Genomic DNA, 144,179 nt, shown 5'->3' on the forward strand with positions numbered 1-144,179 from the left:
GTGGGTAGAGACAAGTTTTTCTCCCTCTTTCACAACACTAGAAATCATGGACATCCAATGGAGATTAATGTTGGAGGATTCAGGGCAGATAAAAGAAAGGGGTTTCTTCACGCAGCACAGAGTTAAACTGTGGAACTCGCTCCCATAGGGAGGGCAAACAGCCGGAAGTTTAATTCTTTAATGACAAAGAAAGCACAAACCTACAGTAGCTCCAGAGATGAATTAAACACACACACACACACACACACACACACACACCCTCCCCAGGCTAATGCTCTGAGCTGGATTGTTGGAGCAACAGGCACAAGTAACCTGTGACTCCTTCAACATGGAAGCTGTTGCTGTGCCTGCTGCTTCAATCCCCTCCTGGTCATGGGGGACAGTAAGGGAGGGGACAGAGGGGTTTCTGCCCCCACTTCAGGCACCTTCTCTGCTTCAGCTCCTGGTGTGTCCTGCCCTCCCTCACCCACCTCTGACTGCTCAGACCTCTTCCCATCCTCCAGCTCTGGCTCCTGCCTTGTAGGAGGCACAAACCCCCATTAATTGCTACCCAATTCTTCTGGCCACGCTAACGCTTTTGCCATTCCATAGAGCCCCACCAGTCCTTAACAGCAGCTCTCCAGGGTTTCAGAGGGTTCTTCCCTAGCCCTACCCAGAGACAAGAAGGATTGAACCTGGTGCCTTTTGCATGCAAAGCAGATGGTCTGCCAACAAGCTGAGACTGTTGTGGAATCAATCCCTTCTTGGCCCCCTCCTGCGAAAAACAAGATTTTGCAGAATAGGGAACAGGAAAATGAGAAATGTTTGTATTGTACGAGGCAACAGATGGATGAAATCAGGGGTGAGGGCACTGCTGGTCATCCCAAGAGTGTTGAAGATGCAGCACAGGACAGATAAGGAAGGACTTCCACAGCCGGTGGGTGGACAGTGGACTTCAGAAGAGAGCTGCTGTCCTCCGCCTCCGCCGCCCAAAGCGGAAGCTGAAGCCTCCCTTCTGCCGGTTGTAGCTGTTCAGCTCCTCAGCAAGGTTCCCCAAAGTGACAGTCCTCTTCTCACCTGCCTCCTTCAGCAGGTAGTTGGTGGCTTCATTCTCATCTTCTGGACCTCCTCCTCCCTCCCTCCCGAAGCGGAGGTGGATGCCAGCTCGCACCTTCTCAAAGCCCTGCAGTTCTCTGGCAACTCTGAGGAGGGACTTCAGGTCTCCAGGCGAACACTTCCACTTGGCGGCTAACTGGCCTAAAGCCTGCCCCTCATCCAGGGGGAAGCAGACACAGAAGCTCAGCAGGGAGAAGCAGGAGAAGAGGCAGGAGGCCTTCATCTGGGGAGAAAGAGTGAAAGACATGTCACTGGGTTTAGGCATCGCTAGACAAGTCCTCAACCCACCACACAAACACACACCACAAATGCCTTCATACTTTATAATGAACTAGCTGGCCCGGCCACGCATTGCTCTGGCTCAGTCTGTTAAATGGACCCACAGAGTCCCCCTTCAGACTCCCCTCACCTTCAGAGTCCCCCCTCATTTTGCTGAAATGTTTTACATGTGTTCTGTTTCCACAGGCTCATCCCTGTGACTCCCCCCCCTGTTCTGACCCATGAGCTATCCCGCCCCCTCCTCCCCCAATCCCCCACCCAGGCGAGTCCCCACCTCCATTCGGCCCAGTCTGCAAAGCCGAGCCGAGATGCTATGGAGAGGGAAGCTTTCCTAGGTACAGTACCAGTGTAGCCGCTGCTAGAGGGCGATGTTTTGCAACCTCTCCTGTGCTCCCAGCATGCACTTTTGTCTGATTTGTGAGTTCTGGAACACGTGGTTTTTGCTGGCCCAGGTGCAACATCTGTCTATGCAAACAGTATGGGGTCACTCTCATATTCGTTTGGGACGTTGTGTCAAAATTTGAATGCTATCGGTCAAGCGGTTTTGTTGAACATTGGAGACGAACCAACATACCCAGTTTACATTTATATATATATAGATGTAGGTAGTGCTTTGACTGACATGAAAGGGCTGCATTCAAAACTCTATGATACTTTAAGCTATCATGGCTTTTCCCAAGGAATTCTGGGAGGCTGGAGTTTGTTAAGGGTGCTGAGTGGTGGTAGTAGACCCACTAATCCCCTCACAGCTCCCAGAATTCCCTGGGAAGAGAGATTGACTGTCAAATCACTCTAGAAGTTGTGTGCTTTACTCGCATTTTTGAGCTTATCATTGATTTTAATTATTCTCTGAATATTTTAAATAAATATTTTAACAGTCCCCCCAATAAAACAATTTCATTGTTTCATTGTTTTATTCACATTTTAAACTGCCTTTAAGTATATAAGGGTACTGAGAGTTATTAATTCAACAATCACTCTTCTCAGGGAAATCTGAGAATTATAGCTCCAGGAACAGGAATAAAGATCTCCTAACAACACGGGCGGCACTGTGGGTTAAACCACAGAACCTAGGGCTTGCCGATCAGAAGTTTGGCAGTTAGAATCCCCTTGATGGGGAGAGCTCCCATTGCTTGTTCCCAGCTCCTGCCAACCTAGCAGTTCAAAAGCACATCAAAGTGCAAGTAGATAAATAGGTACCGCTACAGCGGAAAGGTAAACGGTGTTTCCGTGTGCTGCTCTGGTTCGCCAGAAGCGACTTTGTCATGCTGGCCACATGACCTGGAAGCTGTACGCTGGCTCCCTCGGCCAATAACGCGAGATGAGCGCCACAACCCGAGAGTCGGTCACGACTGGACCTTTACCTTTAACAACTCTCATCAATTCTCCTATCCTGTGGTTTCCAGCAGCTGGTATTCAGAGGTTTGGTGTCTCTGACAGTGGAGGTAGAATATTCATTCTGGATCAGGTCAAGGGCCCATCTAGTCCAGCATCCTGTTCTCATAGTGGCCAACTTATAGTCTCTGACTGCCCTAAAAATGCTGGGACTGTCACAAAAATCCTCACACCACCACAGCTTCTTGCTATGTTAAGCAGAGTCCTGAATTTCCCTAGCCAGTGGTGAAAGGCAGTGGGGAAGGGGAGCAAGGGGAGGAGGCACTCTGACCTCTCACGGTGATGCAGTGGGAGCTGTGGGGAGGGGCGAGCAGCACTGGCCTTCATCCCACCTTTCCTCCCTCCCTCCTCTGACGGTTAGGCCTCTCAGAAGCTGGAGTCAGGTGAAGGTCAGCAATAAACAAACACTGGTGTTGGTGAAGTTAACTCTTTAGTCAGAGAAACCAAAACAGTGCAGGTCTAGTGATCCCAGCAACACTTCCCTGTAAGTCTTGCTCCAAAGAGGCAGTTGAGAGGACTGAAGGTCCCCACCTTCCCACAGCTGCCCAAGTCTCTTCCTCTCCAGGGTCTTTCCCCCAAGCATTCTGAGACTGTGTCTGAACACAACCAATCTGTTCTTTTCATTTCTCTATGTGTTCTGGGAGACCAGGCAGGAGGGGAGCTGGTCACAGCAGGAGGGGGAGACTCCCTGGAGTCTTCAGCAAGCCACCCCATCTTGTCTCCTGCCTAGGATGCTACCTACAAAATCCAAGAGGAAGTCTGGGCTCTTTTTTTTTTTTTACTGCCTAGAGGTTTTTCTCTTTCGCTTCTGAGTGAAGCAGCAGGCATTTTTTCCTTTCTTTTTAAAATTAGTATATCTTGATTAAAATTTGGCCTGGCTAGTTAAAATTGCCCCATGGCTAGATCTGGCCTGTGACCTCTTCCACTCCCCGGATTGCCAACTCTGTCGCTCCTTTAGCACCATGTGGATTCCACAGGAGCCTTGTAAAACAAGAACGCAGGAAAACAAATTAATCAAGAGATCTGGACAGCTTCCTTTGGCAAACTGAGGCTGAATTCCAGTCACAATTATTCGTATGGTTTTGAGGGCTTGGCATGGAGCCCCCTTTGAGCAAAGGCTCGCCGCCGAAATGTGGGCTTTTGGAATACACAGTCACCCCCCTTTTGCTTTCCTGCTGTGAAATGAATTCTTCCTTTTTGCACTGCAAAATTGGGCGCCCTACTTCTCTCGCAGAGTTCATTCTTGTCTCGTAGGGTGAGATACAGAATAGTCTAAAACATTTATTGAATTTTCGTGTAAAGCTTTGCAAACCCTTGACACACCACAGGTATCTTCGTCTTTTTTCTTCTCCAAACATAGATTTTTATGTTTCAACAGCAACTATATTATAATAAAGCTACAGCAGTTGATAAAATAACAAGGGTGATGATAGATCTTTTTTAAAAAATCACAATATGGTGATTGAATGATGGCTTAGCTTGGTGGTGGTGGGGTCTTTTTCAGCACTGGGAGGTCACACACCCTTATTGGAAACCTGTGGGCTGCATGCCAGTACTGGGTGGGTTGACAGGGGAAAGTGGGTAAAACAACAGAAGTGAGATTATTTTCCCCTATGCTCAGTTTCAAGGGGAAGGGGTAGCTTGAATTGAGCAGTGTTTGTAAAGGAAGATTCCTGCGGCATTCAACATGGAATTTACCACTGAATGGAAGTCCTCCTTGCAGGAAAGTTTGGCTCCACTTGGAAGGCCTTAATGGGAACTACTGAGTGATGCTGTTTCCAGTAGTGCATCATTTGGTGCCAGATTTAAAAGATGCCAAATGTAAACCCCACCTTAAGAGGGCTCATCCATACTGCCAGTTAATCTGGATACTAAACTTCATGTAGCTCCATTAATTCTCCGTTGTCATGGAATCAAGAATTGCAGGTTTGGGAGGGGAACCCAAGGGTCACCTAGTTGAATCCCCTGCAAGGCAGGAATCACAGCTAACAAATCCCTGACAGGTGGCCAACCAGGTTCTGCTTTAAAATCTCCAAGGAAGGAGAGCCTGCCACCTTCCGAGGGAGTCCAATCCACTGTTGCACAGCTCTCGCCTAATGTTTAGTTGGAATCTCTTTTCTTGTCTTTTGAAACCATAGGTTCAGGTCCTACCCTCCAGTTCAGGAGAAAACAAGCTTGCTCCATCTTCCATGTGAACAGCCCTTGAGATATCTGAAGATGGCTACCATATATCCTCTCAGTCTCCTCTTTCCTATCCAGCTCCTTCAACTGTTCCTCATAAGGCTTGGTTTCCAGACCCTTGGTTCCAGACCCTCCTCTGCACACATTCTAGCTTGTTCATATCCGTCTTCAACTGTGGGACAAAGTACTCCAGATGCGGTCTGACCAAAGCAGAATAGAGTGGTGCTCAGGGGCGTACCCAGGATCAAAATTAGGGGGGGCAAGGGGCGGGAGGGGAGGGGCCACAGTGGGAATGTGGGCAGGGCTACGTTGCCTGCGCCACCCAGCTCTTCCGAGGAGGCAGCCCCAGGCTCCCGCTCCCGGCGCAAAGCTCCAGAGGCGCGCGGGGAACGCGAGCCTGTGGCTGCCTCCTCCGCTTATGCTCCCTGCTCCTGCTTAGCGCTCCTCCGGGAGCGGGAGCCTGGGGCTGCCACGCCTGCGCCCCTCAGCCTTTGCTTCTAGGGGGGGGGAATTGCCCCCTCCTGCCCCCCTGCCTACGCCCATGGTGGTGCTATCTCTTCCCTTGAACTGGTCTCTAACTTCCATTGTTGGCAGCCTAGATTAGCACTCACCATTTTGGCTGCAGCATCACACATGCTAAGTTTGTGGTCTACTATAACCCCTAGATCCTTCTCACATGTACTGCTCTCCACATGGTGCTCTCCTGCAAGTCACTGCCTTCCTATATGTTCCCCTCCCTTGATCCAGATTTTTTTTTCCCATACCAGGGATACTCTGAAAAAGAGAGTAGTATGAGAAAATCTATATTGAAGGACAGGAAGGTGTGAGAAGGCAGCAATTTCGAGGAGAATGTAATATAGACAACAGGTGGTTAATAGAGGTACAGAAAGCTTATTAGCTACAGTATATTAAATGAAAGTATGGAAGAGCCCTTAACACTCATGCCCCAAGCCTGACATTCTCGGTTCAAATACCAACAGGCATTAAAAATGGATATATTTTTTATGTGTATATTGAGATGAAATGTGAATTTCAAGGTAGATAAAATTATGTGATAAAATTATGTGGGTTGCTATCCAGTTAAGTTCTACCCAGAGCAGACCCATTGAACTTGATGGACCTAAGTTAGCCACTGCAATAAATTTCAATAAATTTATTCCGAGTAGGACTAACATTGCATACAACCCCAAATAATTAAGTACAGTACAGATTTTCATGTGGATTTTAAAACCCAGAATCTCATATTAATGCAGAAACAAAACAGGTATATGTAAAATTAGGTTAAACCACAGAGCCTAGGGCAGGGATCCCCAAACTAAGGCCCGGGGGCCGGATGCGGCCCAATCGCCTTCTAAATCCGGCCCGTGGATGGTCCAGGAATCAGCATGTTTTTACATGAGTAGAATGTCCTTCTATTTAAAATGCATCTCTGGGTTATTTGTGGGGCCTGCCTGGTGTTTTTAAATGAGTAGAATGTGTCCTTCTATATAAAATGCATCTCTGGGTTATTTGGGGGGCCTGCCTGGTGTTTTTAAATGAGTAGAATGTGTCCTTTTATTTAAAATGCATCTCTGGGTTATTTGTGGGGCATAGAAATTCGTTCATTCCCCCCCCCAAAAAAAATATAGTCCGGCCCCCCACAAGGTCTGAGGGACAGTGGACCACCCCCCTGCTGAAAATTTTTGCTGACCCCTGGCCTAGGGCTTGCTGATCAGAAGGTCGGCGGTTCGAATCCCTGTGACGGGGTGAGCTCCCGTTGCTCAGTCCCCGCTCCTGCCAACCTAGCAGTTCGAAAGCACGTCAAAGTGCAAGTAGATGAATAGGTACCACTACAGCAGGAAGGTAAACGGCGCTTCCGTGCGCTGCTCTGGTTTGCCAGAAGCGGCTTTGTCATGCTGGCCACATGACCTGGAAGCTATACGCCGGCTCCCTCGGCCAATAATGCGAGATGAGTGCGCAACCCCAGAGTCGGTCACGACTGGACGTAATGGCCAGGGGTCCCTTTACCTTAGAGATAGATTAGTTTTATTTGGAGAGCAAGTTTGGTGTAGTAAAGTGTTGGATTAGGGCCTAAGAGACCAGGGTTCAAATCCCCCACTCAGCCATGAAGCTCATTAGCTCAGTCACTGCCTCTCAGTCTAACCTACATTACAGGGTTTCTATAAGGATAAACTGGGGAGAGGGAGAGCCACGTATGCCAACTTGAGCTCCTTGGAGAAAAAGGTGGAGTATGAATGCAAAATAAATAAATTAATTTCCCCATTGCCTCAAATCTTCTCTCCTAGATAACTGTTAAAAATGCAGCAACTCTGCCTTCCTTTGCATCTGGCTGCTCAAGTCATGAAAGGGCAGCAGATTTTAAGTCCTTTAATTTATCATAATTGTCATGTTTACTCCCCAGGGAGAAGCGCTTGTGGGATTCTCTGCTTCAGGTGCCAAAATAATTCAGCCAGCCTTTAGTTAGCTCCATGTACCTTGACTTGGCACGAGGGAGGAGAGGCCTCATTTCCTGCTCTGCCGCAGCCAACAAAATGTGTTTAATTCTGTTCCTTGTAGAAATTTGAGGCACTTTTCTCCCAAGTGACACATTTGTTTGTTTCTAGCATGCCATTTCCTCTAATCTGCACATTTTTGCAAGTGAATTTTCACTAACATAATAGATTATGTGTCTGCCATTTTAAGAACATAAGGTGACCCTGGGTTCTGGATAAGGCCAGTGGCCCACCTTGTCCAGCATCCTGTTCTCACAGTGGTCAGACAGATGCTTCAGGACAGGTACACAAGAGCACTCTCTCTTCCTGTGGTTTCCAGCAACTGGTATTCAGAAGCAATACTCCTTTTAATTTTTTTTTTTTTTTGTTAATAAAATAAGTTCAAACATAGGAAAAAGAAAGAAAACAAATACCGTATATTCCGGCGTATAAGACGACTGGGCATATAAGACAACCCCCAACTTTTCCAGTTAAAATATAGAGTTTGGGATATACTCTCCGTATAAGAAATACGACCCGGCGTATAAGACTACCCCCGACTTATTAGAAGATTTTCCTGGGTTAAAAAGTAGTCTTATATGCAGGAATATATAGGTAACCTTTCTTGAAAATATATCTCATAAAACTAAAAGTACTGTATCTAAAGGGCAGAGCTTGAATGACTGTTTTTCAGTATGCTGAGGTGCATGGTCAACCAGTGCCATATGTACATGCAAATATTTGGCTCATTTAAGGCTCTATAGAACAGTAATGATGGAACTCACAAGTGGAGTTTATTTTCTTATAAATCTTTCTCATCTGTAAAAGAAATCTTTGGATGGGTTGATACTTTATTAACCTTTTGGAGCCACACTGTGTCTTGGTGCACAGTGGCTGCAATACTTTATAGCAGGCATGTCCAACAGGTAGATCATGATCTACCGGTAGATCACTGGACGTCTGTGGTAAATCACTGGTAGATCATTGGCTCCCTCCAAAGAAGTTGAATGACTGTGGCTCCCCTAAAAAAAGCTCAACATTTTACCTCCTCCCTCAAACTCATCAACTTTGACCCGAACCCCCTCAAAATAGGCCTTCCTCATTCCTAAAAAAGCTCAACAACTTTGACATGAACCCCCCAAAAGGGGGTGGATCACTGCCAGTTTGTAACTGTGAGTAGATCACAGTCTCTTCGGAGTTGGCCACCCCTGCTTTATAATATTGAAAAGCCTCTGAGCATAGAGGCAGAGCATAGCCATCGCGGCTAGTAGCAGTTGATAGCCTCATTGTCCATGAATTTGCAATATATTTCCAGTGCAAATCAACCTAAATTTCCCCACTGAAAACTTCCTAGAAAAATGTGTCCGTTGTGTTGGAACCTGCCTCATAAAGCCACGCTACTCCAAGGAGGGCTGCCATCCAAGTCGTCAGAATTCCAGAGGCAAATACACCTGAGTAAATGGCTTGGAGAGAGTGGACCTGCCAAATACACCCTCCACATCTTTCAAGGTCTGCTTCTGCATGAAAAGGAGATTCTGCTCTGCGTTGCGTGATACTGTTCAGGGATGCAGCAGTAGCTTGGTAAATGACATCACTGAAATTAAAAATTTAAAGCAAGGGCATTTGTAACTCGATGCACTTTCAGTTATGTAATGTGCTACTGTTCTGCTCCTTGTGATATCATAAAATTGGGAAGAGGAGAGAACTGCTGTGGTATTTTAGTTGATCTAAGACAGCAAAAACATCAGAAAAGCCTGTTGCATCAGGCCACTGCCCATGTAGTCCAGCACACTGTTCTTGCAGTAGCTCACCAGATGCCCCAGTGGGAAGCTCACAAGTAGCACCTGAGCACAAAAGCAACTCACTCGTCACTTGTGATTCCCAGGAACTGGTATTCAGTGGCTGGCTGCCTCTGACAGTGGAAGTAGACCATTAGAAAAGCCTTGGTAGATCAGGCCCCTCCAGTCCAGTGTCCTGTCATCACAATGTCCAGCCAGATGCCTGTGGAAAGCCCACAAACAGGACCCAAGCACAGGAGCCCTCTCCCCTCCTGCTGCTTCCAGCAACTGTTTCCAAAAGCATGCGGAGACAGAGCATAACCATCATGATTGTAGCAATCAACAGCTCTCTGCTTCATGAATTTGCCTAATCCTCTCTTAAAGTCAACTAAGCCATACCCGCCAACATTTATCCGATGAAAATAGGGATGTCGTAAGCAAAAGGAGGACATTTCAGGATCAAATCAGAAACTGGGACGGCTTCTGAAAATCCAGGACTGTCCCTGGAAAACAGGGGCACTTGGAGGGTCTTGCCTCCCCATTCTGAAGGAGGAGCCAGAGTGGTCCAGCTTTAGTGGGGAGGCTGTTGTCAAGGCAACCATGACTCGCCCCGCCCAGCCTATGTGACATCACTCACTGCTGGTTTCAAAGGCACCAACTGCAACTGATCAGCAGTTGGTAGTGAGGAGCAGGAGTGAAAGAGTTGGCAGTGGAAGTGTTTGAAGCCCTGGCCCTCAAGGGAATGATCAGGTCCATTGCCGCAGCCCTCCTCTGCCTCATCCGGATTTCCCTGAGGTGGGCTGGGCAGAGGGAGGGGCTGGTAAAAGGTCAACTTGTGAGCGTGGTGGTGGTGGAGGGATGTCTTGAACCTAGGGCTCCAGTTTCTCATTCTCTCCTAGCTTCAAGAGGCTGTGAGAGCTGCTGCAAGAGGAACAAGGTCCACCCCATGGTCTCCAAGGAAGATCCTTGTGAGTGGCCTGGGGATGGAAACAGGAGAGTCTGGGGGTCCTGGTGAGCAATTGTTCTGTTGCTGAAAGGGAGATGATTGAGAGGTCTATAAGACTCTGACGATAATGAAGTCAGGAGGAGGATGACATCTGCTTCAAGGAGACTTGGAGGAAGGCAGAGGTGGTTAGTTTGTATTTTACTTTCTTTCTGACCTTTTCCCTTGGCCCCCCGTTTTTTTTTTTTTTTAAATAATCTTTATTCAAATTTTTAAAAGACACATACATAACAAAGAAAGATACAAAACAAAAAAAACAAAACAAATATAATAAGAATATTCAAATTATATATATACACTAAATAATAAGAATATTCAAACTATATACACACACAAACAATACTATCACAAATAAAGAAAAAGAAGGAAGAAAAGGGAAAAAAGAAAAAAGAAAAGAAAAGAAAAATACAAATAAAACAAAACAAAAAAAATCGCTTCCCGTTATTTACAGCACGCGTTTCTTTGTTTCTTCTTTTCTTCCTGCTGATCCTCCTGATCTGGTCCAAAACCCATTTTCACTTTATATTTAATTTAATTTTCTCTCTCCTTTTAAATTCTAATCTAAGCACTTCACTAAATTTGTCTCCATATTTTCTCTCTCCAAATATTCTTGAACATATATCCATTCTTTCATTATCTTTTGTCTCGGAACTTGTCTAATTATTGCCGTTAATTTTGCCAATTTTAAATATTCGACTAACTTCTCCTGCCATTCTTGTATCGTAGGTAGGCTAGCCCCTTTCCATTTTGATGCGAGCAATACCCTTGCCGCTGCACATCCATACATCAGGATATTCGCTCTATCTTTTGGTACATCCAACGGGGTCATACTCAGAAGAAAGGTTTCAGGGGTCTTTTTGAATGTGCATTTTAAAAGTTTTTTTAGCTTTTCATATAATTGGTTCCAAAATTCGGCCACTTTGGGGCACGTCCACCAGCAATGGTAATAGCTCCCAATTTTGTCCTGGCATTTCCAACATTTCCCCTCCCCTGTCTTATAATATTTCGCGATCTTATCTGGGGTCATATGCCATCTATAGAACATTTTCAAGATATTCTCTTTGATTGATATACAAGCTGTAAATTTAGCGTCAAATTTCCATAATTTATCCCATTGATTCACCATAATTGGCCTGCCTATATCTGATGCCCATTTTATCATAGTACTTTTCGTAAGTTCATCTTTTAGTTCCCAATCCAATAAGAATCTATAGACTTTTCCCAATATTTTTTTCCCATTATCTAAAATAATTTCTTGTAATTTAGACTTTTCTTTGGAGAATCCAATTTCCCTATGTATCTTGAAAATGCTCTGTATCTGGCAATAATGTAGCCAACTAGCGCAATGTATTTTAATTTCTTCGTATGGTTTTAATTTAAGTTGGTCCTTGTCTTGTGTCAATAGATCTCGATATGTTGGCCATCTTTCCTTTATTGGGTATCTGCTCATCGCTGTCATTTCGGTGGGTGATGCCCACCCTTGGCCCCCCGTTGGAGCTCCACTCCTTGAGAAGGTTCGCGGTGGAGCCCTTGGGAAGATGATTTTCATGTGGCTGGGCGAACTTGGGAAGGGTACCTCAGCCTCCACCATCTTTTGCATTTAAAGACAAGCTCTGGGAGGCAGTGGAGGGGCAGTCCTTGGATAGGACATGCCAACATGCCCCCCCAAGGGCACCCTGGGGGCAGAGAGACCACCTCTGGCACCCACAGGTTCACCTCTCACCCCCACTGATACCAGACTTGAAAGAATTGTGTTTTGGTAGTCAAACAGAATAGGGGCAGTTTGGGCTTGGGAGGGTGGGATGTAGCACTTCCAGGGGTTTCTCATCCCTTAAGTGGCCACTTTCTTTTTCCCTTCCACCCAGACAGAGTCATCATCAAAGACCTTGAGACAGGGGAGAGGGAGATCTTGCCAAGTTAAGTCCGGCCACAAAGAAGGACAACTATGGGCGTAGCCAGGATTTTGGCTAGGGGGGAAGGCCTTTCGTTTTGCGGACAGAACCTCAGTTTGCTATGTCTTTTTATTGATTTTAATTGATGGGGGGGCAGCTTCCCCTCCCTGCCCCCCCAGTGGCTATGCCTATGGTGACAAGAGACTTCCCAGGCAAGTTCAGATAGAAGAATAGATGGGAGAAAGTTCTATGCCAAGGTCCCCACAGAGATCTCTTTTGGCTCAAATCAGGGACCTCTCCCTGCAAATGGCACACATGGTTGCTATTTGACATCACAATGAATTTCTTTGTACACCTAGGGGTGCCTCCCCGCTATGCCAGGATCCTGAGACCCACATGCATATCTGGCAGGACCACACCAAACAAAGGGTCCTGGACCAAAGTATTTTCTGTGATCTTGTCTGGCTCTTTTGAATTTGTATGTTTGGATCGAGACCTTAATAACAAGGAACTGATATTGTATCTGTTGACACTGGCTGGGACCAGAACCGCCAAATTTAGGAAGACCTCAGCAGGGCAGATTCCTCGCTCCTTCCCAAAGATGAGACTGTCAAGGCCCTTATTCTGTGGAGATCGGGATTGGCAACTGGAGTCCCTGGGACCAAACTGCCCTCCTGAGACAAATCAGCTTGTCTAAGCCACAAACATGTCTTGAGGAACTGGATTTATTGGAGTCTCCCTCCTCCCTCCCCCTCCAAAGCCCAACTGCCTTTAACTGTCACGCACACACCTGTCCTGTCACCTGCCTGTCACACCCCATTCTCAGCCAATCAGCACGCAGCACACCCCAAGGTTCCATCCTCCTCTCACGGCCCACCCACTGCTCTCACTTTACCTGATATCCCACAAATGTTTCTCTACACAACATTTTACCACATGTCCCTTAATATACAAACCTACATAAGTCAGTTAACTGATAAACACCACACACACACACACACACACACACACACACACACACACACACCCCTGAACGATTTGGGTCTGGCACCTCGTCTTTCCTTGGAGGTTTTTAAGCCAAGGATGGATGGCCATCTGTCGGGGATTCTTCCGGTGGGATTCCTGCATCGCAGGGAGTGAACTAGATGACCCTTGGGGTTCCCTTCCAGCTCTATAATTCTGTGATCACGGATGCATAGAGACATTTGCAGTAGGAGGTGAGCCAGAGGAAGTGGGGCAAGCTGAGAAGCTCCCTTGCAAAGGGTTTGGGTGGTGGCAGAAAGCAAGGAGGGTGGAGGGAAGAAGAACCAGGCAAGGGGAATCATCTCTGGATTACAGGAGAACCATGCAGGGAACACCTCAGCCCAAGAATTGCCTGGGTCTGTGCAGGTCTGGAGCCATTGTGAGCCTAACTGGTTGACTTCCCTGAATATCCTCTGTTTAGCGGTCACAAAGAATGGCATTGCCCAAACCTGGAGACTCTCTGGCTTATTGAGTCTGGGGTGGGGGACCTCAGGGACCCAAATGCACCCCTTGAGCTTCTCTGGTCCTAGGCTGCACCGCAATTCTCCTATTCACTGGGTGTTGCTGTCCTTGGCTTGGACAATGCCTCTTGCTGTCCTGGGTGGAGAATCGAGAGCAGGGGTATGCAGAACCTAGTTGGCTGCACAGAGGTGACATTTTACATCCATTGTCCCTCCCTCTTTGCCTCTGGCTCCACCCTTGCTAGCATGTGGCCCCCAGAAGGTTTCGCAGACAGGAAAGCGGCCCTCAGCTGCAAAATGTCCCCTACATCCCTGTCCCATGACATCCTTTCCGATCCCTTTCTCAGAGTCACCTCACCCCGCTCCTGATTTTTCAGTATCTCATTGTTGGTGAGGAATCATCAGAGGCCACTCTGCAAGCAAGCACAGCCTTATTATACCCTACCCATCTAACTGGGTTGCCCCTGCTACTTTGAGTGACTTCCAACATATTAAAAAACTCAACAAAACATAAAAAAACTTCCCTATACAGGGCTGCCTTGAGATGGCTTGGGGGGTAATATAACTCCATACCCTCCAACATTTCTCCGATGAAAATAGGGATACCCTAAGGAAAAAGGGGACGTTCCAGGATCAAATAGGAAACTGGGACAGCTGCTGTAAATCTGGGACTGTCCCTGGAAAATAGGGACACTTGCAGGGTCTACTGGCCATCCCTCCTGTGGGAGGGAGTTCCATAGTTTGTGCTTAAGGAAGAAGTCCCTCTTTTTATCTGCCCTGAATCTTCCAACATTCAGCTTAATTGGATGTTCACAAGTTCTAGTGTTACAAGAGAGTGATCAAAACTTTTCTCTATCTACTTTTGCAATGCAAAATTTTATAAACTACCATAATATCACCTCTTACTAGCCCCCAAAGAAGCATTGAGATCTCAAGGCCAACCCCCTAGCTCTAGTAGTTTAGAAACGGCTGAAGTTAGGGAAATAGGAGTCTAGATTTGTCTACCTTTAGAAAACTAGTTTCAAGAGCTGACCTCATCTATGCCACCCTTTGCGAGACGGAACACCCACTCGGGGGAAAATATTCCTTGACAAATGAATTAATAATAATAAAAAATGAACAAGCTTTCTTCTGAACACAATAGCAAACTCTCAAATTTCAGTGGCACCCTGTGTGACACTAAAATTCAACACACACACACACCGCCACCTCTCATACTTCCTTCTACAGCACTGTTGTGGCACCCTCTGCAGTGTGCCGCCCAGTGCAGCCGAACCAGTCTTTCTACCCTATAACCACCTCCGCTGAATGTGGCAACAGGTTTCCTTGAGTACTTACTTTTCTGCTTCTGCTAGATTGACTGCTCCGTCCAGGTAGGAAGGAAGATGTGCACGAGGTGGCCGTGTCTCCCTTTCTTTAAATAAGACCCCTCATTAAACGGACACCCTTCCCTCCCATCTGATAAGATTATTGCTCTGCATTCCAGAGCCTAGGATTCCATTGTGAAGCCTGAAGTCGGTGGGCGGGGGGACATGGATTCGACTGGGCTACTTTGAGGGCAAAAGAGTCTTTTTGATTACCGGTACGTGTTCACGCTCCCCCTTAAAAAAGTGCATTTAATTCATTTGTTATTTTTCTTTCGATCCCAAGGCAGGCCCAGGACCATATCGTTAATTAGCACTGAGTCAACCCGTGAATGATGGGGAAGATGAAGAAGGTGATGCTGATTAATAATCAGCATAGTATAGCATCATAGAGTTGGAAGAGATCCCTAAGGGTCCCCTAGCCCAACCCCCTGCAACCACAGCTAAGGGACCCCCTAAGGAGTTCAGCAATGTAATAAAAAGTAGTGAGTGCTGAAGACACATATAGTGGATGAGGACAGTGTGAAGCCAAAGGAGGGAAGGAAGAGGTGAATAATTGTTTTTAATGACCATGTGCTGGAACTACTAGATAAGGTGAGTCATCTTTTGATATTTTGGACAAGTAACAAAAACAACCACCATTTGACCTTGGCAGCAGCTAATTGGCTGCTTCAGAAGAATGGTGTGAGCAGAAAGCTGTTAATGAAAGGGGCAAGAGCCCTCAATACAATGGGTGGCTTCAAGAGAAAGGGCCTTCTCCATACGTTCCCTATCTCAATTTATGCCTCCAGGCATGCGGAATCCTAGGCTTCGGTGCTTTTTATGTGTGCATGATACCCGATACGAGTATTTTCAGCTCCCTTCTGAGCACTTATTTGTTTTATCCTTTATACTGATTTATATACAGTTCTATAGATATTTCTTTTCGTGATAGTGTTTGTATGGTTTTGTCATGGCCTTTGGCTGGTACAATAAAGCATATTTTGCTTTGCTTTGCTTTATAGTACTCTTGTCTTCAAAGCTGGCACTCAAACACAGACACTTTGTTCAAGAGAAGGGCTGGTCACTACAAGGAGTGTGATCCTATTAAATGTTGATTTCAAGTTTTACATCTGTCCAACCCCTGCAGGCAATAACCATTTTTAGAAAAACCAGACACAATGTTGTTCCTGGATAAGGGAGACATAACAGCACATGCAGGGAGGAGGGTATTGGTTTGTGGTTTTTGTTTTTTTTATGTTGTGAACTGCCTTGAGATCTGCATATGAAAGGCAGTATACAAATTTAATAATTATTAATAATAATAGCCTTGCTGGCAGAGGCCAGTGGCCCATCTAGTCCAGCATCCTGTTTTCACAGTGGCAGCCTAGATGCCCCAACGGGAAACCAGAAACCAGAACCTGAGCATAAGAGGACTCTCCTCTTCTGATGTTTCCATTACTGTCTCTAACTGTGGAGGAAGAGCATAGCCATCATGCCTACCAGTTACTGATGACCTAAGCCATCCTAGCAGGTGACCTTCACTGCCTCCCGCGGAAGCAAGTTCCACAGTTCATGCACTACGTGAATAAGTCCATTTGTTTATCTCTCCTGAATCTTCCAACATTCAGCTTCATTGGATGTCCACACTCTAGTGCTATGTGGGAGGGAGAAAAAACTTCCCTCTGCCCACTCTTTCCAGGCCATGCATAATTGTATAATCTTTTATCATGTTGCCTCTTACTTGCCTGTCTCTGAACTAAAAAGGTCCCAAATGCTACAACCTTTCCTCAGAGGAGAGTTGCTCCATTGTCTCTGATGGTGCATGACAACTCCCTTGAGGATCTTGGGCAAGCCACTCCTTCCTGAGCCTAATCTACCTCACGGGGTTGTATTGAATTGGGGCAGTAGCCCTCGTGTTCACCTTTGAGGAAAAGCAGTAAACCAAACAACGCATAATAATGAGTTCCTTTTTATTAAGGTTTTGCAAGTCCACACGTTATGTTATTGGACACCAATCACACGCTAGTGATCTACTTCACTGGAATGGCGGATGGGCGCATGATCTGCCCAGCAGTTCAGACATGAATGGGCAGTATCCTATACCCAGCTCCCTTGCTGACCTTCACACACCCTTAACTGACCCATGGAAAATACATGAAAGTCACATCTCTCTTCCCCCACCCTCCTTTTATCGCTGAACTTCCAGATCAATGAAATGCAGAGGTGGCAAACTCTCCCTGCTTTGTATAATTCCTTGTCATTGTCAAGATCAAACAGTGCATGAAAGTGAAATGATGGCTCACTGGAAAGCATCGTTGGAAAGGTCAGGCCAGCCGCTGTTCAAGTAGTTGTTCAGAGCAACATCTAAACATCAAGGATCAGCCTTTGAAGGAGCACATCTTAGATCCAGAAACACCCATGTCAAGTGGCTGCCCTGTTCATCTTCTGCAGCATCCTGCCCTGGTTTCTTGTGCACAGAAAACCCAGAAATACATCACACAATACATTTTGATAAGCCATACAGTGTTAAGAATTGCAAGACTGTAACACAGGCATCCCCAAACTGCGGCCCTCCAGATGTTTTGGCCTACAGCTCCCATGATCCCTAGCTAACAGGACCAGTGGTCGGGGAAGATGGGAATTGTAGTCCAAAACACCTGGAGGGCCGAAGTTTGGGGATGCCTGCTGTAACACCTTCAAGTTGGAGGAACAAAAGAGAAGCCTTGCTGGATCATGCCAAAGGGGACACATCTACTCCAGCATCCTGTTCTCACAGTGGCCAACCAGATGCCCCAAAGGAAGACCCCCAAGCAGGACCTGAGCATAAGAGCACTCTCCCCTCGTGAGGTTCTCAGCAACTGGTATTCAGAAGGATTGCTGCCTCCAGAAGTGGAGGCAGAACATAGCTATTGTGGCTAGCAGCCATCTATAGTTTCTCCATGAGAGCCATCTTCAAATATCTTAAGGGAAAGCTTGTTTTTTTTCCTGCTCTGAAGGGTAGGACCAAAACAAGGAGATTCCAACTAAACATCAGGAAGAACTTTCTGGAAGTAAGAGCTGTTTGACAGTGGAACAGACTCCTTCGGGAGGTGGTGGACTCTCCTTCCTTGGAGGTTTTTAAGCAGAGGTTGGATGGTCATCTGTCATGGATGCTTTAGTTGAGATTCCTGCATTGCAGGGGGTTGGACTAGATTGGTGTCTCTTCCAACTCTATGATTCTATGATTCCCATCGGCCTCAACTGCTGTGGTCAGTGATCATGGATGATGGGGACTGTGGTAGATACAGAGAAAGTGAGTCATGCTTATGTCCCATTGCTGTGAACAGAACTTCAACCAATTTCTAGTAACATATCCCAGTAATTTTACTGGGACTTAACATCACAATTTTCCTCTAGATTGGGAAATATTAAAACTTGCATTGACTCCTCTGATTCATCTTTAACCACCCATGTTTCTTGTACTTTAAATTCTTACCTCTCTTCACCCCCCCCAAAAAAAGTGGAGTTAAAATATGCTGTGTGAGCACTTTTCATTGCAGGACTTACACGGGGGTAGCCCTGCAACATAGTCCTCCTTGATGACCATCACCTGTGTAGCAGCAAACAATGTCCCTGAATTTCAACAGCTTGCCATTTATCATTTTTGTTCTGTAAACAAAAAAAGCTAAAGGTTCCAAAATAGCCAACATAACCTATTCAGTTTTGCCACTTTGCTGTTTTTTCGTCTCAGCAAAAGTATTGGGTTTAAAAAGAAGTTTCATATGGTTTTTCAAATGAAAACTGATCCAGGGAAACTGGTTAAAGTGCTCTTCTCCTGATGCAACACACTCAGCTTTACTTTGGAACATTTTACCACCCTGAGATGCACTGGAATTCTGCTCAGGGTAGAAAGATGTCCCATAAAATCCCCCACCCCCATTGCTTGGTTTCTGACTAGGAGGGCTAAGACTCTTCCTTGTTCTTGGTGCAAGAGGCTAACATGTTTTAGCCTAATCCTGAGAAACAGATGAACACAGAGACTCTTCAGGAGTTAATCCTTGTATCCAACCTGGAAACTCCAAATTTCAGCCAGCCCCTCCTTTTCATTGAAATAAACTCACCAGGGGAAAGCAGTGGAAGCTGGTGTTCTTTGGGACTGGTGAGATGGAAGGCAAAGGAGCCTAACAGTAGGTGGGCTAATGACAGGCAAAGCCAATTAAGTCTAGTTTTGTCCCCATCCTCCTCTCTGGTGAGTTCTGCTGCCAGGGCAGCACTGAGACTAAGGAGGAAGAAGTTGACATTCAGTAGCAACCCTTAGATTGGGTCTAAGGAGGAGGGCAGGTGGGTGAGGGGTTGGCTGAGGCCAGCCTGAGGTTGGTAGAGCTGTGCCCCATCTACTCCAGTGGAACAGGCACTCCTGGGGTGTCAGGATGACAAAGGAAATGTTTTCACAAGCCAACGACAACCCATTTTTGCTTTTTTCTTCACCCGGCAAGAAAGCAGTTTCTCAAAGATCCAAAATGGGGTGGGAGTGGAGAGATCAAGATGACCCCTTAATCCCTTATCTCCTCCCCAATCCAACAGAATTAGAGAATATTCCACCTAAAGCAAAAGAAACCAGGGCAAAAACGATGGACTTGTTGTCTAGCATCACAAAGGCAAAAACCATAAAATCTATTTTCACATCACTTGGTGAATTATATAAAAACAGAATGTCCTGTTCATTTGTGGGAGCCTTCGTCTTCACTGAATGTCCTCTGGGGTGGAGCACCTGCACCAATATCTATGGAATCTTCTTCGAATTGAAAAAGTTGAACTATTAAAAAAAATCAAATCAAACCAGTTCCAAATCTTGAAGGCTTAGATCCTGCAGATACAGGAGCAATATCAAACAAACAAACAAACAAACCCCTAACCATCCAGTATCAACAAGAAGCAGATTCCTCCTGCCTTCACTTGATTGCAGGTACTGTTTGGGCTTGAGTGTAAATCAAATTACTTAATTAGGCTGGAAGAAACAGCAGGAGTGGGATTTGTCAAATGGGCTTTAATTCCTCAACCGAATATTTTCTCCAGGTGTAAGGTAAAGATAACAGCTGCTCCCCCCCCGCCACCCTTTGTTTTCAAACACACCCTTCTGAAAGCAGGACAAGTTTCTATTCCTGGGATGGAAGCTGAGTGGGGCTTTTCTTATGTAGGGAAGGGCCTCCAGGACTGGTCCAGGTTCTTTGGGCGCCTGAATGAATATGAACATAAGAACGTAAGACGAGCCCATCTAGTCTAGCATCCTGTCACCTAGATGCCCCAATGGAAAACCCACAAGCAGTACCTGAGTACAATGGCAACACTCTCTCCACCTGCAACTCCCAGCAGCTGGTATTCAAAGGCGCAATGCCTCCAAAAGTGGAAGGAGAATCTAAGAAGCACCTGCTGGATCAGGCCAAAGGCCCACCTTGACAAGCATCCTGTTCTCTCAGTGGCCAGCCAGATACCCCAGTAGGAAACCTGAAAGCAGAACTCGAGCTCAAGAGCCCTCTCCCCTCCTGTGGTTTCCAGCAACTGGTATTCGGAAGCATGACTGTCTCTGACCATGGAGGCAGTGCAGAGCCAGCTCTACCATTAGGTAAACTGTGCTACCCCCCCAAGGTAGCAGCCCTGAGGTCCCCCCCGCTCTGCTCCCTGTTCAGAAGCAGTGCTGTTTCTGGTGCCAAATTCAGCCGAAATGTCTGAAATTGAGCAAGATATTGCAAGTGCACATGATTTCAGCAAGATCTCGCCTGAAATTAGTGGTGGTGTTGGTGCTGCTTCTCTGCCAGTGGTGGTGGCAGGGCAAAGAGAGGTGTGGCATTGGTGGGAGCAGGTATGGTGGCGATGGGAGCAGAAGGACAGGGCAAGGGGACACCTCCCCTTTTGTTTCAAGTGGTGAAATGGGATGCACCCCCCCAACGCAGTGCACAGCTATCATGGTTACTAGCCATTTATAGCCCTCTCCTCCATGAATTGGTCCAGGGCTCTTCTCAAGCCTTCCATGTTGGTGGCCATCACCACTTCCTGTTGGAGGGAGCTCCATAGTTTAACTCTGTGCTGAATGCATAATAAGTTCTTTATCTGTCCTGAATCTTCCAATGTTCAACTTCATTGGATACCCACAAGACCTAGTGTTAGGAGAGAACTTGTGGACATCTCATGAAGCTGAATGCTGGCAGTGTCTCCCACCACCGCTGGGCACAGCAGGGTAGATAAGCCTGACGAGATTTTTTTTTTAAAAAAAACACCTCCCAGTATGAGGCACAACTAATGGTGTTTGGAATGCAGCAAAATAAATGGTTAATGGCCAATTGTGACTCTGATACACAATTCCCTGTGTGTTTAGAGGAACATTTATTTGTTCGTCATACTTTTTGTGCTTACTGTGGGGAATTAACATGGATGGACACTCACATGGGAGTGGGGGGCAGCTGGAATACCTGGAGGATAATCGGATCTAGCAACCTTCCCTGTGAATCAGAAAGGATGCATGCCCCCCTTCACCATCGATGTGAATAAATCTTGATGTAATATTTTGTGCACTCTCCACAACAACCAGTATCAATCTTAGATGAATTAATGTTGAGGGAATTGGCCCTTGGTAGCAGTTAATTGATGTTGTACGTACCTTGCACATATAAGATGTGGGACACTTGGCTTGCCAGTAGTACATGTGAAAAGGATCTAGGGGTCTTAGTAGACCACAAGCTTAATATGAGTCAACAGTGTGATGCAGCAGCAAAAAAGTGAATACTACTCCAGGCGGCATCAACAGAAGTCTAGTGTTCTGATCATGGGAAGCCATAGCACTGCTCTACTCTGCTTTGGTCAGACCACACCTGGAATAAATACTGCGTCCAGTTCTGGGTGTCACAATTTAAGGAGGATACTGACAAGCTGGAACATGTGCAGAGGAGGGCAACCAAGATGATCAAGGATCTGGAAAGTAAGATTTATGAGGAATGGTTGAGGGAGTTGAAAAAGAGGGGACTTGGAGGAGATATGAAAGCCATCTTCAAATAACTCAAGGGCTGTCTCATGGAAGATGGAGCAAGCTTGTTTTCTGGTGCTCCCGAGCGTAGGATGCAAACCAATGAATAAAAATGATAAGAAAGGAGATTCTGATTAAAGGTTAGGATGACCTTCTGACAGTAACAGCTGTTGGACATTGGAACAGACTCCCTTGGAAGGTGGTGGGGTCTCCTTTGTTGGTGGTTTTCTAATGGAGATGGAGCTTGGAGGGGCACCTGTCAGGGATTCTTTAGCTGTGCTTCCTGCATTGCAAGAGGTTGAGCTAGATGATGCTTGGGGTACATTCCAACAATTCTACGATTCTATGCTCAAACAGCATTTGCAGATTTTTTAAAGACTGCCAGAAGCAGTGAAGAGAGACTGTATAGCAGGCAAACAATGCTTTTTTCATACAACTTCCAATTCTCTAGTGCACAGAGATGATGGTCTGCACTTTCTATTTTTCAAGCCCCAGTTGACTGTGATACTAACAGCCTTAATAACCTCTCCCTGCAAAAGTATACCACAGTGAATTTGAAGACCTTAAGGATTTGGTGCCTGTTAACTGGACACAGGCTCCCCATACCCTGCTAAGATAAGATGCATTATGTCACCAATTGTATTATTTATCAATTTGTATCTCTATGTACAAATTAACATGCAGACAGTTTATCTGGATCTCTGTCCTCTCCCTTACTCCTCAAAGTCTAATTGCCCACCAATAAGTTTCGACAGGCCTGGCTCCGTCAATCAGACAAAGCAGGACACCCTATCTGTGTGCTTTAAATGTCTGGTGTGGATCTGCCCCAAAGCTCCCTTTCAAGTTTGGTATTTTCCAAGGCATGGAAGTTTGTTCTTAATCTTGGCTCCTCTCATGCCAAACTCAAGACACCAGCCAGGTAATGCTGGCAGAACAATTGTGTTCTCCAGGGATTCCTAGGGAACTTTGCCCATGCATGGATTGTTCCAATACCCTTCAAAATGTTTCCGTAGGCAAATTCAGGTGGCGGTTCAGAGCTGTGTGGAACTGCTTACCTACCTCACCTGAGAAATGTTCTGTTATTGAAAGGGAACACTTCCTTTGCAACTCTTTTCCCCTCTGCAAGAACCCCCAGATTCATTTCTCTTGAGAAGGAATCTCTCTCAGCAACTCATAGCAAAATCCTTTCCCCCATTCCTGCAGGGCAGAGACAATGGGAGATCTCCTGGACCACTATATCTAACCAGGCTCCATCATAAGAAATTGCTGGCCCGTTTAGTCAGCCTCCTGTTCTCAGTGGCCAACTAGATGCCCCAATGGGAAGCCTACAAGCCAGGCCCGAGCACAAGAACACTGTCCCCTCCTGTGCCTCCAGCAACTGGTATTCAGAGGCATATAGCCTCCAACAGAGGGGGCAGAACATGAGGTGAACCCTGCTGGATGAGGACAAATGAGGTCCATCTTGTCCATCATCCTGTTCTTGCAGATGCCCCAATGGGAGACCCAAAAGCAGAAGCTGAACAATTCTCCCTACCTGTGATTCTCAGCAACTGGGAGAACACAAGAAAGAGCCTGCCTGCATCTAATCCAACATTCTGTTCCCACAGTGGCCAACTAGATGCCCCAATGGGAAACCTGCAAACAGGATTTGAGCTCACAAGAGCTCTTTCCCCTCCTGAGGTTTTTGGCAACTGGCATTCAGAAGCATTATTGCCTCCATCTGTGGAGGTGGAGCATGACTAGTACCGGTAGTTGTTGATATAGCCTTCTCCTCCATGAATTTCTCCAACCCACTTTTAAAACCACCGTTTGCCTCCCTGTTAGTGCCAAGAACACACACACACATCTCGTCTCTTCTCTCTACCAGTCCTTCAGCATCAAACTGCTAAAGACTTTGCTGCAAAACCATTGCCAGATCTGTCCCGTAAGCGCTTGGAAGTGAGTGGAATTGGCCACAGCAAACTAAGGCACACACCCCATTTTTGAACATCTGGGCTTGATGGAGAACAGCTTGTTCTGCTAACCATCTCTCTTATGAGCCGCCCCCCCTCCATTGCAGTCGCTTTGCAAACTAAGCACCACAGCTGGGGTTGTGACATTTGCTTAAAGCTCCCTTGGCAATCCTGTTTTCTGTTGTTTGCTGTGAAAGCCTGAGAGGAGAGGAGAGGAGAGACATACATATTCACCAAGCTTTTCTACCTAGACACGATTTCTGCCATGCAACAGCAGCTGAGGTATGGAGGGCTTGAAGACAGGTGGGAAGCAATTTCTGAAGTTATCAGTGACCCACAGATAATAAGCCCTCTCTGATTGCTTCTGCAAGACCTTAATGGGATTGGAAGAAATGAGAGGCTTGGGGGAATCTTGAAAGGTGCAAAGCTTTTGTCTGATGGAAAACAAGCCCATGGCCTTCTGGGCAATAGACACTGCTGGAACAAGGCAACCACCACTATTGCTATAAGGTTGGGGCCAGTTTAGATTATCTCCATGGGTACCTTTCAAACTTGTGACCCCGTGACTGTGGGGTTAAGATCTACAAGAAGAAACCTGGTGAACTGGTCGGATCAGTCCAAAGAGGCTGCCATAGAGACATATGGATGGGCTTTTCCCCACCTCACCTGGCTGGATGCCTCATAATCCTAGGATGGGGAACAGGCTAAGGAGGTTTTTTTGTGTAAGACAGAGTTTTGGCTGATTCTGGAAGCTGGAGACAGAGAGGCGTGCCTGTTTTGTGCTAGACCCAAAGCTGTGACTCAGTGGTTTCCCTGGAAACCCAATGGGGAAGCAGATCTGTCAGAGTGTTGAGGCTGTGAGACCCTTCATCCTAAACTCAGGTTGTATATATGTAGAAGTAAAACCATATATTAAGACACCACAGTCTCCGTTGACCTTCATTCCAAGGAAACTGAACCCTCTGTAAGCACCCTGAAATCTCTCACCACTAATGAGACTGGGATGTGCACAACATTTTATTCTACCACAGATGGAAGGCGGAAGTCATCAGTTCCTCAGCAAGCCAGGTGAGAAAAATCATAGGCTAGACATGTGGTCTATACCCACTATTCAGCTGGGAGCAGGCAAGAACTTAGCTTTTCCAGTGCCACCCAAAATATGGGAGCTGCCTCATACACATACACACATTCTCCACCTTAGAATATTTCCCAAGCTGGTGTATCAAGCGCAGGGGTGAACAGTGTCTGATATAAACTTCCATTCTACCTCCAAGATAAACTCAACCAAACTCAACTCAACTCAATGCAATGCAATGCAACCCAAACTCGACTCTGGATTCCTCCCAGTTTTGGGAACTGACAATAGACAGGTTAACAGAAATGAAGGTGCTGAATGACAGTGAGAGGGGGCAGTGAGAAAGAATAAAAGGGCGAGTTGTTGTTTTTCTGATCCTGATATTCTATTGAAAGTTCAATCCTCACCAAATGTGGGAGCTGTGGAGTCCATATTTTCCTGGTAAGGAGAAGAGAAGGTAAGTAGACTGTTGGCCACCCTTGGGGCTGCTTTGTGGGATGGAACACTGGGGCAGACATATGCTTCACACATGATGCATTTCCTACAGGACCATGGAAGTTGTGATAGTGAAGCTGAGTTAGATCATTGCTCCATCTAACAAAGAATGGGCTATTTTGACTGGCAGCCAGTCTCTCCAAAGACCTTGAGGTATAGGCCATTCTCATCTCTGCTGTCCATGATTCACTTTTAATGGGAGATGCTGGTAGTCAAACCTGGGACCTTCTGTATGCAAAGCAGGTCCTCTCCCACCGAGTGACAGTCCATGTGCCTGTTTGGACATGTGGACAGTGGTCCTGTATTTATAGAAGCATGATGTGTGAAGCACTTGCAACCATTAGTGCCAGTGGGAATCCCAGATTCTGGAATCGGGTGGCAGTGCAGTTATTGATTATCAAGAGCCAATCCGATCAGTCGAATGGTCTTTGGGGGAGGCTTTGGGGAACAGAGGAAGCTGCCTTGTACGAAGTCATCGGTCCACCTAGCTCAGTATTGTCTACACTGGCTGGCAGCAGCTCTCCCGGGGTTTCAGGCAAGAGTCTCTTCAAGCCCTACCTGAAGATGCCATTAAGGATTGAACCTGGGACCTTTTGCATGACACTCAGATGCTCTACTACTGAACTAGAGCCTTACATTTGTCAAGATCCTGGTCCTCATGGCTAAATGGGAGCATAGGAAGCTGTCCTATATTGTGTCAGACCATTGGCCCACCTAGGTTGGTATTATCTACCCTGATTGAACGTGGTTCTCCAGGGGTTTCAGGCAGATCTCCCAGATCTACCTGGAAATGGCAGGGGCTGAAGCTGGGACCTTCTGCATCTCAAGAAGATGCTCTATGACTAGGCTGAGCTTGCCCCATTTATAACTCCCCCCCCCCAGATATATGGACCACAGAGAATTTGATAGTCACCATGTGAAATGTGAGCCTCATTTGCCTATGTGCGTGCATGCAGGGAAGCACTGGATGCTCAGGATTTGCTGGATTTTGGGGCATGCATTAATTCCGCCTTTATTGCATCACAGCCTGCTCCCTCACCTGAAGGCAATGTGATTCTTCAGAGGTGCCTCCCCCTTTTGCTTTCTGCAGAACTGAGACTAAAGGGCAAATTCCTCCAAAGGAACACAGGATGCTTGCTACCTTATACAAAGTCCGACGGTTGGTCCATCTAGCCTAGTACGGTCAAAACTAACTAGCAGAGGTTCTCCAGGGTTTCAAATAGGGAGTCAACCCAGCCCTGTCTGGGGATGCCAAATATTGAACCTCAGGCCTTCTCAGTGCTTCCCCCGCCCCACCCGCAAGAAAAATAGGTGCTGGAACTCACCACAAAGTTGTTACAGTAAGTCGTTGGGCAACTCAGGGCAACCCTGAACAATTGCCGGTTTGACAACAAACCCACGGATGTGCTAAAAGCTACTGCAAGCTGTCTCCCTAGCTGGTTTGGAGGTCACCCCTGGTTTTGGTGTAGGTCAGATAAATGCACCCCTGCTTCCCTTGTTCTCTTAGATTCAGCCAGGTGACTAGGGCAGCTTGGAAAGGCCCTTGCAGAATCACACACATGTGCAACAGTAGAGGCCTGGCTGGAAAGCTTAAAGCCTGCCGCTGCTACACGGAAAATGGAATTTGAATTGGCCCCACCCATAGCTTGACCAATCACAGCTAGGAGCTAGGTGGAGTCATAGTTCTAAAAAAAATGTAGACACACACATGCTGACCAGCTTCCATTTTGACTTGAAATGTTTGCTTTGGGCTTCTCAGAAGTACATAAAAGCAAGAAGCAGGTGGGAGGATCGTCAGCCCGCAATGGTACCCACCTGAGAAGTGCCAGAACTGTGCTTCAAAACACTCCAACTGAAAAAAAAGAGAGAGCAGTGGACCTTCTGCATGCATAGCAGGTACTCTGGCACTGAGCTGCGGACGCTCTTGATGAACTGCCTCATTATGCTGAGAGAGACCATTAGTCCATCTAGCTCAGTATTGTTTACAGTTTTCCAAGGTTTCAGACAATGGTTCTCTCCCTGCCCTACCTGGAGAGAGATGCTGGGGGTTGAACATGGGTTCTTCTGCATCTTCTGCTTTACCACTGAGCTCTGCCCCATTGAAAACACAGCCCCCTCCTTGCTTGTGGCTCTTTCTCACAACCTCCAGTGTGTTTTCCTGCTCAGAATCTTTTGGCTCAGGGCTTGTGGTTGCCTTGTTACCTCTCTCTCTCCCAGCTTCAAACAAATGTGGCTGATTCCTGTGGCTTTCAATTAGTTAGGCTGAGAGAAGATAGAGGAGTCCAGCTATGTCCGAAGGCTGGCCATTCTTGGTTTGTATGTCCTTGGTTTGCGTTACCCTTGAGGTGCTGACTCCATCCTTCACCCTAGTGCTTAGTTTGTCCTTTCGTCCATAAGAACAGTGGGGCACCCTCCAGTCTTCATGCAGCAACACAAATAAAGTGTTGTGACTAGAGATGTGAGAAGACATCCCTTTTGGTTCTGCCCTGTAGCTGTCACATGTAACACCGTTTCCATTCCGCTCCTTTCCGTCTTGCACCAACACTACTCATCTCGTCTGCTGTGATGAAATAATGTAACTTACACAATAAATTACGCAGGTGACATATGCTGTCATTACACTATCCCACCGCATTTATTTAATGCAAAGGAAATGCAGTGCAGATCGGGGTGTGTGTGTTAGCATAATCGGTTACAGATCATCGGCAGACTGGAAGCAACAACAAAGGCAAATACTGATAATAATCGCTGGAATGATTTCTGTTCCAGACAAGAAGGCGAATAAGCAAACTGTTTCAGCAGTTCCTGCTCCTGTTTCCTTCAAAATTCTCTTGACGTCCCTGGTTGTGACAGCGAGGCAAGCTCTCACACCAAATGAACAGAGGTTGAATACACCAGGGATTCTTGAGTTGTGATTCCTGCTTCGCAGTGGACTAGAGTAGATTACTCTTTGAGTCCCTCCAACTCTACGATTCTATGATCCAGGAGTCCTTTTCAGTGCAATCCATGACGTATGATTTCCTGACAGCAAAGCAATATTTTCCTTTGGCTTTGCTTTGAAGCACTGCCAGTCATTCTCGGCACTGACACAAAGCCTTCCTTCCTTGCCATGGGTCTATTTCATCTCCCTCAGTCTGGCCTTGCATGTGAGCTCACCTTGCCTAAAGATCAGGCTGTTGTTATAAATAACATGATTACATCTCTATTATGGGGTGGGGTGCTGGATATGCTTGGACCACTAAGAGATTCACACATTCTAGGGGCCAGGTTCTTTGGCTATCAAAGCATCTCTCTTTTTTCATAATAAGAATAAAAATAATAAGTAGCCGTCGTTGTCGTCGGGGTGGGGTGGGGGTGAGTAAGATGGCTTCCATTGTGCAGCTGGGAAATCCTTCTTGCCTGTGTTTTATATGGGAGACTTGTGGACTAAATGACCCTTGCTTTGGAAGAGGTAGAGCTGGTGCCTTTGCTTCCAGGAACCGGCTGTGCACATCAAGGGGAACTCTTGAAGTATTAAAACATTGGTTGGTGGGAAGGGGGCTCTTTCGGGTCCTGCTGCCCCAGACTCAGAAGACAAAAAACAACACTGAGCTACGGGGGGCTGGGGTGTGTGGGTGTGGGTGGGGATAGAGAACAAGTAGGGTGATGTAGGAAGGGGGACTTAGCTAATTCTCATCTCTGACAGGCCGGATCTTCATCTCGGTGAACTTGAGGGAGTACTGCCAGCCTGTCCACGAGGACCACTCGATGCCATCGGCGTAGGAGCTGTGGTGGCCCTTCAGGTACTGACCATTCAAGTTGGAAGTGTGGCAATTGCGGTACCACCAGGCCCCGTGGTAGAAGGAGGCACAGTTGTTCTCTGAGTGGTCGTTGTCCAAGTCTTTGGTAGTGAACTTCATGCCATTGTGCTTCAGGAATGAGTCGCCTGCAGGGGGAAGGAGTCATTTGTCAGGGTGGGGTGAGGTCTTTGGAAAGGGCCACTTGGTGGATAGGGACAGCTGCCACCCCAACTCCACAGACAGCCTGTTGAAATTTGCTCCAAAAGCTCTGAGCAGGTCCGTAAGAACATAAGAAGAGTTTGCTGGAGGAGGCCAATGGCCCACCTAGCCCAGCATTCTGTCCTCACAGTGGCCAACCAGATGCTTGTAGGAAACTCACAAGCAGGATTATGGCACAAGCACACTCTCCATTCCTGAGGTTTCCAGCGACTGGCATTCAGAAGCATTACTGCCTCCAACCATGGAGACAAAGCATAGCCATTGTGGCTAGCAGGTGGCGCCAGATCTGTGCTAGGGGTATTAATGTCAACATTCTGGGACAAAGTAATGGGAGGCTGAAAAACTAAAGGTGCAAGTTTTGGTGAGGCTAAACGAATGAACAGAACTGTAGCTCTAGATTTTGGAAAGGGTTTTGCAATTCAGTTGAAATAAAATTTTGTTTTGTTTTACGTCAATAAAACTATACATATTTGCTTTCTGAGTTAGCCCCTGACAGCTGAGATCTAAATTCTTCCTTGCAAATTGGACGTTCCAACCTAAACGTTCTTTCTGTCAGGGTGAAATGTCAATTTCTGACCTGAAGTTTCAATTCTGAGCAGCTGTTTTGAAGTGGAAATTTGCCGTTCTGACAGGCCTGATTGCTCCAATGCTATTAGCACCGGTGCTGTTCTGGATATAATGCACGGTATTTTGAGCACAGAGCAAATGGCCTACCTTCCTTCTTTCCTGGTGATCCACAAAGAGTTATATATCCCAAACTTCCACAGCTATACACACACACACACACACACACACACACACACACACACACCCTCAGTGCACAAATATCCACTGCACATACGTATCTGTTTCCCCACTCACATATATCCCCTCTGCCCTAGGCACCAGGCACTTACCTGCTGTCCCAGAATAGTCAGCAATAGTAACTGGATAGCCATCTTCCTCAGGGTCGACAGAGAACAAACCCACCGAAAATGTTCCATAATGTGCATAAGCTGTGCCATTATCAAAGTCCTCTAGATCAATGCGCAGCTCATAGCTGGCTTGCGTGGTCAAGGCATGAATCCTCTTCAGCCCTATTAAATGAGTTTCAAATCAGTTTATATGTGGGACATAGATGTGTTCTTAAATACATACATTACTGTTTGTCAGATACTGCATTTTATAAATGAGGAAATACAAACTTTGGAACTCCCTGCCTATTGACATCAGACAGGTGCCTTTGCTGCACTCTTTTCAGCACTGGCTATAAACATTTTGTTGTTGTTGTTTAAGCAAGCCTATCCAGACATGTACGGTAGAATCGTCACATGTTTTAATCTTGGTTTAAACTTCTCATATAATCATATTTTGAAGACTTTTTAATAGCTGTTTTGTACTTTGTTACTGACAATTTCATTGTTTTATTTTTTTGTATACCGTTTTGAGAGTTTAATATCTTTGGGGTTTTTTTTTGCAATCAAGCAGTACAGTGGTACCTCTGGTTAGGGACGGGATCCGTTCCAGAGCTCTAGTCGGATCCTGATATTTTCGCAACCGGAGGGACAGCTTCTGCGTATGCGCATGCGGTGAAAGCCAGAAAAATACTTCCGGGTTTGCTGCGTTCGCATCCTGAAGGATACGCAACCGGAGGAGTGCGTATCCAGAGGTACCACTGTATATGCATTTTATATTTGCTACGTTCTTCTTAAGAAGGTGCAGCTTTTTCAGAAAGCAGCTTTCTTAAGGCTACCAAAAACATTAAAAATAAGATCTGCCTAAAAGTGTGATTGGACACGGATGGCATTGTGGTCTAAACCACTGAGCCTCTTGGGCTTGCCGATCGGAAGGTCAGCGGTTTGAATCCCTGCGACAGAGTGAGCTCCTGCTGCTCTGTCCCAGCTCCTGCCAACCTAGCAGTTCAAAAGCATGTCAAAGTGCAAGTAAAAAAATACCGTATATTCCGGCATATAAGACGCCTGGGCGTATAAGACGACCCCCAACTTTCCCAGTTAAAATATAGAGTTTGGGATATACTCGCCGTATAAGAAATACGACCTGGTGCATAAGACGATCCCCGACTTTTGAGAAGATTTTCCTGGGTTAAAAAGTAGTATTATACGCAGGAATATACAGTAGGTACCGCTCTGGCAGGAAGATAAACGGCATTTCCATGTGCTGCTCGGGTTCGCCAGAAGCGGCTTAGTCATGCTGGCCACATGACCTAGAAAAACTTTCTGCAGACAAACGTCGGCTCCCTCAGCCTGTAAAGCGAGATGAGCACCGCAACCCCAGAGTCATTTGCGAACTGGACTTAACTGTAAGGGGTCCTTTACCTTTACCTTTTAAAATGTGTGATGTGCAGATAGTGGAGATTCTGCACTGGGTAGTTACCCTTAAGTTACAAGTAAGGAGATTCTGACACAACGTCAGAAATAACTTTCTGATGGTAAGAGCTGTTCGACTGTGGAACCTACTTCCTGAGAAAGTTGTGGACTCTACTTCATTGGAGGTTTTTAAGCAGAGGTTGGATGGTCACCTGCCATGGATGCTTTAGTGGAGATTCCTGCAATGCAGGGGGGTTGGACTAGATGACCAATGACCCACCTAGTCCAGCATCCTGTTCTCACAGTAAACAACCAGGTGGCCCATTGGGAAACCCACAAGCAGGATTTGAGCAGAAGAGCAGCACATTCCCCTCCTGTGGTTCCAAAGCAAGTGGTATTCAGAAACTGGTATTACTGTCTCTGACTGTGGAGGCAGAACATAGCCATTATGACTAGTAGCTATTGATAGCCTTCTCCTCCATGAATTTGTCTACTCTTCTTTCAAATCCATACAAGCTTGTGGTCATCACCGCATCCAGTGGGAGGAAGGGAAGAAGTCCTTAATTTGATCTGTCCTGAATCTTCCAAAACTCAGCTTCATTGCATGTCCACAAGTTCCAGTGTTATGAGAGAGGAAGAAAAACTACCCACTTTCTCCATGTCATGCACCAATTGGAGGTGGTGGGGGAAGAGGCCATGGGATACTAAGAGCCCAGCCAACACAACAAGGCCCTTATCCACAATTTAGTCCCACTTCCCAGTCCAAACCTTCTTAGGCTCTGTTCAATGCAGCTTTTAGTGTGGGCTTTCAGAGGCTGAGAGATGGGATTTTGCTGCCTATCAATTAGGACTTGCAAAAGCACCTCTCCAGATGTGGGTGCTGAGTGAGGAGAAGGAGTCCTGCTGATCATTTCTCAATTAAGAGGTGATTTGGGGAAAGTTGTCATTCGCAGTGAGTGATGATGACTCCTCCTCTCCTTTTTTCAAGCCTCTCCTCCATCACACCTGGTGTTCTCTTTAATTACCAGTATTTTAAGTTATACTTGCAGGCTGCAGGCTCTTTAGGTAGAAATCATCCCCACAACATGACACAACAGCCAACAGCAGCTTTTCTTGCTTCAGAGGTTTTGATTCAGAGGTTTTTGCTCGCTGGCATGCAGCTCATCTAGGAATGGGTCAAGGCTGGCATAACAGGGAAATTCCAAAGTGAACAGGTAGTTGCAGATTTTGGGACTTTTTGGTTTTGAGAAAAAAAGCAGTAAGAGGCAACATGATAGAAGTTTGCAAAATTATGCATGACCTGGAGAGAGTGTGCATTTCTTCCTTTCTCAAAACACTAGAACTCATGGGTATAAAGTGAAGCTGAATGATGGAAAGTTTGGGACAGATGAAAGAAAGTCCTTCTCCATGCAGCACATAGTTAAACTATGGAACTCACTCCCACAGGAGGCAATGAGGACCACCATCTTGGGTGAGCCAGTCACTGTCTCTCTGCCTAACCTACCTCACGGGGTTATTGTGGGGATTAAATGAGGACTAGGACCTGGGAGACCTGGGTTCAAATCCCCCACTTGGCCATGAAGCTCACAGGGTGGGGCCAGTCACTGCCTCTCAGCCTATAACCTACCTCACAGGGTTGTTGTGAGGATAGGATGAAAAGGAGGAGGAGAATCATGTGCACCACCTTGAGCAACTTGGTGCAAAAGGTGGGATAAAGATAAAACCACCTCTGTGCTCTTCCCCAAAGCTGTGATAATAAAAGCCAAGATGCACATACCAAGCCAGTGCTCTCCATTCAGTTTCCCGAATCCATCCCTGTAAGCTTCCCACCCACGGAAGAAATTCACGGAGCCATCCTCACGCCGCTGGAAGACCTGTGGTGGGAGAAATCAGCGCAGGATTAATAAGAACAAGAGTGTGTGTATGTGTTCATTGGGGGAGGAGGCGGGGGCGAGCCTCCATCAGCTTTGTCTCTGCCTCCCCCATTCACGGTCCAGTTTGAAGAGCGATGGTGCTGCTTTATCAGATGAAAGAGCTGAGATGCAAACTAAAAACCCCGTTAAATTGGCTAATTATGCTGGAGTGGTTCAGCGAAAGGGACTCTGAAGAGGCTTCCTGTCAGGATTAATAGGGAGGTTGACACTGAAACCAGAAATGTTATGTTACAGATATGGCAGCTATTAATTTTCGCATTCTAGGCTATCACCAAGGGAACTTTCTTCCAGCCCAAGGGCCGCATTCTCTCCTCGGCAACTTCCTGGGGGCCACAAGCCAGGCTGGGAGGGAGGCAAGGGGCATGAGCCAGAGTTCAAGGGCACATTCCAGCCAGGCAAAAACACTCAAGAAGGATACAAAGCATAGGTAGTATGGAGCATGGCCTATGGAAAGAAGGAATGGCTGAGGATGAGGAAAAGCCCGACAGGAGTCTCAAGGGTTGGATCGAGAGGTCTCCAGGGAAGCACTTGGTCCCTGGGACTGAGGTTTCCCAACACTGTTATAGGGTTGTTGTTTTTTTTAAAGTAATGTGCAAAGCAGACATAAAAATATAAGATGACTCCTCCTGGATTAGTCCAGTGGTCCTTCTAGTCCAGTCTCCTCTTCTCACAGTGGCCACTCAGATGCCTGTGGGAAACCAGCAAGCAGGATTTGAGCACAAGAGCCCTCTCCCCTCCTGGGGTCTCCTGCATCTAGTCTTCAGAAGCATGCCTGCAACCCGTGGAGATTAAGCATAGCCATTGCGGCTAGTAGCACAGCCACCTCCTCTATGCATTTTCTAATCCTCTTTTAAAGCCATCCAAGTTGGTGGCCACCCCTGCTTCCTGTGGGAGTGAGTTCCATTTTTAAACTATGCTCTGCGCCAAGAACTTCTGAACTGTATTCTGCCTTTTGCATTGCCAGCAGATCTCCCCTTAGCCATGTGTTATCTCATGATTCAGTGTTTTATATCTCACTAAACTTGCTGTGGGGCACATGACCTCCCTTCAGGTGCCCAGTCTGGTATTTGTGAATGGTGTGCCAAGTGATAGGGAAGCCCTGCTGTGTTGCATTTGAACCACAGCGTCTTATAGGCAAACCCTGACAAACCTAGACAACATCTTAGCTTGTGTGCACATGCGGGCCGGAGGATGGGGGAACACACTCCCATACGCACATGCACAAGCTATTTCTGGTGTTGCGCCAACCCAGAAGTGCACCGGAAATGACGTCTGTGCATGCATGTTCCCCCGCCCTCCGGCCACCGCACGATCAGCGCCAGAGGAACCGGCCCAAAGCCGGGTAAGTTTGAGGACCCCTGGTCTACACTGACTGGCAGCAGCTCTCCTTCTTCATATGTGTTACTTCAAGACTGGATTACTGCCATGTGTTCTATGTGGGGCTTCCCTTGCATTGATCCAAAAGATGGAATTAGTGCAGAATGCTGCAACCTGGTTGCTGACAGGACTGAGACATTGTCAGCATATCACAACTGAGCTGAGAGATCGGCACTGGCTGCTGTTTTGCTACCAGTGTGTTATAATTATACTGTACTAGTGTATTTCAGCCCGTTCAATAACGGGCGCTAGAACATCCTGGGGTTCGGAGAAGCGCTTGCGCAGCGCTTCTCCGAACCCTGGGACCTGTCCTTGCTGTCGGCGGCAGGGGGACAGGAACGGAGGAGGAGAAAGCGCTGCTTTCTCCTCCTCCGTACCTCTCCCGCAGCCACCGACAGCAAGGAGACATCCCAGGGTAAGGAGAAGCGCTTGCGCAAGCGCTTCTCCGAACCCTGGGACCTGTCCTTGCTGTTGGCGGCAGGGGGACAGGAACGGAGGAGGAGAAAGCGCTGCTTTCTCCTCCTCCGTACCTCTCCCGCAGCCACCGACAGCAAGGAGACATCCCAGGATTCGGAGAAGCGCTTGCGCAAGCGCTTCTCCGAACCCTGGGACCTGTCCTTGCTGTTGGCGGCAGGGGGACAGGAACGGAGGAGGAGAAAGCACTGCTTTCTCCTCCTCCGTACCTCTCCCGCAGCCACCGACAGCAAGGAGACATCCCAGGGTAAGGAGAAGCGCTTGCGCAAGCGCTTCTCCGAACCCTGGGACCTGTCCTTGCTGTTGGCGGCAGGGGGACAGGAACGGAGGAGGAGAAAGCGCTGCTTTCTCCTCCTCCGTACCTCTCCCGCAGCCACCGACAGCAAGGAGACATCCCAGGATTCGGAGAAGCGCTTGCGCAAGCGCTTCTCCGAACCCTGGGACCTGTCCTTGCTGTTGGCGGCAGGGGGACAGGAACGGAGGAGGAGAAAGCACTGCTTTCTCCTCCTCCGTACCTCTCCCGCAGCCACCGACAGCAAGGAGACATCCCAGGGTTCGGAGAAGCGCTTGCGCAAGCGCTTCTCCGAACCCTGGGACCTGTCCTTGCTGTTGGCGGCAGGGGGACAGGAACGGAGGAGGAGAAAGCGCTGCTTTCTACTCCTCCGTACCTCTCCCGCAGCCACCGACAGCAAGGAGACATCCCAGGGTTCGGAGAAGCGCTTGCGCAAGCGCTTCTCCGAACCCTGGGACCTGTCCTTGCTGTTGGCGGCAGGGGGACAGGAACGGAGGAGGAGAAAGCGCTGCTTTCTCCTCCTCCGTACCTCTCCCGCAGCCACCGACAGCAAGGAGACATCCCAGGATTCGGAGAAGCGCTTGCGCAAGCGCTTCTCCGAACCCTGGGACCTGTCCTTGCTGTTGGCGGCAGGGGGACAGGAATGGAGGAGGAGAAAGCACTGCTTTCTCCTCCTCCGTACCTCTCCCGCAGCCACCGACAGCAAGGAGACATCCCAGGGTAAGGAGAAGCGCTTGCGCAAGCGCTTCTCCGAACCCTGGGACCTGTCCTTGCTGTTGGCGGCAGGGGGACAGGAACGGAGGAGGAGAAAGCGCTGCTTTCTCCTCCTCCGTACCTCTCCCGCAGCCGCCGACAGCAAGGAGACATCCCAGGATTCGGAGAAGCGCTTGCGCAAGCGCTTCTCCGAACCCTGGGACCTGTCCTTGCTGTTGGCGGCAGGGGGACAGGAACGGAGGAGGAGAAAGCACTGCTTTCTCCTCCTCCGTACCTCTCCCGCAGCCACCGACAGCAAGGAGACATCCCAGGGTTCGGAGAAGCGCTTGCGCAAGCGCTTCTCCGAACCCTGGGACCTGTCCTTGCTGTTGGCGGCAGGGGGACAGGAACGGAGGAGGAGAAAGCGCTGCTTTCTACTCCTCCGTACCTCTCCCGCAGCCGCCGACAGCAAGGAGACAGGGAGGGTTGTCCGCGAGGCGCCGGGCTCCTCAAGGGCGGCCAGGCTTTCCCCGTCGCCTACGGGAAACGGGGTCCCCTTGGTCCGCCGCCGCCGGGAAACGGGAAGTGACAGGAAGGAGACATTGCTGGACACACACGCGCTCTCTCTCTCTCTCCCCCCCCCCCGCCAACGTTCAGTCCGGCTGGGATCAGCGGTTGGCGGCCGCAGGGAAACGGTAGGTGGGGGGGGAGAGCGCGCGCGCGTGTGTGTCCAGTCTCTGCTGTCCAATCCCTGTGTCCCTGGGGGACATGCGCAGTGACCCAGGGACACACGGGACAGCTTGGACGCAGGGACAACTTGGAAATTATTATATAGGATTAAGCACTTAACAACTTGGGACCAATTTACCTGCAAGATGGCCTTACCCCATTTATGCCCACTTGACCATTTCATTCGGCAGAACTGGCGCTCTTACAGGTGCCACATATGGTAATACCCACCCTGCATTTGTAAGTAGCATGGCAGCACCTGCACTTTGAAACTCCCTGCCTATTCATTGTATTCCTTGTATTCTTTTTTAGCACTGGCTAAAAACATTTTTGTTTAGACAAAGATGTCCAGATGCTTAGAAAGCTGGTGTGGGTTTTAATCCGTTTTCAGTCTATTGTTATCCTCACCCTTCGAAAGTATTGTGGTTGTTACTTTTCCTTTCTTGTTTTATCCTTTCTGTAACCTGCTTTGAGATTTCCTCCCCCTCCCCCATTTTATTATGTTTACAATCAATCAGTTATAAATTTTATGAATAAATACGTGGAAAGGCAGTATTTTGGGTATAGGGATCCCAAACAGTATGGGGCTTTCTAGCTTAAAACCAGCAGTGGGGGAATCCGACCGGCATCAAGGGAAGTTGGGAGGTTCACATGTTCTTATTCTATCCATCATTGCGTTCTGTGCTGGACTCTGTTTCCAAACCAAGAAGCAAAGAAGCTTCTGACAAGCTTACTCTCTGTGCATTTGTCCAAACCTCTCTTAAAAAAAAAACAACGACACAAAAAACCCACCTAAGCCAGGGACCACCACCATTTCTGTAGTTAATTTTGCAAGTGTGTGGAATATTTACAGTCAATTGCATTGGGTGATAGGGAGTTGTAGTGTTCTGTGGGGGAGTGTGTGTATTATGTTTGGGGAGAATTCTCTCTGACTGATGTCCTCCCTCTCCTGTTTTCTTCCCATGAGCTGCACAAACATCCCCCCAACCCACCCACCAAACGCTTTTGCTATGGATGATTCTTCCTGAACAGATTCGGGCAATTTCATGCTGCATAAACTGCCCATGATTACATTATTGCAGTATCTGGAGGTTGAGCATCGCCGCGGCCAGCATATGCTTCAAAATCCTGATGTGTTTCTGTTGCATCACAATGGAATATTGTTAAGGGGCAGCCAGGAACTGGGCTTCCCCACAGTCTTAGTCTGGGGTTGTGTGCTAACATGGACAGACAGGAAAACATGGATGGGTTTATTTATTGTTTTAAAGTTTTTTTGGGGGGGGAAACAACAGGATTATTCTTTTCTTTTGAAAGGGGGAGCACATGCTTCATACAAAAAGGTATCCGGGTCCATCCTCTGCATCCTCAGATGGGGCTAGGAATGTCCCTTCCCTGAAATCCTGGAAAGCTGTTGCCAGTCAGTGTGGACTATGCTGAGCTTGATGGATGAATGGTCTGACTCAGTATCAGACAGCTTCAGATGTACCTACTTAATTCAATCAATACTTAAGAACATAAGAAGATCCTTGCAGGATCAGGCCAATGGTCCATCTAGTCCAGCACCCTGTCCTCACAGTGCCCAACCAGATGCCTATGGGAAACTGAGAGAAGCAGGATCCGAGCACAAGAGCAGCACCCTCGCCTCCTTAAGTTTCCAACAACTGGTATTCAGAAAGCTTTGCTGTCTCCAACTGTGGAGGCAGAACATATCCACTGTAGCTAACAGCCATCAGCTGCCCCCCCCCTCCATGATTTTGTCTAACCCTCTTTTAAAACCATCTAAGTCAATGGCCATCAATGCCTCTTGTGGGAGCAAGCTCCACCAGTTGAATTATGCGCTGCATTATTCTTCAGACCAATGGCTAGAACCTTGTTTATTGTGGCTAGAGGAAGGAGATAGCTCAGAGGTAGATTGCACCATTTGCATGACCAGAAGAGGCAGATTTTTTTGGGGGGGGGTGCATGACGGGTTCAGTCGCACAGTATGCAGGGCATCAGGAGCAGTGCAGGAAGTACTGCAACTGTGTTGTAGAATGGAAAGAGAGAGGTTGGGTGGGTGTGCTGAATTTTGGTGTTACGCAGGATGCTGCTGAAATTTGGGGCCCCAAAGTCTGCCACTGGTCCCAGGTTCAATCCCCAGTGGCATCTCTAGGTAGGGCTGCGAGAGAGCCCTGCTCAAATCCCTTCCTATGCACCGTTAACATACCAAATACCTTCAGAATCACAAGCCCAGTGTCCCTAAACTCTGAAAATGTTTCACTCTTGCCTGGAGGGAGGATAGAGAGGGGCATGTGAGTAAACTGACACTCATTCCAGCAACTTTTGCTTATTGGCCTGCCCAGTCCTGGTCTGTGGCCCCCAGAAGGCTGCTTAGAAGGAAACATGGCCCTTGGGGCTGGGAAGAATTGCCTAGCCCTCCATTAGATGCCCTGCCACAGCTCCGACCAACCTTGCAAGCCCTAGTTTGGAGGCTGCGACGTGATGCTCACTCATCAGGCTCGCCTCTGATCCAAGCAGTACTTACCTTCTAGAATTAGAACCCTTAATTTTTATCCCTGCATTGAGCGCTTGAGAAGCTGCCTTCGCTAAGCCCCTTTGAAAGGGGCTTTGGGCCTGAACAGTTTGATGGCTGAAGGACACTTTTGCTGGAAAGGGGCCCAAAGCTGATTGCTAATGGAGAGCTTTTCTTGGCTCCCACATCAGTGGGGCATGTGGAAGGAGGGAAGGTTATGGGAGCAGGAGATAATGCAAGCTCCTTCATTAAGCTGCTTTGACCTCAGGCTGCAAAGTAGGCCAGTTGTCCACAGCACTGATGGAGGAGGGTTTGGAGGGGCTTGAGTTGCATTAGCAGAGAGCTCTCCCTCGCTCTCATTCTCCTCTCTGCAACCGTCCATGTAAAGGCCTGATTACACAAATGCCTTGAGAGATTAGTAGCCTGCACAGCTTTGCTGATAAATGCCTCTTTGCTGATTATCCTCCTTTGTAGAGGTGCAGAGACAGCCATGCACGGACCCCGAAGTGGTGCGCAAAACCACAGCCACAGTTCCTTGGCCCCTCAATATCACTTGTTATTTTTCCTCCCCCAGAGCTGATTTCTCTATGGCCATGTGGGCTAGAAACCTGAATCTGAAATCAGGGGAATTTGCCACCCGTTTTACTCTTGCCATCAGTACGTCATATAAGAAGGTCTAACAGGATCAAAATATGTCTGGTCACAGCCAGGGAGTCCCAAGCAGATTAACACAGCCATCAGGAGGAGAAGGGGCTGTGACGGTTTTGCTAATAGCTAAGGTGCTACAGTTGGGTCTGTATCCCTGAGGACTTAGTTTTATTGCTGGATCACAAAGGGAAAGCTTTCATAGCTTCAAAGACAAGGGTCAAGAACTCAATACTCAAGTGTTCTATTCCAGGGTCAGAAAAGAAATTGATGTTGTTTGGTAAGGCTGCCAAGCTATGATTGCAAAACCAATGGCTCCATAGTTCAGAGACAGGCTGTGCTGGGTAAATCTGGGGAATGGTGGTTGAATAGTACTAGGGTATCAGATTCCAATATAATTTTCTTCATAAAAGATGGCTTTACATACGGGTTCACGTCTGCCCACCCATGGCATGGCCACAAAGAGGAGATTGGAATTTTCTGTTTTAAATTGAACACACTTTAGCATGCCAGCCCAAACTAACCATAACAGTGGTTAGTCTTAACTATGGTTTGTCAAAAGAAACCAACTTGTAAACCACAGTTTGAAGTCATCTTGTTCATACAAACCATCGTTAAGATTGGCCACAATTTATCCATGTTCAGGCATCACAGCAACCAGTCAGTGGTACAAAATGGACACAAAGCTTTTGAAATTCTTGCAAGCTGTGCCAGGCGGTGGGAGGATGCAAGCACTCAAGATTACTGTAACTTGTTTTCGTTTAGCGTTGCACCTGGTTGAAGCCACAAGACGGTTGGCAATACAGTATTGTAGTACTGTACTTATTGGAGGCAGACTACAGGAGTCCTGACTACAGGGCTTACTTATCTCCTGATTCAGCTCCAAAATTTACATGTCTGGATATCCTCCCCGCTCCCCGGAAGTGATCAGTTGTGACCTTCCTGGAGGTGCTTGCACTGCATTTGAGCATTCAAGCATTTGGCCTCAATGCCCCCCCCCCAGCACTGGCCGCAAATCATCCAGAGGGTGACAGCAACAGTTTTAATAACCAGGGGCCACTCAAGAGTGTATTGCTCTGATACTGCATTAACTTCGCTGGAATCAAGGACTGTCACTTATGCGTCACTGGGAAAGAGGTGCACATATATTCATAAACTGTGCATCTGCTCTTTTATATGCATAGGTCCAGATTTAGACATAATTGCTATAATTGAAATAGACTGCATTTCACCCTAACGGAGAAGCCTGTGGCCGGGTGGCCTCTCTGCCTGCCAGGTGCTCACCATTGATGGACAACCACAAAGGCCCCTCCTGCTCTCCCCTCTTAGGGTCTGTTGACTTTACAGCCCTTCACAGCCCTTCAAAACAGAGCAGTGTCCTTCTGCCTTCAGTCCCCAGACGGCTGGACCATTTCAGCTCCCAGCAAGTAGAGAGAGAGAAACATTTTTCAGCCTCTCTTCACAGCACTAGAACTTATGAACAGCTGATTCAGGAAGGATAAAAGAAAAGACTTTTTCATACAGCACATACATAGGTAAACTATGGAACTTGCTACCACAGGAGACAGTGATGGCCACCAACTTGGATGACTTTAAAAGAGGATTACAAATGGCTATCCAAGATTAATAGCCACGATGACTATAGCTCTGCCTCCGTGGTTGGAGGTGGCTATGCTTCTGAATAAAATTGCTGGAAACCTAAGCAGGGGAGATTGCTCTTCTGATCAGGTCCTGCTTGTGGGGCACCTGTTTGGGATGACATATGGGCCTTTGTTCTGACCCAGCAGCCAAGTTCTTATGTTCTTAATTTTGGGGAAAGCTGATCTGGGTACTGTACATCCTCACCTCAGAAGCTAGTTACAGTGGTGCCTCGCTTAACGAATGCCCTGCTTAACGAAATTTCCGCTTAACGAAAGGATTTTTCGAGTGGAGCTTGCCTCACTAGACGAATGCGTTTTACGAAAAATTCATCTAGCGAATCGCGGTTTCCCATAGGAATGCATTGAAATTCAATTAATGCGTTCCTATGGGCAAAAAAAAAGTCGAAAAAATTCAGTGCATTCCTATGGGATTCGCTAGACGAATTTTTCGCTATAAGAAAAGACCCGTGGAACGAATTAATTTCGTCTAGTGAGGCACCACTGTATTTGTTAATTTCATGACATTTATACACTGCTTGATTGTTAAAAAGAAAAAGATGCCTCAGACTGCTCTACAAAAGATAAAACAGAAAAATCAATAAAAACATCACACCTATACAAAAGTTAAAATACTAAAACAGATGAAAATCACCTCAACATTCTAAGCATCTGGCTAGGCTTGTCTAAACAGGGATGTTTAGACAAGCCTGGTGCCGAAAAGAGTACACTGAAGGCACCTGTTAGAATCATAGAGTTGGAAGAGACCACAAGGGCCATCCAGTCCAACCCCCTGCCAAGCAGGAAACACCATCAAAGCATTCTTGACATGTGCCTGTCAAGCCTCTGCTTAAAGACCTCCAAAGAAGGAGACTCCACCACACTCCTTGGCAGCAAATTCCACTGCCGAACAGCTCTTACTGTCAGGAAGTTCTTCCTAATGTTTAGGTGGAATCTTCTTTCTTGAAGTTTGAATCCATTGCTCCGTGTCTGCTTCTCTGGAGCAGCAGCAAACAACCTTTCACCCTCCTCTATATGACATCCTTTTATATATTTGAACATGGCTATCATATCACCCCTTAACCTTCTCTTCTCCAGGCTAAACATACCCAGCTCCCTAAGCCGTTCCTCATAAGGCATCATTTCCAGGCTTTTGACCATTTTGGTTGCCCTCTTCTGGACACGTTCCAGCTTGTCAGTATCCTTCTTGAACTGTGGTGCCCAGAACTGGACACAGTACTCCAAGTGAGGTCTGACCAGAGCAGAATACAGTGGTACTATTACTTCCCTAGATCTAGATGCTATACTCCTATTGATGCAGCCCAGAATTGCATTGGCTTTTTTAGCTGCTGCATCACACTGCTGACTCACTGTTTGATCTCAATAGGCAGTGTGATCTCAATCTCAATAGGCAGTGTGATCTGTTTGATCTCAATAGGCAGTGTGATCAAACTCACACTGTTTGATCTGTATAGGCAGGGACTTCCAAAGTGCAAGTGCTGCCACACTAATTCACTGAGTTGTAACGAATGTGGAATGGGTATTATGTAGCAGCACCTTCAGCAGCGTCAATTCTGCCAAAGCAGTTGAGTGCGCATATGTTGGGGGCACTCCAGATTCAGTTGAGAGAAGATGGTTTTCTCATTGTTAGATTCTATGCAACAGGTATGCAGCAACTTTTTCGTGGAACATTGATGGACAAAGCCTGTTCTTGCTTTTTCTTACTAGATTAATTGGGTTGTATCCAGTGCTATTATCCTAGAAAAAAAGAGGTGCTGGAACTCACAATGAACACCTCACTTGGAAGGGCATATTTTAAATGTGTAACAACCTACATTTCCATCCTTTACTACATATTTTGAGACTTTAAAACTCTGCTGGGGTTCTCTCAACAAAGAGTGTGGGCCTCAAACTTGGATCTTGGCACACAGGAATTCTCCTTTTCTCTCTCTTTTGCACCAGTAAATATTAGCCAGTCAGTCCATATGCCAATGTTTGTCAATTTCAATATACTGCTGGGCTTAACATACAAAGTAAATAGAACGAAGTCTCTTCCCTGCTTTGCTGCCTGGGGGCAATTTTTACTCGCTGCAGGCGAGTAGCTATTTCAGAGCCTCAAAGAATCGTGAACGTTCTGTACATATTTTTGTTGTTGTTACACATCTCCTCTTTTCTCTTGGCTTTCAAGCTGCAGGTGAATTGTGTAAGTTTTTTGACCAGTAACTAGAGCTTTTAGAGTGTCATTGAAACAAGAGTTGGGGTAAAAATACGAGTCAAAACCAAAACAGGAAATATAAATGGCCAGGAAATATAAAAGCCAGGAAATATAAAAGGAAATATAAAAGCCAATGCAATTCTGGGCTGCATTAATAGGAGCATAGCGTCTAGATCAAGGGAAGTAATAGTAATAGTAGTAATAGTAATGGAAGTAATGGTGCCTCACTAGACGAAATTAATTCGTTCCACGGGTCTTTTCTTATAGCGAAAAATTCGTCTAGCGAATCCCATAGGAATGCACTGAATTTTTTCGACTTTTTTTTTGCCCATAGGAACGCATTAATTGATTATAGCAATTATGTCTAAATCTGGACCTATGCATATAAAAGAGCAGATGCACAGTTTATGAATATATGTGCACCTCTTTCCCAGTAACGCATAAGTGACAGTCCTTGATTCCAGCGAAGTTAATGCAGTATCAGAGCAATACACTCTTGAGTGGTCCCTGGTTATTAAAACTGTTGCTGTCACCCTCTGGATGATTTGTGGCCAGTGCCGGGGGGGGGGCATTGAGGCCAAATGCTTGAATGCTCAAATGCAGTGCAAGCACCTCCAGGAAGGTCACAACTGATCACTTCCGGGGAGCGGGGAGGATATCCAGACATGTAAATTTTGGAGCCGAATAAGGAGAAAAGTAAGCCCTGTAGTCAGGACTCCTGTAGTCTGCCTCCAATAAGTACAGTACTACAATACTGTATTGCCAACCGTCTTGTGGCTTCAACCAGGTGCAACGCTAAACGAAAACAAGTTACAGTAATCTATGTCTGGGGGGATATTTGCAACCCACTTATTAAACACTAGTGTCACTTCTGAAAAAGAAAGAAAGAAAGAAAGAAAGAAAGAAAGAAAGAAAGAAAGAAAGAAAGAAAAGGTGGCATGACAGTGCAGTCAAAACAGAATTGACTCAGAGGGTCAAAGGAGCAAAACCTAAGTTTGTCTTAACATGTGTAGTGTTCTGTCAGAAGCCTACCTTGATTTTTTGTATATGAAGAAAATTCTTTCTCTTTCACTCATGAGGTTCTGGCTATCCTCAAGAGTCCATGTTGGGATTGAGAGAGCTGTATTGGAATTGGTCATCTGAGGGGCATAATGTAGAATCATAGAATTGCAGAGTTGGAAGGAGGACCCAAGGGTCATCTAGTCCAGCCCACTGCACTGCAGGAATCACAGCTATATAATCCCTGACAGACGACTACCCAACCTATGTTTAAAGACTTCAGATGAAGAAGACCCCACCACCTTCCAAAGTAGTGCTCTACATTGTCAAACAGCTCTAATATTTCTTCAGAATCTTGTCATTTGAATCCATTGGTTTGGGTCATACCCCCTGGAGCAGCAGAAAACAAGCTTGCTCCATCGGACATCTTTATAAACAACTTGGATGAAGGAATTGAGGGGAGGCTCATCCAATTTGCAGATGACACCAAACTGGGAGAGTTAGCTAATGTCACAGAGGACAGAATCGGAATTCAAAATGACCTTAACAGATTGGAGAACTGGGCACAAGCTTAAAAAAAAGAGGAAGTTCAAAAGGGAAAAATGTAAGTTTCTGCACTTAGGCAGGAAGAAGCAGCTGCACAAATATAAGATGGGTGACACCTGGCTTAATAGCAGTACATGTGAAAAGGGGTCTTGGGAGACGATAAGCTTAACATGAAGCAACAGTGTGATGCAGCAGCAAAAAGATGCCGGTACTCACCATGAAGTTGTTACAGTAAGTGCCACACATTTAACCAGTGCTTTACATCTAGGAAAACGGTGCCGGTATTGCAGAGAATGTTGATAAGCTGGAATATATGCAATGGAGGGCAACCAAGATGATCAGGGGGCTGGGAGCCAAGCCTTACAAGGAATGGCTGAAGGAGCTGGGTATGCTTAGCATGGAGAAAATAAGATCTGAAGGGTTGTCACATGGAAAACTGAGCAAGCTTGTTTTCTGCTGCTCCAGAGGGTAGGGTAGGACCTGAACCAAAGGATTAAAATGTCATGAAAGGAGATTCTGATTAAACATTACAAAGAAGTTTCTGATGGTAAGTGCTGTTGGACACTGGTGGCTCTCCTTCATTGGAGGTTTCAAAACAGAGATTGGATGGTCATCTGTCAATGATTCTTTAGCTGTGATCCCTGCATTGCAAGGGTTGGACTAGATTATCCTTTGAATCCCTTCCAACTCTACAATTTTATGATTCTATGATCAAACACACTGGGACCCTGCCAGAGAAGGGCAGGAAATAAATTTGATGATGAAGATGATGATGATGAACAATGGGATAAGTGAAGGCTATTGTGGAATGCTCCAAATGACTGGGCAAAGAGTTTCTGCAGGATATGGAAGAGGACAGCAAACCAATGCAGGGATTTGAAATAGGATGTTTATGATTATAGGTGGGAACAATTCTGGCAACGAACTATTTGATATTGCCATGACCAAGGAAGACTAGGAAGCAATAAAGCAGCAGAAGGCAAGCAGAGTTCTAAAAGATGGAGAGGTGATGGGTTATTGCAAAAATGTGTAATTTATGTAAAAAGTTCAAACACAATGCTCACAACAGGACCAAATGAGATGGAACAGACCTTGGCTTGAGTGCCACCGAGACCAAAATGGAGCATAATTTGCAGCTTGTCCTACCATAAGTCTGAAGCCCCGAAGTGCATTTATCTGGGCCCTCTTTCACATCTATGCCCTGCATGGTCCGTCTGATACTCAAGGTCTGGATTTAGCCATGACATGTCTAGCATGCTGACAGACTTGTTGAGGCATTTTGCTGCCAGCGTGTTGCCTTGATGTTAAAACTATTTTCTCCTCAAAGCTGAGAGGATCCTGCTGACTGGGCTGGCTTTAAATAGGCACATAAGTATTGGAGTTATCATCTCCCACTGCCCTTTGAGAAGTCGCTGTTTCAGTCCTTGGAGCACTTTTGAAGCTGTGAGAAGGTACGGAGGAAGGTGGCCTTTGTTAACCTTTTCATGAGTGACTCCATCCATTTCCCCTTCAACTCTCTTTCTCCAACCCAAATAGCGGTGAGGGGGAAACAGGGATGAGGTTGCCATTTAATTTTCATAATTTTATTAAGGTTATGTTATTACAATTCATTGTCAAAACTATTATATAGAAAACATTCTTGTTTCCTAAGAAGAAAAAGAATGAAATATAAAGGGGGGGGGAGGAAATGTCCTATGGAGGGAAAGAGATCAGGGTGTTTTTTCCCCAGCCAGAACTCGCCAGAACTCTTCCAGCACCTCCCAAGTGGGCAATACTGCCATTATAAGAGAACAAGGAAGGTGCTCATGGTGAGATCCAGCACCTCTTTTTCTTGAAAAATAGCACTGGAAGGGATAATAGAACAAACAACAAAAATTCTATAGTGCTGTGAATAAATTAAAAGAAAAAAATATATAATCATTTACATTGGCAATCCAGAAATCATGGCTTAATAAATTTGCTTTCTTGATTATTATGTATTGCATTTTTATTATATTGTTATGAGGGTTTGTGGCAGACTCCCAATAGTCTCTACATTCAGTGAAGTGGCAGAATCTGAGCGAAATAATAAATTCCTGAATTTAGCAAGAACTGGGAATAACACCAGCAAACTTCTTCATGAAGCCAGCCTGGTGATGCCTCGCTGGGGGTGGGTCATTGAAGAGACGATGGTGCTGATCGCCAGCTATCAGCCTCTCAATGGAAGTCATCAACCAGGCAGAAGGCTCTGCCAGGCACAGAAGGAAGTTGCCAGGGTAACAAGGGACGTGATGTCACCACAGGAATAGAGGGTGTCCTTTTACAACTGATGTTTTGGGAGCAGGGGTTTCTGGGAAGAAGGAGCAGGAAGTGGGCAGAACTCTATGCGGGGACTGAAGGACAGCAGACTAAAGGGCTGGGCTGGAGCAAGCTGCTAACAGAGAGACACAGGGGTGGTGCTTACGGTGCCTCTAAATCCAGTGCTGCATTGCATGGAAAGACAAGCCCCTCTTGGGATCTCTCTCTCTCTCTCCTCTCTCCCTCTCTCTCAGGTGTAAATATGTGTGAATAAACCATATTACTAAGACACTGCAGTCTCCGTTGTGCCTGATTTTCCCCAAGGAAATGCAAACCCTGGTTAATTTCCAAGAACCTTGATATCTCTTGCTACCGCTCAGTAGAGGTTGGGGTGTCCGGTAACAATATGTAAGTTTTATAATTAAGACAGTTTGCCAGGTTTTCCTTAACTGATCAGATATGGCAAGAGGGTCTTTATGTTTCAACTTTGGGGCAATACACTGTTTTTTCTGTTGTTAGCGGTGTAGTACTCAGCCGGAAATAAGTACTAATTACTTTAGAGTGAAGCATCAACAGGAGAGTTATGTTAAGGTTTCTCAGGAGACATTGTCATTTAATTTGAAAAGGCATGTGGCAGGGGCAAAATGGCTGCCTTCGCTAATTACAAGTGCATCAGAAAACCAATTCCTCTTGAGCAAAATATATTTTGTCAGAAGGGGTAAGTCTATGAACATCTGAAGTTGCTTTATACTGAGCGAGACCAATGAACTCAGTCCTGTGTGGGCGGACTGGCAGCAACTCACCAGGAATGCAGGCAGGATTTCCCCTGCCCTACTTGGAGATACCACTGGGCATTAAACTTGGGACCTTCTGCATGTAAAGCAGCTAAGCTACCACCTGTCCCCTAAAAATAAAGTAAGATTCTAGTCCTCGTGGTTCTGAATAAAGGGCTGAATTAAATAAGAACACATGTCCATCTAGTGTGCTGTTGTCTACACTAACTGGCCACAGCTCTCCAGGGTTTGGGGCAGCCCTAGCTGGAGATGTTAATTAATTAATTAATTAATTAATTAATAATAATAATAATATATTTATTCCCCGTCCATTTCCCCAGCCACTCTGGGCAGCTCCCAACAGAATATTTAAAATACAATACAGTGTGGGGATTGAACCCAGGACATGCTCTACTCCTGAGTTATAGACATTCCTGTTGAACATAGGAAGCTGCCTTATATTGAGTTAGACCATTGGTCATCTGCCTTAGTATTATCTACACTGACTGGCAGCAGCTCTCCGGGATTTCAGGCAGGGAGTCGTATCCCAGTCCTACCTGGGGATACCAGGGATCGAACCTGGGAACTTCTGCATGTAACTGAGATGCTCTACTACGGAGCTACTGCTACCTCCCTGCTCTGTAGCAGTGTGGTCACACAGATTGAATCTCAGGTGCTCCTTTTTGCATGTGGCACAATGTGGATTTATGTGGCTTGTGCCATTCTTTGAATCCATACAAAGCTTGCCTCCAATTTGTGCTCAGTTTATTTGTCAGAGGAGGAAACCAGCAAGCCCTCAAGAAGCTCAGCATGTCATGGGCTTCGCTGGCAACCTGAGCTGCAGATGAAGAAATTATATGATCTCATCCAAAGGGATTTATAGAGCAGTATGAGCAATTTAACCTATGTCCTGGTTCCCAGTAGGCTTTCAGAAACTGTGGAGTGGGGAGCATGTTGACACAGTGTGAGAGAAACAACCTGTTTATATCCTGATCTGGTTCAGACAAATTGATTTGATTGTCCCGGAGTAAGCATGGTTTAAAAAAAGAGAGAGGAAATAGCCACACATTTATCAGAGCAGTTCCACAAGTAGGGCTACTAGAGTAATGGTATTTGGTTCAAATTTAAAGATCCACCTACCAAATTTGCAATACGTGAGCCAGTATGATGTAGTGGTTAAAGTGCCAGATTAGGACCTAGGAGACCCAGGTTTGAATCCCCACTTGGCCATGAAGCTCATTTGAGTGACCCTGGGCCAGTCTCTCAGCCTAACCTACCTCACAGGGTTGTTGTGGGGATTAAATAAGGAGGGGGGGAGGACCATGTATGTCACCTTGAGATACTTGGAAAATAATGTGGGATAGAAACACAACAAACACAGTCATTGATCAGCATTCACAGTTAAATTTCGCAACACACTTCTCTGGCCAAATATTGTGTACAAAAATGGATATAACTGGGTAAAGTGTGCATACATATGTGGAGAGTAGTTGTGGATATAGCACACCCAAGTGCATTTTATTGTAATGTGTGTGGATTCAAATGAAGGTACAAATAAATAAATGTACAAATATACATATAAATAAAGGAATGTTAAATAAATAAATAAATAGCTGTGTGTGTACATAAAAATGTATGTTTCGGGGGAAATCCAAACTTGGCAGCAGGGAGGTTAGGAAAATGATTAAGCGAGAGAAACAAATACTGACATCCCCATGCATAAGTTTCCTTCCTTTTTCATTTTTCCTGAAGAACTCCAGAGCCTTCAAAACCCACCTTTCAATTCCTCCCTCATACGCTGATGTCTGCTCATTTGGGCTCAGTTAATTTACCTCACAGAATTGCCTTAGTGAAACTCAGGTTTCCCCCCTTAAAAAAATTATATTAAGAAAATAGCTTTAAAGCCTTTAAGAACTACATCACCAATCACTATCTGCTCATAGGATCCCATTTCGTTTCCCTCACAGAATTGCTACACGTTCCTGAGGATCTGGGTTCAGTTTCTCACCATTTTTTGTTTTTTAAAGAGCATCAGGGTGTTCAACAATTGCAGGCGAAATTTGAACATGCATAATTTCCCCCTCCAGTAGAGAGAGGAATTTCCGGTATTTAATTACCGGTAACTTGTTAAATAGGGACCCAGGTGGCGCTGTGGTTAAACCACTGAGCCTAGGGCTTGCCGATCAGAAGGTCGGCGGTTCGAATCCCTGTGACGGGGTGAGCTCCCGTTGCTCGGTCCCAGCTCCTGCCAACCTAGCAGTTCGAAAGCACGTCAAATGCAAGTAGATAAATAGGAACCGCTACAGCGGGAAGGTAAACGGCGTTTCCATGTGCTGCTCTGGTTCTCCAGAAGCAGCTTTGTCATGCTGGCCACATGACCTGGAAGCTATACGCCGGCTCCCTCGGCCAATAATGCGAGATGAGCGCGCAACCCCAGAGTCGGTCACGACTGGACCTAATGGTCAGGGGTCCCTTTACCTTTACCTTTAACTTGTTAAATACAAAGAGAAGCTCTGACAGGCAAACAATAAGGCTGGTCACCAACAGGGACTGTCCCTCTTATGGACACAAAACTGCAGCCCTCTCCCCTCATCCACAAGGACCGTAGTTCTTGCTCTCAGCTGAAGCTGGAGTTCCCTCGGCCCCATCATCCATTCCTTCACACAGCTCTCTGATTCCTTAAGCCACGACTTAAAAGAGACATTGGGTAATTTGCTTTTCTGGAAAGGTGCCATTCACAGCCAAGCAACCGCCTTTTCCAACTCATGCCCTCATTTTCTAGGGTAACAAAGGGCCTACAGGTTATATAACTGCAACTATCAGGATTACCAAGTCAGCTTTGTATACTTGGATTTTTTCTATGTTGACTTTCTCCAGTTTCGCCTTCTTAGAAATGGAGATGAGGCCTGGCTTGGCCTGGCCTGGCCTAGTCTGACCGATGAGGGATTCCCTTAGTCCTCTCACAAAGCACTAGCATGCTGACTCTGCACAAACAACTTGCTGCCTTATTATTGGCACTTATGGACAGGGGCATCTTAGCCATAGAGACTACTGGCGCAGGGCGGCAAGTTCTGGAGGGCACCTCTGCTGCGCCGTGCCTGGAGCCTCCTCCCTGCTGGAGGAGCTGCCTCAAGTCCCACCAGCAGTGCTGCCCTCGCCCGCCTCTGCTTGGGCTGCGGGCGCCATTGTGGGGAAGCCAGCCACGAGCCTCCCATCGGCGGGCAGCCAGGGCTCCCTGCGCCTGCCTGCCACACCTGGCCCTGCCCAGCAGAGCGCGAGTCCAGGGGAGCACGAGTCCGGCGTCGCCGTCATCAGTCCTGCCCATGGCAGGCAAGAAGCAGAAGGTGCGCCATGGCGTCGTCAGGGGGGAGCGAGGTGGGCCGCAGAAGGGCCCAATGGAGAGGTGCTGCCCCGCCTGGAGGGAAAGGTGGGGGTGAGGGTGGGGGGCACCCAAGGGATCCCTGCACCACGGCGCCAGATAACCTTAAGACGCCCCTGCTTACGGACTACTTGTCTTCCTACAAATTTAGGGCTGCCAACGTGCAGCCCCCCACTGGAGGAATTGTAGTGCCACATCACAATTCTGGATTTGCATGAAGTTGGTGGGCAGGGAAGCAAAAGAGGAGGCAAGTTTTAAAATGGTGGTTTTAAACAACAGCAGGGGTTTAAATAAAGCTGTTTAATGTGGTATCGTAGCGCTTTAAATGTATGGTGTGAATGTGATCTTAAGTCAGTCACCTCCAAGATGATCTATGGCCTGGAAACCAAGCATTATGAGGAACAGTTGATGGAGTTGGGTATGTTTAGAGGAGATGAAGTGGAGATAGGACAGTCATTTTCAAATATCTAAGCTAAAGGGCTTTTCACATGGAAGATGGAACAAGCTTGTTTTTCTCCTGCTCCAAAGGACAGAACCTGAACCAATGGTTTCAAGTTACTAGAAAGGAGATTCTGAATAAACATCAGGAAGAACTTCCTGGTAGCAAGAGCTGTTCAAGAGTGGAATGGTCTCCCTTGGGAGGTTGTGGACTCTCCTTCCTTAGGGGTTTTTAAGCAAAGGTTGGGTGGCCATCTGTCATGGACGCTTTAGTGGAGATTCCTGCATTGCACGGAACTGGGCTAGATGACCCTGAGAGTGCCTTCCAACTCTACAATTCCATGATGCTATGAAATGCAAAGTGAACAAAATTTATCCCTATCCCTATCTGGCAGGAGGAAAGATAGCACAACAAAAATGTTATGTTGCTTATTCAGATAAGCCAAACTATCCCAGGCCTTATTTTCTCACCTCGGGATAACATGGCTGTCTGTAATATCATGCCCATGTCATTTTACCACACACCAGGTGCAGAAGGTGTGATAAAATGGTTTGCCTCTATGGCAGCTCTCATTTTCAACCCAAACGCTTCCACCGCCACTAGCCACAGTGTTGATGGCAGAGATTGTGTCTGCAAGTCAAGAAAAATGGATGGGCCCCAAGTGACACCCTCTGCTTCTCCTCTTAACTAACGAGCTGCGATTGAGTCCCCAAACAATTTGTTCCGACAGGCCTTTTGCTCCTGACCAGTGTCTGTAATAGATGTGTGCGAGATTGGCTTGAGCAGAGCAGGGAGAAGATATTATTCACACCCCTCATTTCCTCATGAAAAGGGTGCTGGGCAAATCATACATGATGTTTTGTCAGGGATCTGGATTGGAGGAGCCGCCGTGAATCAGGCCTCTGACCTGGCGATCGTAGTGTATGCTTGTAGACACCTGCCAAGCTGTCACCAGCATCACACTGTCTCCTGGCCCTGATTTCAGTAGAAAGACATATGCAGCTGGCTCTGTGATGTCTCCATGGCTACTGAAGTGTAGGTGGGTTCAGGCATAACCCAAAGACCAGATTTCAGCTCAAAAGGATTTATTGTAGCAACAGGAACAAGACTGACAGGACACTTGGGGCAGTACAGTGGTGCCTCGACTTACAAAGGCAATCTGCTCCGCGGCGCTCTTCGTAAGTCGAAACCTTCGGTTGTCGAAGTGTCCATTGTGCGCATGCACAGACACTTCAGATTACAGACTAGACTCCATTAACTCAGAAATAGTACCTCGGGTTAATAACTTTGCTTCAGGATGAGAACAGAAATTGCACGGTGGCAGCGCGGCGGCAGCGGGAGCCCCCATTAGCTAAAGTGGTACCTCAGGTTAAGAACAGTTTCAGGTTAGGAACGGACCTCCAGAACGGATTAAGTTCTTAACCCGAGGTGCCACTGTATGACCCCTCACTCAGTTTTCACTATCCAATCATTTAACATGTAGAGTTGGAAAAGGTTCAGAAAAGGGCAAGCAAAATGATCAAGGAGATGGAGTGCCTCTCTGATGAGGAAAAGTTGCAGCGCTGGGGACTTTTTAAGGGAAAGACATTAGAGGTGGTATGATAGAACTTATTTATAAAATTATGCATGGCATGGAGAAAGTGGAGAGATAAAATAAATTTCTCCCTCTGGAAACTGGAAGATTCAGGACAGATAAAAGGAAGAAATTCTACATGCAATGCAGAGTTAAACTATGGAACTCACTCCCGCAGGAGGCAGTGATGACCACGAACTTGGATAGCTCTACACAAATTCATGGAGGATAATTTTATCAGTGTTTATTAGCCAGAATGACTCTACCTCCACTGTTGGAGGCAGTATGCCTCTGAATGCTGGGTGCTGGAAATCACAAGGGGGAAGAATGCTGTTGTGTTCAGGTCCTGCATGAGGGCTACCTGTGAGTCTCTGATATTGCTGACACACACAATGTCCCTTTATGGATACACCACCCTGATGCATGAAAATAAAAAGAGCCAGAGGCCCAGCTAGCCCAGCATCTTGCGAAACCTGCAAGAGAACCTGAGTTGCAATAGCAGCTCTCCCCTCTTATGTATTCAGAAGCAAAGGAGGTAGAAATCAAAATACCTGTGTTGATTAGGTATGTGACATCTAGTCCAACATCCTGTTCTCACAGTGGCCAACCAGAGGTCCCATTCCCCCATCTTGAGTCTGTAAGACCATAAGAAGAGCATGGTTGCTGGATCAGGCCAAAGAGGGGCCATTTAGTCCAGCATCCTGTTCTCACAGGGGCCAACAAGGTGCCTCAATGGGAGAAAGCCTACAAGCAGGACCCAAGCACTCTCCCCTCCTGTAGCTTCTAGCAACTGGTATACAGAAACACTGCTGCCTCTAACATTTGAAGTAGAATATGCCCAATATTACCATTATGGGTAGTAGCAGCAATGCTCCTTCCATGGCTGTGTGTATTCCTTGTACACGGTTTTGAGATCTGAAAAGTGCCAACCTGATTGTTTGACAAGAGTGATTTTTCTACCGCTTCTTAAAGCAGTTCTCAGTATCAGCCTGTCCATAGGTATCTCCTACTTCAGCTAACCTTCTGACTTTTTGAGTTCTCATATGAAGCTGCTCTGGTCACGATAAGTGATTTTTCTGCTCCTGTCTCGTTGCCTCACTGTTTTGGCATTTCTTCAGCCTCACTCATTAATTTCTCCAGGCTGGCGTTGCTGACACAATCTAGCTCTCAATCTAGCATCTTTGCCATACACATGAATTGCTGTGATGACCCCAGCGCTCTCTGGGAAGGTCACATCTATGACTCTCCTCCCAGAGGGGAAACTTGTTAAATTTCTGCCAATGACTTCATCTTGCCTTTAGAAAATGGCAGGTCAGGAGATGGAACTGCGTGTTAAGAGCCACTGATAAACCTTCAGTCACTCTGTTGTGTCTTAAGTTCAAACACCCTTAGGGCACATGCCCCGAAACCACTTCATGTGGATCAGATACTTTTTAATATCACTTAGCCACCCTGTTATGTTCCTGGTTACTTCTGCTGATGAACTCTTTAGCCCAGCTAAGTTCTGCTTTCTTGCCATTTGGTGACAGTGGAATGAAAATCCCACTACTTCGTTATCCAGTAATGATTATCTAGTTCTGAACTTTTAAGAAATCAACCTTTTAGTTTGGCAGCACCCATGGTTTGGAACTCCCTGCCTATTGACGTCAGGCATGGACCTTCACTGTACATTTTTCAGCACCTGCTAAAAACATACTGTGTTTGTTCTAACAATCCTGTCCAGACATGTAGAAGCTGTCATGTGTTTAAATCTGGTTTTAGCTTAAACTGTTGGTTTTAATAGTATTTTGATTTTTTTTTAACATTCCTGTTTTCAATTTTTTATGATCATTTTAATGTTCCTTTGCAAACCACAAAGAGGTTCTACCTACAATCAAGTGGCACATATGTTTGGAAGGGCTCAGAGGTTGGGCACCCGCTTTGCATGGAGAATTCCCAATGCAATTTTGCAGATAAAGCTGGGAGTGTCCCCTGCCTGAAACCCTGGAGATGGTTTGGGGAGAGTCAGTGTAGACAATACTGAGGTAGATGGACCAATGTTTTGACTTGATATAAGGCATCACTTCCTATGTTTTTATTCCAATCAGCTCCTTATTCAGAACCATGAGGATTAGGACCTTAATTCTAGGGAAGGGCTGCACCTCAAGGACAGAGCCATGTTCAGTCCCCAATGGAATCTCCAGGTACAGCTGTTGGTAAAATTGAGCCAGATGAATCAATAGTCTGAATCCAAGTCTAAAGCAACTTCTTATGTACACGGTTGCTGTGCAGAAGATAAACCAGAGCACTCCCCAAGGCTAGGCTCTTCTTTCTGGGAAATCGCATTTCTCCCCTGAGCTCAAAATGCAAGGCAGAGCCACGGGCAAAATGAGGGTATGGTCTTGATTATGAGAATGTTGTGGGCATCTAAGTTCCTAATGAACTGCGAGAGTCTTTCTCCATGCACAGCTCTGCCCCCACCTTCTCGGCTGCCTGCTTGTCACACCAAGCAGCAATGAAATCTAGAAACTAATTTTATGCCTAGAGATAAACAAACAGAACATCTAACCATGCTGGCATACAGACCATCAAGTTTAGTACACAAACCCTGCTTTTTATGTGTGCTCCATTAATAATAAAGTCGGCATTATCACAATATTTTGCATTTACTCTTGTATAGATTTATTTCCCATCTGCTCCTCTCCAGAAATGAGTTTATTTTACATCGGCGTGATAATGCCAGGGAAGGTTTGTTTTATGTATATTATTTCAGAACCCCAAAACACAGAACCAAGTAGAGTGAAAGCAAATGCCGTTTGTTTTTCGTTACATCCTACCTACTAAAAAATAAAAATAAAAATCTCATTCCATCTGTGTCTTCCCCCAAATGTTATTGTTGAATCCAACTAAGTTCTAGTTAAAGTACACCCACTGAAATTAATTAACGGTGGAATCCAATTCCCTTCAGCCCCAGCCAACATGGCCAACAATCCGGGTTGATGGAAGTTGTTGTCAACTCATTCATTCACAGCACACATTTAAAGCATTATGATACCACTTGAGACAGCTGTGCCTTCTCCAAATAATTCTGGGAGCTATAGTTCATTAAGGGTGCTGAGAGTTGTTAGGAGACTCACTTTCCCCCTCACAGAGCTACAATTTATAGGGTGCTTTAACAATCTATGAGGGAGCTAGGGGGGTCTCCAAACAACTCAGCACTCTTAATGAACTACAGCTCCCAGAATTCCTCGGGGGAAGGCATGACATTTTTAGTGCCATCACTGCACTTTAAATGTATGGCATGAATGTGGCTGTCATCTAGCAACAACTGGGAAGGCACAGCATTCTGGTCCTAGGCACAGGGTGTTGAGAGTCTGGAAGCTGAGCTGCTATCCCATTTCCAGCTTAAACCTAAACTGTGCTGATCAGATGCTGTTAAATTGTCCATATCTGAAAGCACCCTCAGCATTTGCTCTGGCACTGACTGGTCCTGTGCTCTTGCTGCAGTGAACCCCATGGTGCCTCCATGCCCAGAAGACCCTGCCCATCAACCCACAAAGGATGACAACTTCTCTTGCCTCCTCCGTAGGCTCCCAGAATCTGTTCCCCATCATTGCCTCTCTGCTTCAACCTTGACGGAAGGTCACATGCTTTGACCAGCTAAGCCAAGGGGTCTATTCCTCAAACCAATGCGTCAAAGAGACTTAAACAGGAAACAGACCCTTACCGTCCACCCGCCGCCATCCGTCGTCATGTCACAGTAAACCTGGAAGCCTTCAGGGTAGTGAGTGGGGAAGACAGAAAAAACACCGTCCTCTTGTTGTCCGCTTGCATAGATGTCAAAGCAGTCCCGAGGCCGAGAGCCTGCAGTGAAGTGTGGGGCAGAAGTGAGTTGGGGGGGGGAGAGAAACAAGAGAGGTCTAATTAATAGACTAAATTACAACATCACTGTTTGAGCCCTTGGCTCTGGACTCTCGCCTATTCCAACTGGTTGCTGTCACTAAAAGAGACTTTGTTCCATTTCCTTCTAAGCTCTGGGCAAGTAGAGTTCTGGCAGAACTCTTGTTTCATAGCATCATAAAATTGTAGAGTTGGAAGGGACCCAAACAGTCATCTAGTCCAACTCCCTGCAATACAGTTTCTCTCTGTCTCTCTCTGGCTTTTAGGGGCTTCATTCACGCAGAAACAAAGCAGTAAGCTACACCTGGGACTGTGTGTGTTTTTGCTAAGAAGAATCATAGCTGAGTGGTAGAGCATCTGCCTTGCGTGAAATTGTTCCCAGATTCAACCCCTGACGTCTCCAGATTGGGCTGGGAAAGACTCCCTGCCTGAAACAGCAGAGAGCTGCTGCCAGTCAGTGTGTAGAGGCAATACTGAGCCACATGGATCAATGAGCTGACTCCCTATGTTCCTACAAAAAAAGCAAAATGCAGTTCTAGCTTACCACTGAGCGCTAACTTGTGCATTTGGGGCCAAATTCCCACAATTCCCTGTGAAAAGGGACTGATTGCTAAACCAATCTGGAAATTTTAGCTCTGTGAAAGCAATCAGGGGTCACCTGACAACTCTCAGCACCTTAACAAGCTACAGTTCCCAGGATTCTTCAGGGGAAGCTATGGCTGTTTAAAGCGGCATGAAACTGCTTCAAATGTGAAGTGCAGATGGGGCCCAGCATACATACTTTACATTCTCTAACTTCTTATTTGTGGTTGGTGGAGTGTGAATAAATTATATTCATAATTGCCCCAAGAAGGAGAAGAGAAGGAAGATCTCCTACCGTTGGAGCATCCTTTTGGCCGGGCACTCCGAGCTGGAGCCTTCTGGAGGTCAGCTTTGAGCCGAGGTCGGACCACACTGCGGTCCTTCTGCAAGGTGTCCAGGATGTCGCCGACAGAGCTCACTAGTCTCGCCATGTTGGTCTGGCTCTCTGAGAGCAGCTGTGCGGAAAAAGTCCAAATTTGTTATGACTCAGTTCAGGGGGTTTGCCAACACACCACCCACAGGCAGCAACCTGTCCACTACTAGCCTGCGGATGGTCTCAACCAGGGCCAGCCCCAAGACATTATATTTTATATTTTCTTTTATTTAATAAAATTTATACACCACTTGATTGTAAAAAAAAAACCTCAAAGAGATTTATGAAAGATAGAATGGTATAAAAAAAATACAACCCTATTTTAAAACATGAAAAAGTTAAACTACTAAAATAGATTCAAATTACTTCAAGTATCTGGATAGGCTTGTCTAAACAGGAATGTTTTTAGCAGGTGCTTAGAAGAGTACAGTGAAGGTGCCTTCTTGATCTCAATAGGCAGGGAGTTCCAAAGTGCAGGTGCTGCCACACTAAGTGATCAAGTTCTTACAAATGCAGAACTACTTGTAGTAGTGCCAGTTTTGCTGCATGAGGCAAACCAGACGACGGTGCTGCCACCACCCTGTCCATGCATCCTGACTAGGTGATATCCCCTATGATCTTAGACGCAACGTCTGAATAATGTCTTTTTTTGCTTGGTGCTTTTAAAAGCACTGCTACAGAGTTCAATGGGACTCACAGCCTGATCTTATGAACGCTTTCCTAGCTGCAAGCCTTAGTGAGTTCAAGGGATTTGCAGCCCAATCCTACTAAGCGAGGCTTTGCTCTGTTCTACAGCTCCCTCTAAACTGTCCCTTCAACTTCCTGCCCCCATACTCAGGTGGTTTCCTTCCCCCAGCGGCTGTTCCTTCCAGCCTCTACAATTCTACGGTGCTCTATGATTCTAATACTGATTTCCATTCTGCCCTGTATTTGTCACACGCAGGACCATTTCCATTCTGCCACAGTTCATCTTCCACCAAAAACCACATTATTCATCTCAGTTGTCCGCTGAGGCAAAATTATATAACTTACATAACTTATGTAAATGAGATTCCTCTTCCATTATGGCACCCCATTCATTTCAGTCATTTATGAACTGAAAACAATAGCAACAGTGAATACTGATTCTACTCACTGGATTGATTTCTGTTCTGACATGGTGGTGAATAAGCCAGCACCTTGCGATTTCCAGCCCCATTTCCAGTTTTGCCAGAATCTTCCGACATCCCTAATGGCTCCTGACTTCCTTCTCCCCCCCCCCCAAAAAAAACCACAATCTGCCTTTATTAAATTTATATAAGAGAGTTTACATTCAAAAATTAAAGCACAAGATGCTTTTCATTTACGTTGAGAAGGGAAATGTGTCAAGGGAACTGCATCGCATCTTTGCTTTTTATGATATGGAAGAAATACAAATTTAATAACTAATGATTTCTCATCGCCCGTTGGTTTATCTGGGAGCTAAAGTTGCTGAGCTAGTGGGAAAGGTTGCAGATTTTTGCTCTGGCCATTTCTAAAATTAGACTAAGGCAGCCACAGTGACCGAAAGGAATCTTGTCATTTCTGTCAAAGTATCAATTGGGTTTTATTTTATTCTAACTCCTCCTCCTCCTCCTCCTCCTCCTCCTCCTCCTCCTCCTCCTCCTCTTCTTCTTCTTCCTCTTCCTCTTCCTCTTCCTCTTCTGTATATAGCACTTTCAGGTATTAATGGTGGTTCATTACATTAGTCCCAATGCTAATATTTTTTAATGTAGTGTTCATTTTACAGTTCAAAACTGTAAGTGGTTTTAGGCCCCATACAGACTCTCCTGGGTGTTAAGATCAGCAGAGGAAAGACACCTTGGTAGTTTCACCTTCCTTAGAAGTTTGGGGTAGTGGCAGGCCTGGAAGAGACATTCCCTTGTGGCAGCCCTTAAGTTGTGAAGTTTCCTCTCTACAGAAGTGGCTCTGGCTTCTTCACTATACAGCTTCTGGCAAATGCTGAAGTCGCACCTCTTTATCCTGACCTTTGACACCCAAAGTGTGTTTTCAGGGCCACCCTATTCCTGAGATTGTAATCTGTTTTTAATCATTTTTTATTCTAAATTGTTGTAACTTGCCCTGGGACCATGCTGGTAAAGGATGGGTAATACATTTAATGCTAATGCTAATAATAGTGTGCTGGGTGTGTGTGTAAAATTTTTTTTTCGGGGGGGGGGGGATATTGCATTACTCATTATTGTTTTAGACAAGCCCACCCAGATTCGTAGAATGTTTACATGTGTCTTAATACATTTTTAGCTTAGTTCTGTTTTAAATTATTATTTGAATGTTTACATAGCAGTTTAAACTGCTTTTGTTGTTATTGGGGTTTTTTTCTTTTTCTTCAGGTATCTGAAGAAGTGTGCATGCACACGAAAGCTCATACCAAAATAAAAACTTAGTTGGTCTTTAAGGTGCTACAGAAGGAATTTTTTTATTTTGCTTTTATTGTTTTATTCTTTTTGTAAAGCATTCTGAAGGTGGGTTTTTTTAAAAATAAAACAATGCCATGGTAAATGAATCATATGGGGAAGAAAACATTATCATTATCATTGTTATTCTTATGTTAATATCCCAACTTTCCTTCAAGAAGCTCAAGGTAGCATATACAGTTCGTCCCTTTTCCTATTTTATCCTCACAACAACTCTGTGAGGTAGGCTAAGCTGAAATACAGTAATTGGCCCAAGGTCATCCACTGAGCTTCTTGGCTGACTGGGGATTTGAACCCTGGTCTACCAGGTCCTAGACCAACACTACAGCATATTGGTTCTCAGTATCAGGAGTATGTAACACAATAGTATGAAATAATTTCCCCCTCCTTTCACAGTGGACCTAGTAATGCATATGATAACATTTTAAACAAATGCTATCTGGGCCCCCATTGTGGAAGCTTTATCTTATTGAGCTGCAAATTGATTGCATTTCTCTGCCAAAACATCGAGAGTTTTATGTTGCATTCTGCTGTGTTTGTTCATGCTTTTAATGATCATGTATTTTTTTTCCCTTTGCCCTGTAGACTTGCCCAGGGAACACTGTTGATGGGCAGCTATGTAAATCTTGTCATAAAACAACAAAAATGAGGTTGGAAATTGGGTGATCAACTGTACAAAGCTGACTTTTGCCGCTGCAGTGCATGGGGGTGGGGTGGCAGGCTGTGCACTGCGTAATGGCTTGATGCTTGTACACATGCATTTGTGTTTGCGCATACGCTAGAGGCAAGGAGCATTTGCCCATTACTCTTCCTTAAGGGTGGGGAGCTTTTTCTGACTGGTGATTCAGACCTCTATCACCCCCAACCCTGGAGAGCACAGCTGCTATCAGGTGATACTGAGCTTTGATGCCCCAACTGCCAGGACTTCAAAGCATGGTGAGGAACTGTTTTGAAAGCCCTTTTGCAAACAGCCTCCCACTGCTATTTGAACTTCCGAAAATCAGGGGTCTAAAGAGCTGTTTGCAAAATGGCTTTCAAACAGCCCTACACTGTGCTTTGACTATATGAGCCTTCTCCCAGCAGGGGAACAGGTAAACTGAGCAGAATTGAAACTTCTGCTCACCAGGTTCAGTCCTTGTAGATGCAGGGGTCTCCTTTGCCAAGGGAATATATTAGTGAACCTAATTCTCCCACCCATCAGTGATGTCAGAGGATTGACAGGTGGGCCATGGTCTGGGAGAAATGGCTTTGTGGGCCAACTTGAACTCCTTGGCAGGGAGGCTAGAGGCTTCCCACCTTAGCAGTACTTGAAGATATGACTTCTGGAGACCTAGGGGAGGCTGCTGAGCTCCACATAAGAACAACTGTAGCAAATCAAACTAAAAATGTTAACAAAGCATACCCAAAAGACCAAAGCCAGGCCCAGAAAATAAAAGTAATGGACAGATCATGGCATGGACGAAGAACCTAGAAACTGAGATATCAGAGGAGTAATAAGACTTGCTTTGTGGTTCTTCCCATATAGGACACGTTGCCTGGGATCCTGCGCTGTCTGAGGAAACTACTGCTGTCCTCAGACTCTGATGACTGGACCTTGTAGTGACCAGGGATTTTCCCCCAACCAGGTCATCACTATTTTGACCTTCACCTGCTAGGAGCCAGAAACTGTGGAAAGAGTCTTATGTCCTTTAAGGGGTGTGTGTGTGTGTGGTTTCCCAAAGGGCTATATAACCCTGGTGTTTGCTCCAGGCTGCTGCTGAGGTAATTTGTCTCTTACATTAGCTGTAGGTTTGCTTTCCATGGTGCTGAAATCATTCCACTGTGGTTTTGCATGTTGGCAGAACTATCCAAGGTCCTGAACCTCCCCTGCACCAGAACAGCACCAGCAAATCACCTTACCCCTGTGCCCTCCTGACCAAGTTGTTGCTTTCCTGGGATGACTAATCATTGGTAAACAAGAACAGCAGGTGGAAAATATTAAATAACAATTAACACTTAGATGCACTCAGGGAACCTTTTCATCTTGGAGGGTCAGAAGTTTATCTGCCACTGGCCCCCATGGGCCAAGTTTAACAGGCGGGCAGGACAGCCTACCTGTCAGTCATCGTCAAGGAATGAACCGGCAAAGCAGTACCCAGCAGGATCGTACTCTTCATTCATAAGCTGATGAGCAGAAAGTTAGGTTCTGCTGACTGTGGGGGTCAGCTGATGGGCAGTTGGATGTGCTTAGGGGGGGAAATGGCCTTGCAGACCCAAGATTGGCCCACTGGTCACAGATTCCCTACCCATGGACTAAGGTGATGGATGCCATTTCATTGGTAGTGTGCTGTCAAAGCTTCCTATGGCTGTTGGGGGGGGGCATGTGTGTTGCATGTGTCCATGTGCTTGCATTTGTGTGTGTAATGCGTGTGCACTGGGGGCTCACAATACTCAGCATTAAAGTATTGTCAACAGCATTAAAAACAACATTGCAATCACTGTACATAGTATCAAACACAGTAGCATATAATTAAAGCAAACAATAACTAATTCATCAAAGTAATGGATACAATTCAGTGAGGCTTGCTGAACTCTTGAGTTCAAAAAATAAGGATCCCTTGGCAGAAGTGATGGGTGGTTTTTAAAAGCAGATTTTTCCAACATCACTATTTTCCATTAAACACCCTACACGGGGGTGGAGGGGGGTGGGGTGAAAATGTGAACAGCTTTTCTCCTTGCTCACACCTTTTTATCAGACTTCTCCATAAGAGTCAGCAGTTCTATCTAATATACAGTGATGATTCATTGAGGAATTGCCTTACTTCAGCAAGAAACAGGTGCAAAACCGGGAGGGTTTATAAAGGTTTTTACAAGGATGTGGTGATGATGTCTTACCTAACTGAAGATGCAGGTGAAGAAGAGGATTTAGAATTACAGGAAGCTGGTTCATACTGAATCAGGCCATTGATCTAGTAAACTCAGTACTGTCCACACTGACTAGCAGTGGCTCTCCAGGGTTCCTGGCAGAGAGTCTCTCCCTGACCTACCTGGCAATACCATTGGGGATTGAATCTGGGGCCTTCTGCATGCAAAGCAGGTGCCCTACCACTGCACCTTCACTCCTAGGAATATAGGAAGCTGCCTCCTTAGTCCAAGTTGGGGCATTTAGCTCAATATTGTCCACACTGACTGCAGTGGCTCTCCAGGATTCCAGACAGGTGTCCTTCTGGACCTGCCTGGAGATGTTGGGGACTGAAGAGACCTCTTGCGTGCAAAGCATGTGCTTTTCCTGAACATAAGAAGAGCCCTGCAGGATCAGGGCAATGACCCACCTAGTCCAGCATCTTGTTCTTCCTCAGTGGTCAACCAGATGCCAACTATGGGAAACCCACAAGCAGGACCTGAACACAAAAGCACCCTTCCCTCCTGCAGTTTCCAGCAATTAGTATTCAGAAGCATTAATGGCTTCCAAGCATGTAGATCACAGGCACGTTCAGAGGCATCCCTGTTGCCCTAGCCCAGTCTCAAGGTTTATGGGGCTGAACCCCTTCCCCCTGCCCAGACAATTAAACCTCGCTTGAATGCAGAGTTGAAATGGTCAGCCATTTTGTTTCCAGGTGATGCACTTTCCCTTTCACTACAGGGATGTAATGGCTGTTCTTTCCACCACCCCCTCTAACCTTGCCTTAGGCACCAGCACTGAATTTGCAGAAGCCTCCTTTGATGACTTCAATCAAAATGCAACAGAGTTCACTGAGGTAAGCCAACATCCTCAGGGCTCGCCAGCATTTAGCTACCTGTCTGGCAAATGAGCTCTCAAACGCTACGTGCAAAACATGCACAGACTCCCCTCCCCTGCCTTCTGTAACCTTCCCCAGTTCTCCTCCTATGAGAAGCTCTGGCTGCAACCCCTCCTCCTAATTAATTAAATAATTAATTAATTTTTTTTATACCACCTTCTATCCAAAGATCTCAGGGCAGTTCTGTGGCATCCCAGACCAGTGCTGTGGGAAGTGCAGAAACTCATTGTGAGAGCCCCTATACAGCCACATCACCAAGGAAAGTATATCAGGGGCAAAGGGCCATATTCCCTTTGGGGCAACCTTCTGGGGGGCCACATGCCTGTGGTGGGTGGGGTCAGAGCCAAAAGTGGGCTGAGCAATTTGGCTGGTAGCCTAGTATCTATCCTAACAATTATCTTCTATATGTTTTTTGGCTTTTTGCATTTGATCTGTGGTGTTTTAACTTGTATAAGCTGCCTTGAGTCTTGGTCTCGGAAAAAGGTGGGATATAAGTAAATATTGTTGCATGCCACCCCAATCTCTGAGCGGTGCGAGATTCCAGGGGTTCCAGGCACTTACCCGGGGTTCGGTGTCCTCGGAATGAGGGACAGCAGAGACGGTGGTGTCACAGAATCACAGAATCGTAGAGTTGGAGGGGACCACGAGGATCATCTAGTCCCACCACCTGTAATTCAGGAATCTTTTTGCCCGAACATGGGACTCGAACCCACAACCCTGAGATTAAGAGTCTGATGTTCTACCAACTGAGCTATCCCAGGTTGACAATATGTTATATGGTTTATTTACATCTCTATACTGTACAACCTGAGCCTGTGCTGGAGGGGCTCACAGCATTAACACCCCAACAGGGTCTTGCTTCTCCCATGGCCTCAGCACTGGATTCAAGCAGAGATCAGGCATGGCTCTTTCTCTCATCTGCCCAGCCTGCTTCCAGCTTCTAGCTTCTAGCTAACACAACTCTGGCCTTTGTCTAACTACCAGATAGTTTCTAACTACCCTGCCCATTCGTCTTCTGGCACAGAGTCACCAAGAGTCACCAAGAAACTTGCCTGGCTACTCCAGCAATTGAATCCTTATTGGATCCAGGAATAAGAAGGGACTGTATACAGGTACAGTACACAGCCTACCTCCCCAATTCACAATACTATTATAAATGCAACCACCACCACAACAACACATCCTTATCTATCCTCCATCCAGACAAGCAGGAGTCTTGAGCAAAGTTCAAGGACACATTCCAGGCAGGCGGAAACCCTCAAGAAGGATGCAAAGCAGGGCTGGTAAGGGCTGTGGTCCTGGGAAAAGTTCTGAGAACTAGGCAGTTAGCTAGAGAGCTATATGGCAGCATCCAGCCCCCAATCCTGAGGGTCCCCATCCTAGTCACAGCTCTGAAAAGAGTCCAGAAATGCAGAGCACTGTGTGATCCATTACAGCCGGTGTTATACAGTGGCCAGTGTGTCCTACTAGACCTGGGAAACCAGGGTTCAAATTTGCGCTCCCCCATGAAGCTCACTGGGTGACTTTGGGCCAGTGCCCGCCTCTCAGTTTAAAATATCTCAAAGGGTTGTCATGAGGCTGAGAACTATGTAAGCTAACTTGAGCTCCTTGGAGAAAAAAGTGGGATACAATAAACTGATTATAAATAAATGTTTATACATGCATGTATCAAAAGGGAGCAGCACACAGAATGAACAAGACTTTAGTCCTTTGCATTGGGAGTAAGCGTAAATGAACTCAGTGGCTGGTTCCATGGGGACTTGTAGAGAACAATGGAGGGAGCCCAACAATAGGTGGTGCCTGTGCCAATGACAGGCAGAGCCACACCCTGATTGGTTGTATGCATGAAGATGGTAAGGTAAGGGGTGGCCAAGGGCATACTAAGGTTGGTGGGGCAGCAACCTCTATATGGCCTAACCTCCACCACTTGCAACCACAACTGTCTTTATAGAGGCTATGGAAGGCTCCCTCCTGCCTTCTTCCGTTCTTTCTGTCAGGAAAACACACTTCCTGCAAACCCGTCAAGAGAGTTAATGTCCTGTAATTAACGTCCTGTAAACCAGGGAGCCTGGGTAAGTAATGGAGTATATTCAGGGGGAGATGATAAATATTTTGACATCTGTTTCTAAAATAATAATTACAAAAACACAAAAGTTTGCACTGCACCTAACTGCAACAGAACTTAACATTTTCCATAAAATTTGATTTTGGTTTTTGTTTTTTTTACATGGATGGAAGTGACTTAAATAAAATATTTTAAAGCCCTCCAATCTAGAGGGCAGTCTGCAGTTCACGAAAATCTCTGGTCAGCCACTATTTTATTTATTTAAACTGAGCTGATGTTTTTTTAAAAGAGACTCCACATTTTTAATTGACTGAGGGCCAAGGGGTCAGCAGCAATGGAACACAGGAAGCGGCCTTATCCTGAGTCAGGCCATTGGTTCACCCAATTCAGTACTGTCAGCACAGACTGACAGTGACTCTCCAGGGTTTCAAGCAGGAGTTCTTCCCAAAACTCCCCTGAAAATTAAGATGCTAGACCTCTGGCTATGACCCTTCAAATGGCTTTAACTTGCTCCTGGAACAAAAGCCAAAAGTTATTGGGGATGAGGGGTGCACACTGCAGTTCTGCTATCTGCCTGTCCGTAACATATGAAAATCATCTCAATCTATATCGGTCCCTAACTTATACTTTGCATGACTTGTGTGTTTGTGGGGCAAGTATTCACAGGAACTAGCCTCTTGCCCCTCCGCTCCCATCCATCACCTGTATGAGACGACCTTGCTCATTCTGCAGAGCGTTCAGCTCCTGGCCCATGGTGCTGTGCCCTTTCTTCAGACCATCACAGTCTGCCCTCAGCTGGGTGGCATGGCTGAGAACTTTGGACACCTCGTCCGACAGGCCCACCAGCAACGCTCTCTCCTGCCCCTTCGACGACTTCGTCTCGGCATCAAGATCTGTCACAGCCCTCAGGACGGACGACTGGAGGCCCTCTAGGTGGGTGAAACCATTGCCCTGGTCCGGGCAATTGGGGTCGATGAATATGTTGACGCGAGAGCCATCAGCTTTCTCAATGGTGACCAAGGCGTTGGCTTCATCAGGATTGGTGCTGATGATGGGTGGGGATTCTGTGACGGGCGTGTGGTAGTGGTTCATGAAGAGGATGGCGCCAGTGACAGTGACGGCGAGGAGAACTGCCACAGACAGGAGGACGGTGCAGAGGATATAACCGCAGCTCATTCTCTAGAAAACAGAAGCAGAGAGAAGGTTATGGCCACTTTGTGGGCCACCATAGCAATGGCAAGAGATGGGTAGGGATGGGGAGCGAGGGGAGAGAAAGTCAGTTCATGTCAGGGACCAGAAACTGGGTTCCTCTTCATTTTATTTATTTTTTCAACAATCTGTTTGTTTGTTTTAATTATATGGCTACTAGCCACTGTGACTATGTTCTTCCTCCATGATTGGAAGCAGTTATGCTTCCAAATAATACAGGTAGTTGCTGGAAACCACAGGAGGGGAGAGAGCTCGTGCTCAGGTCCCATTCGGGCAACTGGTCAGCCACTGTACTAGGTGGGCCATTGCTGTACTAGGTGGGCCATTGGTCTGACCCAGTGGGACTTTCTAATATTCTTACTCATCCTTCATATCTTGTTCACTCTCTCACCATCCATTTACAAGATGCAGTGACAGCCACCAACTTCAATAGCTTTTGAAATAGGCTAGACAAATTTATGGAGGTTATCAACAGTTACCATTCATGATGGCTATGTTATCTCTCCTCTGTCGGAGGCAGTATGCTGGGAATCACAAGTGCAGTGAGTTGCTGTTGCACTTAGGACTTGCTTATGGGCTTCCCCCAAAGTTGACTTCTGTGAGAAGAACATGCTAGGCTAGATGACCCATTGGCCTGATCCAGCAGGGTCTTCTTGTGTTCTTATATACCATTTGATAGAGTTCTTTTTAATTTCAAATGGGTTCACAAAAAAAGAATAAAACCACGAAATAATGAGTTTGAAATAGTTAGAAACAACTGTTTAAAGCATTAAGAAAAATAATTAAGATGATAAACCGACAACCACATTGAAACACATGTCAATGTTCTCTGTGCCTAAGCAGAAATGATTTTAGGAGGCACAGTGAAGACACCTGCCAAATGTCAATTGGCAGGGAATTCCAAGTGTAGGTGCTTCATCAGGTGATGGAGGCAAGGACTGTGAACCTGAAGGAAAAGGTGATGCAAGGCCAACCCCAGAGGCATTGCTACCAGATGAATCTGTGGGGCCAATACCCCACCCCCGGCCAGAGGATCTGCCTTCCTCTGACTCTGACCCCACTGTGCAAAACCCTGGGAGATCTGAGCCTCCCTCACAGTGTGAAGTATCAGAGTCTCATCTCCCTCCCATTTAGGGTATGCCTCAGAGGTGTGGTAGTCTGTGGACACAGCAGGTTAAAGGCCCATTACTATTTCTGCAGATGGGTCCCAACAGGGTCCGTTGTCTCCAGCATCCTAGAACTGCCCCATCAGCATGAAAGGAAAGCTCCTTAGCCCCTATGAAAAAGCCTCCTCTGATTGGAGCCCAGTCAGAGAGAAAGGAGGTGAGGCAGCCACTGAGGATATTCTCCTAGGGTCCCTCTGGAGATGATACGCTGGAAGGACACCAAGGACTTGTTGTTGTGTCTGCTCCAAAGCTAAGCCTTTAGGAACACTGACAGCCAGAGGCGTAGCTGGGGGGGGGGCAGGGGGGCACACCATGGGGGTGGCACGTACCATAGGCTAGGTCCTGCAGTGGGCCTGAGCCACACATCTCTCTTGGGAGTGACACAGTGGCTCGGGCACCTGCAGGCTCTGCGTTGCCTGAAATAGCAGCATGGGGCTTGCGTCTGCCTGTCGCCTCCCCCTCAGCCGCCCTACAGCTGAGGGAGAGGCAGTGGGCGGACTCTATGGAGGCTCTGGGCAGCGTGCCCTGCCCTGCCCCAGCTCGCCCCACCCCACCGCTGGGCGCAGGGTGCACACCGCCCTGGGTGCCTGAGCAGCTAGTTACACCCCTGCTGGCAGCACAGGGGGCTTCCGTTTCAATAGAATGGGGTACAAGTTCTGTTATATATGCTGAAGGGGTACACAACCTAAGTCACTCCAAAAAAGGATGCTGGAGCATTCCAAATCATTTGACCATGTATGTGAACAGACAATAGTATAGCTGAAAGCCAACACAGAAAGATTGGCATTGGGTGTTGCAGTGCATCCTTAATTAGAATTATTGCACGAATGTAAGTTTATTGTATAATCTTAAAATGGGTGTATCTGTGAGAGGCTGTGGCTGTGACTACCATGAAAGGACCCTGTGCCTCTGAACTGGCCACTACACCACCGGTTAGCTGCAATGCTCCCCTACCCCCAAGCACACTGATATCCCCCAGGATAGCTCAACTCACTGGGATTTCAGAAAGTTTCCTCTTTGCTTAAGCAATTCTTATTTCATTGCCCAAGGGTCGTGTTGAAGGGCACTTTCAAAATAAGAATATAAGCACTTGCTGAGTGCCTTTCAAGGGTACAAAAAGTACTCAAGATATATAGCCTCAATAAACCTTCGTAACAGCCGATATGTCCCCGTACTGTAGTTGCCAATATGTGTGTGTGTGTGTGTGTGTGTGTGTGTGTGTTGAAGCCGGAGGAAAATAATAGCTTGTCTAAAGTAGGGTTGTCACCTTTGGTTGGGCAAAAGGACAGGTCGGGGGGGGGAATGGGGGGACACAAAAAATTACTTTACCTGGTGCAGAAATGACTTCAAAGCAATCCAATACAATCCGCCCCCCCCCTACTCTCCACCAGAGCCTTGCAAAAACCCTCTCATGCTCTCTGACCCACGCCACCCACTCTGTCTGCAAAGCACTCTATCACCTGCACTGGACCAGGCCCCTGTAAACCCACACTCCAACCCACCCACAACCACCCCTGCTAGCACGAAACCTGAGACTCCACCATAGAAGGCCTGTGCACTGCAACTCCCCCCCCCCACCCTCACTCTCTGCAACCCACTCTCTCAAATTCCTCCTCACAGCTCCATCCCACCCTCTGCCCATGTTCCTCTTGGCTGTCCTGCTCATGGACCCACCCTTTCCTGCATAAACTCTTTGCTCGGGCTCTCGCTCTCCTCCTGCCACTGGACCAACCCTCTACCACACAGTTTGAGGAGGAGGAGTCTAAACTGCTTGGAGACCAAACAGGACAGGGGACACCTTTCTTCCCCCCCCCCCAAAAAAGGGAATGATCACGCTTTTCTAGGGACAGGTGGCATTGCAACCCTAGAGTCATCTAGAGAGCTTGTGGCCAACAGCAGATTTCAAACAAGGGCCTTCTGGCTGGTGTTTGTAAGCTGTTGTGATTGACCACCTCAGTTTGCATTGGAAAGCATATTTTGAACCAAGTGGGAAGCTGAGGCTCCAATACTTTGGCCACCTCATGAGAAGAGAAGACTCCCTGGAAAAGACCCTGATGTTGGGAAAGATGGAGGGCACAAGGAGAAGGGGATGACAGAGGACGAGATGGTTGGACAGTGTTCTCGAAGCCACCAACATGAGTCTGACCAAACTGCAGGAGGCAGTGGAAGACAGGAGTCCCTGGCGTGCTATGGTCCATGGGGCCACGAAGAGTCGGACACGACTAAACGACTAAACAACAACAACAGAAGTGGGAGGTAGGTTGGGCTGAGAGATAGGGACCGTGACCCAAGGTCGCCCAATGAGCTTCATAACTGATTTAAACCCTGGTCTGACAGTCACACACCAACATTCTAACCACTATACCACACTCCTCCAGTATAATTAAGGTTATTAATTATTTAATATACTTATTCCATAAATTTCTACACCTCTTGTGTTTTCTTTTGTTGTTTAAAAACACACACACACACACACACTCAAATCAGCTATTCTTAGCATAAATGTGGTGCTGTATCCAATGTTTCTCCTATTCAGAGTAGTAATGGGCATGACTATCGCAAATCCATTAATGTCAATAGGTCTACTCTGATGAGAACTTAGTTAGCTGCATCTGTATATTATTATTATTATTATTATTATTATTATTATTATTATTATTATTATTATTATTATTATTTCCTGTTATTCACCTCCCCTATCCTAAGATACCTGGCTGTGTCGGATCAAACAGAGCAGGGGTCGTTCTCTGAAGGTGAGCAGATAAATGTTCACTCCTCAGAGACATATTTCTACCAGGCAGTTAGTTAGACAGAAGGGCGCAGTTGATATGTGGCTCGCTTGGGTGCCTGCTCTATGAAATAATAACAACGGAGGGGTCACGGAACAGATGCGCTTCTGCGGTCGGATTCGTTTTTATTTAGTGCGACAATAAGCAGTCCCCGCTTCCAGCGGGGCCAAATGGCGAGACCTGGTTCCGGTCAGGAATTCCTTCCACCGTGACTCTGGAGTCACCCCAGCGCTTCGCCTACTGAAGAGGTTGACGGACCTCATGACTCTTTAATGAGTCTGGCGGTTTGCAGTGAGAAAACATCTCATTGCTGCATGAATCATGAATCCCTTTCGTTAATAAAAAAAAGCAAGGAGATGGGACCAGGAGAGAGGGGAGGTGAAGGCAGGGGCAGTGTTTTTAGAGCAGGGAGTCTTATTTGGAAATGGCCCAGGGCACCAATTCCTTTCCAGAGCCACGCTCTCTGAGGTGTGCGGTTGATTCTGCAAAGTTTGCAGCAAAAGGATGCTGGTTGGGGGGTAGCTCTGAACTTTGGGACCTTGTAATGTATTGTCGCTAATAACACCACCACCACCACCCAAAAAACCCAGCCTGCCTGGAGCATTTTTGCACTTCTGCCCCTAAAGTTTCCATTTTCTTTTATGCTGCAAATGAACAGACAGATCATGGTGAAAATTCACGCATAATCCAAAAGATCAGAGTGGTTTCTGATGCCAGTCCCACTCAAGAGTAGACCTGCTGAAATTTATGGATCTGAATTAGCTATTTCTGATAACTTCAGTGGGTCTACTCTGAGCAGGACTAGCATTGGATGTTTCACATATGCTCGTTCACAAGTCCATCATGTTTCTACAAAGATTTTTGTGGAAGATGCAGTTCGTGCAGAATGCTGCAGCATGACTGCTGACAGGAGTGAAGCTGTGTGAGCATATAACACCTGTGCTCAGAGATCTGCACTGGTTGCCTATCTGCTACTAGGCCAAGTTCAATGTGTTTGCCTGTGAGATCTCGCCTTACCCCATATCTGCTCACTTGACTGCTTTGTCTTGTAGACCTGGCACTGTTACAGGTGCCACATAATACCAGTTCTGCATTTGTAAGAAATTGATCCACTGAGCCTAGGGCTTGCCGATCAGAAGGTTGGCGGTTCGAATCCCCGCGACGGGGTGAGCTCCCATTGCTCGGTCCCAGCTCCTGCCAACCTAGCAGTTCGAAAGCAAATCAGTGCAAGTAGATAAATAGGTACCGCTCCGGCGGGAAGGTAAACGGAGTTTCCGTGCGCTGCTCTGGTTCGCCAGAAGTGGCTTAGTCATGCTGGCCACATGACCCGGAAGCTGTATGCCAGCTCCCTCGGGCAGAAAAGTGAGATGAGCGCTGCAACTCCAGAGTCATCCACAACTGGACCTAATGGTCAGGGGTCCCTTTACCTTTACCATTAATTTGACAGCACTTACACTTTGGAACTCCCTTCCTATTGACTTCAGGCAGGTGCCTTCATTGTACTCTTTTTAGTGCCTGCTAAAAATGTTATTGTTTATACATGCCTAACCAGACATGTAGAATGCTGGTCCATATTTTTATTTGTTTTTAGTTTATTTCTGGTTTTCTTTTCTTGGGATGTTTTAAATAGTTGTTTTTAACTGTTTTTTTTTTTAAACTAATAATTTTATTGTTTTATTCTCTTTGAAAACCTCTGTGTGTGTGTCTGTGTCTGTGTGTGCCTGTGTGTTTTTAAAAAACCGAGCAATGTATAAATTTATAGAATGGATAAATAAGTTAAATAAGTACTGTCAATAAGTACTGTACCAGTTTACAGTACTTGTGAGATTCTCTTAACCCATATATACCCATTCCACAAGGGCTACTAACCATGATTTATCAAAGAGGTATCAAAGCCTACTAGCCACGATGGTTGTGTTCTGCCTCCACAGTTGGAAGCAGCAGTGCTTCTGAATGCCAGTGCTTCTGAATCCAGGAGAGAGGGGGCTCATGCACTCAAATCCCGCTTGCAGGTTTCCCACAGGCATCAGCTAGCAGGAGAACAGGATTCTGGACCAGATGGGCCCCCTTTGGCCTAATCCAGCAGGCTTTCTTACATTCTTATGTTCTTATGACCACTGTGATCTGCAGAACTGGATCATGATATAACCCAGATTGAGCACCTCAGAGGGAGCCGGGCCAGAGGTTTGTATCTGCAATGAGCTGGTGCTTGAACACCAGTGTGCAGTTTTGCAGTGGTTACTTTGGATGCCGGAGAAACAGAAAGAAGCTTAGCAGAGCAGGCTAGTGTACTAAAGCTTGCTGGACTCTGGGGGCCTGTCCTGATTTTGCCTTTGCTAGATGCTGCATCTATTTCTTCCACTTATTTTCAACCACTTATTACAAAGGCCTCCTAAGTCTCCAGTGCTGTGCTCTATGAGCACAATCCTCTTAAATCACACTCCTTTGTTCACTTGCTTCTTATGGAGAATCCTGATGATGCCTTGTCAAACTGTTGTGCTCTAGTGATTTGGTGGTGGGATGGTCTCCTGATGCTTTTCGGGGCTGATCCGCTGTAATTTTCTTCTTTTTTGGGGGGGGGGCATGTGCAATACAATCCAATTGCATCACCAACCCTTCCAAAAAGCCAGCCCAAGAGGTGGGGAATCTCTTTAGGCCCGAGGGCCACATTCGCTCCTGGGCAGCCTTCCAGGGGCCATATGCCAGTGGTGGGAAGGGCCAGAGGAAAAAGCGGGCAGAGAAAGAAAGGTAAAATTTACCTTTGTACTGAGAAGGCTGGCTTCTACATTCACAAAGCCCTCTCCATCCTCCATCCAGTCAACCACGTGGCATTATCAGAGTTTAAGGCAGGGGTCCCCAAACTTAGGCCCAGGGGCCAGATGCGGCCCAGTCGGGAATCAGCATGTTTTTACATGAGTAGAATGTGTCCTTTTATTTAAAACGCATCTCTGGGTTATTTGTGGGGCCTGCTTGGTGTTTTTACATGAGTAGAATGTGTCCTTTTATTTGAAATGCATCTCTGGGTTATTTGTGGGGTATAGGAATTCGTTCATATTTTTTTCAAAATATAGTCTGGCCCCCCACAAGGTCTGAGGGACAGTAGACCGGCCCCCTGCTGAAAAAGTTTGCTGACCCCTGATTTAAGGTCATATTCCAACCAATCAAAAAACACTCTAGCAAACTGAAAAGGAAGGCCAATGAGGGGTGTGGCCTGTGACTCAGGGTTACAGAGCAGGTCATACTCTGCTGCCTGAGGCAGCTGCCTCAAACTACAATGACAAGGCCGGCCCTTACATTCATTGCAGACTAGCCAAGTGCTGTTGAGGCTTTCCGGGGCTATGGCATCCACTTTTCTTTCTCTGTGTCGAACATGGCTGAGGGATTGTCCTTGGAAGAGCTTTCCTTACTTGCCGCTAGGTCAGTTTCTGTTCACACAGCAATGGCCGGGGAGGTGGTGTCAGTTTCTTTTAACTGCATTTTACTTTTCAACTTTTTCCCCTAGCAAAATCACCTCCTTCTGCTATAAAAATGAAAAGCAGAACAATAATGCAAAGAAACCAGGAGGCCCGTAACCTGTCCGCCCCTCCCTGCATAACAAATCGTTTCACAAATGCAACACCTTCCCTTTATTTCAGGGCTTACCCAAAACACCCTCCCCCAAATCAGGCAAACTCAGGAGAAAGGGGACCCATGAGCTGTACTGCTTAGGTTGGTTTAAGTGGATATTGATTGATTTTACTTTTTAATCTTATATGAAGCTCCTGAGAGAGTGTTTTTTGGGCTGAGTATGAAAGAAGCAGGTATGAGTAATATATAAATGAAAGGCAAACAAATATAAGGGATTTTGGAGAGGGAGGTTTATAGAGGGTTAGATCCAACAATAGTCCTACTAAGCACAGACCCATTGAAATGAATGGGCATTCTTTTTAACAGGTCAACTCTGAGTAGAACTTATGTGAATACAACCCATATCTTATCATGGTCTTCTATTGGCACCATTATGTCTTATGCGAATATACTGAACCTGTCCCATACAACGATTAGCCAATATAGTGCCCTATAGATGTTTTGGACTACAATTCCCATCATCCCTTGCCATGCTATCGGGAATGATGGGAGCTGTAAGTCACTTCCGCACCATATATTTAAAGCACATGGATTTCCCCCAAAGAATCTTTGGAATTGCAGTTTAAGGGGTCTGGGAACTGTAGAACTGTGAGGTGGTAAACTACAGTTCCCAGATTCGTCGGAGGAAACTACAGAACTTCAATATGCATTCAATATATGCCATCAATGTGACCATAGTCAACATATACCCCATTGGTAAGGGGTATCAGATATTCCTGATGGGGGAAAAATGTGTCCAGGAACTGCCAATGCTCACTAATTCATCCTGTGTCCAGACCAGAATTTAGCCAGTGGATTCACCATTGGCTATTGTTGCTACTTTCAGTCTTAATATATATATATATATATACATATATATATACATATATATATATACATACATACATACATATATATACATATATATACATATATATATACATACACATATACATATATATATATATATATATATATATATATATATATATATATATATATATATATATATCCATTTTTGGGACTTCCCACTTTTCTCAGAAACTGCTTGACCGATTGTGTTCAAATTTGGACACAGTGTCCAGTACCAATATGCAAGTGCCACCATAACCTTAGATTCCACACGTGGCAGGTAAAAATGGAATTTTCTCAACAACAACAAAAAAAACATAGCGCCCTCCAGTGGATGTCAAAGGAACATAACCTCACCTGCTGCCATTGGCCGCATACTATCAGTGACATCAGAACAGAACATTCCAACCAACTGAATATGGGCCTTTAACAGAAAACAACACCAATGCGGGGGAACCGGCCAGGCCGCAGGGGTTTGCGAGGGGGACAGAGTGGGGCCAATCACAGGGATGAGCCAGGGGGTGCGGGAGGAGGGGGTGGGATAGGTCATGGGTCGGGACAGGGTGTGGCCAGTCACAGGGATGAGCTGGGGGGGTGGGGAGGAGGTGACAGAATAGGTCGGGACAGAGTGGGGGGAATCACAGGGAGGACCCGGGGTGGGGGGGAGGGGGCAGAATAGGTCATAGGTTGGGACAGAGTTGGGGGAGTCACGTGGATGAGCGGGGGGGAACAGAATAGGTCATGGGTCGGGACAGGGTGGGGGGAGTCACAGGGATGAGTCGGGGGTGGGGGGAGGAGGGGGCAGAATAGGTCATGGGTCAGAACAGGGTGGGAGCAGTCACAGGGATGAGCCCCAGCAATGCGTGCTCGTGTAACTATGTTTTTCTGCAGGTGCATTGCATTTCCTTTATATTGAGAGTGTGGAACAGCATAATGACATGTGTCCCTTACATGGTTAATTACATAAGTTACGTAAGTTGCAGCTTAGGTCCAGGCTTTCTGAATGACTCTGTCCACCCATTTGAATCTGCCCTGGCTCTGGGATCTTTTGGGGAGGGCCTTCTCTCTGTCCTGCCACCCTCACAGGTAGGCTTGGTGGGGACACAGGATAAGGCCTTCTTGGTGGGTGCCCCGGGCTTTAGAACTCCCTCCCTGGAGAAGCTAGACTGGCTCTCTCCTTTATGCCCTTCTGCCAGCTCAGTTGAAGACTGTTTTATTCCAACAAGTATTTTGGGGGCTGACTATTTTTTGTGCTTTTAATAGTGCTGTGCTGTTCCTATTATCTGTATTTCTAGATTTGGTTGTTGTTGTTTTTAATGTTTTAATCCTACTAGAATGTAAGCACTTTTTAGAAATTACCTTTTATACATTTCGAGCTTTTTGTATTTTATCTGTGTTGTTTTAAATCGCATAAGCTGTCTTGAGTCCCAGTCTGTGAAAAGGTGGGATATTCATGATGATGATGATGATGACAATGATAATGTGAGCTCACCACTGTGGACAATGGGACAAATAACATAGTTCTGGGCAGAGGGTGAACTGCTGTAGAACAGAAACAGCGCTGCCTGCACCGGAAAATAAGGCAGAACAGAAAACAATGCCTTATCACACCCCTAACAGTGGCTCCCCCTGCCATACACTGAGACCAGTGTGGTATAGTGCTTAACAGTGTTTGGACTAGTACCTGGGAGACCAGGGTTAAAAAAACCCTTGGCCATGAAGCTCACTGGGTGACCTTGGGAAAGTCATTGCCTCTCAGCCTAACCTACCTCACAGGATTGTTGTTGGGATTTAATGAGCAAGGGGACCATGTACGCCACTTTGCACTCATTGGAGGAAAAAGTGGTATAAAAATCAATCAATAACCGTTGGCTTTCTTTGCTCTCCCCCTTTGGTTGCATTCATTTCCTTACTCCATTCCTGCCGGCTTTCCCCCTGCTTTCCATTATACCTGCAACACGGAGGCTATGATTTTCTCCTGACCTCAGATGCAGCTGTCAGAATGGATTGAGGCCTCACAGCGGGGGTGTGGGGGGAGAGAATGAGCTGCATATTCAAAGAGACAAAAGACAACTACTTTCCTCTTGGGAGGTGGAAAAAGAGACAGAGAAATTGCTGCATTGACAAAGTTTCCCCTCCCCTCCTCCAAGCCTTGTCCTTGCCTCTCCCGTGAGTTTCTGTCTGGAGTGACATCTTCCTTCCAGCACCCTTTGTCCTCCACCCCTGCAGCCATTTGCATTAAGGCAACTTCAGCAATGATCTGGATTAGGCACATGGGGAGATGACGGGTGTCACATTACTGTACTGAAGTTCATGCCTTCTCTGCTAGAAATGTAGGCCCTTCTTCCTAGGAATGGGCCACAGAAATGGCACACATTCTGTCCATGCTTTTACCTAAGAAGAGCCTGCTGGATCAGGCCAATGGCCCGTCCACTGGCAGGGGAAGAGGAGTGGGGGGGGAGTGCACAGTGCGATCCCAGTGGGGTGCCATCGTGGCTGCCTCCCCGCCCATGCTGAGCACCACGCCCCCAGGACGTGCGCCACACCCCTGCGAGTGGCGCACCATGCCCCAGGACGCGTGTCAGCCCCGCCCCCGCCTGCTCTCCACTCCCGGCTGCTCTTTGCCCGCCCCCCAGGGCTGGAGCATGAAGCTCCACCACTGGGCCTGTCTAGTCCAGCATCTTCCCCCCCAAAAAATGGGAAACCAGCAAGAAGGATCTGAACACAGGAGCATCATGGTTTCCAGCAGTGTATTCAGAAGCAAGGGCATACCTAGAGGTTAGCAAGAAAGACCACAACTTTGGCTTGGAGTGGCTAAGAGCCCACATCTGTTCAGAAGCATTGCTGCCTCCAGTTGTGGAGACAGAACATGGCCATTGTAGCTGGTAGCCATTGATAGCCCTCTCCTCCACGAATTTGTCCAGTCTGCTTTTAAAGCCATCCAGGTTGGTGGCCGTCACTGCCTCTTATGGGAGCAAGTTCCATAGTTGTAACTATGCATTGCATGAAGAACTGTCTTTTATCTGTCCAGCTGAAAAGAAGCAAATCACTTGGCCAAGGGGGATCACTGGCAGAAACCAGGCAGCAGCTCTGGTGATGGTCTTAAAACAGTAACGGAGAGGCTGCATTGTCATTTGGGGGGTTTGTGTGCCTCCAAACACAAGATGTCAAGAGTCAATAAGGGAAGCATCTTGAGAGTTAAACAATTTAGCAGGGTGGTTTTTAATAATAGTATTCAGATCTGCTGAACAACATGAAAAACAAAACAAAAAAACCCAGGCAATTTTGACTCCATGTGGGCTTGAGGCCATGTTTCACTGGAAGCAAAGTTACAAAATGGATTTGGACAGGCTCAGCAATGGCACCCTTAGGCAAGCAGCAGGAACTCAGGGCTTGGTGGGGCCCACTATTGCTGATAAGAACATCAGAAAAGCCCCGAGGAATCAAGCCAATTGCCCGTCAAATTCAGCCTCCTGATCTCACAGTGGCTGACCAGCTGTCTGTGGGAAAGCAACAAGCAGGATTTGAGCACAAGAGCAACTCTCCCCTCCTGCGGTTTCCAGCAACTGATATGCAGACGCATTGCTGCCTCTGACCATGGAATTGGAGAGCATAACCATCGTGTCTAGTAGCATTCAATAGCCCTTTCTATGAATTTGTCCAATCCTGTTTTAAAGCTATCCAAGCTGGTGGCCATCACTGCCTCCTAGAATCATAGAATTGGAAGAGACCACAAGGGCCATCCAGTCCAACCCCCTGCAAAGCAGGAAACACCATCAAAGCATTCTTGACATATGCCTGTCAAGCCTCTGCTTAAAGACCTCCAAAGAAGGAGACTCCACCACACTCCTTGGTAGCAAATTCCACTGCTGAACAGCTCTTACTGCCAGGAAGTTCTTCCTAATGTTTAGGTGGAATCTTCTTTCATGTGGTTTGGATCCATTGCTCCGTGTCCGCTTCTCTGGAGCAGCAGAAAACAACCTTTCTCCCTCCTCTATATGACAAGCTTTTATATATTTGAACATGGCTATTATATCACCCCTTAACCTGTTCTTCTCCAGGCTAAACATACCCAGCTCCCTAAGCCGTTCCTCATAAGGCATCGTTTCCAGGCCTTTGACCATTTTGGTTGCCCTCCTCTGGACATGTTCCAGCTTGTCAGTATCCTCCTTGAACTGTGGTGCCCAGAACTGGACACAGTACTCCAGGTGAGGTCTGACCAGAGCAGAATACAGTGGTACTATTACTTCCCTTGATCTAGATCAGGCATCCCCAAACTGCAGCCCTCCAGATGTTTTGGCCTACAACTCCCATGATCCCTAGCTAACAGGACCAGTTGTCAGGGATGATGGGAATTGTAGTCAAAAACATCTGGAGGGCCGAAGTTTGGGGATGCCTGATCTAGATTCTATACTCCTATTGATGCAGCCCAGAATTGCATTGGCTTTTTTAAGCTGCTGCATCACACTGTTGACTCATGTCAAGTTTGTGGTCTACCAAGACTCCTAGATCCTTTTCACATGTACTGCTCTCAAGCCAGGTGTCTCCCATCCTGTATTTGTGTCCTTCGTGTTTTTTGCCCATTGTAGTACTTTACATTTCCCCTTGTTAAAATTCATCTTGTTTGCTTTGGCCCAGCTGTCTAATCTGTTCAGGTCATTTTGAAGTGTGATCCTGTCCTCTGGGGCCACCCCTCCCAATTTGCAAAAATTCATCTGCAAACTTGCTCAGGATGTCCTCAAGCCCATCATCCAAGTCATTGATAAGGATGTTGAATAAGACTGGGCCCAAGGCAGAACCCTGTGGCACCCCACTAGTCACTACTCTCCAGGATGAGGAGGAGCCATTGATGAGCACCCTTTGGGTTTGGTCAGCCAGCCAGTTACAAATCCACTGAATGGTAGCATTGTCTAGCCCACATTTTACCAGCTTCTTTACAATAATATCATGGGGCACCTTGTCAAAGGTCTTGCTGAAATCAAGATAGGCTACATCCACAGTGTTCCCTTCATCTACCAGGCTTGTAATTCTGTCAAAAAATGAGATCAGATTAGTCTGACATGACTTATTTTTCAGAAATCCATGCTGACTTTTAGTGATCACAGCGTTTCTTTCTAGGTGCTCACAGACCGTTTGCTTAATGATCTGCTCTCGAATCTTTCCTGGTATCGATGTCAGGCTGACTGGGCGGTAATTGTTTGGGTCCTCTCTTTTCCCCTTTTTGAAAATAGGGACAACATTTGCCCTCCTCCAGTCTGCTGGAACTTCGTCTGTTCTCCAGGAATTTTCAAAGATTATTGCCAGTGGTTCTGAAATCACCTCTGCCAGTTCTTTTAACACTCTTGGATGTAGTTCATCTGGCCCTGGAGACTTGAATACATCTAAACTAGCCAAGTATTCTTGTACTATCTCCTTACTTATTCTGGGCTGTGTTTCCCCTGCTGAATCATCTGCTCCATATTCTTCAGGTTGGGCATTGTTTTCTTTTTTGGAGAAGACTGAAGCAAAGAAGGCATTGAGGAGTTCTGCCCTTTCTCTGTCCCCTGTTTGCATTTCACCATCTTCTCCTCTAAGTGACCCCACTGTTTCCTTGTTCTTCCTTTTGCTACGGACATACCCATAAAAGCCCTTTTTGTTGCTTTTAACCTCTCTAGCAAGCCTGAGTTCATTCTGTGCTTTAGCTTTTCTGACTTTGTCTCTACATGTGCTGGCTATATGTTTGAATTCCTCTCTGCTGATTCCCCCCTTTTCCCATTTTTTGTACATATCCCTTTTAAATCTTAAATCAGTTAAAAGTTCTTTAGGTTGAGTTACATAGTTCAAGTGTGGGTTGCATGAGGAAGTACCGGTACTTTCGTTTATCTGTCTTGAATCTTCCATTTGCGCATTGATGACCCACCACTCATGTGGAGTAAATAAGACACAAGGACACGTGATTTTAGGTTAATGGGTAAATAAAGGCCACAACTTTATTGGTTATAGCATGTGAGTGGTATTGGCTTAGGCATTGGACGGGAATGCAACACGTGACTCCACTTTAAGTGTGAGACACTTAAAGGTTAATGAACAGTGGGAGGAGCTTGTTGATGCAAATACAACTGGACGCTTCCCCTGATGTCACCAGGGGTCATGCCATGGCCCTAACCCCAGTAGGGCATCGGACGGGATCCACGACCGCCGGATCCCCTTAACAGGATACCCCTAGGAGGTAGGTGATGGCCTCAACCTGACCTCCGACACACAACACAGATACATCACATATTGAATAATCCAATGCCTAACCGCCAATACCAAAAGTTGTGATGAATTGCTATGAGGTAGGCGAAAAAACCAAGAGGCCGGTGCCAATTTGCCAAATGGATAAAAAGCTCCTACCAGGGCCCTTGGGCAACCAATGCGATCAAACTGAAGTCCACAGCAAGGTCAAAGTAAAGCAAGACCTAAAGGGAGGGCGGGCGGGTGATCCGATGGGAAGCAAAGAGAAAAAATTCCCACCGCAGCAGCCGTTTAAACAGAGCTGGGCTCCGCCCCCCTGTGAGCCCTGTTGGCCGGCTGAGGGGTATGATGTGGCGGCGGAGAGGGGCTGGTGCAGGGGGCCGACCACGCCCCCTCCAGATGCAGGAGGCGGGCCCCGTGCGCAGCCCCTCCCCTCTGGAAGGGAGGAGAGACTTTCTCTCCCTCCCTTGCTTACTGGGTTCTGGAATGATCTCACAAAGGCTCATGGAGGCTTTAGCGAGGTCTCATGGGACAGTATGAGATCTTACATCGTGTATCTTGATTTCGGTAAGGGTTTTGACAATGCCCCCCATGATATTATTGCGGATAAGCTGGTAAAATGTGGGTTGAACAAGATAACCATTAGGTGGATTTGTAGCTGGTTGACTGATCTAACCCAAAGAGTTCTCATTAATGGTTCCTTGTTATCCTGGAAGAAAGTGACAAGTAGGGTGCCCCAGGGTTCTGTCCTCCAGCCATTGTTGTTCAACATCTTTATAAATGACTTGGATGAAGGAATTGAGGGGATGCTCATCCAATTTGCAGGTGACACCAAACTGGGAGGGGTTACCAATGTCGCGGAAGAAAGAATTGGGATTCATTATGACCTTAACAGATTGAAGAACTGGGTACAATCTTACAGAATGAATTTCAATAGGGGCAAATGTAAGGTTCTCAAAGACCCTTGGGGTCCCTTCCAACTCTATTATTCTATTATTCATGAGTTCTCATGGGAGCCTCCCAGAGCCTATGTGAGACCTTCACAGAGCACAGTAAGCAAGGCTTAAAAGCTGCCTGCTTTGTATGGGCAGGGGGGCAAGGCCTGCTCAGTGAGCCAGCTCCAGGAAGGGAGAAATGGCTGGGGGGGGGGAGGTTGTTCCTGGGTTGTTCTGGCTATGCGCAACTTCAGCTTTATGCGCAATCTCCCAGAACCCGATACCCATGCAATTTGCAAGACACCTGCATGAATATAAATGTGCCCAAAACTATGCCCAACTTCCTCTTCCGAAAAAGAATAAAATAAAACCTCTCTCTTGTGCTGAAGCAAAGAGGATTTTTATTTTGAGAAGCGATGGGTTTTTCCTCCTGCCTTTTCCTCGTCCTTTGTTGAAGGTCTTTGACATCTCCAGAGGGTCTTTAAGCAGTTACATAATAAGCAAAAAAATAAGCAACAGACGGAGCCAGAACGTGCTCCCCTCGCCGATGAGGAAAGGGAGCAGGGGCCAAGTTTTATACTATATCGGAAACTTGCATTTCTGCATTCCTCAGCTAAAGGGCTGCAATGTCGATGGAGTGTCGCATTATTCAGGACCACTGGCGGCGGCTGGCACTCATTGGGCCTGTGGGCAGAAGTCAAGGGGTACAACAGAAGGTGGAGCCAGAGCCAGTTATTGGTGGGGCCAGAGCCAATGACAGGCAGAGGCAACTAATTCTACTTTTGCCCCTACCTTCCTCGCTGCTGAGTTCTACAAGGGCGACAATGAAACTGAGGAGGAGGAAGCTGGCAGGCAGCAACTGCCTGCCCCCCACAAGCTGTATGTAAGAAGGCGGGCAGAGTAGACCCATTGAAATAAGCAGACATGACTCTGAGCAGACTATGGCTACATTTGCACTACGATACCACAGTCATGGCTCCCCCCACCCCCAAATCCTGGGAGCTGTAGTTTGTGAAGGGTGCTGATAATTATAAGAACCTTATTCCCCTTACAGAGCTATGGAAGAGGTATTGACTATTAAGCCATCTTGAGAATTGTACCTCCGCGCAGTGGCGAACTGTGCTGCTTGGCTGCCCGGGGTGGCACCCCCTGGGGGCGGGGCATCGCTCCACACCATGCGCCCTGCTTCTTCCTGCTCGGGTGGAGAAGGCCAGGGGCAGGCCAGGGGCAGGCCAGGGGTTGGGGGAGCTGCCCCTGTGCGCTGCCGCCACCAGACCGGAGCTAGGAGCAGACCGCCCCCTACGCCCCTCCCTTGCTACGTAGCTGGCTCTGCGAGGGGAATGGGGGGGGTCTCCTAGCAATTCTCAGCATAAAAGGGAGGCTTTTAATGTTTAATAGATTATTTTAATTTCATTTTTCTGTTGGAAGCCGCCCAGAGTGGCTGGGGAAACCCAGCCAGATGGGCGGGGTACAAATAATAAATTATTAGTATTATTAGTATTTCACAAACTACAGCTCCCAGAGTTCTTCATAAGAAGGTTAGACAAATTAATAGAGGGTAGCTATGCTCTGTTTCCATGGTCAGAGGCAATAAAGCTTCTGAATACCAGTTGCTGGAACCCACAGGAGGTGAGAGGGCTCTTGTGCTCTGGTCCCAGTTGAGGTTTTCCCACAGGAATTTGGCTGACCACTATGAGAAAAAGATGCTGGATTCGGTGGGCCATTGGTTTGATGCACTAGCCAAGCTCTTCTTCTGGTCCTTATCTAATGTCAGAATTGCAGCATCCCCCATAGTTGCCCCCCAGCCTGCCTGCTATCAAGCCACTTAGTTTGTCCACATTTCCGTAAGGCAGATGACACGGTGGATGCTTTCTGGAACACGAGTGAGACTGAGATGTTTATTAAGAGATTATGGGACCAGTTGCCAGGAACAACAGTTAAGTATAAATTGCATCAAGACTAAGTTGGTGGTGTTTGAAAGCCGCCCTCCATCTCATAAATAGACTCTTGATGATCGAGAAATTGAACAAGTCAGATGCATTTAACTGCCTGTGGGTTTGTTTGTTTCTTTGTTTTGGCAATTGGAATACACTAACCAAGATCCCTGCAGTTTCTGGATTTGTAAGAGCTCAGCTGCCCCGAGGAAAGGTTTCTCCTCAACTGATGTATGGGGCAGAACTATAGGGACTACTGGAGACAGATCAATTAGAAGCCCCACAGCAAAATTTCTTTTAAAAGGGTATGCATTGCCTCTTCTACCCTGTTCTGTTATTGCAGCCTGTTTCAGAGCAGGGGGAAAGCTTATAGCTACAAGGCTTCATGTTTTGCAGCCAGCCCATATCTCAAAAAGGGTGTTGTAGATAAGAGAGGAAGGGATCTGTCAATTTCAGTTTGGCTCCAGTGCTGTCGGCATGCAGCGCCTGAGTTTACATTATCAGGAGCCAGGGACAGGCAAATCCGTCAATTACAGCTCCCCCCCCCAATTTCCCCCCTGTTCCAACCCTAAATTCCATTCTCCACATTTCCGCAGCAATTTGCAATTTTAAGTCCCCATGAAAACTGGTCAGCAAATCTTTAGTGCACATTTCTCCTAATAAACACATTTTTAATGCAGTTTTGAGCAATGCACAATATGTTCATAACACAATGCATGTTTGCCTGCTGTTCTCAAATAATACAGCCATCTTTATGCACACTCTTTCCCCATATACGTTCATTTTTATTAATGTTTTTTTATTGGATAGCTGCAGTCGCCTCCCTCCCTCCCTCTTCACACAGATCCAACCAACCCCATCCCAACTTAAGCTGCACCACAGACCCCTGTGACAATGTTCAGCATTCTATGTCTACTGACCACAAACTAACACTCTTGTTTCTCACAGTTACCCTGTTTTGTTTCCAGTGCTCTTCACATGCAGCACCTGTGTTTGGTATTATCAGGAGCAGGGAAGGGTTTATCCATCCATTCCGGTTTCCCTCTCTCTCTCATTTCCCCAAGCTTAAGTTCAGTTCTCCACATTTCCATAACAGTTTGAAGGAAGGGTTTAATTCTTTAAAGAAGTCCTCATGTAAATTCATCAGCATTTTAGTGTGATTCCCCCCCCCCCAAAAAATGCAGAAGTCTGTACAGTTTTACCTAAAATACCGGTACATGTTTGCAAAGTGATCTCCCCCCCGTCGCAAAGACATTTTTAAAATGTTCTTTTTGCCAATATATGTATTTATGCATACTTTGCCCTCATATACACATTGCTTGGCTAGAGAACCAAATTCCAAAATTCAGAGAAGTGTGAATTTCAACTGATGGCTATGTTTTGCTTCACATAATGTTTCAGAAAATGTGAATTGGGTTGGTTCGCCTTTAAACTGAATTGAAAATAAAACGGCCAGTATCATTATTCTAAAAATCTTACGGCACAACCACATTTGCAATACCATGTGTGGTTTGGGTCACCTCACCTCAAAAAGGATACTGCAGAGCTGAAAAAGGTTCAGATAAGGGCAACCCAAAAGATTAAGGAGTGACTCCCCTATGAGGACAGGTTGCAGTGTTTGGCAGTTTTTAGTTGAGATAAAATGTGAGCAACAGGTAGCATGATAGATGTTTGTAAAATTTTGCATGGTGTGGGAAAAGAGGATAGAGAAAACTTTCTTAAACACTAGAACTCATCAACATCCAATGAAGTTGAATGTCAGAAGATTGAGGACAGATAAAAGGAAGGACTTCTTCACACAGCACAGTTAAACTATGGAACTCACTTCAACAGGAGGCAGTGACGGCCACCAACTTGGATGGCTTTAACAGAGAATTGGACATGGCTATGGTCTATGGCAGGCATAGGCAACCTTGGCTCTCCAGATGTTTTGGAACTACAACTCCCATGATCCCTGACCACTGGCCCTGTTAACTAGGGATCATGGGAGTTGTAGTTCCAAAACATCTGGAGAGCCAAGGTTGCCTATGCCTGGTCTATGGTCAGAGGCAGCAATGCTTCTGAATACCAGTTTCTGGAAGCTGCAGAAGGGAAGTGTGCTCTTCTGCTCGGGCCCTGCTAGTGGGCTTACTGTTGAGGCATCTGGGTGGCCACTGTTGGAAAAGGATGCTGGACTAGATGGGGTCACTAGATGGTCTGATCCAGTAGGTTTCTGCTAGGTGATGCCTTAGGTGAGTTTCAGCTTGGTGTGCAAAACCTCAGCATTACTTGGAAGGAAATGCTACTAAGGAATCAAAATTAAGGGTGATTAAAATGAATTGGGGGGGGGGGGGTTGCAGCTGTCACAATGCCTGTTAAACCTATTCTGAAAAAGCAAAGCACCTCTAACAGGCCTACAAAGCGGAATGCTTAAGAACTCCTGCTTGTTACATGGGGAGATTGGGTGAGGTGAGACCCAGCTGGTGTGAAATGAGAGCTGTTATTTTTCACCTATTCCCCCCTTCTTCCATCTCCATCTCGTAGGGATCAGAGCTTTATGCTCTGACTGACAGATCACATTTCGGAGAATGAAAGGAGCTGGGAGAATAAAGCCGCTCTCTCGGCCCGGGGAACGAACACGGCAGAACGAAGGAGCTTGTCTTACCAAAGGGGAAAGCAGATGAGGGGTTGATACAACCGCCTCATCTCATCCTCCAAGCCCCTTGCAAGCTCGGAAAAGCACAGAGATGCACAGAACAAGCAGTCACTCGGGGCAAATGATCGTGTGCTTTTTGTTCGGGAAGGCCGGTGGGGAGAGAGAGCATGTCTCATCCGTGGAACTGCCCGGGAAGCAGCACCGAGGTGGTGGCTGGGACATTCTTGGCTCATTTCAGACCCTGCACCACCCTCGAGGCCACCCCAAGGAAATAGGATTGAGTGATTAGAAGAGGACAGGAGTCTGACATCAGATTCCAAAGTTCTTTGCTACATATCCTTGAACCCAAATCACCCTCTAATGAAGCATCTTTGATGCAGCAAAGGGGAAAGAGATGCTATTAAGAACATAAAAATGTAAGAGCCTGCTGGATCAGGCCAGTGGCCCATCTAGACCAGTCTCCTGTTCTCACAGTGGCCAACCAGATGCCCCAGTGGGAAACGATGAAGAAGGACCCAAGCCCAAGGACACCTTGAACAAAACAATTAAGTTTATTTATTGTGCAGTTCTTACAAGCATATCAATTCTTATTGGTTTCTCAGTTGTGTTTACTTTAAGCTTAACCGTTAGTCTTAGTTCTCCCCCTGTTCTCCCTGACTGAAATTCTCTTCTTAACTCTTATAGATTCTGTCCCACCGCTCACCTCTCTAGCTTCTCTAACCCTCTATTTCAAAATCCTCTCTACCTCTCTCATCAAATCCACCTCAACTCAACTCCTTTATGTGCAGAAACAAAACTGCCTCCAACTGTGGAGGCAGAGCATAGCCATTGTAGCTCAAAGGCAGATTCAGGGCAGTATGACTGGTCCCTCCACACTGGGAGCCAAGCCAAGTGGTGCGCCGCAACTATGATGTAGTGCACATGTAGAATGTGGGCTGCGCTGAATTTTGGCCTTGCACAGGTGCCACTGAATTTTGAAATATACAAGTCCACCCCTGTTGTAGCTAGTAGTCATTGATAGCCTTGTTCTCCTCCATGTCTAATTCTCTTTCAAAACCATCTAGGTGGGTGGCCATCAATGCCTCCTGCAGGAGTGGGTTCCATTGTTCAACTGTCTGCTGCATGAAGAAGTCCTTTCATCCACCTATTCTGCATCATCTGTCAATGGCTACCAACCATGATGGCTTGGCTTTGCCTCCATGGTCAAGAGTCAGTAATGCTTCTGATCACCAGTTCCTGGAAACTGCAAGAGGGGAGAGTGTCCTTGTGCTCAGATCCTGCTTGCAAATTTCCCTTTAAGGCATTTGGTTGGCCACTGTGTGAACAGGATGCTGGACTAGATGGGCCACTGGCCTGATCCAGCAGGGTTGTCCTTATGCCCTTACTCTGTTACCACAATGTGTGGATGATGGCTGATTGTGAACCATAGCTTTGAAATGACATTTGACAAAATCACAGAGGATAAGGCTATCCATGGTTATTAGTTAGGATGATCACCTGCTACCTCCTGGATCATAAGAATATAACTTAAGAAGAGCAATCAAGCTTTGCCTGCTATCAGGTTCCAAGTCAACCCAGTCTCCACCACTTGAGGCAGAAACATCTCCAAGGCTCCATCTCCTGTCAGTAAAAAAAGCAAAACCCTCTAGGCTTGACTGCATGGCATAACAACATTTCTCAGGGTCCAACTCATGACACAGCAAATCTCACAGGCTCCACTTCATGGCACGGCTCCTGGCTCCATCCCTGGTGCAGCAAATGTTTCTAGGCTCTGCCACTGTTGTGCTAGAAACTACCCCCATTCTGCCTCCTGATCCATTAAGAACTCACCAAGCTCCGCCTTTTGCCCAGTCAAAGCCCATCCTGGCTCCACCTAACTGCTCAAATGTTTTTCAAATCACTGGTGACAACCCTAAGCCACTATGGGTAAACGTTTGCCTTTGAACCACTTCATTTCCACATTTGCTCAGCCACAGAGAGGACTTCAGGAGGGTGCACACTAGTTTAGACCTGACTGTTCAAAAGAGGCCATGATTAAAAGTCCTTTCTGCTTAAAAGAGACATTATTAGCTAGCCTCACCCTTTATGTTAGTCATTTCCAAGCTCTGTGCAAACAGCATTTAAACAATGGAAAGGCAGTGAGCTCAAAGGAGCCAGTCCCAGGGGCGCTTACCTGATGTTCAAAAGAACGGGGGGGGGGGGGAACCCCAAAAGACTCATTCAGTACAGTGGTGGAGATACCTTCATTTGCCTTTGTGCTGTATAGAATGCCCCCCTCTATTCTTGACATGTTCCATTGTTATGCAGCAGACCAGTATTGTTTGTTAATGGTTTTGCTTTGTTCACTCCTGTATACCACGTAAAAACTCAATTTTTTAAAACAGTGCACTAGAGTGGTAGAAATTCAAGTTCTGGACAAACTGTTGCAGAATCTGTATGGATGCTGAAAACCTCAGCAAGTTTTCACAAGAGATGCAAGATTGAAGTCGCCCTCCCTCCTCACCCCAAATGCTAGACAGCAGGTGGCAGAAGTTCCCTGGGTGAGCTCTAAGATGCATGCAGCTGGAGGGAGGCAGAGAGAGGAAGGAGCAGCCAAAATCTGTCCCATGAGACACTCAGAAGGGAGTCGGGGCAGCTGCATAACTGATGCTTTTATCTCACCTGCAGCTGCAGGGAATTATGGCAGGGGGGGAGACAGGGGGGGGAGAGCTGGCACCAGTTTTCATAGGCTCTGGACAACAGAATGCCAGCATAGCTCCTTAGTCCCATTTTGCTGCTAGACATGTAAAAAGATGATAATGGCTTTGAGCATGTACAATATGCTTCCTTCTTACACCACTGCATAACAACCACTGCCCAACCTCCAAACATCGGAAATTTGTCATGGCCCTAAATCCTGAGCAGTATTCCTTGAGCATAGAATCACATAATTGTAGAGTTGGAAGGGACCCTGGGGGTCATCTAGTCCAACCCCTTGCAATGCATGATTCACAGCTAAAGAATCCTTGGCAGATTACCATCCAACTTCTGTTTGAAAACCTCCTCCAAAGGAGTTTGTTCCACTGTCAAACAGCTTCTGCTATCAGAAGGTTCTTCCTAATGTTTAGCTGGAATCGCCTTTCTTTTCTTTTAAGTCTTTTCAAACTGTGAACCAAAGACCAAACCAACACAAAGCTGCCTTAATCTGAGACAGACCGTTCATCCATCTACCTCAGTATCATATTCTACACTGACTATCAGCAGTAGTCCAGGGTCCCAGACAAGGGTCTTTTCCAGCCCTGCCCTGAGACACATGGGGTTGAACATGGGACCTTCTGAATGTGCATCAAAACTTCTACCACTGAGAGGCTGCAAACCAGAACAGCTAATGTCTGCCAGAACAGTAGGAAGCAGTAATCCTTCTGAATACCAGTTGCTGGGAGAAGGCTCTTGTGCCCAGGCTCAGCTTGCAGGCTTTCCATAAGCATCCAAGTGGCCACAGTGAGAACATGAGGCTGGACTAGATGGGGCAGTGGCCTGATCCAGCAGGTTCTTCTTATGTTGTGATGAAGAAGAGAATAGAAATCTAATAGCTGTCACAGATTTAGCCATAAGGTTGTCTTAAATATTTGAATATCCTTTTGTCATCTCTCCCTGGACACTTAATCTTCTTTTCTGTAAGCTAAACACCCTCTTGCTCTTTCAGCCCATCCTCTTGGATTTGTCTTCCCAAGTCCCTTTATCGTCTTCCATACACTAATCTGAAATCCCGTCCCAATTGATCAACATCTGAGGATCACCAGGACTGAACTTGCTTCTCTGAATCACAGGTGGTCCCAGGGGGGAGGAATTGAGGGGAGAAGCCCGGACACTTTCTTCCCCCAGCCAGTACTTCACGCATGCACACACACCATTGCTGGACCCTCCTGGTTATTTGAAGGCACTTTTCACATCATTAGAACACTTTTATTGCCATTGATTGATACATCCTAAGGACTCCTGAGCATGCTTATTTGAAAGTTAACTCCATCAAAAATCAATAGGGCTTAACTTCAGAGAGAAAATATATTTTGGGGTGGGAGCGTCCATGCGAAATATATATACCATTACTTCTCTTTTGGAAATCTAACATGAACAGTGGAGGCTGGTCCATGAAAGCAAGTGTGGTACTGCCCAATCAATATCAGTCTCCCCCACCCACCCCGCACAGCTTCCTGCCCTCCTATGACCTGGTAGGGAGAAGTCCTGGATTCATCTGCTGTTGCTCCTCCTGGCTCCCGCCTCACCAGTGCCAAAGAGTCAGAGCCACGATGGATTGGTTGGCTCTGCTTGTCATTGGCCCTTGCTACACCTTTCATTGGCTCTGGTGCCACCTATTGTTGGCTTCATGGCTATCTACCATCAGTGGTGGAGCTTCAAGCTCCGGCGGGGTGGGGGCGGAGAGCAGGTGGGGTCGTGACTGGCACGCGTCCCAGGGGGTGTGGTGTGTGTCTGGGGCATGGCGCACTGCCTATGGGGGCATGGCGCCCAGCATGGGGGGCAGCCACGATGGCACCCCATTGGGATTGTGCCGCCGGTGGCGGTGCGCTGCCCCCGCACCCCTGTTCCTCCACCAGTGTCTACCATGCCAGTCCCAAAAGATGCCAACCATCACTGCTACGAGCACATTCTCCCCAAAGCAATAGCCATTAGCTGTTTCAAGTATGAGCTGTTGCTGTTGTAGTAGTTATTATTACAGTATTAATTTACAGTATTAATAACTTTCCTATACCACCATCTCCAGGCAATTTATGCATAACAGTTTTTTGTTTTTTTTTAAATACAGCAAATACATTTAAAACAAGACTGAAACCCTAACAAGTGGACACTCATGGCAAAGACTCATTTATCCAACTGGGAAAACCCATCTCTGGTTGTTTCCAGATAGTGCAGAAGGTGGGCACCTCTGTCTCTCAAAGAGGAATGCTGTTCCACAGAACAGGGGCAGCCACACGGAAGGCCCTGCTGTGAATAACGTCAGAGCAGGGTACTGAGATCTTCTCAGAGAAACTTTCCCACAATATGCACAGATCTACTGGGTGTATAAGGAATAAGCTGGTCTCTCAAGTAACCTGCTCCTAAACTGTACAGGGACTTACAGATTATTACCAAAACTTTGAACTTGGCGCGGTAGCAGATCGACAGCCTGTGCAAATCAAGTAGGGTGTTATATGCTGGTGGTAACTTACCCTCACAAGCAACCTAGGTGTCATGTTCTGCACCAACTGTAAGCCTCTGGGCCAACCCCAAGGCTAACCCTCCCAAGAGTACATTGCAGTAATCCAACCATAAGGAAGAGTGCAGAGTCCAGTTGCAGAATTCAAGCTTTGTATATAAAAAGTCCCCAGGTTTGGTCTCTGGAATCTCCAGTTTTAAAACCAGAGTTGCAGTTAATGGGTGAGTAAGGGGAAAGTCTCCCTTTGCTTGAGCCCCCAGAGAGCTGTTCACAGTCAGTCAATACTGAACTAAATGCTGAATAAAACAGGATTATGCAGCTAGGCTGCAGCTCAGTGGCAGAGCACATGCTTTGCATGCAGAATGTCCCAGATCTAATCCCTGGCATCTCAAACTACAAAAGGATATTGGGCAGAAATTGGGACTGGGATCCCTGGAGATCTACATCAGTCAAAGCAGCTAGCAAAGCTAGCCAGTGGTGTGACTTTGTAACAAAGCAGTTTTTATAGGCTGACCATCTCTTCTGACTTCCCAACAAAACTGCCCACGTTCTCAGGTAGACAAGACAGTGCTCAGAACTTAAGGCTGGTTGCTATTTTGCCTGGCTCTTTTAGGCATGCACTTAAGGGCATACATCTGGGGCCTGAAGCAGCGTGGACATCCAATGAAGCTGAATTCTGGAAGACTCAGGACAGACAAAGCAAAGGACTTACTCACACAGCACATAGTTAAAACTATGGAACTTGCTCCCACAGGAGGCAGCAATGGCCACTAACCTGGATGGCTTTAAAAGAGGATATATGGAGGATAAGGCTAATTCATGGAGGATAAGGCTACTAGACACAACGGCTATCTTCTGCCTCCAAGGCAGTAATGATTCTGAATTCCAGTTGCTGGAAACCACAGGAGGTGAGCACTCTTGTGCTCAGGTCCTGCTTGTGGGTTTCCCACAGGTATATGGTTGGTTTCTGTGAGAACAGGATGCTGGACTAGATGAGCCAATGGCCTGATTCAGCAAGACTCGTCCTATGTTCTCCCTCCACTGTCAGAAGCTGTGCGCCTCTGAATACCAGATGCTAGGGAACACATGCTGGGAGAGTCCTGTTGCACATGCCTTCCTTCCTGGAAGGCCGCTATGGGAAGCAGAAAGCTGGACTAGATGGACCATAGGCCTGATCCAGCAGACTCTTATAAGCACACGTGGTCCTTGAGCCCATGGCATTGACATGATCTATAGCATACATTCCTTACCAATATGAAGCAATAACTGTCTTGTTGCAGCCCTTCCAAGGCAAAACATTACAGGGCTTAACCAGATCACTGAGAAAGAAACTGGTGTTGAACCCTGGCTTGCAACTTCATTCTTCTGAATGTGCTGCATGATACTTTTCTGGCACACACACACACACACACACACACACACACACACACACACACAGTTTCATAACTTCCTTTAAAAAAATGGTTGTGTTTCACCTCCTGCTGTGATAACAAGGATTGATCCCCTTCACGGCACTTCTTTCCTGTAATCTAGTCTGAGCCACCACATCTGTTGCCTTCCTAGGGAGGATTTTACACCACACAGCACTTTTAAGTGGGATTGTGGTCTGGTAGGATTAGATCTCATGCTACCAAATCTCAGAGAACCTGGTTGTCTTCCTGACAAGGCATTCACTAACTGAGTCAGCTCTGAAAGACACTTTCAAACATTGGCAAAGGCAGGTTCTACGCCCGCCTTGCAAAAGTACCCTCATCAAATTCAGTACAAACATCTCATTTTGCATGTGTTGAAAAAGAAAAAGGATTACAGACGTTTCCAACAGTCTGAACGGGAGGGATGTTTATAGAACAGGACGAGCTATTGGCATGTGATATCAACAACCCAATTTTCCTCTGCGTGGACCTAAAGCACTTTAGCAAATTTTAAATGAGCACTTCCATGATTCTTTCTTTCATGCCGAAGAATGAGCACATAAGAAATCATCATTTGCATGTCAAAGGATGGCTACAAAAATACTAGGGGCTGCCCCCTGCTCATATTGCTCACCAATCCTGCCTGTGTCCCAACATCCTTGCTTTATTCAAAACTATGCTGTTGTTTAAAATTGCCATTTTAAAACCTGCCTTCTCTTTTGCCTTCTGCCCCAACTTCATGCGAATCCAGGATTCGGATGAGACACTACAAATTCTTCAATGAGGATTTTGTGATGACAAAATGGCCTAAGATTCTGTGACAACCATCTTCATCACGTGGTGCATTGAGACAACTGAGGAAGCTCGTTGTCATCCCTGAACATTCATTCCATTTTCTACTAGAAAGAACCTTATTCAGAGCTAGTCTCAAGGGACACTGAAACACATTTCTCTTTATTCCAGAAGACAAACATGGCTTTTGTATTGATATCAGTTAACATGACATGTCATTTGGCTCTGAAAATTAGGCCAAACTCAGTAGGTCAAACTATGCCTTGTGTTAAAACACTCTGGGATGTATTCAAATAAGTTTTTTTTCCCCAGAACAGACCCATTGAAATTGAAAAATATTAAGTTAGGTCCATTCATTTCAATAGGTTTGCTCTGAGTAAACCTTAATTTTTTTATTTTTTAAAAAAACCTCTATTGTAGTAATAGTATGGCTGGTTTTGTTTTATTTTGCCTATTCATCATACAAAGGAAAAGTATTCATGCAGGGAGGGCTCTGATCCAGAAAACAGCACCTTTGGAGGCAACAATGACCCAATGTGGTGCAATGGTTAGAGTGCAGGACAAAGGCTTGGGAGACCAGGGTTCAAATCTACCACTCAGTAATGAAGATCACTGGGTGAGCTTTGGCCAGAAACTTGCTCATAGCCCAACATTCCTCACAGGGTTGTTGTGATGATTACATGGGGAGATGGAGAAGTATGTAATTGAGCTTCTTGGAGGAAAGGTGGGATAAAATGTAATAAACGAAGCAGGAGGAGGAGGAGAGGGGGAGAGAAAGCCCCCATCTTTCTTGGGAGAGGGGAGAGTACATGGCTGCTTTTCCCTCAAAATAAAAGTGTAGTGATAATGTGTAGATAAGCCCATTGCAAACCATAATGTATTGAAGGGTTAAGTGGCTAGACAAGAGTCCCATTATGAGAAGCCTACAAGCAGGATCTGAATGCAACAACAACTCTTCCCACTTGTGATTCCCAGCAACTGATACTCAGAAGCAGATTGCCTCTGACAGCGGAGGCAGAACACAGGGCAGTTAGCTTTAGTTGGTAAGTGAATAAACTAAAGCATTAGTTGGTTATTTAGGAAAGGTAATACCGGTATTTGAGACTTGAGAGCCTGCAAATATGCCAGTATATATTTTGGAAGCTACATGAGTTTAGTATGTTAACTGCAACAGCAGACCTTACTGTTTACAATTTGACATGCACACACCGCAAACAGGTTCTGCATCCTGTCCTACACCAGGGGTCCCCAAACTAAGGCCTGATGCGGCCCAATCGCCTTCTAAATCCAGCCCGTAGACGGTCCAGGAATCAGCATGTTTTTTACATGAGTAGAATGTGTCCTTTTATTTAAAATGCATCTCTGGGTTTTTTTGTGCAGCATAGAAATTAGTTCATATTTCCCCCCCAAAAAATATAGTCCGGCCTCCCACAAGGTCTGAGGGACAGTGGACCAGCCCCCTGCTGAAAAGGTTTGCTGACCCCTGTCCTACACAAAGGTCCCAACCAGTTAGGGATCACCTATTGAATGCACTCAGAGAGGTGTGAAGCCAGAAAAGAGAGGCCACAGCCCTCCAGATGATGTTGGACTCCCATCAGCCCCAGTCAACAACTGCCAATAGTCAGGGACAATGAGAGTTGAAGTCCAACAATTCATGGAGAGTCACAAGTTCTCCCCCCACTCTCAACACACGTTATATGTAGGGCCTGCTCTGCACAGCTGCAGTCTTTTGCACCCTAAAACTGGAAGTAAATTCTACTGAAATCAGCAGATGGGCTGCTGGTGGGCGGGGGGGGGGGGGACACACGCACACATAAGGAAGGACAGTGAATCTGATGCCTCCGCTAAACATTAGAATGGAAGTCATATTATCAAAATCCTTGGCAGGGAGGATGCAGTACAAGGAGAATCCTTTTGCAAAGAAATTATCCAATTTTGGCTGTTACAAGGTCTGCTGATTTGAGAGATTTGGGGGGGAGAACAGGCAGAGAAACATATTCTAGATGAGAAAGGGTGCTTTATTAAGTCTCATTTGTTTTTGGTAGGGGGCAGGAGCCCGATCCCCCAAAACAGTCCCACAGAGATCTAGCATCCAGTGAGTAGCACGTGTAGCATAAAATGTGGTGTATTCCCCCCCCCCCCCCCGGTCTCACAGGAGGATGGAAGGTTCAGAGAGAACTAGGCTGAGGCAGCAGCAAAGGGTTGTTGGCAGGAACAAAAAAGGGAGTTGCATCTCAGTAGCAAAGCTCTGCATTGAGGATAGAGAGAGGTAAATACAGAAACAAGTCTAAAGTAACATTTGCATCCATTGCTTGTCCTTCTTTCCCCTCTGACTCCCCACATGTCGCTGGAATGTGTGTGTCGTCCCCCCGAAATGAATGTGGCCCTCAGGTTTAAAAAGTTTCCCCAACCCCGAGCATAGATTATTTAACATTACTGTTGCACACTTCTCCAGGCTTTTTTACTTCTACTACTGCAAACTCCTCCTTAAAAGTCTTCATTGTGCCATGCTCCATGCACATTCCCAGCAGCACAGGCAGCGCTCCCTATGCATGTGTTTGTTCTTTAACGATCCTAAACAGCACTTCCTCCAAATTGACCCCAGGGTGCTGTGTAATACTAATAACAATAATCAATTTAAAACAGTGGAATATAAATCTTGTTTAAAATAAGTAAGAACCTTAGAAGGATCCCTGCTCCTGCAGGCCAAAGGGGACCCATGTAGTCGAAGGCAGTAACGCTTCTGAACAGCAGTTGCTGGAAACTGCAGGAGGGGAGAGTTGGTCTCCTGCTCAGGTCCTGCTTGCAGTTTTCCTACCGAAGCATCTGGTTAGTCACTGGGAGGACAGGATGCCAGACTAGATGGGCCATTGGCCTGATCCATCAGGCATTTCTTAAGTTCTTATGGCCAGCCGGATCCCTCCATGACACCCAGAAGCTGGACTTGAAGGCAGCAGCTCTCACTAGTGGTTTGTCTCTGGCATCTAAAGTTGTAGTAGACTGCTTCTGAGCCTGGAGGTTCTGTTCCAGTTGTGTGTTGAAAGTACTGGAGGCTTGCCCATTTGGGTGAAAAGGGCACTGCCCCACCAACCTCCCCCCCCCCCGGCAAAACCCACCTGCCTGACTTCTTACTCGCAAGCAGTCCAGCGGGTGCCCCTGGCTGTCAGCTTCTTCCTCCTTAGTCTCAGTGTTGCCCCTTGTAGAAGGGGTGGGAGACAAAACCAGAATTAGTTGGCTCCACTTCTAATTGGCTCTGGCTCTGACTACAGCTTGGGCTCTCTGTCTTCTGCCTACTATCATCAAGAGCCAGTGGTATAGTGGTTAGAGCACTGGACTAATCCCCACCTGACCATGAAGTTCACTGGAGGACACTGAGCCACTCCCTAACTCTCCTGGCCTAACCATAGAATCATAGAGTTGGAAGAGACCACAAGGGCCATCCAGTCCAACCCCCTGCCAAGCAGGAAACACTATCAAAGCATTCTTGACATATACCTCACAGGGTTGTTGTGGGGATTAAAATGAAGAGTTGGAGAGAACCATGTACATGGAAATGCAGTCAATCAATCAATCAATACCATTTCTTGCAACACCAGAGTGCCTCTGGGCTCATAAGGGAACATGTGAGTTTTCTGTAGGTGCTTTGGGGGTATGCAAGGTGGGGAGTGTCATTCCACCTCTCCCCCCAGCCTGTTTATCCATTTGCCTGTCTTGTGGCTCAGCCTCTGAGTCAGAGAGAAAGAGAGTGACATTCTGTCTGTAAATAAATAAACTAAATAATTCAAGGAGGATTTTGCCAACAGCCAGCAACACAGGTTCCAAGAGGGTCCCTGGGGAAGATTGCGTGTGTGTGTGCAGGAGGGTGAAGCTGGGAGTGAATATGCAGAGCCTGCCATCCTGAAACTCCAGCGAGAGACCTGTGCATGCCCGCCAATCTCGCACAGAGGTAAGGGTTGCCAGGGTGGATGATGGGCTCCCAGCCACCCAACTCCACAGTGTTTCGGAGAGAGCACCTGTTCCAAAGACTGCTGCTAGCCATGCACCTGCGTCCTACCCCCCCCAACTATCCTGGCAGCAGTGGATGACCGGATGCCACTCAACCTGGGAGCATAGGGAAGGGGGTGACAGTTTGAAGAGGACAGCCCAGAGCTCAGCAGCAGAACATCTGGTTTGCGTGCAGAAGGTCCCAGGTTCAATCCCCATGGGAACCTCCAGGTGGGGCTGGGAAAGACTCCCTGCCTGAAAGCTCTGGAGAGCAGCTGTCAGTCAGTGCAGACAATCTTGGGCTAGATGGACCCATGTCTGACTTGTGCTAAGTTCTTTTTTTATAAAAAAAAAACCAGTCTTTTCTTCAGAGCCACAAGGTCTGTGATCTTATAACTGTAGAGTTGGAAGGGACCCTGAGGATCATCTAGTACAACCCCCTGCAATGCAGGATCTTGCTTTATTTTTAGGGGAAGAGCCATAGCATCTTGCCTTGCATGCAGAAGGTCCCAGGTTCAGTCTCCAGGCAGGAGTTGGAGACACACCCTTTGCGCCTGAAACCCTGTAGGGCTACTGCCAATCTCGCAGTAGACAATTGTAGACAATCCTGGAACTAGATGGACCAATGGTCTGGCTCTGAACAAGACAGCTTCCTTTGTTCACAAAGAGCATCCATAGCTCAGTTTTAGATCTGTCTTGGAAACAAATGTCCCAGCTCAATCCCTGGCACGGGCTGGGAAACTCTCCCTGCTTGAAACCCCTGGAGACCTGCCACTGGTCAGTATAGACAGCACTGAGCTTGATGGACCAAATGGCTTGACCTAATAGAAACCACTTTCCTATGTTCCTGTTGAAATCAGCCTTTAAATCAGGAGCCTAAGGCCTGGAGCATTATTTCATTTGATGGGATGGGCTGATGTGTAGTGGTAGGACACCTCCTTCTGCATGCAGAAGGCTCCAAGTTCAAGCCTCAGCACCTCCAGGTATGGCTGGAAATGCCCACTGCCCTGAAATCCTGGGGAACTGCTGCCATTCTGTGTAGACAGTACTGATGGTAGATGGAACCAATGGTCTGACAGCTACCTATGTTCCTGTATAATTGTATTTAAAACTATAAGGACTAGAATCTTTACTTTTAGGGGAAGGGGCTTAGCTCAGTTGTAGACTACCTGCTCTGCAGATGAAAGATCTCAGGTTCAATCCCCAGCATCTCCAGGTAGGGCTGGGGGAAGACTCTGTGAGAGCAGCTGCCCATCAATACAGCAGATGAACTCAGTATAAGGCAGTTTATTGTGATTTTGTTACTGGCAAGGGCTGTAGCTCAGTAGCACAGCATCTCCTCTGCATGCAGAAGTACCAGGTTCAATCCACAGCATCTTCAGGTAGGGCTGTCTGAGATCCCTAGAGAGCGGCAGATCCTGAGCTAACTGGACCAGTGGTCTGTCTCAGTATAAAACACCTTCCTATATCTCTATTTAATTCAGCTCTTGATTCAGAATTATGAGGACTAGCATCTTGCTTTGCTTTTCAGGGAAAGGTCACAGCTCAGTGGTAAAGCAACTGCTTTGCATGCAGAAGTTTCCATCCCTGGCGTCTCCAGGTTGAATTGGGTAAGACTCCCTGCCTGAAGTCCTGGAGAGCTGCTGCCCGTCAGTGTGGACAGTACTGAGCTAGATAGACCAATGATCTGACTCAGTATAAAGCATCCCCTTATGTCCATACTGAATCCCAGAGACTAGGATATTCCAGAGACTAGGATCCTATTTGTATTTTTAATGAACGGGTCTTGCTTGGTGATAGTCCCAAGTTTGATCCCAGGTTTGATCCCTGGCATCTCCAGGTAGGGCTGGGAGAGGCTCCCCATCTAAAACCCATGGAGAGCTGGTCCTGAGCTAGTAGATCGGCCAGTGAGTTGACTGGCAGCTGAGAGGTAAACCACCTCACATGGCTGAATGGGCAAAAGTGTACCATCTGTGTGTACCCAAATACTTCTACACCTTTTTAATTTTGTGCAAAGATACTGCAGTCACATTGCAGGACTGGGCATGGGAAGGGGAGAGGAGCATCAACAGGAGGATAAAAAAAGTTTTGGGGTTTTCTAAGAAAAGAGAGAAAGCAGTGCATCCTGTATCCTGTCCGATCCAAAGCCTCCATCCTTTTAATCTAGAGTGACTCTGGATGAAGATGGTTGCATCCCCAAGTGCAGAGGAATATTAATATAGCCTGTGTATTGTTGGGAAGGGGTCAGATCCTCTTATTTAGCTCCATATTAACCACTTGATTGTAAGTTTAAATTAAACATCCAATTGTGCCCCCCTCCGATTTCCTTTTGTACATCTCTCTTTCTCCAACAATACCAGTTCCTCTCTCCTTCACTCAGGGTTTATTCTCCCACCCCCGTTCTTCTATTCCTTGCCTCTCTTAGACCACCATCCTCACTAAAAGAAAAATTTAAAAATGCTTACCTGGGATTTCTCCTGCGGACCGTCTTCCAGCTGAGAGGCTCCCCCCACGTTTTTCCATCGATCGTTGACCATCTTCTGGATAGGGTGATGAAAAGACTGGTGGAGATAAAACACAGATCCCACAAACGCAAGTGAGGGTCGCCCCGGCGATGCAGCAGCTCCAAAGTGGTACCCAAGGGGGTGTGATGGAGAGAGTCTCTCTCCCACCCCCACCCCCACCCCGCCCACCAAAAAGAGTTCCAAACGAGAAGCAGGAAGAAGATAGGCAAAGGGTTGCTTCCCAAGCGCTGGGAAGAGAAAAGGGCTGGATAGGAAAACACACAGAGCAATTTTGCCTCCTGGTGGGGTCTTGAGGTTCCTTCCTCTAGCTTAGCAGATCCTTTTACCTGCGCTCGCTCTTCCTCCCTCCCTCCCTCTCTGCCAGGATCTCTAAGATTTGGAGCGGGGATGGGGAGGGACCTGCCGCATCTGCAAGAAACTGAGGGGGAATCTCTCTCTCTGCGTTTTCAGGCACTCCCCTCTTCTCTCTCTTTTTGGCTAGACAAAACAAGCCCACTTTTGCAGGAAGGATGTGCGTGCGTGGCGGAGGGGGGGGGAGTAATGAAGGGCCGCTTGAGGGAGGAAAGGAAGGAAGGAAGGAAGGAAGGGGAGGCGATGGTGATGACCCACCTAAAGAAAACTTCCCCTCTTGGGAATGCTGATGGTGGGCAGGGGGCGCGCGCGCGCGTATGTTGAGGGGTGGTAGCGGGTACTGAAGCTGTCTGGCCGAAGCTCGCGGCACTTCTGCCACTTAGGGAAAGCCGAGGCAAGCAGCACGGCGGGATGAGGAGTGGGGGTGCTGAGACGCTAGGTTCCTCCGCGCGCGCGTCAGGAGTTTCTTGCGCGTGTGAACTTGGAGACGCGTAGCGAGGCAATCGCCTCCCGCACCTCCACGCGTTAAGCTACGATACTACGGTACTGCCGGTACTAGCAGTATAGTATTGAATAGCTTAGTGCTATTACTAGTATAAATACTAGTATTGCTATTACTAATACTATCGATATCACGGATGCTACTATTACTACGAATACTACTGAAAGTAATGTTGATACTACTAATGATAATAACGCAGCAGGCTCTATTCCTTCTCTCCCGAGGGGAACCAGCACTCCCAGAAGATGGAAACATACACACACTCGTTTACATACAGGATGGGAGGCGTTCACACACACATAAACAAGTACACACCAGAAAGTTGTTAATGAAAACGTGTCCTATCTTCTAACCGCTCCTCAGTCGCAACTCTTTTTTTCTCCCCTTTACCCACCGCTCTGCAACCTGCTTGGCTTCGGGCTGCGTTCACACGCGCAGCTTCCTTCCTTCCGCACCTGAACAGGGCGCCCTCAAGCGACGCCTGCTGCGCGGGAAAAGGGCGGGGTTGGGTAGGCAGGAACCTTTCCCCCGTCCTGTCCCACCACACCACACCACACGGTTACAGGGGGTGCCAACTTGAATAAAATATTGTGGGGGCCCAGGTAAGCCCTGCCCTGCATAATCGATCACAAGATACAGTGAACACACACTATTTGAATGGGAATGTCCATCAACTTTGTGGGGGGTCCGGCTGCCTCAAATATTTTATTGCGGGGCGAAGCCCCCCCCCCCACGGCCCCTAGGAGTTGGCTTCTGTGCACGGTTACATTTTTCCTGGCCCCTCTAACCGCCAGGCTTCACGAGGGAGCTGCTTCAATAGCACGCTGGTTGAGGGCATAAAACAGCCAGTAAGGTGAAGCGTTTCACATGCCGGCTCCGCTGCGCTACGAGGCTTTGGACAGCCAATTGTGGGCCGGCAGAACGCCTCCCTCCACGGAATCTCCAGGCAGGGTGCATTCTGTAACCCTGGGGAGCCGCTGCCAGTCAGTGTAAACTATTCTGAGCCAGGTGGGTAAGAGGGCAGACAGTATGAGGCAGATTCCTATGTTCCACTGAGAAACAATGTACATTAGCAGCTAAAGAGGGTGGGTAGGCTGCTAGAGGACCATTAAATCCAGGGTCTAAAATTACCTAACTGCACCACTGATTTAAGTTATAACTAATCTACATTATGTGAGTGAATTGGCCATTTGAGAGGAAAAAGAATTAAGCTTGCCTGGGTATTCTCTCTCTCTCTCTCTCTCTCTCTCTCTCTCTCTCTCTCACACACACACACACACACACACACTTCAGAAATCTGTTTAATTTTCTTCCTTCAAAGAACTCAGTGTCTATGGTTCTTCTCATCCCACTCACCCATTTCATTCTCACAACAACCCGCCAAGGTAGGGCAGGTTAAAAATGAGTGGCTGCCCACTGCAGTAGTTAGAGGGTTGGGCTGGAACCTGGGAAACTAGGGTTCAAATTCCCCACTCGGCCATGAAGCTCACTGTGTGACCTTGGGCCAGGCACTGGCTCTCAGCCTAACCTACCTCACAGGGTTGTTGTGGGGATTAACTGAGGGAAGGTGGGCAGACAACATACACCACCTTGAACTCCTTGAAGAAAAAGGTGGGATAGAAATGCAATACAGTGGAACCTCGGTTTATGAACACCTCGGTTTATGAATTTTCGGTTTACGAACGCCGCGGACCCATCTGGAACGGATTAATTCACTTTCCATTACTTTTAATGGGAAAGCTCGCTTCAGTTTATGAACGCTTCAGTTTATGAACAGACTTCCGGAACCAATTACACCCATGTTTCAGTTTATGAACGCTTCAGTTTAAGTACTTCACGGACCCATCTGGAACGGATTAATCCACTTTCCAATACTTTCAATGGGAAAGTTCGCTTCAGTTTATGAACGGTTACTCCGCGGACCGCCTGGAACGGATTAATCCACTTTCCATTACTTTCAATGGGAAAGTTCGCTTCAGTTTATGAACGCTTCAGTTTATGAACAGACTTCCGGAACCAATTACACCCATGCTTCGGGTTAAGTACGCTTCAGGTTGAGTACTCCACGGACCCGTCTGGAACGGATTAATCCACTTTCCATTACTTTCAATGGGAAAGTTCGCTTCAGTTTATGAACGCTTCAGTTTATGAACAGACTTCCGGAACCAATTGTGTTCATAAACCGAGGTACCACTGTAAATGAAATGAATGAACGTCCCCTCACAAGTGCTATTCAGAGGTAGATTGCTCCTGCACATGGAGGTTCCGCAACCCCTGATGTGGCCCATGAGAACCCAAGAGCCTCATTCAATCCACCTTGGCCCAGGGCACTGTTTTTCACAGTGGCCAATCAGATGTGTTTTGGGAAGTTTGCAAGCAAGGCATGGAGGCAACACAAGCTTCCCTGGGGTTCCCCCCCCCCCAGTACCTGGTAGACTGCCCCTGGACCTAGAGTTTCATTTTACTGTAACCACTGCAGAGCTGCATGCGCATTGCACAGGATAGGGTGAGATTTTAATTATTTAAGATAATAATAGTGGAAAGGTTAGTTGTTGAGGGACAAGCTCTCTCTGAGGGGCATTTTCTGCCATTAATTATTGTCTCATTGAGGAAAACTCAAATTTCTGCAGGACCAGCTTGAAAACTGCTGCCCTAGAAAGACGAAAAGAAAGATTTATGTGTGTAGCTTCTGGGTGTGATTTCCATTAGAAAAATGCATATTCCTGAACTGCCAGAACATGTCAAGAAATTGCCACTTAATCAACTTGCATTAGCCACTTAATCAACTTGAACTACTTCCATTAATCTGAGGGTCTCCTCCAGCAATACTAAAGTAAGGAAGGTATTCTTCATGTAAAATATTTTTATAACACTTTTTATTCAAATAATACATCCCCCCAAAAAAACTCAGTATAAAAAGAACAACAATAAATATAATCCTGCAACCTATATACCTACTGTAAATCATGCAAACATGCCTATTTTCTCTTGTTTTGCATGATCTTTTTTTAAAAACACACATGCCATATTTTGCATAATATGGCACAGGCTTCCTCAACCTCGGCCCTCCAGATGTTTTGAGACTTCAATTCCCATCATCCCTGACCACTGGTCCTGCTAGCTAGGGATCATGGGAATTGGAGTCTCAAAACATCTGGAGGGCCAAGGTTGACGAAGCCTGATCTAGCATGTTTTCGCTGGCCATAGGGAATGACAAAGTAATACGTTTAGTGTGGAGAACCTATGGACTTACAAATGTTGCTGAATGATAACTCCCGTCATCTCTGGTCATTGGCCATACTTGCTGGGGCTGATGGGAATTGTAGTCCAGCAGCAACAGGAGGGCCAATGGCTCTCCATTCCTGCTACATTTGAGTAGGATTGTCTCTCCACCACCACCCTGCAACCACTGAGAAAAACTTGCCTCAGCCACTCAAACTGCTTTTGTGATGACTCTAAGCATTGCCTTTGCATTTCTTGCACCTACCGGTACAAGGACTAGAAACTTGGTGCTGGTTTTGTTCAAAAAGCCAGGAAGCTGAATTCTGAGGCTAATGCAACATTTTGTGCTTTCGCAGTACTTCTGCAGAGCTGCAGCATGTCCTGACTATTCATGGCAGGTACATTTTGGCTACTGCACCACTTACTCATGGGCTCACTTGTTCGTTTTTCTTCCTAATGCAATGGGGTGAGGATAAAAGAATGCGTTCCAATCTCAGCCTTGGCAGGCAGGTATGAGTTTCTTAATTGGCAGCAGATTTCAGCACTGTCAATCAAGTTAAGCTTCCTGCTCCATCTGACCAGAACCTGTTTTCTTTCCCACCTGCATTCCCTGACCCCTCCCCCAAAGGGGAAAAAAAGCAATCTGATTCTGCTAGGATTTGACACTCTGTACAGTATAGATGGCTGCAGATTGGCGGCGGCGGCGGAGGGTGGTGGTCGTGTTTTCTCCATGCAGAGCTCAGCAAACTCCAGAAAAAAGTGTATTTGGCAAAGGACTCCCCCAACTAAACTGAGGTAGCAAAAGAAAGCTCCTTCTCTGAATAAAGGAGCCTTGGCAGAAGGGCTGGCCCGACCATGAGACACGATGGAGTAGTCTCCTCGGGTGGAGATCTAGCCTCTAAGGCACATGCTGCTTGCTGCTGCCTGCCCCTATGCAGCCTCCTTTTATTCTCCCACTGCCTTCAATGTGTTTGCAGAGGGAGAAATGGGAGGGGAGCAGAGAAGGAGGCAGCAGCGGGTGGCATTTTCTGTTTTACCCCAATCTATAAAATGTCTGGGCAGCCTGCCTCTGAGCTGAGCTGTGGAAGCTTTGCCCAGGAGGGTAGATGGAACACTGCCCCACCAACCTCAGTTTGCCCTCAGCCAGCTACAACTTTCCTTCCTCCTACAACTAGTCCAGGAGGGTGGCCCTGCCTAACAAATGGCTCCTCCTTAGTCTTAGCATTGGCGCTTGCAGAACTCAGCAGGGAGGAGGAGGAGGAGGAGGAGGAGGAGGAGGAGGAGGAGGAGGAGGAGGAGGAGGAGGAGGAGGACAAAATGAGAATTAGTTGGCTCAACTTGTCACTGGCTTTGACGTCGCCTGTCACTGAATCTGGAACCACTTACCAGCCTGCCTAGCTGTGCTCAGCCTGGCAGTTTCTCTGGCTCCAGGTCCCCCACCCTGCCTGGATAGCTAGACAGACACACCCAGGAGGGATGGGCCAGAATCTCCCAGAGCACCGGCTACAGAAACAATAAGTTTCAAATAGGGGCACAGGTATCAGCTTATTGGGTCCTACCCGAAAAGATTTGCCTAAATGAGCATCCTGTTTCTGACAGTGTGCAGCCAGAAGGCCACGATGGTGTAAGGCAGGGCCTTTTCTAGCCTGAGGGCCACATTCCCTTCTTGGCAAGCTCCCAAAGGCCACATACCAGTGATGGGTAGGGCCAGAAGCAAAAGTGGAAGGTAGAAACACGTGCAAATATTATCTTTGTACTGTTGCAGGTTGTGAGGTGGGGCAGCCTGGAGGATGCCCTGAGTACCTTCTGATTATCGGGGTCCTGTACTCAGTGACATTAGAATCTGACAAAGGAGTTTGCTGAACCAGTCAGGCAGGTTTCTTTGTGACACACGTGGCCACTTAGTGTCCTCATCAGCATCCCAAAAGAAGGAGCTCAGGTGCAAGAGCTACAGCTAAGTGATGGTGCCCTCTAGGTTGGGGGGGGAGGTTCACCTAGGAGAACAAGAGCTACTGTGGTGTGTGAGAGCTGAGCTGGAAGCAGGATGGAAGCTGGAGACACAGAGACCTTACTCTGTGCTGGATCCAAAGCTGTGACTAATGGAGAAGCAAGATCTGTTGGGGGGGGGGGTGGATGCTGTGAGCCCTTCCACTTTATGGTCAGGTTGTATATATGTGCATGTTTGACCATACCACAGTCTCCCCACTGACCTTCATTCCATGGAAACCAAACCCTGGTTAAATGCCTGGGATTTGGAGATTAGGGTGGCACATAACAGAACAGTAGAATGGTTTCTATAACTACTCACACGCTCCCCTTCCCCTCCCCCTCCCCGAATTCTGCACTGTCCAAGTTGCTGTGACATTTTGCCTTGGGCAAAGTTCTCTGACCTGGATAACAATAATAATCACAGGTGAGATCGGACACACAGCAGTGGGAAGGACCAGGGCTTGTAAGTGAGACGGAGCCGTTGAAGGGTGTCTAACTGTGCAGAGTTAGGGAGAGGAGGTCCTCTAGGTTTCATTAGCCCCTCACTTAACCTCGCAGCTGGCTGATCCGGGTGGCTTTTCCAAGAGAGCTAAAAGAGGCCTCCCAGCTCCCAGAATCATTGCAAGCTGTCCTTCCGCACGTCCCACGCTAATTAATTGTACGGCATTGCAGATTTAGACAGTTAGTTGCAACTGCGTGTCATTTTTTACTCCTTCTTTAGATGCTGGCAGCCAATAAGAGATGGAGAGTGGGAGGGAGAGAAGGAAGGAAGGAAGGAAGGAAGGAAGGAAGGAAGGAAGGAAGGAAGGAAGGAAGGAAGGAAGGAAGGAAGGAAGAGTTTGTGCAACATTACTGCTTGCTGTGAATCTCTTCAATTGCTTCCTTATTGTAGATGCCTCAAGATGGTCTCCTGGGACACATGATTGTGCATTTCTGGTCCAAAACCCCTGCAAAACATGTCAGGGTCTCACCCACAAGGCAGGCAAACAACTCAGTGTGCTTCCAGGCTGCCACTGTTTCCAGGTAGGATTCAGTCATGTGCTGACAAATTCACATTGCACAATTAGAGTCTATCAAGAGATCTTGTGTGAAAAACCAGCTTCCCCAAAAGTAGGGAGAGCTGGCTGATCTAATTCTCCCTCTCCATTATCTAGAGTTTTAAGGGGAGAATCTTAAGTTCAGTTCTCCAACTTTCCACTTCAGTTTGAGGATTTTTTTTCTTTAAAAAAATCTTCAGCATTTTAATGCGAGCCTCTCCGAGGCCTTATATGTACATTTCCCTAATATAATGCAATTTAGTAAATTCTGTTTCCTATTATATGCATTTGCATGCACTTTTGTTCCTTTTTCATGCATTAACTTGGCTGCTGTCAGGCCTCTGAGCATACATGAAGTGTTATGCTTTTCCATGCAGAATACACCCAAACAGATATTTAAAATCCACTGACTATCCATCTTGGCTTGAAGACTGTGAGAATATTGAAATGCGTTATACAGAGAAAGCAGGCTTTGTCCTCATCCCTGTTGAGTTCTACAAGTGGAAACACTGAGGCTGAGGAGGAAGGAGTTGACACAACCTCCTGGATTAGTTGTAAATATGAAAGGTGGTTGGGTGGGAGCTGGCTGAAGGGAGACTGAAGTTGGTGGGGCACTGGCCCATTTGCCCTCATGGACCAGCCTCCTCTGGTAGGGCAGAAGGCAGGAAGATCAACGGCAGGTGTTGCCAGAGCCAATGACAGGCAGAGCCACACTCCAATCAGTTGTAAGTAAGAGGGTGGGCAGGTGGGATCTCGCTGACTGCAGACTGAAGATGGGGGTGGGGAGGAGCAGTGCCCTGTTCGCCCAAATGGAACTGCCTCTACTCTCCAGCACTGTGATGCTTTATTTCCACAGTTCACTTTTGTTATCCACAATAAGATTAAATGCATAAATAAGGTGGGGCGGGAGGCTTGTCTTGCAGGTGGTGGGTCTCTTCATACATTCAGAGCAGGCTGTATCGGTGGTCACCATCTTCCATGGAGTTTGGTCCAGCTCATTTCATCCCTGGCAGACTCCCGGCCCCTTGACAAGAGCCTCACCCCACCGTCTTTCAAAACAGCTGGGGGGCTTGCTTCTCTTGAAGCTGTTTCGACTTAACTCTGACAATAAAATTTACCATTAAAAATAAATTTGTCTTGGCTTCACGCAGCCCTGGAAATCTGCAGGGGGAGTGATTCAGTGGGCCTGTCACGCATTCAGCCTGCTGAGCCGAGCACACTGGATCTTTTCCAAGTCCGGCAACTCATTTTCTCCTGCCGGAGCCCAAGAACGTACAGTTGGGTTGACGTTTAATTTAGCACCTAACATACCTTGACATAAACCCATAATACAATAGCAGTGGGGGAGGGAGATGGTGATGGTGAGAGGAGGAGGGGGAAGAGAGGAGAGCAGGGCCAACTGATGGAATTGATTTTGTTTTGTTTTGTTTTGTTTTTTTGGGTCTTCTACTTTTGCTCTGTCAACAATCAGCAGGTATGACAGGATGAAAGCTGCAATAAAGGGAGGATTGAGCAGCAAAAATTAGAAAGGGGAGCACTCTTGGTTTCTGCTCCCACGGCAGTTGAACAAATGTGCCACCTAAACATGGAGAGAGTTGGGGCAGCATTGTGGCTTCCCATTCCAGGATGGGGTTTGAGACCAAGCTGGAACCTGAGATTCAGACGTGGCTGAAACACATTTGCCATTAGTATTTGAGTGTGAAATTTTCACTTTGAGTCTGAAACTTGAATTTCAAGGTGAAATTTGTGTGTGATATCATCATCATCATTCATTCATTCATATCCTTTCTTCCCAAGCTTGGATTCAAGTAGGCTTCCAACATTTAAAAACGCCATGATGAAGCAATGTGAAGTAATAAAAGCTGAGTAGTTAAGACCAGTAATTAAAATACATGCGAACACATTTAGAGCCAGCCATTCAAATCTACTTTGCCCCGACCGTAGCCCAATGATCAGCATTGTCTGCTCCATAGTTTCCAAAGGACGGTCTGAACAGGAAGGTATTTGCCTGCCAGCAGAAGGAAAGCAAAGAGGGAGCCAGTCTTCCTTTGGGGAGGGATGAATCCTTGTAAATAAATCCTTGTAAATAAAACTTCAAAGGGGTTCACAAAGAATATGAAATGTACATGCAAAGTGCCACTACAAATCAATGGTAAAAACAAGGACACACACAACCACACACACACACACACACACACACACACACACACACAGGAAAAATGAATAAAACCAACAGTTAAAATTATGCATGATAAGTTAAAATTATAGGTTAAAAGGTATGTGAGCTGTACCTGTCTAGGTAAAGGTAAAGGTAAAGGGACCTCTGACCATTAAGTCCAGTCGTGACAGGCTCTGGGGTTGCACGCTCATCTCGCATTATTGGCCGAGGGAGCCGGCGTACAGCTTCCAGGTCATGTGGCCAGCATGACTAAGCCGCTTCTGGCAAACCAGAGCAGCAATGGAAACGCCGTTTACCTTCCCGCTGTAGTGGTTCCTATTTATCTACTTGCACTTTGACGTGCTTTCGAACTGCTAGGTTGGCAGGAGCTGGGACCAAGCAACGGAAGCTCACCCCTTCACAGGGATTCGAACCGCCGACCTTCTGATCAGCAAGCCCTAGGCTCAGTGGTTTAACCACAGCGCCACCTGGGTCACCTGTCTAGGTAGGCTAGCCTAAACAGAAAAGCTTTTAGCAGGAGCTGAAAAAGAATACAGGGAAGGCACCTGTCAATAGGCAAGGGGTTCCAGGGTGCCACACTAAAATATTGGTGCCTTGCAAGCACTGAACGAATACTATTTTGCACTTGGGAAATGCCAGTTCTGCAGATCAAAGTGGCTGAATAGCAATATGTGGGGTAAGGCGACTCTCCAACTGTAAAAAATATACAGTCAGGTCTTAAATACGGCTGGACATCTGCCAACAATTACAGTCATTTTGCCATCACCTGTGAAGTCAATGGAAAGAAACCCCTTACATCCAGTTCTGAGGTTGGTATAAAGCAAAGCATGACAATGAGATTTGGTGTAAGTGTACTCTTTTTAGCTGTCACCCCATCCCATCCATGTTTTAGATGTTTCCTCGTGATGAGGCTCCTCCACCAATGCACTATCCCACCAATATATTAGAGGAGATATCTATCATGCCGGCATCCCACTACCCTTCAGCCAGAAAGGGCTTCTTCACACAGTGCATAAACGATGGAACTCGCTCCCACGTGAAGCAGTGATTTCAGCCAACCTAGATGGCTTGAAAAGAAGACTGAACAAATTCATGGAGGAGAGGGCTGTCAGTGGCTAGTAGCCACAATGGCTGTGCTCTGCCTAGCTGGAGGCAGCAATTCTTCCAAATACCAGCTTCTGGAAACTGCAGGAGAGGAGGAGAGTGCTGCTCTTGTGCTCAGATCCCACAGGTTGCCACTGTGAGAACAGGATACTGGATTAGACAAGCATTGGCTGATCTAGCAGGCTATTCTTATGTCAGGCAGTGGGTCTTTTATGCACAGGATTGCACCCTACACATCCAACAATGTAAGAGAGAGCATGCCAACCCTACTACCCTGGTGGTGGAATTTTGAAGTTCCTTGAAGGGAGTTTCGCTTTTGACAAGTACAGATGGGTTTAATTGTCCTTACTCTTCTCTGGTGGGCATTTAAAAGAGTTTCGGGCCTAGCGTGCTAAAATGATGCCCATCAGGATTGATCCCACCATCCTTTTTTAAACAGAGATATCTTTGGAGACAGTTGGCTAAGGTGTCTGTTGTACATTTTAGATGCTGCTGTCATGCAGAATATACCCCAACCAGAGTCCCTGGATGATTTCTGTAACTCCGCTTGCTGCTGCTGATTGAACAATGGGGGGGGGGAAGCAGACTGATCCCAGTAGTAATTGTGTCCACACTTCCTGGACCCAGCTAATAAAATACTCTCTCTGCCTTTCCCTCTTGGCAGAGATTTGTCAGCTGGGAGCACACAGACAGTTGTTCTCTCTCCTGCATAAGTGTGTTCATTGCTGGGGTTCCCTGGAGGAAGCAGCAGCCAGCAGAAAGGGAAAGATTTTGGCAACATATGACAGACACACATACACAAAGGTGTTGTTGCTGCTGCTGCTGCATTTTGAACAAATGGTGCCCAAGCACAGTGCAGGAACTATTTATTTATCTCACTAAATTTATACATTGCTTAACCAGGGCATAAGAGTGGACCCAACAACCTCAGAGAAGTTTACAAAGAGAATAAAACAATAAGATTATCAGTGGGGGAAAACACCCCCATAAAACATTCGAAAGATAAAATCAGCAATAAACTAAACACAGATTAAAACATACATCAGTGTTCTACATGTCTTGGTAGGCTTGTCTAAACAAAAATGTTTTTAGTTGTTGGCAAAAAAAAAAAAAGAACATTGAAGGCACCTGTCTGGTGTCAGTATGGTGCTACCATGCATAAAGATTGATTTCTTACAAATGCAGTACAGGTGTTATGGGGCAGCTGTAACAGTACCAGTTCCACAGGTTGAAGGAGCCCCACAAAGGACCACTATACAGCCTCTACACAGCAACCATTTCTTCTGCTACAATCCTGTTTTAGAAGTGGAGCAGAAGCTGGAACATCTGGGCGAGGCAGTGGGGACCTGCATCTGTCTTCGCCTCTCTATATTGACTCCTGTCTATCTTGTTGTAGATTGTAAACCACCTTGAGAATTTCTGTCATTTGGCAGAGACTAAATATACACTCCGACAGAGAAATAAATATGCAGAGGCTCTGTCTTCATTATGAACCCTGGACGTCACCCAAACACTCTTCTGAACATCCAGCGGAGAAATGAATTGTTCATTAACATCTGGGATTGTGTTGAGGTTTTTGTTTTTTTGGAAGCGGCTGTAGAACTCTCCTAATAGCACCCTGATCCCCTGCATCTTCAGAGTTAGCTAGGATTCATAGAGCTTCTCTGTTCCTTAATTGTTCACAAGGGACCTCAGCACTGAGGCTTGGAAGATTGCTGGCTTGGTTTTATTTATTTTTAATATATTCTTTAAAACACACACAAAAATGCTGCTGTTGGGGGTGGGGGGCTTTTTTATTTGTTTTACTTTATTTCATCCTTTGTCTCCCAGACAGACTGGCCAGGTTTCTCCCCACTCCCCCCACCCAACTCTCAAAAGAAAATTACTCTAAAGCCAAATGGAAAGGTTATTCAGACAGACAGTGAAACTCAAAGCATTTGACATAGCTGTGGCAGGGAGGGACGGGTGGGATATGAAGTAGGGAACTTGCAATACTGGAGACAGGTAGGGAAGGCTCGGTGGTCTGCTTGGCATGCAGAAGGTCTGAGGATCAGTCCCAAAGCAGCATATTTTGAACTAAACGAATTATTGAGGAAGGGCCTTAACTCAGTGGTAAAACATTTGATTGGCATGCAGAAGGTCCCAGATTTAATCCCCACTGGCATGTCCAGGTGGGGCTTGGAGAGACCCAAGATGGCTAGAGGGCCATCTTTGACCCACACACCTGAGGAGACATAGTCTTTGTTTATGCTGGTGGTTTCAAAGTGATTCTGGAGTGACAGGCAGGTGTCCACTGGTTGGTTGCAAAGATGTTGTCTGCATCAGCATCAATGTTTGTTTGGAAAACTTGGGCAGGGTGGGGAATAAGGAGGGATTGGCTGGCATTTGATTTAACTTGAGCATCTTGGTAACCAGATTAATGTTGGCATTTATTTCCCCCGCAATGCGCCTTTCACACTTCTTCGAAGTTGGGAGCACTGCAAACACACACACACACACACACACACACACACACACACACACACACACTTTTCTTGGCTTCTTCTCTTTTGTTGGTATTTTATTCTTCCAAGACAAAAAGAAAATAGCCTTTTATTATTATTATTAATCATTTCTATAGCGCTTTTCATATGCAATGCTCTTTCACATCCTGATGGCATCCATCCTCTCAACAGCTCGGTGCAATAAGCACTCCGTTTGTGGGGATCGCTGTTTGTCTGTGAGTGTAAGAATACAAGAAATATAAGAACATAAGAAAAGCCTGCTGCAGGCCAATGGCCCTTCTCGCACAGCACCTTGTTCTCACAGGGGCCAAGCAGGTGCTTTAACTGGTATTCAGAAGCATTGCTGCCTCCGACTGTGAAGGGGGGGGCATGTCCATCTGGGCTAATAGCTATTGATAGCCTTCTCCTCCATGAATTGGTCTAATCCTCTTTTAAATGAGGATTGTTACTGTTCTCGTTTTTATTGCATATTTTGTGTTTATATTTTGAATTTTTATGCTGTGAACCATCCTGAGCTCTTCAGGTGAAAGATTGTATACAAATATAATGAATAAATAAATAAATAAATAATAAAGCCGACTGGATTGCCAGCCGTCACTGCCTCATGTGGGAGCAAGTCTAAACAAATATCAACTGTTGTGCATTGAACTTAATGCAAATTGGAGTTGATTTCACAATGGAGTAATTAATGGGTTGTTCCATCAGGCTTTGAGCTTGTGACGATCCATTCCTTGCTACCCGCTCCACATATATGCCACACTGCAGATTCGAGAACAAGGGTGAGAGGACACAACCTTTGTGCCTCTGATGTGCCTTGCCTTGCTTTGTATGCCTCTCAAATTTCACTTTGGGTTGCCTTCACAGGAGGCAGCAATGGTCACCAGCTTGGATGGCTGTCAGATGTGATTGGAGGAAAGGGGCTATCAATGGCTATTAGCCATGATGGCTGTTGTCTGCCTCCACAGCTGGAGGCAGCAGGAGGGGAGAGAGCCCTTGTGCTCAGGTTCTGCTTTTGGGCGTTGGGGGATCTGATTGGTCACTGTGAGAAAAGGATGCTGGACTAGATGGGCCTTTGGTCCAATCCCTCAGGACTCATCTTATGTCCTTATGAAATTAATGAAAATGATGAAGTTATGTCCATCAATTACAAAGTTCAGTTGATACCGTTTCACATTCCAGCCACAGCGACCCAAAAGTAGGTAGGGTTCCAAACAGCATGGTGAGGGCCTCTATCAGGACCTTGGAGAGCTCCTGCAGAAAGCAACTGTTGTTATTTGCCTACTTTCATCTTCATTTTTTTAAGGGAACACAATAAATTAAACATCTCATAGTCTCATTGATCCATAAAATCAGTAGTGGCATTGTTTCTATTGGCCAGGGAACATGTGGGGACCAGGAATTTAAATGAGTGACATCAATGAAGGATTTCTAAATAGCAGCTGTGCTCAAAGGGCTTCTCAGAACTCTCCACTCTATCTTTTTGGCAGAGAAATTGGCAATGGGGAACCGTTATGCAAAATTTCTCTTGGGTGGGGGAGAAATCTATGGTGCAACCACATTTAGGATGTTGTGTACAGTTCTGGTTGCCTCACCTCAAAATGGATATTGTAGAGTCTGAAAAGGCCCAGGAAGGGCCAACCAAATGATCAAGTGGATGGAGCAACTCCCCTATGAGGAACATTTGCAGCACTTGGGGCTGTTTAGAAAAAAGGTAAAGAGGTGACATGATAGAAGTTTATAAAATATTCATGGCAAGGAGTAAGTGGGCAGAGAAAAAAATTCTCCTCTCATTAATCTAGAACTCATGGGCATCCAATTAAGCTGAATGTTGGAGGATTCAGAACAGATCAAATAACTTATGTTGAAAACCCACAAGCATGGCTTGCCCTCTTTGAGTTTGTCTAATTTTTTTAAGCCACCTAGATTGAAAGCCATCATGGCTTCCTGCAGGAGTGAGTTCCATAGTTTAACTGTGTACTGGGTGGGAGGGAAATCATTTATTTTATGCTAGCACTTCTCAGAGTAGGCCCACTGAAAATAATGGGTGTGACTAACTTAGATTCATTAATTTCAGTGGTTCATATTTTTCTGGATACAGCCCAGAGGCATTAATCTGCCCTAAACCAAATGTACTCGCCCTTCCCAATATTTCCTGCTGTGCATATATGAGACTGGAAGAAAGGAGAGATGAAAAAACAACAGTACCTTCTGCTTTGAGATCCGTGCCGCCCCCCCCCCACCCCGGGTTGGGGAACACGCTTCTCTTGGAAACATGCCATTACAGCCGCCAAACAGCCACCGCGCGCACACACCTCATCAGACATCATAATAATATTAATAATGAAAGGGCAGCTCTTTCTAAGATCTTAGACCCTAGTGTAGAGCAGCTGACAGAAGCCTTGCATGCAAAACAGCCTCGTGAGCTTCATTCGAAGCAGAAGAGAATGGAAAACATGGGGGTGGGAGGGGGAAAGCCCTCCCAAACAAAAACACTGATCCAGTCCCTTCATCACCGGGGATCAAAAATCAAGACGGCATCTGGGCTTGTGTGTTAGAATTCTGCAGGTCTTTTTCTCCCTCCTTTGAATTGATCGTGATAGGAACTTAAGGCAAGGGAAAGCCACCTGAGGTTCCAGGTGGCCACCACTCCACCAGTTCCTTTGCTGTGTCCACACTTAGCATCATAGAAGGTGCTTTCCATAATGAGCTTTTGGTCCAATCTAGCAGAACCTCCATGCCCAGGGGCAGTCTACCACCAAATACCAGTTTCTGGGAATCACAAGTGGGGAGAGTTGCTGTCATGCTCAGGTCCTGCTTGTGGGCTTCCCATTGGGGCATCTGGCTGGCCACTGTGAGGATGGGATGCTGGACTGGATGAGTCCCTCCTGACCTGATCCAGCAGATTTTTCTTACATATTATGGGACCCTGAGCAAAAACCTAGCACAAGGCGCATCCTTCTGAAGAGCCCATGGATCTGAACTATTACAAGGACATATTGCTGGGGACTTCTGATGATGTGTTATGACGCCCAATTCCTAAATTCCACCTAGGCCTCCTGTTGGTCCTGCTCCATTTGAACGCCCTCCTGATATTTCTGGGCCTCTTAACCTGTTGACCCAGTGCCAAAATAAGTTCCATTACTGGCCTGGATGTATGCATCAACCCTCCTCAAAGGTCCCTTTTTGTACTCACACCTGTACTCACTGCCCCCTGTTGTTCAAAGGGTTCCTTTCCTCATCCTCGAGTCTTCATTAGCCCACCCAAAAGAGGTGCTCAGGTTGAACACAAAGGGAAAAGAGGGGCAAAGGTTAACACCCAGGAAAAGAACACAATTATCACTGCTCTGGGGTTGTGTGCCATACGGCTCTCTCTTGCTCTCTTGCTCTCACGCTCATTCCAGTTTTACGTGTGTTCTGTTGAATTCCAATTAATGGCAAGTGGAGCGGCGTGGGGGTGGTGTTCTGCTGGATTCCTTGAGGTGGGAAGCAAGAGACCCATCTGTAGGCAATGGAGGGGCCTATGGAGGGGACAGAATTTACCAAGTTCCTTGGGGAATCTGTCCCCCAACACTTAATTTGGTGGGAGAACACACATCACTGTTATAACAACAGGAAAACAAAACCCATTTTTTCCAGTGATCAACAACCCTACATCTTTATTCTCTCGCTCCCTCCTGGTTCCCATCACACGCACACACACACAAACACAAATGTTATTTTTTCTTGTCTCCAACCCTCCAGCACTCCCTCATTCTTTCTCTCTCTTTCGTTCTACCAGAGAAGAATATTGATTGAAACGCTGGGTAATCCATTGTTTCTGCAAAAAAAAATTGGCTTTGAACAGTCCCAGGTGGAAGCCGGGGGAATCTGCATGTGTTAGCTGTTTGCAAGTGCATCTGCCTTCATCCTCAGGAAAGAGGGGGGTAGGTTGGAGGAATTAAGAGAGGAGGATGCAGGAGCAGCTGGGCTGTTGCAGGAATGAAAACTGGTTCTTTTTAGTTTAGGGGAAACCAGGTGTGTCTTGTTCTTCAGGATCCCATCCTACATCAAGTGTCTCTGTTTATCAAAATATTTCTTTGTTTGTTTTATTTATGTCTTGCTCAAGGTGGTGTCTTGGGTCTTCTTCCCCTCCTCATTTAATCCCCCACAACAACCCTGTGAGGTAGGTTAGGCTGAGAGGCAGTGACTGGCCCCAAGGTCATACACACTGAGCTTCACGGCCAAGTGAGGATCTGAATCTTGGTCTCCCAGTTCTTAGTCCAACACTCTATAACTGCTACAAAACACTGAAAGAAGACTGAGCAAGTGACTGTGCTCTGTCTCCACAACTGGAGGGAGAAATGCTTCCTTATAAAAGTTTCTGGAAACCATGAAGAGGAGAATGATCTCGTGTTCTGGCCCTGCTTGTAGGTTTTCCAGAAGAGGCATCTGGTTGGCCAGTGTGAGAACAGGGTGCTGGACTAGATGGGTCATTTATCCACCAAGGTCTTCTTAGGTTCTTATGGCAGATAAAATGTTAGGGCCTTGGTCACTGGTAACATACTGTCCCTATTTGGCCTTTAGGAAAGATTTTAATAACGCCTTTAAAACATAGCTGCCAAGTTCTCCCTTTTTTTAAGGGAAATTCCCTTATGCTGAATAGGCTTCCTCACGAGAAAAGGGAAAACTTGGCAGCTATGCTTTAAAACTATATTACTACTAGATCTGGGGGCAAAGGTAGAGCACCAGGTCTGATCCCCAACCCCAGCAACTTCAGGTAGAGTTGGGAGAGACTCCTTGTCTGAAATCCAGGAAAATGACTGCCAGCCAGTGGAGACAATACTGAACAACATAGACCAATTGTCTAACTTGACATAAGCCAGCTCCCTATATCATTCAACCCTTTATTTAAAAAAACTGAGGACTAGAAGCTTACTTTGTTTTGAGGGAAAGGACCTTAGCTCAGGGGCAGAGGATCTGTTTTGCATGCAGAAGATCCCAGATGCAATGGCATCTCCAGGCAGAGTTGGAAAAGATCTCCACCTGAAGACCCTGGAGAGCCTTGGCCAGTCATTGTAGTCAATACGGAGCTCAGATGGATCTGTGGTCTAACTCATTAGACGGCTGCATCTTTTGTTCCCTTGGTGTACTGCACCAACTGCCTAAATGTTTGTCTAAAAGATTGGAGGGTTTAAAAATAAACCTGCTGCAGAGGTGCTTCCTATAAGGGAGACAAAATGGAACGGAGCTGCTTAAGGAATTTTGGCATCCTCTCGGCAAGATTCAAGGAGACAGTGCAAGTGTTCTGGAGAAGGACACCGGAAAACTGTTGTACCGTCAGCTCAGTGATGAAGTGGGGCAGTGTTCCCTTTATGAGGACTGAAGGCGCTTCATTGATTTATGTGATATATGGTGTGCACAACAATACTGGTGGATCCGTTTAAGGTGCTATTTATTGCAACTGGCTAGAGGAGGTCAGTTTCTCTCCGGTTGATTTGCAGGGTGTTCCCCCCCCCCTATTCTATCCCCAAGTGCTGCGCAACAGAGACTTCAGGCCTTTTTTAAAAAAACATGCAGAGGCATTTTAGGAAAGGGTCTTACATGTTATGGAGAGAGTAGATAGAGATAAGTTTTTCTTCCTCTCTCATGAGACTAGAACTTGTGGACATCCCCTGTTGCAAGATCCAGGATGAATAAAAGACAGCTTAGAGAAAAGACGAGCAAAACGACAACATGATAGAAGTTTGTAAAATTATGCATGGCATGGAGAAAGCGGACAGAGGAAAGTATTTTTCTCTCTCTCTCATAACACTAATGGACATCCCACATAACACATGGACATCCCGAGAAGCTGAATGCTGGAAGATTCAGGACAGATAAAAGAGTGTACAGCTTACAGTGGATGGTTAAACTGCATGCAACTCACTCCTGCAGGAGGCAGTGGCGGCTACCAACTTAGATAGCTTTAAAAGAGGATTAGAAAAAATCATGGATGAGAGGGCTATTAGTGTCTACTAGCCATGGTGGCTTTGCCCTGCCACCACAGTTGGAGGCAGCAATGCTTCTGAATACTAATTGCTGGAAGCCACAGCAGCCAGGCTTTCTCAGAATCTTATGTTCCCCACTAGGCTGGCCACTGCTGTGGGTGTGTGGGTGTGTTCAGAAAGCCCAGGTGTGTGCATTGGAGGGTGGGGTAGGTATTTCCTGTCTGTCCCCTCAATACCCAGTTTGGGGATTCCTAGTGTTTCCATTTGCTCCACCTTCATTTGCTCAATTAATTGTAACCGCTTATGGCCCAGATGTCACACACTCAACAAAAAGGCTTAGGAGCAACACAGTAGGCATAATAAGCAATCAAGCAATGTGGTCACCAGACACAACACTGACAGTAAATGGTTACCTGCTTTAACTGAGGGATATAGTCTTGGTTGACTTAGCTGTGGCTGCAGAAACCCTTTTAGGAATCAAGAAAGATGAATGAAGTTTAGGAAGAAGCTGGTCCTTCACACTCAGTCAGGGATATTTCATTTCCCCTCCTCCCCCCCCCCATCCTGTTCTGCTCTTGCGCTTTCAATTAAGCCACGGAATTAATCTCTTGCAACAGACATTGGCTGTTGTCATTGCTTTTTAAAAAAGAAAGAAAGAAAGAAAACAAATCTAATTTGCATTGGGACTCCTAATTACTTTTACTGCATATGCCAACAATTGCAATGGAGGAAACATGGGAGGGAGGAGGGAGGATGAACACTGGACTCTCTTGCAAGGTTTTCACAGATAGTGGTGATAACTGCAGGGACTTATGTGTGGTAGTCCCCATACCAGGAATTGTCAGAGGAAGAGTCCTCTGACAACAACAGCCCTGAGGAGCAGATAGATCCACTGCCTGGCCCATCCCATTTGAAGCTGCAGGCCCCAGAACTTGCATCTCCTTCCTTGATCTCCGATGAGACCTCTCTACTTCCAGACATCAATGATTGGCTCATGGACTCCTCAGAAGGCACCTGCCCCATGTTAAAAGGCAGGGAGTTTCAAAGTTGTGGGTTCTGCCACATTAAAAGATCAATTCCTTACAATGCCGGATGAGAATTACAGACCGTCCAAGTGTCCCTATTTTCCAGGGACATCCTAGATTTAAAGAAGCTGTCCCAGTTTCTGATTTGATCCCGAAATGTCCCAGTTTTCCTTAGGATGTCCCTATTTTCACTGGAGAAATGTTGGACGGTATGGAGTTATCCGACTCCTGAGCTGTCTGAAGGCAATCCTGTATAGGGAAGGGATTTTTTTAATGTTTAATGTTTCATTATGTTTTTATATATGTTGGAAGCCTGCCCGGAGTGGCTGGGGCAACCCAGTAAAATGTGTGGGGTATAAATAGTAAAATTATCATTATGAAATGGGACGTCCCTATTTTCATCAGAGAAATGTTGGAGGGTATGGGATTATGTTGTGTCTGTAGCAGCGCTGATTACTGTGAAGGACTTGGGAAGGTGGCCTAGGGAGAATAATAAGAGTGTCAAAGAGAGATCCAGGGGGCCACGTTGGATGTACCCTGTCCCTGTTTTACAGTAATCTTCCATATGGCTGCCCTTACTCAAAGCAATATCCCCTTATAAGAAGGGCATCTTCCAAACTGCCCAGATCCAAGCTTTCTCCCCCCCCCCAACAACCACAGGTAGGGTTGCCAGGTCAACAGCATCCCAGACCCCATGATTTCAGGGCCCAAACCTGAGACCTAGGAACAATCTCTGGTGCTGTCATGCGGGAGGGCCCAAGTGATGTCATGGGGGAGGCCCCTGGAGATGGAGGTTAACTGTGAGCAGGCATGGCAAGTAGGGGTTGGGGAGCCAGGGCTCCCCACATATTTTCAATGAAGGGGCTGGGCCCCCTCAAAGTTCCGTGTCAGCTGTGTGCGCACGCCGCAGGGCATGCTAACATCACGTGTGCAAGCCAGAGGGCGACATGTTAGCCTGCTCCGTGGCATGCCCAAGTGACGTCAACATGCCATGGGACGTGGTGACGTTGCATAGCCCTGGCCCCCTCAGTCACAGGGGAAAGGCAGTGTGTGTGATTGGGAGAGGGGAGTAGAGGAAGGCAACCCTGTCCCCTCCCAAAGGTCTGTTCTATAATTTGAAGTCTGTTCTATAATTTGAAGCTCCTGACAGGCTGAAGCTTACAAGCTGTATGCACAGTCCTCCTAATATTTTTTTTTAATCATTAAGGGCCCTCTCACCCACCTGTATTTTCAAGCCCCCTACCAGGAGAATTCAGGTCGGACCTGAAAGTCTTATAAACAATACTGGCAAGTCAAATAGTAATGGAAAATCAATGGAAAACAGCCCCACCACTCACTCTGGAATGTGGTTATAATGGAGAAAATTATGCATCATTTGAGATTTTGACAAAGACTAGAACCTCCAGGCATTTTGTTTTTTTTAATTATATGATTTGGCACTCCTTCGTTACATGTATAGTGAAGCCATCATTTTCAAGATGACCCTCTATGCTTGATAATCAGAATAATGCTGATATTCTTTACTTGGACTTTTGTTATTTTTCTGCCTCCATGCAACTGGATTCATTCATCTACAATTTTGTGGTTTTTCTATTCCATCTTTTAATTTTCATCTGTTGCTACAACTGTTCCCTCTCCTTTTTATATCCATTATAGAATGAAATAAAAATTATTCACAGGGGGGGGGGGGAGAGAGAGAGAAAAGACCTGGAGCTCTGGATAACCTACCTGCAGGCAGACAGATCTTTGCTCTTCTATTCCCCCTTTCTCTTTCACCTTTGGCTGATTTTTTCTTTCTTTCTGCCATACACAAGCATGAGAGGTTGGTTGCATTAAGAAAAAAAAATCATTCCCATTTCTTTTTCTTCTTGGAACGGCAACCTATTTGCTATCATTAACTATAGATGGCACACTTTCATGGCCAGGGCAGAGGTTTGGAAGGGTACGGGGTGCCCACTAGTAATGACTGTAGCTGGCAAGAAGCAGGCGAAAGGTCCTAGGTTCTTCAGGCAGGGGAGTCTATCCTTTTCTATTCTCTCTCCCTGTAATTCTCTCCCCCTTTTCTAAAAAAAAAGATATATATATATATATATATATATATATATATATATATATATATATAAAATAAAGAATAGAGCCCATTGTCCCTATACAAAGCTTCTAGATAGCCTGATAATGAGGCCTTTTCAGCAGCTGGTCAGTCAGTCCTTTCTTCTCAGTCGCACAAAGGCTAAAGTGTCCTTACCTGCTTCTGAACAGGCCTCTCCTGCAAAGCACCCCCACCCACCCACCCCATTCACCTCCATTACACCTTCCAGCCTCTGATCCACTGCCTCCTGAGATGGAGCGGCTCCTCTGGGTGGCTCCCTGCAAAGTGCCAGGGATCCGAATATTAGAACCATAGACTTGTAGAGTTGAAAGGGACCTCAAGGGTCACCTATCCAACCCCTTACAATGTAGGGATTGCAGCCAAAGAATCCCCAACAGGTGGCCATCCAACATCTACTTTAAAAACTCCAATGAAGTAGGGCCCACAACGTCCCGAGGGAGTCAGTGTCATGGCTGAACAGCGTCTAAATGTGAATTAAAGTGCTCCTCCCTGGATAAATTCTGTGAAACTGTTTGTGTCCCCCGTTCACCTATTTTTTCCCTCCATCCAAAAAATGGGAGTGGGGGAGAATTTCAGTGGGCAGTTTTGCACAGCACACTAATGTTTTTTTTGTCAAGGCTCCCTTTCAGTGTCTCAGGTTACCAGCATTTTTACCCTGGGAGTTTCCCATGGGAGATTGCTCTGCCAGCTAATAGATTTAGCTCTCAGGGCTTTTCCCCCTTCCCCCCCCCCTGCCATCCACCCAGCAACTGACATGCCAAGCATAATAACACTTCATTTTTGTTTAATTTCATTTTGCCGCTTGTCCTTTTGGCCCTGCCATTCCGCCCCTCAAGAGTTCCTATCCCCCTTCCCTCTTCACTTGCCTCTACTCCAAGCAAGCCGTTTGCATAATCTGATTTGGGCAAGAGTCTCTCTCTCCCCCCCCCCCCCCCGCCCTTCAGCTTCATCCTCATCTCGCCAAGTTGTTTAGCATTTGATCCACCTGCAGTGTTTATTTGGCGGAATTCCAAAGCTACTTCCACCTTCTTTTCATAAACAAAAAAACTTGTCTACATATCGGTTTTGCACTAGTCTGACTGTCACGGCTCTCAAAGGCTCCTGGGATTTGTAGTCATTATTGCGGCAGGATGGGCAAGTCTTAGTGTTTCTGCTCTGTGACGCTTCTGTGTTTGTTCACTCGTCAGTTCATTCATCCATTAAGTGAGGTGTGTGTTTAAATCCCCTGTGAGGGGGAGGAAGGTTAAACCCCCCCGCCCTGCAAGTCCAAGGCCTCTCTCTCTCCCTCCCTCCTTCCCTCTCTCTCTCTCTGTGTGTGTGTGTGTTTGTGTGTATGAAAGAGAGACAGAGAGGTATATAGATATTTCTATAAATGAATAGATAAGTTGCTTTGTAGGCATTGTTTTGATAAGGTTCACAACAACCCTGCAAGGTAGGTCAATGAATGTGATGATTACCCCTCCATGTTGTAAGTTGGGAGCTCAAGGGGAAATACTGCCTATTCTTTTATTGGGGGAAGGTAAAATTTGAACCAGGGATCTTGTGACTCTCTTCTCAAATAGATAGTGGCTATTCTACCCTATGGTGCGGGAGGAGACTCTTGAGAGTCCCATGGACTGCAAGAAGATCAAACCTATCCATTCTGAAAGAAATCAACCCTGAGTGCTCACTGGAAGGACAGATCCTGAATCTGAGGCTCCAATAGTTTGGCCACCTCATGAGAAGAGAAGACTCCCTGGAAAAGACCCTGATGCTGGGAAAGAAGGAGGGCACAAGGAGAAGGGGACGACAGAGGAGGAGGTGGTTGGACAGTGTTCTCGAAGCTACGAACATGAGTTTGACCAAACTGTGGGAGGCAGTGCAAGACAGGAGTGTCTGGCGTGCTCTGGTCCATGGGGTCACGAAGAGTCGGACACAACTGAATGACTAAACAACAACAATTCTACCCTAACTCTCAACCAGAAAGTCCTATTATTATTATTATTATTATTATTATTATTATTATGCTGACTTCATATCCCACTTTTTCTCCAAGGACCTCAAGATGCTGTACATGGTTCTCCCCCCCCCCCCCGTTTAACCCCCACAACAACCCTGTGAGGTAGGGTAAGCTAAGAGGCAGTGGCTGGCCCAAGGTCAACCTAGTGGGCTTCATGGCTAAGTGGGGATTTCATCCCTAGGCTCCCAGGTTCTTGCCCAACACTCTAACCACTAGACCACACTGGTTCTCATGGTGTAGAGGTGCCCATGGCAGAAGTGAGGGGCTGGGTGCATAAACATAGAGGCCCTGGAGGCCCGGGAAGCCAATGGAAGGAGTTTGCAGGAGGAGAAAAAGGGATCAGACCAAACAAATCTCATTTATTTTGTGGCCCTTGGTAACCTCTCTAGGTCACGCCCACTTTTCCATGAGCCACACCCCTCACCAGCCCTGCTCCACACCCTCTGTTAAGGAAAAAATCCAGGTGCGAGGCTGCTCAGCCACCTACCCGTTTCCCCTATTTTAAGACGTAGTCATAAAATAAGCCATAGCAGGATTTTTAAGCATTCAAGGAATATAAGCCATATCCCAAAAATAAGACATAGTGATAGGCGCAGCAGCAATGCCGCAGCAGGAGGAGGGGGGGGAGACATCCCCTGAAAATAAGCCATAGTGTGTTTTTTGTTTTGTTTTTTTAGGAAAAAATAAATATAAGACGGTGTCTTATTTTAGGAGAAACACGGTAGCTTGTTGGGCATATCCATGTGGAACAAAGAAGGAGTCCAGCCACCAACCGGAGCAAATAGCGTAGACCAAAGTTTATTGCGCAACAGGTTCAAAGAGGAATTGAACCCAGAGTATAGGGCGACATTGACTTTTAAAACTTCCCACCACATCCCAGGATAAGAGTTCGCACAGCATCATTGATACATCATATTTACATCACTGACATGTCACAAAAGGGGAGGGGTAGACAGGGGTTACACTAGTTCAACCTTGGCAAACATGTCCAGACAAGTCCTTGGTTCAAGATTATGCATAAGCAGACATGTCAGGGGGCAAGACCCAGGTATAAGATTAGCATAGGCAAACACCTCTGAAGTCCCATCACCCAAAGTATAATAGAACTTCCTTTGCATGTCGGGACCCCTATGCAAGTCTGGTGATAGGATGAAGCTTTCCTTGGCCAGCAATCAACTCAGCAATTGTCACCTCTGGGCACTTCCCGAAGTCCTTATTTAAGGGCAAAATAGTGTTGGAATGGAAGAAACTGGCAAAGGAGTGGATTTTATATTATTTTTAAAGCTAGGTAACTTACCTGAGCTGTCAGTCGAAAGGATACATTTATGCATAATATTTGTAACATTTAACAACTTTAAAGATGTGCCCCCCCACCCCGGTAATTTCCATAACACCCTCCTTGAGTGTTATTGCCTGGCTGTAAATGTGTCCTTGAATTCTGATCATGCTGCTTGACTCAGTGGATGGAGGATAGAGAAGGGTGGGTGAGTGTGTGTAAAAACAAACCAAATGTGCAAAGGTAACATTTGTATTCAGTGTTCTGCCCATTTTTGCCCCTGGCCCCAGTGCTAGGGTTGCCACCTGTCCTGTATAATACAAGATCATCCCTTAAAGGTAAAGGTAAAGGGACCCCTGACCATTAGGTCCAGTCGTGACTGACTCTGGGGTTGCGGCGCTCATCTCGCATTATTGGCCAAGGGAGCCGGCGTACAGCTTCCAGGTCATGTGGCCAGCATGACAAAGCCGCTTCTGGCAAACCAGAGCAGCACACGGAAACGCCGTTTACCTTCCCACTGTAGTGGTACCTATTTATCTACTTGCACTTTGAGGTGCTTTCGAACTGTTAGGTTGGCAGGAGCTGGGACCGAGCAATGGGAGCTCACCCCATTGCGGGGATTCGAACCACCAACCTTGTGATCAGCAAGCCCTAGGCTCTGTGGTTTAATCCACAGCGCCACCCGCATCCCAAGAAGATCATCCCTTATTTCAATGTAAACTGCTACATCCTGTATTCAATACAGGATGCTGATTGCCCTGTATTTCTGCCCCTCCCTTTCTGTCTCTAGGCCAAGTTAGGGATCCTCTCCAAATGCATCTGTGTGAAAGAGTGTGTGAAAGGCCATGTATTTAAGCTCTGGGGTAGCCAAGCACAGATAGATTTACAAATTCACGTGTATGTGTGTGCATGTGCGTGCGTGACAAATTCCAGAGAGGCCAAGCCTGTTAGGGTACAATAGATTGCAATAGATTGCTTTGAAGTCACTGCCAGCACATGGGCCCCAGAAGGCTGCTCAGAAGGGGATGTGGCCCTTGGTCTGAAATAATAGGTTACCTGCCCCTGGAACGAAAGAACCAGAAAGCCCCACCACCCACACACAGAACGAGTAATACTGTAATACCTGGCATTTACAAAATAATAATACCCGACTGACATTACACTTCAGAGCGTTGGAAGCACTTTGCATAACATTACACTTCGGAGGAGTAATCTTGTCACCAATTACCGCAGCTGCATGATTGCTCCCTCTTCTTACCTTTGCAGGTATCTGATGAGCGACAGCCTTGACTGTTTTGCAATCTTCTAGCCCCACTTGGAGCAAAAGCCCCTCTCAGCTACACTGGAGTGTTTTGCCACTGAGGCAAAATAGAAAGGGCCACCTCTCCCCACACTGACATCCCCCTGCTGTTGACACCCCCACACACACTCTGACGACAACTTTGCCACTGATTCCACCCCTCCCTGATAATGATGATGAGGAAAATGAGAGGAAAATGAGGCTGAGGAAGAGGCTGGCAGAGGGGGGCAGTCGGTGGCAAGGTGGGATGGTTGAGGAAGAGGAAGAGGGGAGGAGGGGGAGGTGGTGAGTGGCGAGCGGTGCACTCCTTGTGGGCCAATATCTGCAGACCCTCCCAATGGTCCCATGCCCGTCAACCTGAGGCAATTGCTTCACCTTGCCTCCTAGGCAGGTTGGGCCTGCCCTGAACCCCCACCCCACCAGATTGTGTTGTTGTTTAGTCGTTTAGTCGTGTCCGACTCTTCGTGACCCCATGGACCAGAGCACGCCAGGCACTCCTGTCTTGCACTGCCTCCCGCAGTTTGTTCAGACTCATGTTCGTAGCTTTGAGAACACTGTCCAACCATTTCATCCTCTGTCGTCCCCTTCTCCTTGTGCCCTCCATCTTTCCCAACATCAGGGTCTTTTCCAGGGAGTCTTCTCTTCTCATGAGGTGGCCAAAGTATTGGAGCCTCAGCTTCAGGATCTGTCCTTCCAGTGAGCACTCAGGGCTGGTTTCTTTAAGAATGGATAGGTTTGATCTTCTTGCAGTCCATGGGACTCTCAAGAGTCTCCTCTAGCACCATAATTCAAAAGAATCAATTCTTCGGCGATCAGCCTTCTTTATGGTCCAGCTCTCACTTCCATACATCACTACTGGGAAAACCAGATTGTAGAGGCGAGCTAAGGCCAATGTGAAGGAAAGATGGACAAATCTGCTGCTGCGCAGTCTTAAGTTTGCTCCATTTGCAATTTCTTTTCAAGTCCACATGCATTTTATTGCCACCCATTGTAATGTGAGCCAGTGGGGGTGGGGGTGGGGGCTAAAGTATCAGACTGAGATCTGGAAGAGCAGGGCTCAAATCCCCAGTTTGGCCATGAAGTCATGGGAATGACTTTGGGCAAGCCGTTGCCTCTCAGCCTAACCTACCTCACAGGGTTGTTGTGGGGATTAAATGAGGAAGGGAAGAACCATGTGCACCTACTTGTGCTCCGTGGAGGGAGAAAAAGGTGTGGGATAGAAATGCAGCAGATAAATAAATGAATACATCAGCATGTCTTCATAATTTTGCTTAAAATACGCACTTTTTGCAAGAACTGCTTCCCCAATAGAATGCATCACCATACATCATTTCTGATATTATTTCCAGTCTTCATACAGATCTTACGCAAATGCACAAACCTCCTCTGGCATTCTTTACTTGGAGATCTCCATCGGGAGATTCAGGGAAGTTCCAGGATGGGGGAGAAATTCAGTTGCATTGAAGGCAAATCAATCAAATTCAGTTCCTTATCTGAAACAATACAAGCACCAAAACACAGCCATCCTCCAGAATCTGCACTTATCTAGCATTCGGTGGCTGTTCTTGGCAATTCTAGGATCACTCAATGCAAAAAAAACAACACATTTTTAACTGAAATTGCTCTGAAGTTTGTCGTTGTTTTTAGAATGTTTTGATCTTTTGCTTTGTTTTTCATTTTAAACCGTGGATCTGTTTGCTTCCCTGTGCTCCCTAGGGATGTGATGGTTGAGGGGAAGGATAAGAATATCAGAAAAAACCCTGCTGAATCAGGCCAATGGCCTATCTAGTCCAGCATCCTATTCTCACAGTGGCTCAGCATGTGCCCCAGTAGGAAGCCTGCAAGCAGGAGCCAAGCACAAGAGCACTTTCCCATCCTGTGGCTTCCAGCAACTGGTATTCCTACCTGAGATAAATTCAATAAATTGACGATGAAATAACTGAATTTTTCAGTGCAGTTCTCCAACCAACCGGTGCTTACAAAACTGCATGTGTTAGGGAAAGTTTGCATTAAAATGAAGGTATTCAGGGAGAAAGCATATAGCATGCATTAGGGGAGGTTGCTTGCAAAAATGTGTGCATTAGTCAAAATGCCATACAAAAATGTATGTATTTGGAGAAATTTGCTCTGAAATGTAGGAACGTTTATAATATACTTTAGTTTAGTTGCAGAGCCAAACGTTTCCTTACTGAGGTCTGCACAGCAGCAAAACGGCTTGCTGACTCGTTAAGAGTCTTTCTTAGTTGCAAATCCCTTTTATCCCTCTTAAAAACAATACAGGTGAATCTGTGTTATAATAAAACAAACTAGTTTGCTGTCGGATTCATACTTAGGTTACAAAATACACTATATGTTACATATTAGTGAGTCTTAACAACTCCTTCATAGCATCTATCAGCAGCAGCAGGTTAACTGTTCAACGGCCCAAACAAAACTGACACAGAGATGACAGTTGGTCCTTCTTGGAATGTTGGAGTTGACTGACCCATCCCACATGAAATGCCAATGAATTTTCATGAGATTTTATATATATCATATTGTTGCAGATATAGATTAGCTGGTTAGAGCATGGCACTGATAATCCCTGTATGGATTGTACAGGGTTCAATCCCTGTATGGGGCAGCTGCATATTTCTGCATTGCAGGGGGTTGGACTAGATGGTCCTCAGGGTCCCTTCCAACTCTAAAAATTCTATGATTCTATTATTCTTTCTCTATGAAATCTGAGGAAATTACTTCAATAAGGCAAAAGTTGCTGACCTCTGTCAAGGACATGGCAGCGAGGCCAGGCCAGACTCTGCAGCCCAGAGACACCCTTCGGCAGAAGGCAGGCAAGCAGGCAGGGAAGGACAGGGAGCCAGGGATGGGGCCCTCCAGGACATGCCTGGGTGGTGGCGCTGGCAGTCCCCTGACAGGCTGTTCAGCCACCTCTGCTGGGGTGGGGCAGGGATCCCCATGGAAGCCACCACCTGCATGGGGGTGCCTGGGTGCCCCCTCATAATTTCGCACCCAGGGACACAGCCCCACTGAAAGGCAGTGGCCATATTGACATATTCTTCCATCTCTACAGAATCTTGAATTTCAAAGGAGAGACCTGCTTTTGTTCTGGAAGTGGGATGAACACCTGAGCCCCATGCGAATTCCAGAAGGTGGTGACATGAGTTTTTTGTTTTTTACTGGCAGCTCCCCACTTGCAGAATGCTATTCAGGGAGGCTCAGCTGGCACCATCATGGGATAGCTTTAGGTGCCATGCAAATATATTTATTTTTGTGCCAGACTTTTGGCTTTTAAATTATTTGTGGCGTCTATGACTGACTGGGATGTTTTCATCCTGTTTTTGTTAAAAACAGGATTGTCTTTTTTTATGCTGGTTTCAATGTATGTGGTTTCATAGAATCATCAGGTTGGAATGGGCCCAAGGGTCATCTAATCCAACACCCCGGCAATGCAGGAATCACAGCTAAAGAGTTCCTGGCAGTGGTCATCCAACCAACCTGTATTTAAAAACCTTCATTGAAGGAAAGTCCACCACCTTCTGAGGTAGTCTGTTCATTTGTAAGTAGCTTTGCATTGCTTTGGTTTTTATAAAGTCACAATAAATTTAATAGCAAACAAACAATTTCTCCCACATCCCTAGGATATCTCCTGTCCTACCCCCCCCTCCCACCCATGATGTGAGCATTTGTGTCTGGTAGTAATGAATTGTGACGTTCTTTGTTGGAAAGTGGATTGACAGTGCTGGGATAAGTCCGTATTCCTCCTCCCTTTCATAAATCTAAAAAGATGTCCTTGAAAAAGCAAAATTACAAGCAGATCAAGAATGACATCCAGACTCAGCTGGAATGTTTGTTCAGGGCTTTGGTAAAGCAGAAACCCCATCACATGCAATCATTTCAGTTACAAACCCTCCAACATTTCTCCAATTAAAAGAGGGATATCCTATTCCATACTCTCCAACATTTATCCGATGAAAATAGGGATGTCCTAAGCAAAAGGAGGACATTTCAGGATCAAATCAGAAACCTGGGCGGCTTCTGAAAATCCAAGACTGTCCCTGGGAAACAGGGGCACTTGGAAGGTCTTGCCTCCCCATTCTGAAGGAGAAGCCAGAGTGGTCCAGCTTTAGTGGGGAGGCTGTTGTCAAGGCAACCATGACTCGACTCACCCAGCCTATGTGACATCACTCACTGCTGGCTTCAAAGGCACCAACTGCAACTGATCAGCAGTTGGTAATGAGGAGCAGGAGTAAAAGAGTTGGCAGTGAAAGTGTTTGAAACCCTGGCCCTCAAGGCAATGATCAGGTCCATTGTTGTGGCCCTCCTCTGCCTCATCTGGACTTCCCTGAGGTGGGCTGGGCAGAGGGAGGGGCTGGTCCAAGGTCACCTTGGGAGCGTGGTGGTGGAGGGATGTCTTGAACCTAGGGCTCCAGTTTCTCATTCTCTCCTAGCTTCAAGAGGCTGTGAGAGCTGCTGCAAGAGGAACAAGGTCCACCCCATGGTCTCCAAGGAAGATCCTTGTGAGTGGCCTGGGGATGGAAACAGGAGAGTCTGGGGGTCCAGGTGAGCAATTGTTCTGTTGCTGAGAGGGAGATGATTGAAAGGTCTATAAGACTCTGACGATAATGAAGTCAGGAGGAGGCTGACATCTGCTTCAAGGAGATTTGGGGGAAGGCAGAGGTGGTTAGTTTGTATTTTACTTTCTTTCTGACCTTTCCCCTTTGTTTCACCTGCAGAGTTGCCAGCCCAGGGCCCACCGTTGGAGCTCCACTCTTTGAGGAGGTTCACGGTGGAGCCCCTTGAGAGGATGATCTTCATGTGGCAGGTGAACTTGGGAAGGGTACCTCAGCCTCCACCATCTTTTGCATTTAAAGCTGAGCTCTGGGAGGCAGTGGGGGTGCAGTCCTTGGATAGGACATGCCAACATGCCCCCCAAGGGCACCCTGGGGGCAGAGAGACCACCTCTGGTGCCCACAGGTTCACCTCTCGCCCCCACTGATATCAGACTTGAAAGAATCCTGTTTTGCTAGCCAACAGAACAGGGGCAGTTTGGGCTTGGGAGGGTGGGATGTGGCACTTCCAGGGTTTCCCATCCCTTAAGTGGCCATTCTCTTCTTTCCCTTCCACCCAGACGGAGTCGTCATCAAAGACCTTGAGATAGGGGAGAGGGAGATTAAGTTAAGTCCAGCCACAAAGAGGGACAACCATGGGCGTAGCCAGGATTTTGGTTAGGGGGCAGGCCTTTCGTTGGTGGGGCAGAGCCTCAGTTTGCTATGTATTTTTATTGATTTTTATTGATGGGGGGCAGCTTCCCCCCTGCCCTGCCCCCCGGCTATGCCTATGGTGACAAGAGACTTCCCAGGCAAGTTCAGATACAAGAATAGATGGGAGAAAGTTCTACTCCAAGGTCCCCACAGAGATCTTTTTTGGCTCAAACCAGGGACCTCTCCCTGCAAATGGCACATGGTTGCTATTTGAAATCACAATGAATTTATTTTGTACACCTAGGGGTGCCTCCCCACCATGCCAGGATCCTGAGACCCACATGCATATCTGCCAGGACTGCGCCAAACAAAGGGTCCTGGATGGACCAAAGTATTTTCTGAGATCTTGTCTGGCTCTTTTGAATTTGTATGTTTGGATCGAGACCTTAATAACAAGGAACTGATTTTGTATCTGTTGACACCGGCTGGGACCACAACCGCCAAATTGAGGAAGACCTCAGCAGGGCAGATTCCTTGCTCCTTCCCAAAGATGAGACTGTCAAGGCCCTTATTCTGTGGAGATCGGGATTGGCAACTGGAGTCCCTGGGACCAAACTGCCCTCCTGAGACAAATCAGCTTGTCTAAGCCACAAACATGTCTTGAGGAACTGGATTTATTGGAGTCTCCCTCCTCCCCCTCCAAAGCCCAACTGCCTTTAACTGTCACACACACACCTGTCCTATCACCTGCCTGTCACACTCCATCCTCAGCCAATCAGCACGCAGCACACCCCAAGGTTCCATCCTCCTCTCATGGCCCTCCCACTACTCTCACTTTACCTTATATCCCACAAATGTTTCTCTACACAACATTTTACCACATGTCCCTTAATATACAAACCTACATAACTCAGTTAACAATGATAAACACAACACAACACACACACACACACACACTCGAGGTGTGGCACCTCCTCTTTCCTTGGAGGTTTTTAAGCTGGGGATGGATGGCCATCTGTCGGGGAACAGCTCAGTTCAGGAATTCCTGGCTCTCTGCAGGTCTGGAGCCACTGTGAGCCTCACAGGGGTTGACTTCCCTGAATATCCTCTGTTTAGCGGTCACAAAGAATGGCATTGCCCAGACTTGGAGACTCTCTGACTTATTGAGTCTGGGGTGGGGGACCTCAGGGACCCACATGCACCCCTTGAGCTTCTCTGTCTGGTCCCAGGCTGCACCCCAATTCTCCCATTCACTGGGTTTTGCTGTCCTTGGCCCGGACAATGCCTCTTGCTGGCCTGGATGGAGGATCGAGAGCAGGGGTATGCAGAACCTAGTTGGCTGCACAGAAGTGACATTTTACATCCATTGTCCCGCCCTCTTTGCCTCTGGCTCCACCCTTGCTAGCATGTGGCCCCCAGAAGGTTTCACAGACAGGAAAGTGGCCCTCAGCTGCAAAATGTCCCCCACATCCCTGTCCCATGACATCCTTTCCCATCCCTTTCTCAGAGTCACCTCACCCCGCTCCTGATTTTTCAGTATCTCATTGTTGGTGAGGAATCTTCAGAGGCCACTCTGCAAGCAGGAACAGACTCATACAGTCCAATATTTTTCTAATGAAAATAGAGATGTCCTACTATTATTATTATTATTATTATTCACTGTCCATTTGACTGGGTTTCCCCAGGCACTCTGGGTGGCTTTCAATATAAAGAAACTTAAAAAAAAAAACAACTTTCCTATACAGGGCTGCTTTCAGGTGGCTGGGGGGGGGGGAATAACTTCATACCCTCCAATATTTCTCCAATGAAAATAGGGACATCCTAAGGAAAAGCAGGACTTTCCAGGATCTAATCAGAAACTGGGATGATTGGAAAATAGGAAAATATGGACACTGTCGAAATCGCTCCAGGTGACTCAAGTAAGTAAGCCCAGCTGAACGGAACAATGAGGGAATGCCTAACTTATCCTCACTGCATCCTGGCTTGCTTTTGCCCTGGTGTTTTGGAGGCTTCCAAAAACACCTTTCAAATCAGCTGCTTGGATACACGAGAGAGTGTTGGCCTGGCCTGAGGCCTTGGAGCTGCCTACCTGGTGCTTTCTCAGATGAAAATAGGGACATCCTATTTAATAATAATAGGACCCAGGTGGCGCTGTGGGTTAAACCACTGAGCCTAGGGCTTGCTGATCAGAAGGTTGGGGGTCCGAATCCCTGCAACGGGGTGAGCTCCCGTTGCTCGGTCCCAGGTCCTGCCAACCTAGCAGTTTGAAAGCACATCAAAGTGCAAGTAGATAAATAGGTACCGCTACAGCGGGAAGGTAAACAGTGTTTCCATGTGCTGCTCTGGTTCGCCAGAAGCAGCTTTGTCATGCTGGCCACATGACCTTGAAGCTGTACGCCGGCTCCCTCTGCCAATAACGCGAGATGAGCGCCGCAACCCCAGAGTCGGTCACGACTGGAGCTAATGGTCAGGGGTCCCTTTACCTTTACCTATTTAATAATAATAATAATAATAATAATAATAATAATAATAATAATAATTTTAATATTTATACCCTGCCCATCTGACTGGGTTGCTCCAGTCACTTTGGGTGGCTTCTAACATCTTAAAAAACATAATAAAACTTCCCTATACACGGTTGCCTTCAGATGTCTTCTAAAGACTGTATAGTGTCTTATCGCCTTGGCTGGGAGGTTGCAAAACTCTGTACCCTCCAGCATTTCTCCTATTAAAATAGGGTTGTCTTATTTCATACGCTCCAACATTTCTCCAGTGAAAATAGTGACGTCCTATAATTACAAAGATCTTATATTTCTCTGCCTCCTATGTTCTTCTTTTTTCTTCTTCTTCTTGTTTAGAAATAGGTTTCTTTTGATGATTGGAGGGGAAACAATCTGGTTTTTGTTGGCTAAATCAGATCGACAATGGGAATATTTCTTTCTCTCTTTTGATATTTCTCTGCTTGAAAAGAAATGTCCACAGATCGATGGATGTCCCATTTTGTGCAGCACTGGTGAGGATGAAAAAAGTTTTCCTGCCTTTCAAATAACAAAACGGTGTAACACTAGAAACAAGGTTCCCATTACTTTGATGGTTTAAAAAACAGACTCTGGGAACAAGCTCACCCCCACCCCTTTCTGATATTTTGCAAACTTGGTCCAAAGGGCAGATATTACTGAATGGCGAAGTTTTGGAGGGCTCAGAATATAAGCTTTTCGGTCTTTTATTGCAGCACATATAAAATGTGCCACAAAACCTCCAAATGAAGTTTTAAATGGATGGATGGTTGTAGCATCTACTGGGCTTGCCTCTTTACAGTATTTTTACTGCTGGTCCTTAAAACCCCACAAACATCATTAAAGCAACATTTTACCTTCCAGCTGACATAAAGAGAATTGTTTTCTTGCAAGGAGTCAACTGGGGGCGATGTTGCAAGGGAAACTGGCTCACAGCTGGTGTTCTGAGAATGTGGTCTACCCACCCAAAGGAATCCAAAGCTTAGCCCAGTATTATCAACACTGGCAGGCAGTGGATTTCCAGGATTTCAGACAGGTGGCATACCCAGCCCTACCTGGAGATGTCAGGAGTCAATCCTGGGATCTTGGGCATGCAAAGTGGATGCTTTACCATGGAGCTATAGATGCTCCTGATGAAGACTGGTAGCTGCCTTATACCAAGACAAGTGATCCATCTTTTCTTCTTCTTTGGCGATCACTCGTATCCGAGTAAGATTGTCTTCCATAAACACGGTTTTAACAATGGGTAAGTGACTGTGGAGGCCAATTCTGGATCCACACGTCCTTTGGTTTCCAGGCGGGATCCAGGCTTGATCACGGTGTGGATTTGCCAACGTGCCTTCCTCTTAGCATGTTTCTCCCTTGCGTCCTGAGATCGAGTTTCTTCAAAGCCCGTGACACCTTTGGTAAAGGCAGTTCTCCAACTGGAGCACTCGCAGGCAAGTGTTTTCCAGTTGTCAGTCCAGTTTATACTACATTTTTTAAGATTTGCCTGGAGACAGTCTTTAAACCTCTTTTGTTGACCACCAGCATTACGCTTTCCATTTTTAAGTTCGGAATAGTTGCTTTGGAAGAAGATAATCAGGTATCCTCACAACATGACCAGTCCAATGAAGTTGATGTTGAAGAATCATTGCTTCAACACTGGTGATCTTTGCTTCTTCCAGTACACTGATATTAGTTCACCTGTCTTCCCAAGTGATGTGTAAAATTTTTCAGAGACACCGTTGATGGAATCTTTCGCGGAGCTGGAGATGGTGTTTATAAGTGGTCCATGTTTCACAAGCATATAGTAAGGTTGGCAGTACAATAGCTTTGTAAACAAGCATTTTGGTTTCCATCTAGTTCAGTATTTTCAACACTGACTAGCTGAAGCTCTCAAGGGTTTTAGGCAAGGATGTACCCAGCCCTTTCTGGAGATGCCAGGGATTAAACCTCGGTCCTTCTGTGTGCAAAGCAGATGGTCAACCATGGAACTATATATGCTCCTGAAGAACATAGGAAGCTGCCTTATACTGAGTCAGGCCATCTAGCTCAGTATTGTCAACACTGACTGGCAGAAGCTCTCCGGGGTTTCAGAGAAGGATCTTTCTCAGCCATGCTTGGAGGTGCCAGGAATTGATCCAGGGACTTCTTGCCTGCAAAGCAGAAGCTCTAGCACTGAGCTACAGCCATTCTTTAATTGCATTAGAGGAAGGAGGCCTTCTGAGCTGGATCCAGTGTCAGGAGCACTGGGATGGCCAGTTAATGAATTCATTGGATTCTGCCTTACTTTGAGTGAGATTGTTGGCCTGCCTAGCTCAGTATTGCCTGCACTGACTGGCAGTGGCTCTCCGGGATTTCAGACAATAAACCCTAGCCCTACAGAGAAGCTGGGCATTGAAATTGGAAGTATTTGGTGAGTTTACAACTCACCTCCCAGATAGGGAGATTACCAGTTGCCCTGGAGATGCAGAACCAAAGTCAAGTGTAGCCACACCTCTCATCTAGAGTGTGAGCCTTACTGGGTACATGTAAGAGAGACAGTGTAGTATAGTAGTTAGATTTCTGGACTAGGACCTGAGAGACTAGGGCTCATAACTCAGCCTTTGAAGTTCACTGGGTGACCTTAGGCCAATCACTGCCCCTCAGCTAACCTACCTCACAGAGTTGTTGTGAGGTTAAAAAGGGCAGGGGAGGAAACTATATAGAGTTATCATTATTAATTATATTAATTATATTTCTATGTCACCTTTCCTCCAAGGAGCTGAAGGTGGAATATAGATGATGATGATGATGAGCATAAGAAAAGTCACAGAAGCCCATGGCCACACACACACAACTTATCACCAGATCTCCATTTTGTCCTTATTAAATCTATGACATGCTGGGGAAAAATAGTGCTAATAATTCAGCTCCCTGCTAAAGAATCTTTGAAGCCAGAAGCTTATTAAAGCAACAAGACTTAGCATTTCAGTGACACCTTTTTCTTCAAAGAAATCAAAGCCCTTTGCAAACATTACTTAACTAAAATGAACAGCACCTCCGGGATATGTTGTTATTCTATTATAATACTAATATCGGAGGAAGGCGCAATGAGATCCAAGGAAGACAAGGCAAATTTTCTTAATGTAAAGTCCTTTATCTCTCTCTCCCCCCCCACACACCTCTTAATAGATGTCTGTGCACCTCACAGCCTTGTTTCCTTCAAATTTTTAATTCAAGATGCACGCAGAAACTTTTAATGTGCACAGTGTTTTGCTCTGCTCATATTTTGCCTTACCCCTGTGGAGCATTGTTGAAACACTCCTGACAACACGCAAACCTGACATCCCACATCTTCAGCTGATGGGATTCAAGATTATGGAAGTTTTCTTTTGTTGGGGGCGGTGGAAGATTTGCTTTCAAAGAAAAGAAAATGAACCATTTCTTTCAAGCTGAAATAAATATTTGTAAAGATTCTGTATTTTGCCTCTTCTACCAGGTGTTCTGTTTGAGATCCAAATTTGGATTTGGAATGCGAAAGTTTAGTTTTAGACCATGTGTGTGAAACTTGTGGCCCTCCAGAAATTACGTACAGTACTTAACTACAGCTCCCATCATCCCCCTACAATTGGCTATACCGGCTGGGCTGATGGGAGTTGGAGTCCAACAACATCTTCAGGCCCACAAGTTTCCATCTGCTGACATAAGAAGGGGTGCTCCCCTCTCATGAATGAATGCCTCTTCTAAATAGGAGCATTCTCCCACCTCTTGCATGCAGTAGTAGGGAATGCACTGTGTGGAGAAGTCTTTGTTTCTCTCCACCAACATTCAGCTTCATTGGATATTCATGAGTTCTAGTGTTATGGAAAGAAAACCTTTATCCAGTTTCTCTATGTATTGCCTAACTGTATGGACTACTATCACGTCATCTCTTCCTGGCCTTTTCTGTCAACGTACCTACAGGACCGCCTCTCCTGGTATGCCCCGCGGAGGACCTTAAGGTCCACAAACAACAATACTCTGGAGATCCCAAGCCATAAGGTGGCTAGATTGGCCTCTACTAGAGCCAGGGCCTTTTCAGTATTGGCCCCAACTTGGTGGAACGCTCTTTCCCAGGAGACCAGGGCCCTATGGGATTTGTCATCTTTCCGCAGGGCCTGCAAGACAGACCTGTTCCACCTGGCCTTTGGGTTGGACTTAGTCTGACCCCTGTGTTTTCCTCCCTCATGGCCTGGATTTATGGACTACTTGAAATGAGGCTGCATTTTAAATTTTAATACTGTATTTTAATCTGTATTTTAATTAATTGTTTTTATGTTTTATTGTGGTTTTATTGGTGTGAGCTGCCCTGAGCCCGGTTTTTGACTGGGGAGGGCGGGGTATAAATAAAAATTTTATTATTATTATTATTATTATTATTATTATTATTATTATTATTATTAACTAAGAAGCCACAGTTGCTGCACTTTTTCCCCATAGGGGAGTTGCAAACTGCAAGTAGGACCTGAGCACAAGAGCAATCTCCTTTGCTGGCAGGGCCGGCCCAAGACACTTTGGCACCTGAGGCAAACCACAAAATGGCTTGCTCTTCCCCACCAAGGAGGAAGGGTTGAGTGAAGAAGTACAAGGGAGGAATAAAGGTCTATATCAGGAACAAGGGCGGACATCAAATCAACCTTACCCAGGGGTTAAAGTGGGAATCAAAGGTCATTATGGGGGGAAGGGGCCCACAATGAATCATTCCTGGTAGGTGCAGAGCCCCCCCCCCCAGAGGGCAGCCTCTGTCATTTCCTCCCTAGGAGTGGGAAGAGACCAAGTATTCACCAAGTGGCCACTGCAGAAGCAGAATTGCGGGGGTTGCCAAGGAGGTGGCAAATCTGGCCTCCAAGGAGTGTGCCATACCTGTTGCTATCACTGCACCACCACCACCAGCAGCAGCAGCAGCAGCAGACAAAGCATTCCTTGAAGACTGGATCTGCTGCCTCTGTGAATCCTGCTGCCTGAGGCAGTCACCTCATCTTGTCTCATGAGCAGGCAGGCCCTGCATTCTGGCACAGGCATGCCTAGTCTTGTTGTGCTTTGACCCTTTCTTACAGGGACATGGGTGCATCTCCAAGCAGCCCAACCACTTCCAGGGGAAAGAACACCCCCCTCCCATCCTTGAGCTGGCCAGGGCTGGAGCTAGGTTTTCCCTTTCCTGCCCCTGCAGCCAGGGTGGTGCCTTACTTAGTAGACTGCAGTATGTTGTAACCGTAACTTTTATATGCATTGGGAAACAAACAAAAAATTGTGTGACTTTATTGTGAAACTTTATTGCAGTGGTCTGGAACTGAACCTGCAATATCTCTGAGGTGTGCCTGTGTTCAGAAGCATTACTTTTTTTTGCCATATAATATTTTATTAGGTTTTTAACAATACAATAATCATTATTTTCCATGTTTTTCTCTTTGGCTTTTTAATGCCTTGACTTCCGTCAAACCCTTCTAATGATTTTCTAACATTTGTTTCTAGCATCTATACCTCACTTATCAATCATTGATTTAAATTATTACAGAAACTTATCACTAAAATCCAAATTACAATGACTTTTCTCTTTTATAACTTACAAAGCTTCTTGCAATCCTACCAATGTAGTCAATTGAATGCAACTGTCTTTCAAATAGTCTGTAAATTTAGTCCAATCTTTGATGAAATTCTGGTCCCACTGTTCTCGGATTCTTCCCATCATCTTGTCTGGTTCCGCATACTCCATCAATTTCGCTGTCCATTCTTCTTTGGTCGGTAATTCTTCTTGTTTCCATTTTTGTGTGATTAGTATTCTTACTGCAGTTACTGCATATTGGAAAAGGTTTATATCTTGCTTTTTAATTCCAGTACCTGTAACTCCTAGTAAGAAAGTTTCTGGGGTTTTTTAACAAAAGTATATTTCAACATTTGTTTATGTGTGCGGTATGGAAGCTGTACTTCTCAAGATAGAGCAGGGCTGTGCATAATTATTAAAACAGCAGAGAGCATTATTGGCTGCTCACTCTCCACCTTAGAACAAATCTACACCACCAGGTGCCATAGAAAAGCACTAGACATATCAAGAGATCCAACACACCCTGGTCACCATTTCTTTGAGCTCCTGCCATCGGGATGGAGATATAGAACAATGCAGTCAAGAACAAGCCGTCTCAGGAACAGTTTCTTCTCTAGAACAATTTTGGCCTTAAATGGAAAGTCTGGACTTTGAAGTCATCTTATTTTACTTGTTATTTTGTATTGTATTTACTGGTTTTAATTAGGTTTTGTTGTAGTAATTTTGGATTATGCGGAATGATTTATTTGAGTGGATGTAGCAATCAAGTAATTTCATTGTTCCCGCAAGGGGACAATGACAATAAAGATACCTAATGACAATAAAGATAACTTATCTTTTCTTAAGTTCATTATATATCATGTCCCAAAAGCCTTTCACTTTCTTACACTCCCACCACATAAAGGTACCTTCTTTATCCTTACATTTCCAGCATTTGTTGTCCACTTTATACATTTTGGCTAATTTAACCCATGTAATGTACCATCTATACATCATTTTAAAAACATTTTCTTTTAATGCATGCTGTAAATTTTATTACTTCTTTCCATAATTTCTCCCAATCTTCTAACATAATATTATGTCCAAAATATTTCGCCCAATGAATCATTACTGACTTCTGTGTTCAGAAGCATTACTGCCTCCAACTATGGAGGCAGACCATAGTTACTGTGGCTCATAGCCATTGACAGCTTTCTCCACAGATTTGTCCATCTAGGAAGCCCCAAACACGGCAGCCTTTCATCATAGGAGAGTTGTCTGAGCAGCTCCTAGAAAGCTCCCCTTGAGAGAAGGCAGCTCTTCACTCCTCAGATGAAGAGGGAGGGAGGGAAATCCAAGCTCTTTTATTTCCATATTTATTTATTTTTTGGCAAGCACAGGAGAAAGTGAAAATGTGAAGGGTAAAAGAAAGGTTGGCACCATAACTTTCTCTCTCCCGCTCCAGACATCCTTCCCCGTTGCTCCCCTCCCCTGCCTCCAGCCCACACAGCGCTTCATTTGCGACTTCTGTGGTGGCAGAAAGCAAACCCAGCTCCACCGGGGGAGGGAGAGACGCCTGTCTTGGAGCTGTCAGGCTGGGTTATCACCTTGACGCTTTAATCGAAGAATCAGACTTTCACTTGGAGGATTTGATTCTGGAAAGCGGGCCCTGACTCTGACTTTCAATGAGCACACGTGGGAGGGGAAAGCTCGATGTGTCTTCACACTCTGGGCCAGCTAGCCGTTTAGACAG

The 144,179-nt window shown here is 46.4% G+C and overlaps 2 protein-coding genes across 3 annotated transcripts; both read right to left on the reverse strand.

Moving 5' to 3' along the window:
- Positions 1–248: 248 nt before the first annotated feature.
- Positions 249–1,318, reverse strand: QRFP (pyroglutamylated RFamide peptide). The gene has a single exon (XM_088665438.1). It carries the CDS (start codon positions 1,316–1,318, stop codon positions 935–937), a length of 384 nt encoding a protein of 127 aa, XP_088521564.1. The 3' UTR covers positions 249–934.
- A 26,554-nt stretch (positions 1,319–27,872) lies between these two features.
- FIBCD1 (fibrinogen C domain containing 1) lies at positions 27,873–103,973 on the reverse strand. 2 transcript variants are annotated; one of them, XM_088664754.1, is made up of 8 exons: positions 103,790–103,923; positions 102,562–102,657; positions 68,075–68,551; positions 58,998–59,157; positions 57,948–58,084; positions 33,525–33,621; positions 30,338–30,517; positions 27,873–29,368 (listed from the first exon to the last, which is right to left on the reverse strand). In XM_088664754.1, the coding sequence occupies exons 2-8, from the start codon at positions 102,631–102,633 to the stop codon at positions 29,109–29,111; spliced, it is 1,383 nt and encodes a 460-aa protein (XP_088520880.1). In that variant the 5' UTR covers positions 102,634–102,657; positions 103,790–103,923; the 3' UTR covers positions 27,873–29,108. The 2 variants fall into 2 exon arrangements, with proteins under 2 accessions (XP_088520880.1, XP_034968944.1); XM_035113053.3 differs by having other exon boundaries at positions 28,038–29,368; positions 103,869–103,973.
- Between the last annotated feature and the right edge of the window lie 40,206 nt (positions 103,974–144,179).

Source organism: Zootoca vivipara, chromosome Z2 (genome assembly GCF_965207765.1).
Source record: "Zootoca vivipara chromosome Z2, rZooViv2.hap1.1, whole genome shotgun sequence".
Classification (NCBI taxonomy): domain Eukaryota; kingdom Metazoa; phylum Chordata; class Lepidosauria; order Squamata; family Lacertidae; genus Zootoca; species Zootoca vivipara.

Coding starts and splice junctions, on each gene's coding strand:
- QRFP (XM_088665438.1), bottom strand. CDS start 1,318: ATGAAGGCCTCCTGCCTCTTCTCCTGCTTCTCCCTGCTGAGCTTCTGT.
- FIBCD1 (XM_088664754.1), bottom strand. CDS start 102,633: ATGGTCAACGATCGATGGAAAAACGTGGGGGGAGCCTCTCAGCTGGAA. Junction 68,552..102,561: donor GTCCGCAGGAGAAATCCCAG/GTAAGCATTTTT, acceptor TCTGTTTTCTAG/AGAATGAGCTGCGGTTATAT. Junction 33,622..57,947: donor CGGATGGCGGCGGGTGGACG/GTAAGGGTCTGT, acceptor CTCCCACCACAG/GTCTTCCAGCGGCGTGAGGA.